This window comes from Cupressus sempervirens, chromosome 9 (genome assembly GCF_028749045.1).
Source record: "Cupressus sempervirens isolate cs-2001-9-10 chromosome 9, ASM2874904v1, whole genome shotgun sequence".
NCBI classification, from domain to species: domain Eukaryota; kingdom Viridiplantae; phylum Streptophyta; class Pinopsida; order Cupressales; family Cupressaceae; genus Cupressus; species Cupressus sempervirens.
Window position 1 is genome coordinate 641,916,436 of NC_143126.1, and position 144,179 is coordinate 642,060,614.

The following is a 144,179-nucleotide window of genomic DNA, read 5'->3' on the forward strand; positions in this document are numbered from 1 at the left end:
CCAAGATAAATTTTGTATAATAAGCACGACGGTTTGAATTATACATGTCCATTTATTTTATGTGAAAATTTTGAGAGTTATAACATCTTCTATAGATGTGATGTTATGTTTTGGTAACCATTAACCTCAAATCGAGCAATGATTGGGAGGATACATACAAGGAGGATGGTATCTATACTTTTGCCAACTCTCAATTGTTTGAAACCTTTTAAATCCTTGTCAAAAAATCTATTATGCACATAATCTACAATCATGGCATTCCACAAGATCACATTTTTGGTAGCCATTTCATCATACGATTCACATGTATGGGCTTTGGTTCCACATGTTTGCATACATTTATAGGAGGAGTTGCAACTACAACATCTAAAAAAAATCTACCTTTTATCATTTGATCAATGTCTATGCTTTGTTCTAGAGCTCCCCTATTCATATAGGAAAGGAGGATATCGACAATAGTTATGGAGTTTGATTTTGCACCTACCATTTGCATTTGCTTGAAATTTGCTAAAGCCTATTCAACAAATCCACTTTGTAAATATTTTGCATTCAGGATAATTCACGTGGACACATTTCCTAAGAAATCCTATAATATAGTCTACATATCTTGTATATGCACTTCCATATTTAGCACATCTTGTAATTATGGTGTTCTATGAGACAATGTCTATTTCAAGCCTTAAGTTAAATAGTTTGCATACCTTATCTATGCTTCCATATTTTCTCCTCTTTAAGGCCTATAATAATACACTCCCTACTCCTCAAGAGTTGTGTGAGCCTGCAAAGGTTGAAATTAGAGTAAAGGAAATGAATAGTTCCCGTGGATGTTATGTTAAAAAAAATGTAATGCAGACCCCATTGAAGGTAAGTTATAGAGAAGCATTTAGATTTTGTGCGTTTGATAAATTGACCACGGGGTAAGTTTACCAACAACACCAAATTAAAAGATGGATGCCTAAATTTAGCATGAGAAACTTCCAGTGGGTTGTGCCCTAGGCTAATAAATAATATTTTATAAAAAAAAAATAAAAAAATTCTAGACAAATATTAACATAATAAATAATTATAGTTAGAAAGATAATCTCATCAAGGATTTTAAGTTATAAATATTGTATATATCATGACTAATCTCATTATATAAATTAGAATAATTTCATTATATATAGATTGATTATATTAGTAAGATATTACTATAATTTAGTAAAGAGTAATTTGTATTATTGATTATATCAAAACTAATTAACTCTAACAATTTGGATTTAACAAAGATAGACTAATAAACTAAGCTATCATGATGTACTCTAGAGTAGCAACGTAATTACCTTTGTCGATTCTACAAAGATGCTATAACATAACAATAAATCTTATCCTTATTTATTTTATTACATGGGAGGTTCATCTTGGTATGCGGTTTCTTTTGAAAAGTAAAACAAGTAATAAATAATAGATTAGTTTTTGAGCAACATCCATTCTAAGGGGTAAATGGACAAAACATGCACACATGAACCAAAATTACAGGATTTCACCCATAACGAAAATATATAAATTTAAGGATAATAAAATAACATCATATTTTATAAAATTAGTTATATGGTGTTAATGTGATTAATATTAATTATATGTTGATATTATAAAATACTTAATTGATAATTAATCTTTTTGATACATAGAGATAGACATGGATTTTTCTTTTAAGTGTGTGGAGGGTTTCTATTTTCTTCATGAGTTTATAGATAGATTGAGAACTTTGAGTGCAAATTGGGATGATTTTGAGTTTATGTTTAAATTTAATATCACTTGAGAGGACATCCGAGGTAGTTAATTCATAATGATGTATTGATAGGATAAAAACTCAATCAGTGAGCAATAAAAGTTATAAAATAGTTAAATAATATATTAATATGATAAAATAATTTATTTATCATTCATTTAGTCATTTGTTTGGGTGACTAATAATTAGTGAACAATTATTTAGTCATTTATTTGATCATTTATTTAGTCACTTATCTCTGTCTAACCTTGTGATTTTATCTAATGACCAAATTCATCATTTATTAGTCACTTATTCTTATAAATTATAAAATATTTCTATAATTTTATCACATTTAGTCACGTGATTAGAATTTTTCATCTTTTGACTCATATATTTAGTCATGTAGTCATTTATTTGCCAGAATTCTACCAGCAAACCTTTTACTCTATATTTTCCATTATTGGATCCTCCCCATATAATTTTACCCTATCTATTCTTTAATGAAAGTTGTCTATTCTTTAATATATCCAAAAGTTTTGATTTATGTGCTTCCATTAGGGGCATACCTTCTAGAATTTTTCATTGACATCCTAAAGAGGAATTATCATTATTTTTTATATAGTAACATAGTTTACTCCCCCAAATCTGTCCCAGTATTATCTTAAAATTGGGGTCTAACCCAAAGAATTTAGTGGTTCATATCCTCCTTGAGTCTTCTTAGAAAAGTTAATTTTCACCCCTTCCAATATCATATATTAATTTATCATTTATTATGTCTTTATAGGTCATTGTAAAATTCCAAATGCGAGACCCCTTAGGCTGATATTTAGATCTGAAAATGTTTATTGGGTCCGTTCTTAATATGCACTTGTTTAACAATATTGAAGCCCATTTTTTTGGGTTTTTGAAACATATTCCATACTAATTATTCTCCCATAGCCTTATTTTTCCATTGTTTGTATTTAATAGCTAGACCTCCTATATTGATTGGTTTACAAATTATATCACACTTGATCATTGCATTTTTTTGTTTACCAATGTAATTTGCTAGATAAAGTTCCTTAATTTGGAGTCTAGTTTTCTTTAAATAATAGGTAATATAGGTAAATTAAAATTTGATATACATGAATCACTAAAAGTATAGATTTAATCATTATTGCTCTTCCAATATTGATAAACATATCCCTTTCCAACTATCCATCTTACTACAAAGTTTAGATGCAACTGAATCTCATAGTTTGCTACTCTTTTTTCCTTTATGTAATAGTATTCCTAAATATTTACATGAAAAGTTTCCAATTTTGAATCCTGCTATTATTCATATTTCTTGTTCCAACACAGATTTAGTATTTAAAAGGAATATTTTTTATTTGTCTACATTCACTTTTAGACTCGAGGCTTCTACGTATGATTGAGAATTAGTTTAAATTAATTAGCTTCTTCTTTTGTACTATCTCCAAGTAATATTGTATCATTAGAAATTTGTTGATGAGTGATTGTAGGAACATTATTAGTGACTCTAACTCCTATTATTTTATCTTCTTGACGTGCCTTTTGAATAGTTCATCCTAAAGCTTCTGCCATTATAACAAAATGGAATTGAGAGATAGGGTGCCCTTATCTTATGCCTTGTGACATATTAAAGAAGACTCTAAGACTTCCATTAAATAGGATTGAGATATAATTGAAAATCATATTTATCCTGTTAGGATTAAACCACAGACAGAAATAACAATTACATGCAAATATAACCAATATCAAAAAATAATAAATCACACATAAAAGAACACAAGACACCAAGATTTAATGTGGTTCACCCAAACCCTGGGCTATGTCCACCAAATAGCAAGTTGTCATGCCCAAAATATCGGGGCAAAAAAACACACCAAATTTTTTTTTTTAATGATACAATACTAATTAAGTCCACTTTTACAGTTAATCACACTACTATGTTTATTTGAACATGTTAATGTATAGGCATAATGAGAAATAGGTATGAGATCTCCTAACAATATCCTATCATTTCCATATAAGTTTATAAGCAATGAGAAGAAAGGATCGCTAAATCTGAGCTTTCATTGTTACATTGATTTCGACATTTGTTTTGTTATTACTCTAATTTAAAAGTAATCTATTATAATTAAAATAAATAAGTCAAATTATCTTAAACTCGCAATATTAGACAACTATCAGACACTTAAAATTTGATCTAATAATCTAACTTAATTTTTTTTTTCAACTTTTACTAATCTAAAAGATTTTAAGATACAATAATACTAACTTCTATTTAAGAACAATATAATTACTTATAATAAATCTCAATTAATTTTAAGACAGATTAAACATGCTAGCTCACTATCTTAGACAATGTATCGCCCAATAAAGATACTAACCTTTCTAACACATAGCTCTTAACTAAATATTAAATTAGCTTTATAACCTTTCTCCACAACTTAATGTCAAAATGTGAGGTCCACTCAAAAGATTTAAACATTTATTATTGTCCACTATAACGTAAACAAATCAAAATATTAATAAAAAATATATTTGAATTCTTCTAGTAACAATGTATGTAAACATAACTCTAATTATTCGAGACTTTAATTAAATCACCCTCTAACTAAAATAATGTCTTACATACAAATAAATAAACTGTATTTCAATAATAATTTGCTTCAATCTACAACCTATTAAAAAAAAATAGAACATTTCAATTCAAATAATAATCCCACTAAAATTAAATTAAAATAAATAAATAAATAACTAAATAAGATATAACAAATCTATAAACCGATAGATTACTAATGTTTAAAACATTTTTAAAAAACATCAAGCTTTATGATAAAATACAATCTAAATATTATTTACAATCTAAACTATCCTAAACATTGTCTACTAACTATCATTATTTAGACTAACACTTTATCTAATACAAAGCAACCCAATATATGTATATATTTGTTTTTGTTATCTTAATTTAAAAAGATACCAATTTTAATACTTACTCCATTTATTAATTTTAATATAAAAATTTATTAAATCCTAACATCATTAAACACTAATATAACTTTACCAATTTGTTTCCATAAAACATTTAAATTAAAACATTCTAAACTAAAACTAATTTAAATTAAAACTTTTCAAAATAACATACATCTAAACTAAGTTTACATCTATCCCAACTAATACTAACTAAGATTCAATCCCCATTACCCCCTACCCTAGCTGCCATCATGGTCTCCCTACCATACGTGGGCACAAGGCCCCAAGCACGTCCCTTGCACAGTGTCCCAAGCTACAAGAAACGTAGTAGCTGATATGCCTAGTAAAGGTACGCCCAGGCCTAGGAAAAAGGCCAAAAAGGTAAGGGAAAAAAAAGATTTAAGTTTTAAACCAGCCTTCACCAATTAATACATTGCCCTCACATGAAATGATCACACCCTGACATGGCACGTGGCCTAGAGGGCTGCGAATTTTGTGTGGGGTGCATGAGTTAGGCAACGGCTACCCAGGCAGGAGGATCGACTGCCTGGGTATTCCCACCCCCATCCTCATGCCTCCTCATGCTGGCATGCCATCCTGCGTCCATGCCATCCTACCTCTGCGATCGTACTCATGTCTGCCGCTGACAGAGGGAAGTACCTGAAACTAAACCTTAGAAGCCACATGGTATGACATGACAGTTACTCATTCTCTCCCACAGCTTCCACTTGTAGCTTTTTTTTGTAATGTTCATTTCGTAGCTTTTGTTTGTAATGTTCATTTCGTGGTGTAATTAGACTCCATATCAATTAATTATTTTCTGTATGTTATAAAGTAATGCATTTTCGTGCTAAAGCATGTTTGTGAGTTGTTTGAGATAATGAAGTTTAAAATCTGACTTTTTAATACAAAATAATTTTTATACTTTCTAACTCATTAAAATTCAAATTAGATTTTAATGCTTGTACAAATTCATACAACAAAATTAAAATAGTTTTCTAAAATTATTTTCAAACTTTTAAATTATTTTTTCTAATTTCATATTTATTATTATTTTATTGTTTTAAAGGTTATAAAAGTCATAATTTTAATAATCAATCTGATTGAAATCATTATATAATCTATTAAATATTTTAACTTTGTTTTTTCTTTAATGCATTTTGGATGGAGATTAGCCCAACCCTTAGATTTTTAAGATATATATGATACAAAAGTTTAACAATTTACTATATGTTACTATATAGTTTCATTGACATTATTAGTGGAGTTAAGCAATTGTCTCAAATAGAATATACAAAGATAGTAGTGTGTAAAATTTGAGTGGATTGACAAGACTCTTGATGTTTGCCCATGTTGCACCCATTCCTTTGTTTTAAAAATGCCTCTCCTCTTTTTAGATGTCTATTTAATAATACATTTAACCATAAACATTAAATAGTATTGATTATGATCTTCTTTAAAATAGTATTGAAGATTACATCATATTTGATTCAAATATTGAAAAAAAAGATGGCATATTTTCCATTCACCCTTTTTTCATTATAATGTATTAATTATCATTTTTTAAAAAAATTAGACAAGGAGAAATAGACAATACTTTTATCCAATAGGAATTGGTATCTAATGTAATTCACTTTGCCTTAAACATGTACTCATTCATCACAAGAATTATAGAACCGATAAGTGGAAAATGGGAAGGCAATCATATTTTGCATCAATGGTTCTTTAGTTATCAGTTATAATCTAAACTTCATTCACAATGTCTTGAGTATTTGATCATGACACACGATGCTTCTTTATACTACATGCTTGAGCATTTGATTGTGAACTATATGAACGTACAATGACCATCTTTTATTTAAAGAAATGGTGAATGAGCACAAAGAAGCAACTCCAATTTGGATCAATAATGATTTGAATATCAATTATATGACATGCATGTTTTGAAAATAAATCATCATCTAAACACAAACTTATCAAGTAAAAAAAAATTATTTTATGGGTAAATGTTCAAAGTTGGATTTTAATAAGTTATACAAATTTACAGTATTTTTAGTCAAATTATGATTATGGTAAATATGCATGTGGAATGCAATGCACAGTCGTTGGTGATGCAGAGAAACCCTATTCAACCATCGCCAGAGAACAATGCAAAGAACAATGTCGCCCGATTAACCCTATTCCCAAATGCCTTTCTCATCTTCTAAAAACCTAACCACGATTTTGGTGGACTTGATGGTTTTATTAAAACGCGTTCATAAAAACCCAAATTCAGGTTATAATTCAGATCAGCTATACCCAAATAATAAATAAGAGGTGGAATTTCCATGTACATACTAGTGGTTTATTTCAATGAGTGTTATTATTTTTCTTAACAAGAGTAGAATATCACCATATATTATAATAAATAAACTAGTTCAAAAAGAGCTCCTGAGGGAAAGAACCAAAAAGAAAACCCTCATTCGTTACTCATAATATTCAAGATGTGTAAAGTGTAATCCCTAAATTAAAATTGTTAAGAAACCCAAAAGGCTTCCCTTATATCTTTTAGCTATGAGGCTTTATAAAATAGCCATATAAAGTGCCCGTACAAATATACTCATGAATACGTTTATATAAAGTTTTATAGACTTTAATTATTGTCTCAAAATTTATTGGCCATAATCCTCCATATAGATATCATCAATACCTACAAAATGAATGAGTTAGTTATAAAATTCATTTAAAAATAAGGTCTTAGAAAATTGAATATCATTTCATAATTTCCTTACCATCTCCACTTGTTGTGTTTTGGTTAAGATCAATAGAAAAGGGCAACCCATATTGTTGATTAGTTTGTTGATCATCTAATACAACAATGCACATTTAACACATCCATTTAGATAAAATTAAATTATAAACTAAAAACTCAAATATAATTTCAAATTTTTTATTTTTTCTATCATAACAAATTCTAAATCAGAATATTGTTCTCATAATCTATATCACATTATGTAACATAAGAAAAATCAAAATTCCATTACCTCCACAAGTTTGTTGAAATGTTTGAGGATGAATAACCTTTGGCATTGATGGTTGATCTCCACAAACTACATCTTGGTTATTTGATAAAGCATTAAATGCAATTAGAAATGTGAACTAAGTAATCAATTTTAATAAAAATAGTTAATAGTGAGTAAATTACCATCTAGTACTTGTGTGTCATCTATTATTGTTTGGTTCAAATCAATAGAGAAAGGCAATCGACGTCGTGGAGATTCTCCTTGATCAACCAAACCTATATTGACACATGTTCAACATATGAAATAAAAATAACAAGTATTGAGCTATATGTTGAAAGTAATAAAGTACTTTTAAATAAATGTACTCACCTTGTTGCGACAGAATAACTCTTTCTCCTTGTATTGCTATGCCTGAACGATTAATGGCTTTTTTTTCCTTTTTCTTTTTAGAACGTATAGAGGGGAATTGAAAATTTTCATGATCATCAACTCTTTTACTTAAGTTTTGAGTCATAGGTTTTTTCTTTTTATGAATAAATCGACGCTTACACATTTTGCTTGGACTAAACCATGGTTTCTTTCGCCTCATAGGCATGTTCTCTGAACCAGGAATTGATTCAAAATTGAAACTTGAAGCAAGAGATGCATGTATCTCATTTCTAAATCTCCCAACATGTTGAATGAATATTTTTTTTTCATATTCTTCTCTAGTTGACAAATTTTGGATAAATGAATTTACATAATCAATGCAATTTTGAAGTTCATCATGAGAAGTATCAAATGATCTCACACAATCTGTAGTAAAAAAAATAAAATTGTAAAGTCAAAATACTATTTTAAAATACTATATATTTCTTAAGAAAAAAATTGGTATTAAAACTTACCAGTTCTCTCATCTTCACCAATGTTGACTCCAAGCACATCTTGATCTTCTGAAGGTGTAGAACCATCTGCAATTGGAAAAAAAATCACTTAACTTTTTCATCCATAAAATAATTTAATATTTACTTGTAAACACACATTCTTATTACCAATGTTATAGTTTTTATGACCAAAATTCCCTCCAACTTTGTCGTAATCCTCTACCAATGCAGTAACATCATTTGTATTTAAGATCAGTTTAAGTAGGTCTTAACAATATAATAATCAATTATATAATATAAATAATTAAAATTAACTCTCAAATGATACTTACCAACCACTTGACCTTGCTGGTTTATATTGGTTCTCTTTAGTAGATCTAAAATCTTCAGCACATGTTTGCATGTGTTACCTCTTTTTGCCCACTCACAATCACACACTTGCAAATTTGGTCCAAAATTTCTTACAAGATACCATTTGGTTGAAATCGTTTGACTTCTAACTTTAAATGTATCAGGAAGGTGATATAGGTAGCAATCTGTATCTGCTATTCTCTTTGATCTCTCTAAAGAAGTTAGGTAGTATCTTTCCTTTTTGAAGTTGGTTAGAAACCCAGATAACTGCAAGTATCTCTTATTTTTATAGTATGGCTCTACCCTATGAAGAAGAACATGAATGAGCCAATCCATTCTCCTTGTGCATTTTCTAGAACAGTCGATCAAGTGGTGACTCTTGATGTGCATGTGGTATGACTCTATGGAAGCATTAGTATCTTGATTTGCATGGGAGAAACCTCTAAAGTTTTTTGCCCACATTTCTATGACAAAAATATGATAATGTCTTAGCATATATATAATAAAAGAACCAAGCAATAAAAATAAAAATATAATGTAATGAATAATGTATATGATCTTACCAATGCGTCTCTCATCATGACACCAAGTCTTTCTAAAGTAATCAATAAACTCTTTTTGTTCTTTGAATTCATCCATAAATTCTTTTATTAGATGAGTAGTGACATCTCCATCATCACTTATGGCATACATTATCTCACCTAGTCTAGTGAACATATTTGTTGCAACATCCTTATTGCTTACAAACCTATAATAAAAAAGATAATATCAAGCTATGATGTTAACAAATATAACTTTACATGTATTTTAAGTAGAAATGACTCACTTGTAGACATTCTTCAACCATGCCCTACGTACGTGCCAGATACATAAAACTACTCGACAATTGAAGGATGATCTACAAGTTACATTATAAGCATTAATAAGTAGCATTCAAACACAATCAGTTATTAAACTAAAATTATATGTTTAAATAATGAAATGTATAGTTTGAAAACCTATATATCAAATATAATTGGAGGATAATCAAACCTAATTGCTTCAATCTCGGCACTAGCATCATCGGTCATGAATGCATTGACTTGCCAATCATCTTTACATTGCTTGCCTCTTTTGTTAACTTCTGCTAGCCACCCATGTACATCATCAATTTTATTTCTTGAAGATATGGCCCATGCAATAGGTACGCTGGCCTCTTGTTCATCAAATACAAGTAATGAATATAACTCATACTGCACATGAAGGAATCAATAAATTAAGATTTTAGATAAATTTTAGATGAACTAAACTAAAATATATTAATATAGTTGACATTGGTAAACTCACAGCATATTTGTTTGTTGAAAAAGTGGAATCCATTGCTATAATAGAGTTATGTGAATATCTCACCATCATCTCTCGCATCCATGGTGTTTGAATACTTATGATAAATGGAATGTTTTCTCTACTATTGGGTGTTTTATAGTAGAAGAAGTTGTCTTTCTCCTCTGCATGCCATAAACTTACACTTTTGGCATCATTTTCATTTTTTTGTGATCGAAGGGAACGCACCCTATTGCATGCATTCATTACATCTTTTCTTAGTAGAAATGTGTCCCTCTTATTCATTAACTTCGTAAGACTAGGATCCAAATAATGTTGCTCACATATTGTGGAAACCCCCACACCCATCAATAACAATGACTCAATATAAGATTTATATTCATTTGACAATCTCGGTGCAACCATACTCCTTGGATCACCAGAAGGGTCATCCTTTCCATGACAAAATTCACCATTAGCATCTTGATGACTAAACTCATTATAAGTAATGATGGCAATATCTGGTCTTCCATACATAACTCTAACACAAAAGTGTGTTTTACAACCCCTTTTCTTTGCAAACCTTGGTAACCTTTGCATATTTGTTTGGGGTTTTCTTCTATTATCATCAGGTCCAAATGCACATTGATATCTGTATATACATGTACAAATATATTTATACCAATTTATAATCAATAAAGTTTAAAAAATTAAAATATTGCATGCTTAATTATTATACTAAATCTAAACAAACCTTGAATACATCTTGGTAGCTTGGTTATTAGGGTTTGTCAAGTTCATCACATTATGTTCTTTTCGTATGAATGTTGTTTCTATACCATCCAGTAGACCTTCTCCCTTGACAAAGTGAGACAATCTCTCAAGAGGGATAGCAGCACATAAATCCATAAATGCATTATGATGTCCAATAGGTGTCCACTCTAGTTGTGCGCTTGAAAAATCATTTCCTTCATTGGGGACATCTTGCATAGGTAGTTTGATGAGTGATTGTCATTTAAACTTTGTATCCATTCTGAGAAATATTAATATGGTTAGTGATCCTTAACTTGTTGAAACATGTTAAAAAAAACTAATACGAATTATTACATATAGCCTCGATAAAACAATTAGTATATTGAAATCACAATAAATACAATTATATCCTCGATATGAAATAATTTCACTATACCATCAATGAAATGATTTCTCAAAATTATATTAGAAGTTGATATTATATATTTTATTCTATATTTTTCCAATCTTGTGATCTAGTAATGAGATGCATGTTACTGCAAGCCTAGGACACATGATTCATATTGCCCTAATAAGCGAATTCCTCTTATATAGAAAATAAATTTCTATAATTTCAAAACCTTTACTAGGAAATCATGTTGTCACTTATAAATCTATAGTTATTAAAATCTAATATGATTAGTCCACTAGTCATATATTCTAATTCATCATTATTTATCACTAACTAATTCATTTATTGTGTCATTAAAGATGATCACCTAATTTACTTTTTAATACTAGGCTTTGTGTTATGTATGTACATTAATTTAAGCTTAAAATAATTTTGAATGAACTTGAGTACAACTAACATGGGATGTAATTGTCCTGCCTTCCTAGCAATCAAGATCTGAGTCATTTTGTTATCAAGGTCCATAGTGTTCATTGTATCAAGGTCTAGGTCATTTTCACATAGAGAAGTTATGAAGTTTTCCATGACTTAAGTCCATTTCACTGTATCTGTGGATAAGTACATTTAGTTATCAAGCTTTAATTCATTTAGTTATCAAGGTCCATAGTGTTTAAGGTCCTTAGTGTTCATTTTCAAATAGTGAAGTTATGGAATTTTCCATGATTAAGTATGTTTCGTTATCAATGTCTAGGCCATTTGAGGTCATTTGCACATAATGAAGTTATGTAGTTTTTCATGATTTTGTCATTTTAACGTAGTGAAGTTATGGAGTTTTCCCATCATTAAGTCCATGGAGATTTCCACAATTAAGTCTATTTAGTTATCAAGGTCTAATGAAGTTATGTAGTTTTCTATGATTTTGTCAGTCATTTAGTTAAGTTATGGAATTTTCCCATCATTTTGTCAATCATTTTCACATAGTGAAGTTATGGAATTTTCCCACCATTAAGTCCATTTAGTTTGCCACTATAGTGAAGTTATGGAGCTTTTCCTTATGGAGTTTATTTCATGATTCAATCCACTTAATTTTAGCCCATTTAGTGTTTAGCCCACTTAGTGTTCATCTCATGAAGGTAAAGAAATTGTTTTCTAGTTGAACATGAACAATTAAATCAATAGATAAAACTATCATATTATCCATCATTTATTAATCTAATTTAGGAGAAAACTTTATGAAACTCTAGTCTTATTGACACTAGATCATAACTCATAGCATAACATCTAGGCTATATGTTCACAAGGTGAAATTATGGAGTTTCTTCTATGATTAAAGCCTACTTAGTTTAAGTTATGGAGTTTCTTTACGATTCAATCCACTAAATTTCAACCCATTTAGTGTTAACCCCACTTAGTGCTCATTGCATCAAGGTCTAGGTCATTTCACTATGGTCATTTTCACATAGTGAACTTATGGAGTTTCATCATGATTAAGTCCATTTAATTATCAAGGTCTAGGTCTAGGTCATGTAGTTTTTCCATGATTAAGTCCATTTAGCTTTCTACTATAGTGAAGTTATGGAGTTTTTCCTTATGGAGTTTCTTTTATGATTAAGCCCACTTAGCCTTCATTGGATCAAGGTCTACGTCATTTTCACGTTGTGAGGTTATGGAGTTTTTCCACGATTAAGTCCATTTAGTATCTCATAATCAAAAGTATCTCGTGAAAGATATTGACCCTATTAGGAATCTATTACAACTATATAGTTTATCTGTTATTGTTAGGGAACTAGGCCTTATTAGAAGCCTCAACCCTATTAGGAGTTGTTATTATAATACAAAAGGTACAAGATGAGCCCACTTCTCAAGCATGCATATTCAACTGTTGTTATTATAATACAAAAGGTACAAGATGAGTCCACTTAACCAAATAAGATCAATTTCATATTTATAAATAATAATCAGGCACATAGAACAACAATCAGGGATTTCAAGCAAACATTTACAAGCAATGGTCAAGGGACAAAGCAACCTTGCGCATGAACAAAAATAGTGTCATAGTATGAATCTAATCCCTAGAACCCCTACTGTGTATGTTCTCAAAATATTTTTCAATCACGCACATAGTCCTAAAAAAAAAAATTTGGCAGCACTAAGGTTCTTAGTAATGGTCAACTCTGCAGCTTTTGCAATCTAGAGTGGGTGAAATCCAATCTTGGTGTACCAGGGTTTTGACATATTCCAAGAATTTAATCAATCGGAGATACTGAGGAGATCTGACAACCCAACAAAAGACTACACCTGTGGGGATTTCCCCCACAAGGACATTTATATAGCGGTTGCTGCTACCACGTCAAAAATGGCTATTACCGCTTGAGGTACCATCCACATGGTTGACCCAATAAAGGGAATGTCCACTATGGTTTAACCCTCTCTAATCAAAGAAGACTCACAAAGTTGTACCACATGAGGACTTGGTTTGGATTTAAGGGTTCCAAGTTTTTGATGTGCCCAAACGAGAACAGAGCATACTCCTCTAGCCTCTTCACCTTACCCAAACATAGCAAACAAGATTCTTTGACACACTAATTTGAAATCACCTCACCAACTTTTTGGAAAATCCAACAACAAACACCACCATTCTCAAAAGAGAAAGTACTAGTGGATGTTGAGGACAAACCCAAGCAGAATAGTGAGACAATAACAAATATCCTTCCCTACCTACAAGGGGATCCGTCGTCAAGAGGAGCTTCGCATCTAAAGCAAGCGAATGAAGCTTAGTCTCTCAAGATCTCCCAAATAGTGTTCATAGGGCCTAATTACTATGTGAAACATATATGCGTGAAAGCAAATCTAGATCCAATTTTAGAGCACCAAATGAAGTGTGAATCTATGAAAGCATGTAAAAGCACTCAAGCCAAACACATGAGATGTTCATTTTAGTTCCAAATCCAAGTGTTATAGAGATCCAACAAAATACCTAGTAATCCTTGCAATGCATTTTTCTCTGTTGTACCTTTCGTTTATGCTTGAACGCTCACTCTCAATGAACAAAGCAACAAGCAAACACAAGATATGCAATAATATAACAAAGCCAAGAGGTATTCCTAGATTAGAGGGAAAATAAATTGTATGCAGTTTTCCATATAAATTATTCCAAGTAATCAATTAAAAACCATTGTTTCTTGACAAGCTTATACATATGTTTAGTATGTTTTCAGCCCTTTGATAGAATGGACAATAAATTGGTTGGACTATCATATGTTTGAGGGAAGTTACAATATAAAATCTTCTAAGCAATTAAATTCACTTTTGATATCTATATTTGAGCAGATAGCTTACCTATATTTGTCATCAAACTTGCAATTTGACTTAAAGGGAAAACTAGCAAATAGTTGTAAATATACCTTTATTAAAGGAAAATGTAGAAACTATTATGATGATCAATTGGAGGAGACAAAATGGTTTTAGATTATAATGATTTACCAACTATCTTTGAACATAAAATTAATTGGAAAGAAACCCTTGGGGTTATGTGTTCATATCATTTTTGATAGAGTTAGACATGCCATTTTTTTCCACATTTGGACATATAATGTAATCTATTTTTAATAATCACAATGACACTCTCCAAGAAGTTGCACTTTTAGGGCTTTACTAAAACATTTTTTAATTACATGAAACAAGTAGATGGACGATACCAAGGAAGAATGAGAGGAGAGAATATATTTATTTTGCAACATGGGATTTGTAGAGACAAAGTGACATTCTATCAAGGAGATCCCAATATAGAACAATATTCGCTCCAATCGCTCCAACTATAAGGAGATTTTAGAAGTAGATAATGTAGGCAGTCATTTTAAGGAAACATATACCTAGACATGACATTAGACTTAGCGATCAAAATTCATTGTCGAAAAGGAGATTTAAAGAAGCTACAAAGGGTCAGACGTTCTATCACCCCATTTTGGGGTGTTTTCTTTTTCTAGGGAGTCATATAGACTGCTTTGGCCTCCTAAACATTATTAAAGTATTTCATTCAATCATTCAATCCTTGTAGAAGGTACACTAAATAGGGATGCACAGTTTCATACTCATTTACAACAATACTAAAGATTGATTAAATATGAAAAAAGACTTTATGTTAATTGTACTTATAGATTAATATTAATAGACTATCATGATAGCAGATACATAGTATGGCAATCCCAAAGATCTCCAATATTATGGAATCCCTTTTTTTGGCATAACTGATTAATGATGAGATTATTGGCACAATTGATTAAGAGATTGTTGAAGTGGTGTTACATGATGAGTTTATGATGCATTCATACTGATTTGATAATAGGTAAATCAATTATTTGGATTTCATTGATGTCAACTATTTGATGTAGTATTTTTAGCATGTTACCAAATATTGATTGAGTAAAAGATGAGTTATAGTATGAATTAAATTTTGTTATTCTATCGGAAGGTTAAACTATGAGTCATGATGCTATGTTTATGATAACACCTATTTATGTGAATAAATGAGTAACATATGTTTAGTAAATAAATGAGTAGGATAAATGAATAAATGATAACACCTATTTATCGGAAGGTTAAACTATGAGTCATGATGCTATGTTTATGATAACACCTATATATTACTTGGAGATTCCATTTAGATACATCAGTCTACCATTAAAGTTTCATTGCAAGATCAAGTTTGGTTTTGAAGTTTTTTTTTTTTGTGCATTAGTAGTAGGATACATAAATTTTGAAGTCAACTTTTAAGGATTTAAAGGCTCTAAAAAGGGGTAAAACATCAAATGACTAGATCTTTCACAAGTTGAGCATTATAGTGGAGTTTGTGTCATTTCTAAAATAGGGTTATAATATCCTATTGAGACAATTGGTGATGTGTTATGGTCTCTAAAATTGTGCTACCTTAAATACAAGAAAATGAAATTCCTTCAAATTTTCTTTGGAGTTATGAAATTTGTTGGGGCTTGTTCTAATCTAGAAAAATATGAATAATAATATCTTAGGGATGATCAACCTCAAATTTTAGGGTTAAGATTTCTAGAGCCTTCTTGGGCGATTAAAAATTGCTGATAAAAATAAGGCATGTAGGATTGTCTAGGTCAGTTCTGGGGGTCCATGATATAGTAGCTCTAGCTTGTAGAATATTGTAAGCAAAGTTCCCATGTGGTTTTTCATGTCACATTTTTTAATGTTGTAATTCCATTGTATTAGAGATAATAGTTCTAAACAAGTTTCATGTTCTTGCAATTTGTTGCTATTTCTCTATTTTGTTGTGTGTATTTGCGGTAAGAGGGGGAGTACCCTTTCTTAATCATATAGTTGTGTACCAAAAACCTTTACATATATAGTTTTTGAAAATATTTTTTTTCATCATGGTTGTTCTATTTATAATAGTTCTAGTTATTCTACATAAAAGAAACGATATGGTTGTTAAAATGCAAATTGGTGTACTATATGTATTTTTACTCTGGTATTGAGGTACTATAGGTGGTATAAACTTGTATTGGTTTTCTCTATGTTGTGGTGTTTGTGTAATATTATTATTGGCTAAACAAAAGTGTTAAAGTAAGAATGATATGCATGTGTTAATGATTAGAGTCACAATTTAGATGAGGGTTAGAAGAATGATATTGTTAAGAAGGGGATTAGAAATATTACACTAGCATGAATAGCATAATGTTGTTGATGAACAATTGAGGTATTTTTTTAATCATTATAGAATATCGAAGTGTGTGTTTTCAAAGAAGCACTCTAGAAACTACCTAGAAGAATATTTTGCACTCTTCCATGTTTGATTATATATCCTTTTAGTTTGGCATGTAGATTATATGTTCTTCAAGAATGTGGAAATTCTATATTTTTAGGTTCCTAGTGTTTCCACAAATGACATGAAGAGTGTGATTTGTTGGCAATTATATTGCCTATTAGGAATGGTCCAATAAATTCTCTCTGAATTTCTCCTCATTAAAGTTTGTAGTGTTGTTCCTTGGAGGGAATATTCAAAATATCTATGAAATTTGTGTCAATTAAAGTTTTATAGTAGATATGTGTACCACAATAATGTCTTCTATTATATGTTTCATGACTACGCTTTCCTTCTTGTCCAATTTTGAAGAATTTTATGCAAGAATAGATGTTATATCCTAGATCATTTAGTAAATATGACACACGATCTTGGGAATTGTGTTAGATGTTCAAGGAACATCTCTACTTGATTCAAATAGAAATAATTGAGCTCTTTGGTCTTGCACCATGTGTGAAGTTGGATTATAAGATTATTTATGACTATCTAACTCATAGGGGTTTTTCTCTTTTTTATGTCATGTTCTTGGTTATGGTCTTTGATATGTTGGTAGGTAAAAGTGCAAACTCGTGCCACCCTTTTATGAACGAAAAAGGCTAACAACACCAAATCTATTAAACTTCAACATGGCTTAAAAATGGTATTTGTGTTCAAAATTAAAAGATAATGTAAATTGATAAAATGGGTAGAAATAGATGAAGTTTATCCCTATTTAATTTAATTTAATTTTTTAAGTTTAAAATTTGATACATTAGTTTAATTTTAATGTCCATTTTTTAGTTGTTGAAAGATATTGCAAATGAGGGGGTATAATTCACACCATAAAACTATATGTTAATAAAGGTTTTTTTATCTGATTTTAAAATATGTTTTAGATGACATATATAGCTTGTACAAAAAAAGAGAGATTGGTCTATGATGTATATTTTGTCTAATATAACTACTCAAAGTCAAATTTTCACCTCCTACCATATGTCCCCTATCAAATCTACGTCAATCAAAGAAAAGATTATACATTATCAAAGAGGAATCTCTCCTCTAGGGTAGTGTATAGTTTTTTATTTTTTTGATATCATCTAGTTTTATTTTCCTTTTTTTGAATGAGAATCTTCTTTATGTTAAACTAACCACTTTTAATATCTTGTAATTAAAATATATTATATGTAGTCAAAACTCTATAAAATTTATATGAGCATTATCCTGAATTCAAGCTCTATAAAAGGATATTTTTAGTTTTTTAGAAACTTGGTTTTTTATGAACTTGGTTTTAGAAGTCTAAATTTCTACAATTCTACAAAATCTGTTGATTTGGCTGCCACATGGGATGATAAATAGGCAATTTTGGCTGAAATGGGTTTGGTCAAACCTGATTTGACATAAACCCTCTATACATTTTCCTAATATAATGTATCTTGGAAGTAAGTTTGGTAATAAGCCTCTTGCAAAAAATTTATCATTGTGAGTTAATTATCAATATTTATTTTTCCTCATTGGGTTTTCCATGTAAATATGGTGTTTGCTTGTGCATTGTATTCAATGTTATAGCTTTCATCGTTTCTATTTAAAGTTACACATGTTTGAATTAAATTTGAAGTTAAATTTTTATAAGGCACTGATTATGTGAGAGTCCCCTTCCGAAAGTAAATGCTACAGCTTCAACCTAGTCACTAGTTCAACTATAAATAATGTCACACATAATGTTTTTGATGTCTCGTAAAAATTGATGTTGATTCATCCCACTTCTTGTTTTCTCCATTGATCCAAATCTTTAAGCAGAATTAACCCTTGATGACTCATTGCTGAGTGAGTGGGGGAAGATATTCATAATATTAACATGGAAATCACTTTAAATTTTTAAAAATAAAAAATTTGGTGATATTCTATATCTAAAAATGAATCTAAAGACAGTATACTATCCGCAGTTACTGTGACGAGAAGACAGTATACAATATTCATGTTTGAATTCAACAATGGCTGAAATGCATGTTTGAAGCAAAACTATATGGACATGGCAAAATCAAAACAAAACATGCTACGCACATACCTTTTACCAACGTAGCAACAGTAAGATTTTTGGAGGGTTGAGAAGCTTCAGCAGGGTTGAGAAGCTTCAGCAGAACACGGCATGCTCCAAACAATATGCAGCACACAAAATGCTCCAAACAGAACAGAGATGGGTATAAAAAACAAGAAACGCACAGATGAAAAGAGCAGACTTCTCACGTCTTCTTTTTAATGAAGTTGGTGTGGACTTTAGTGATATTGATATCAAGTTGGCGTGTAAATTTTGGTTGGTGCTGGCGATCCCATCTCAGCATAAATTGCTGCCTAAATGCACCACCTTCCTTCTTCTACGCGTCTGTACTTTCGTTTGTTAGTCTGTTGCAAAGTACGGCTGCGGGATGTGATGAGCGATGGTTGAACGATGGCATGAGGCATGAGCCAGGCATGAGGATGGGGGGCGGGGATACCCAGGCAGTCGATCCTCCTGCCTGGGTAGTCGTTGCCCATGAGTTATGCCTCATAAAAAGCATTGACTTTAGTTTAAGACTCAAATCAGTCCCTTCTTGAAAGTTGTTGCCTAGGAAACTAGGGTGGAATAATGAATGTTAAAGTTTAGTCGTTGGATTCTTAAGAATGGGTAGAGTAATAGGGAAGTCATAAATTTTATTATAATCATTAGTATATATATACATTTTTTATTTTTTTTTATAGATATCTATTTTATTAAAGATAAATCAAGGACATTAAAAGTATCTATGAAGAATATGCTCTGTCACAAGAAAAGGAGTTTATATTTCTCCATACATATTACAACACCTTGTAGGTGGTTTTTTTTTTTTTTTGAAAGTTCTCAAGAGCTAAAGTTACATGATTTTAAATTTTTTTTACTTCCTAGTGATAATGCTCGAATCCAATTTCAATAATTTAAAGGATAACTTGAAAGGTGAGAAATATGTATCTCAATTCATAACAAAACTAGTGATTTTTTGACAAGTCTAAAAACAATTAATCGCATCCAAAGTAGGGTATCCAAACACTAAAATTTTGATTTAATATGTAGTTATTCTCTTATCAGACATTCACACAAAATATACTTAAGATCGATCATTCCATCCTTTCTTCATTTTACCTAATTAATATTAATCTTATGAATATGATTTCAAAAACATAGGAATGCCTAAGGAAGAGTGAACATCATCACATTTGATTTTTAAATAGAATATGCAAAACTGAAGAAGAAAAAACAAAGCTATAAAACTCATATGCAAGAACATTACTCAATCTTTTATCTTCTATAAATCAACCTGGTTCAAGAGCTCCATCGGGAAAGATCCAGTAAGAAAACCCAACGTCTTTGCCAATCACATCAAAATTTAAAATACATTTTACATAATGTTCCAATTCAAATGAAATCTCTTCTAGGTCCTTCACAAGTGCATTACTCCTATACCTTCAATACCTCAAGGAAAACATGGAGAAGACGAGAGCTGACCCGGGGTGAAACATCACAACATAAGAAACAATTCAAGCATACACCCCAACCCAGTTTTACACAATAGGTCCAAGCATAGAACCTGACTAGGGGGGAGGTGGATTTTTCCAACGGGAGACGTCAATCACCATACCATAACATAGCCCTTTCGAGGCTAAAACTTCAAGAACTTCCATTCTTCTACAAGGCCCTTTCGAGGCTATTACCACAAGGATTTTTATTCCTTTCCATATCAAGAATTCACAATATCAAACAAGGTATGTGATGACAAGTAGGGGCCCATACACCCTACCCTCTTTCCCTCCTCTCACCATGAGAGGAGACTCTACACCATTGAGGTCCAACTAAGGCCCTTCACCCATACATGGCCACTTCTTCCCTATCCAAGGGTGAGTAATGCCAAAACAATCCCCACGAAATCCCCTCAAAACAAAACATCAAGACAAGCATAAGAATAACATCAAGAACAAGGTAAAATCCCTCCAAATCAATCCCAACACACCAGCAAGCAAAACAAAGAACAACACAATGCCTTATACATGATTCAAGCATGAACAACAAGAAGAAACAAAATCAAAGAGTGAAGAACTCCTACCTTCACCCAAAAGTTATGGTAAAATGGAAAATTGAGAAGAGCTTTTCCTTTTTTTCCTACAATCTTCAAACTTTCTCTAAAACTAGAGATTGGATAACAACCCCAAAACTTTCCAAAATTGCCTCTAAATATGATCATAACTCAACTAGACTTTAAGTAACCCCAAGGTGGAGTTTGAGTCACCAACTCATGGAGGAGACAAATCAATTTTCACAATCAACCAAAAATAGGGTTTTTGAGTGACCCTAAAAGTCAACCAAAGAGGCTAAGGGATGGAAAGTACTCCCCACCCCTACCCTTACCCCTGGGGTACTTAAATTTTTTTTTTTAGGCCCTAAAGACTTAATAGAACCCAAAAAAAAGCTAGGAGAATCTTAAGACTATATAACAACCTTCAAAGAAAGGCAATGCAAATAGCACAAATAGCAAGGGGGTTCAGTCTTGTCTTTCCATTTGATTTTCTGATTAAGTATCCTGCATACTAATTGCACACATCAATAGTTCAAGAAAATCACATACATATATTCAAAACTTATTTGTATGGTTACATAAATCAAAACATGTATCCTTCATATAGTTAATTATTTAATTCATTTCTTCTCACATTTAATCATCAGTAGACACAAAATCAATATAACGTAACTTATTCATTAATTCATATTAACATACTAGAATAATCATCGTTAGGCATGCATCTACCTAACATCATAACATCACTAATTTAGGAATACTGAACTATTTGAAAGCATAAAACTTAATCATTGAGGTACCAAAATCAACATCCTTATCATTGGGTGAAAAATGCCTTGAATTGTCATTAGTAGAATTTTAATATTTACACAGACGAGATAATGTAGTAGTTCTCGAGTCACTAAGCATTATAAACAGGGAAGAATTAATTGATCACAATTTCATTAGGGCATTCACAACATAAAACATTACATCTTATCCATTTCAATCTCCTAAAGCAGTTTTAACAGAGCATTCGTATTGATAATTACATACAAGGAGGGACCTTACACAAGTCCAATATTTTTTTACGATCCAGTGATTACAACTTGATTACAATCTGTAATCCCTTACAACTCAATATCACCCTTTGATAACCGCATTTCCCTTGATATCCATTTCTTTAAAAAAATTCTTTTTCTAAAAGGTTTGTATGTTTAGCTAATACTTTCTTTTCCCCGTGGTATCTCTCTTCATTTGTGCCTATTCTTATTACATCTTCATTTAATGTACTTGTGTTCTATTATACTTTTATTTTTCTGAGATTTGAGTTTACAAGTGAAGCAAAACATCTTGCATCCTTTAAAGGATTCCTCATTCCACCATTTTTATGTTAATTTAATAAAACCCTCATGTCAAAACTACAGATTTTCAAATTTAAAGGGGATTTTGAATAGCTTGCTAAGCTTAGTGATATCTTATCAGATCTAGTCAATGATTTGATGAAAAAAAGAATGTAGTTGAATCCTAATAACAATATCACAATTTGTTAATATTTTTGTGACTAATGTGAATTTGTGTTTACTTAAATCTCCTTTGAATAAAAACCCATCCAATCTTTTTGGTATTTGGCTAAAGCATGCTCTTCTATCATTCCATGTGTATATTCCATTATCTATTGTTGTGTCCATAAAATTATTGTTATTTACTCATGTTTTGAAATCTTTTTGGGATTGTAAAATGTAGTTGGATCCTCTATATTTTCACTATAATCTAAAATTGCATCGAAGTCTCCACCTAAAATATGGGTTTCTAGGTTATTATCAATAATGTTACTTTCTATATTGAGTCATAGATCTTTCTTAATATTATTCCTCGAGGGATCATAAATGTTGTTGATGCATAAGTTTGACTGGTTGTTTATGTTGTTACTTGTACTTGATAACTAGTTAAGTTTTAGAAATTTAGATTCATAATTTAATTTCTTGGGATCCCACAAAATGACAAGGTCACATGATGCCCCATTAAACTCTACCCATTTTTATTTCCATATTGCCAGCTTTTTGTGTGATTTTTTAACAATTCCTCTTTACTTAATTTAGTTTCTTCAAATAGTATTATGTTTGAATGAAATAGTTGAAATTTTATTTTAAAATTATTTGTTTGTTAGGGACATTTTTCCCCCTGACATTCCAAGTAGTGATTATAATTGATCCTTGGGAAGGTCCTTCCCTTTCCTTGCATAAAATATATTGATGAGTTCAATTTGGTTTTCTACTGCGAACCATCTTAGTTTATAAGCTTAGATAAAGACTTTGTGCCCTTTTTCTTTTTCTTTTTTGCTATTATCGGTGATTCGAGTCCCTCTAAAGTTGCAACAATACCAAGTTTTTTATATGAGATAGTTACCTTATCTAAGTCCATAGGCGATTCTTGAATCTCTAGAATTTTTTTTGACTCAACTTCTATTTCTTTCCTAAATTTTTTTCACTAGGTAGAGTAAAATTTCCAATATCCTCATTTGTATCATTGATGTTATGCTTATTATTCTCTAAATCATTATTTCCATTGTAATTGCTTTACAATTGATTAAACAAATTATTTTCGTACTCTTCTATTGTTTCTTTCCTATATTTTTTGGTAATCCAAATTGATTCCATTTTCTTTGGGAATTGAATAGGTGTTTGGCCAACAACTACATTATCCATGATATCATTGGTCCCCTGTTTGTTACCTACCTCTATATTTGCAACAATCTATATTTTAGTTTCTTTAAATTTAGAGGCTTCCTCCATGTTATACCATTTAATAGTTGTTTCTCTAACGTTGTTATGTATTGAAGTGAACCCATTCATTATTTCCCTTAGAATGTTGATATTTTCTTCTACTTTTTAAACAATCCTTGCCTATGTAGGTTTTATATTAATACATTTTATTTTGATTCAGAGGTTTCAAAAGCATCTCATTCTTCATGTATTTTACCGCTAATTCTTGCAAATACCATCTCTAAAATATCATTACATAAGTTTTCCAACCCTTTATTATAATTAGATCTTGAGAAACCAACTTCTTTCATAATATTATCCTTATCAAAATTTCATAAATATATAATATGTTTATATGAGTTTTTTGCTACATGAATATTCCAATTTAAAGAGAAAAGGTTTGTTGGGTTTTATGCAATGCTTACCTTTCTCGTATTCTCTTCAAGGTTCTTTTATTCTAGATTAATTAACAAGTTGTTATTTGGTTCTTGGTTAATAATATTGGCAATGTATGTTACTTTTTGCCTTTCATAAGTGTGATTGTTCAAAGTGGGATCTCTAGTATCAATTTCACATTCTTTTAACTCTTGAATAGTAGAGGGTTTGTTATGGTCTAAAGGAATAATACTAAGCTTGATATTGTTATCATTAACTTCTTGTAGGGAGAATCCTCCTCCATTTGTAAATTTTGTGCTTAAGTTACATGGAAATATTAGTTTTAAGTTTGATGTCCATGTTTCTAAGTTATAAAAATAATCATCCTTGTTTTCCCCTACTTATTCTCTATATAATACTATATTGTACACACATTCTTTATAGATAGAGGGGGTAAGACTATGTACATGTAGTGATTCGTTATGATCTTTAACGATTTAATGTACTATGTGTCTATTCTAAGATTAATCAATTTTTTTACCTCAACTAAATCTAAATAATTATTTTTTATTCATAAAACCATCCTCATTAGATTACTTATATGCTTCAAAATTTTATTGTGCATTAATTCTACGGGGAAGTTTTAAAATAATAACCTAGGTTGGTATAATTTCATAACCAAAATCCTATGAATGGAAATTGGATGGAATCTAGATTTCCATGATTTAAAAAAATTGATGTTATTCCCTTCATAAAAAACCAAAGGGCCATACAATACTTTATTTCTAAAAAGTTTTTCTTTACAATCTAGACAAATAAAATTGTTGGAGTTCTATGAAGTGATACTTACATGATTACTGAAAGCTTTCGATATCCATTCAACAATGCTCATCATGGTAGAAGGAGGTCCTCCCCAATAGGAAAATAATCCTTGTTTCTTAGAGTGGTGCCAAAAACCTTTTCCTCCAAATATCAACATCCTATTTCAAGGAGACCCTCTTTTTAGGGTTTATACCAATATCCATCCTATTCTTGTCCTTTGAAATGCTTGCACTGTAAATGGTGGGGATGTTCATTTCTACTATTGTTAACAATGATTTAATTTTGAGATTTTTAATGATTTTGACTTCTCCAAATTTGGCCCAGTTGAAAGATTGGTATTCTCCTTTGACATTAAAACCCTTCTAGGGTTTTTTAGGGTTATTTTATTTGCCCTTGAAGCTATAGTATATTTGGCACTAGTTAAAGGGATTACCTTAACTTATTTTCCTTTTTTCTTACCATTTTTAATTTTGCCCCAGATGATGTTTACATATCATTGTCCATCCTCCTGGTTGTGAATTTATGTTTTTTTCCCACCATGGAATTTTTTCTTTAGAGATGAAAGGAGGCGTAGATAATTTGCCTTTCGTTGAAAGAGAATTCCTCTTAATTTTTCCATCCTAATATTTCTTAGCAACAACCTTATCTTTTAATATTGCTACAAAACTATTGAAACAAATGATATCCCCATTTTTTTGTGTCATAGGATTTGCTAATATAGGAGGAATTTCCTAGGCTATCCTTGAATACATAGGGTTTAGGTGTGCTAGTTGAATCAGGTTTTAAGCAAAGAAAACTTTTTCTATTTGGAAAATAAAAATATATATTTTACTACTGCTAAAGTTCACTATTCTACCTTGATTCACCATTTTCATTTTACATATCTAATATAGCTTTAAAAATATAATATTATTACTAACAAGAGCTCTAAAGGAGCTACAATCCCTACCTTTTATGGTAAGTAGAATATGAAATTATGTTTTGTAAAGAATAGAAGATGTTGATTGTTTATAATTAGTGTCTGAATATTTATTACACGTTGATTTTTCTAGAAAATGATGGTAAATATCATGCCATTCATAAATCAAAATCATTGTCAATAATCTTTATACTAATTCTTAAATCATAATTATGTCTTACAAATATTGAATATCATTTTCATTATTGTTATAATAGTCATACCTATGTAAATATTACATAAATATTCTACTTACATAATAAATATGTTTACATATGTACAAATGGTTGATAATTTAATGTTCAAAAGTATATTTATAGTTAGAAGTTATACACTAATCATATTATTAAATATCAATGTTATTTTTTAAATTTAGTTATTAGTACTAAATTAAATGTATTGATTTCTATAAGATGAGTAATATATCACAAATTATAAAAGGAAAGAAAATACAAATAAAATAGAAGTTCAAATAAATCAAAACCACAATTATATAATGAATATAAAATAAAACATTTTGAGATAAACTATATTTCAAGAAAGTCAAGTTAATCAAAATCACAATTATTATAATGAATATAGCTAAATAACAAAATAAACTATACATAAAATAACATAAGTTCACAGTACTTTCGAATTTTTTTTGAAGTGGTCAGAGCTCTATTAGGTAGGAATCTGGAAGGAGGAAACTTAGTGGTAGGGACTAATCATGGAGGGACAGGGAATTGGAAAGCAGGGATTTCGACAGGATCTACAGGGTTTAATGGAACATTGGAAGAAAAAGATAAACTTACGGGTTCCTACTCCAGAAGATGTGGGGACATGAATGCTTTTTCTGTTCCCCTGCCTGCCTATCAAAATGCTCAAAAGGGTCCCAATGTAGGAAAATAATATTTCAAAGAATGTGGATGAGAATGCAAATGTTTGTAGGACAGAGGACCAAAAAAAGGAGATGTTGCCAGATGATCAAATGAAGTGGTCTTCTTTGTTTGGGAGAAGACCTAGAGGAAAATCATCTTTCCCTTCGGTTACATTGAAATCTTACTAGGAGAAAGGTTAGTTTCAAATCTTTATTCTGGATTCAATTGTTGATTTCTCTATCTTGATTATGGATTTTTATCTAGTTGGGAAATTTTTGGGGGCTAGGCCTGATTGTGATGCTTTGAGAAACATGATCAAAAGAAAATGGGTTATTCATGGTCAAGTTGACATAGCACCTATGATAAATGTAATGCCCTTCTTGGAGATCCTTGGAACAAGGATTCAATACAAGCCAAGATATTTTTTTGACAAGTATGAATGCACATGTCAACATCATACAGGGATCACACAGATCACAACGGAAGACTTCACCAACAATCTGAGCAACCAATGAATCTCCAAATGTCACTACCAAACAAAACGACTGACAATGGGAGATGCATAACTAAATTTGAATTGAAATATTATGAATTCAAAATGTGACTCCAAAGGATTGAAGAACACCTAAGAGGTACCCAAAATGCTTCCCAAAAAATTTGGGTCTTATCGAAAAGTGCTCGTTGTCTGCCTGCACAAGTTTTTTGCAAAAGCCAAGCGATACTCTAAATCAGCATTTAGCGATACTTTATAGTATTGTGTGATATTACTTGACAAAGAGGGTGACACTTTCAGGGATTGGGCAATATTTTTCTTAAGGTCGTACAATACAATACAAGTATCATACAATACTTCTTTAAAGGGGGTGTGATACTAGAAAGTATTGCATGACATTTCTCTAAGAGATGTGCGATATAATCAGGGATTGTGCAACAGATCTCCATTGGACGTGTGACACACAAAAAATTCACCCCATGCTGACACATGGTCACCCAGGAAAAGAGAGAAAACTACTCTAAGGGTCAAAACAAGGAATGAACGGGAAAACAAACCTCCACATCAGGGAGTACCAGATCCACACAGATCAAGGAGCAAACACTCAAGTGCATAATCAACAATATGCCAAGAAACAAGAAAGAGGAACATCTATCCATCTAAATCATAGTAGTAAAGAACATATTGAAAGCAACATCGCAGTGAACAGAAGTAACATCGCAATGTACATAAATAACATCACAATAACTAAACAACCAAACTAAGTATGTGGTTCCTCCCAACTATCAATAGCATCATAAGACCATCATTGATCCTAGCCATCCCCCGCGGGTAACATCCAAAGCCACCAATCAGATCATTGGTACTATCGTAATAGGGACATCCCTACTAAAACATGCTACAATATAAGCATAAGGAAATCTAACATGCTAATAGTAAAACATAAGATAATCCTACAAGTAGATAACATCACCTACCACATGCTAATCATCATAATAAAGAAATCTAACATACTAAACCAATAAGAAATAGATACGCCAGTGAAGCAATTCACATCATCTAACCATATGGTAAACATCATAATATAGGAATGCATCAAATAAACTAGCATCATCTAAACATGGTATCCAAGCATTCCAATGAAAGCATAAATCACAAGAAAGCATACTCTAAAACCCAAAGTATCAAGTGAAAATATCCAACAATGGTTGCACTAGGATAAAAGACCATCTCCCTACATCGATCCCTAGCAGTGGTCTAGGTAGCTACACCTCCCAACCACGTGGCACTTGCAAGTCCACACCTACCATGTTGATGGAGATAAATATCCAACCAAAAACACATGCAAAGTAAACATCCATGGCTAAACACTCACACCAGGCAATATGATGGTTGTAACCAAGAACCTAAGACAATGCAAGAAGTACAGGTCCTGGTCAGACACTCAGTAGGCTACAAAGTAAGGGCTAACATCATGGAGAGTCGCTTGACATCGATAAGCCCAAGCTTGGAACGTGCAGATTCAACTCCCTCAATGGTAATATCTTAAGTTTTATTACCACTCACACATTTTCTTTAGTTATCACTTGGTTAAAACTTCCTCTACCAATCCTCTGGGTACAATGATCACCAGGTTGCAGGATAGAAGCCCACTCCATATACTACCCTACCCAACCCATGCTCATCCAATTATGAGTGCCCATAGGCATGCAAATTTCGAACCCAACCCCTAATGATCATAACTTGTGAAAGTACCACGGAAGGTTGAGACCCGCAAGTCCTCTGACTAATGTATGTGCACGTACTCGTGTGTGGTGCACCACCATCACAAAGATCAAAACACAAGGACTAGATGAGAACATAGTGCAAAATTGTAGGAGTTGATGAAATCCAACTCCGTAGTCGCCAAGATCACCTACATGCAAATAGCTTGCTGAAGAGAAACCGAAAGAGCAAGAGCATGAAGCAAACAATGCAAGAGAAAATATTTCACAATAGGAAAATGAAATTGCTATGTGAATGGATTGATTTACAATGAGAGAGAGACCATTTAAAAATGCCTCATGGAAGCTTGTAGAACAAGCTGGAAGGAGGTAGAGGACAAAAATGATAACTCGGCACATATCCACAAAAAGTGGAATATGCTAAAAAAGGAGCAAACTCCCGAGTTGTCAACAACTAACCACTACATGCATTAAATACTAAATATGCATTAACCTAAGTAAGCTTAAGTAATAGAATAAATAATTAATAATTAATTATTTACTCTAACACCCCCCCTTAAGTGCAACTTAGGGAAATGCCTTAAGCTCACAAAACTAACATGAAATGCAAAATGGGTCCCGGCAACGAGGCCATGTTAGGTACCCATGTACAATGCAACCTCTGTAAAACAGAGAAAGAGGGAAAACCCTATGGGAAAAACCCTCCTCCAAAAAGAGGTAAAAACAACATGCTAAAAAAAACATGAAGTGAAGGAAGGAAGGCCTCAACCAATCCCCCCAAGGACAACTTCCATAACCCCAAGCATTGACCGTAGCTGAAGAAAGCGTGGCGATGCAAAAGGCTTAGTGAAGAGGTCTGCAACCTGACCGGTAGTAGGAATGTACTCCAATGCAATAACACCATCCTGAATCAACTGACGGATGAAATGCATATGCAACTCAATGTGCTTGGTACGCTGATGTTCCACCGGGTTGCGAGAAATGTGAATGGCACTCTGATTATCGCACCACAAAATAGTAGGGCGATCAGGAGGAAACCCAAACTCAGTCATCAACTGACAAAGCCATAAAGCCTCCTGACTAGCAAGAACTGCGGCCCTGTACTCAGCCTCTGTAGATGAAACTGCGTGAGCATGCTGCTTCTTGCACGACCATGTGATGGGACTGGTGCCAAGGGAAAACACAAAGCCAGAAGTGGACTTTCGATCATCAACATCACCGGCCCAATCTGAGTCAGTGTAGCCAACAATGTGTGGTGTCCCCGTACTATAGTGAATGCCATACATAAGGGTGCCCTGAATGTAGCATAGAATACGCTTGGCAGCTTGCCAATGACTCTCATGAGGGTCCTGAGAAAACTGAGAGACTAGGCCAACCGCAAAAGATAGATCAGGGCGAGTGTGTGTCAGGTACAAAAGGCTGCCAACCAACTGCCAATACAAAGTAGCATCCACTGTAGGTGAAGAGCAGGAGGTAGACAAAGTGACACCCGACTGAAATGGTGTAGGAGCAGCCTTACAATCAAGCATGTGAAAGCGATGAAGCATGTCAAGAGCATACTTCTACTGATACACAAAAATGCCAGTAGGAGACTGATGAATCTGAAGACCAAGAAAATAGTGCAGCAAACCAAGATCAGTCATCTCAAACTGGTCCATGAGCGCACACTTAACATTCTGGAGCATGGATGACGAACTACCTGTAAGGATAAGATCATCAACATACAAAACAAGAATCAGTATCTCATCACCAAGACGCTAAATGTACACCGTGGGATCGGAATGGCAGCGGGTGAATCCTGTAGACAGTAAATATGAGTCTATCTTCTCATACCAAGCCCTAGGGGCTTGTTTGAGACCATACAAAGAACGTCAAAGCCTACAAACTAAGGTGGAATCCTGCACAAAACCTGGAGGTTGCTCCATGTAAATCTCCTCTGTGATATCACCATGCAGGAAGGCACTCTTCACATCCATCTGATAAAGTGACCATCCCTGTGAAGCTGCGAGAGATAAGACAAGGTGAATAGAATTCATCTTGGCGATAGGGGCAAACGTCTCAGAATAATCAACACCCTTGACTTGCGAAAAACCCTTCACAACAAGACGAGCCTTATGCTTATCAATGGAACCATCAACAGCGTACTTAGTGCGATAAATCCACTTACAACGCACTAGCGTTCTCCCCTTGGGAAGAGAACAAAGATCCCATGTGTGGTTCTTCATTAAAGAAGAATATTCCTCCTCCATTGCACTGTCCCATTCTGAATGTCCTGTTGCTTCCGCAAAATTCTGAGGATCAATACTAACAGCATGACTCAGAAGACTAGAGCCGGCAGTGTGAGAACGAGTGCGACGGGATGTGGATGGGTCACCAGCTAGAGATCCTGCAGCATCAACAGTAGCTCGAGCCCATTTAGGCATCTGGGAAGGATCCTGTGGTGGAGGGATATCAGGATCACCATGATCATCATCCTCATCATCTGTGAAACAAGGTGGAGATGAAGAGGGAGTAGTGGGAGCTGGGGGAGGCGCTGGAAGTGAGGAATGAACTGCAGGTGGGCTCTCATCAAACTGGACATCCCGGCGAAATAGGACCTCTCTGGAATTAGGATCAAATAACCTGTAAGCCTTAACATCCTCACAGTAGCCAACAAAAATCAATGGTCGGCTTTTCGGTTCCATTGCTTTCCTTTGAGTAGTAGGTACAAAGGCATATGTTGTACTCCCAAAAACTCTAAATGATGACACATCAGGCTTGACACGAGACCAGGCCTCCTCAGGAGTCATATGGCGAAGTGCCTTGTGAGGCATCCGATTTTGAATGTAGTTGGCACAATTGACTGCCTCTACCCAAAAACATGAATCCATGGACCTAGACTGGATCATACAATTGGCCATCTCCCGAAGGGTTCAGTTCTTTCTCTCGGCCACACCATTCTGCTGAGGAGTGTAGGGCACTGAAAGCTGGTGCTGAAGACCATGCTCAGAACAGAAATCTCTAAAAGCCTGGTTCACATACTCCCCCCCATTATCTGTGCGTATGCACCGAATAGAAAGCCCAGACTGCTTCTCTACAAATGCCTTGAACACACGAAATGAATCAAAGGCATCAGACTTGTACTTGAGAAAGTACACCCATGTGCGTCTGGAGAAGTCATCAATGAATGTAAGCACGTATCTAGCACCTGAAAAAGAAGGAGTAGGAAATGACATGAGGTCACTATGAATCAGCTCCAAAGGTGCTAAAGCACGAGTGGCTCGTCCATGTGGAAAAGAATCCCTATGTTGCTTGCCAAGTGCACATCCCTGACAAACACCATCTGGACAGGAGATCTGGGGAAGCCCAAGAACAAGTGCCTGTGTGCTCAACTGTTGTAGATATCTGTAATTGACATGCCCAAAATGTTCATGCCAAAGTTTGCTTACGAAATCTGCATGTGTAATGAAACATGAACCTGTGTCATCAAAAGACTCAAATCCATCAAATCTGTAGAGACGTGATGCAGAGTCAACACTCCCAGTGGCCACAATCATCTCTGGATCATGCAAGTCCCGAATAACCACATCATGTGGTGAGAACTCGACTGTCTTCCCAGAGCCAGAGTGGCAAATCTGATAGACAGACAGAAGGTTCATGGAAATATCAGGGACACAAAGTACATCCTGTAGAGAACCTCCGGCCAGAGCAATAGTGCCAGAACCCAAAACTGAAAGTTGTGAAGAGTTCCCAACTGCAATATGTGTGGTGGCAGAAGGAGCTAGTGAAGTAAGCAACTTAGGAGTGTTTGTTAAGTGGTGAGAAGCCCCGGAATCAAGAATCCATAAAGGCACTGAAGGCGTAGCTCGTGCAGTAAGAGCATGACCTTTCCCTGCAGATGGAGATGAAGAGTGAGGAGCTGAAATGTTATGCTCCTTCATGGCTACCTCTAAAGCCTCTAATCGTTTCCAACACTGAGAAACCGAATGTCCATCTTTGCCACAAAAGCTGCAGTTCTCACTAGATTTCTTCTTGATCTTGGAGGTAGACTCACCCGACTTTGAAGAATCTTTACCCTTGGGAGGGTTTGCTGGAGGATTAGCTGGAGGATCAGATGTGCCTTTCTTCGATTTGCCTTTCTTCTTTGATTTTCCCTTAGAATTTTGAGCAACCAATGCTTGGCTAGAAGAGCCAGAGCCATCCACCTGCTGGATCTTTGCCTGTTCCCTAGTCAACCTGTCACAAAATGTCTCAAATGAAGGCATCCTATGACGATCTCCAAGGGCATCCATGGTGGAGTAGAAAGTAGAAGAAAAGACCTGATACTGGCCCTTCAGCTTTGAGAGTATAAAAAATATGCACTCATTATCTGTTTTGTTCTTCCCACATCCTTGTAAAACTGCATGCAGGGATTTGAACTTCACTAGAAAGTCCTCAATGGTGGGAAAGTTACTAGGTGACAAAGAAGTTAATTCTGCATCCAACTGAAGTGCTCGGAACTCATTCACCTGTCCAAACAAGGTCTGAAATCTCAGCCAATAAGCCCGTGGAGTAGTCAAACCATCCAGGTGAAACAACAAGCTGTCTGAAATGTTGAGTGCAATAAGCCCCATGGCTTCATCCATCTTGTTCCTGTGCTGTAGAATCTCATAAGGTCGTTGGAGATTAGGTTGATGCTCATCCAGACAAGACCATAGACCTCTTGACATTAGAAGTCTAGTCATTTGTGCCTTCCATGTGTGGTAGTTGTGTGGTGTGAGACGGGATATAGATGGATCCGCCATTGAGAGAAAGAAGAAGACGGAAGTAGAAGGGTCTTAACTGAAGTAAATTACAGAAAAGAAAGACACCCCCCCCACAAACGTACAAAAATATCTCCCAAATACCACAAAAAAACAACTAAGGAAAGCAAAAAACTGGAAAGGAACCTGAATTTGTTGATGCAGAATAAGAGGAAACAAAAGCCTCTACTTTGACAACAAAAATGGAAGCTCAAACGAACTCAAAATCATGCAAAACTAGCACCAATGTGTCCGTCTCTGAGTCAGCTTTCCGACACTTCTTTTGGATCGGAAAAAGACCTCCGTATGCTCAAGTTATAGCCAAAAAACTGACTGCTGCTCCAAAAAAGCACTTGCTGGAAAATTACAGACACTGGCATAAATTCGACGGCCGTATGCCCGTCACAAACCTGTCGCCGAAAAAAAAATCCGTCAACGGCAAGGTGACGTCTGATGCCGGAAAAGTGACGTCGGCACGTCGAAAAATGACGTCAACAAATCGGAGTCAGGTGCCACGTAGCAGTCAATGATTGGTAGGAGACAGCGCCACGTGTCGCCCGGTGGTTGGAGAGGCCGCAGGGCGGCGAAGCAACGAAAATTGCCGGTGGCGGTGGCGCCCGGGAGGAAAACCAGGTGGCGCTGCTGTCTGTGGTGGCGGAGGCAGCTGCACCCGCGCAACGGGAGTTTTGGGTGGCGCCGCGGCGGGAGCCGCTTGCGGAGAGGCTCGTCAGAGGCGCGCGAGCGGAGATCGGGTGGCCCCGCGGTGGTGCGTCGGCGCTGCTGCGGCAGTGCTCGGTTTTTTTTTTTTTTTTTTTTTTTGCATTGTCGCGCGTCCGTACGATGGTACGGTCAGACCCTGAAACAAAAAAAAATTTGCCTTCCGGAGCTCTGTCTCCAAAAACGGAAAGTTTTATATGAATTTTGACTGTAAATGGCCTTCCGGATCCAATGGTGATGTCCGTTTGGGCTGAAAGTGCTCCAAAAATTCACTCTACCCCTGATTTGAAGAAAAATTGCACAAACAAACTAGGGTTTGTGACTTCAAATCACGGCTTCAAAAATCCTTCAAACAAGAAGCAACATGGAGGCTCTGATACCATGTAGGAGTTGATGAAATCCAACTCCGCAGTCGCCAAGATCACCTACATGCAAATAGCTTGCTGAAGAGAAATCAAAAGAGCAAGAGCATGAAGCAAACAATGCAAGAGAAAATATTTCACAATAGGAAAATGAAATTGCTATGTGAATGGATTGATTTACAATGAGAGAGAGACCGTTTAAAAAGGCCTCATGGAAGCTTGTAGAACAAGCTGGAAGGAGGTAGAGGACAAAAATGACAACTCAGCACATATCCACAAAAAGTGGAATATGCTAAAAAAGGAGCAAACTCCCGAGTTGTCAACAACTAACCACTACATGCATTAAATACTAAATATGCATTAACCTAAGTAAGCTTAAGTAGTAGAATAAATAATTAATAATTAATTATTTACTCTAACAAAAATAACACCCAACTAAAAACAACTTGAGAGGATAGATTCTACATGAATCCCAAGCCAATAAAACCATACATCATGAAACCACTCAATCGGCCTCAATCCAGGAGTATGGATTCTACATGAATCCCAGTGATGCAGCAAGACCAAATATCATGAACTCACTCAACCAGACTCAATTCAGGAGCATGGATTCTACATGAATCCTAGTGTCCACAAAACAAAAGTAAAGGTCCAAAAGAAACCATAACAAAAGGTATAAAATCACTCAATCGAACACAAAGTTGGGAGTATGGGTGCAACACGCATCCCAAAGCAACATAAAAAGTGCAATAGTGATTTGACTGATATCCAAATGGATCATCCAAGTCCATGACCCACATTATGCCAAGAAAACCCAAGAAAATAGAGCGGTATGCAAAACGAGGCAAAAATCCCAAAATTTGAAAACTTTGAAATTAAAACTCATTTGGCCTTTGGGTACAAAAACCCCAAAAATCTAAAAATAACTGAGTTCGGACACTGTATGCAAAAATGACCAGCATAACGACACAAAACCCTAAACCCTCATCCTGAAAAAATAGGGAAATATTCGTACTCGCCCAACCGGGTAGAACTAGCACACAGAAACGGAGGGGAACACTAGTTTTCAGCCTCCAAACAAACAGCTACCAAAAACAGAAGCAAAAATAGAGCTGAAACAATAAAATAGGAAAGCCTTACCTCACAGCCAAAAGGCAAACAATGAAAATCTAAACCATAAAATAAATAGCCTGCAAAAGTAGCTAAAAATTGTGACAATCCAAGGTCTCCTCGAGCTGGATCCAACGAGCTCAACTTCGTAACAATCCCACACCCGTAGCTCCCACAATGAACAAAACAATAAATCCTCATGAAGAGGATTTTGGGTTTTACTCTCAAACTTTCTAATTCAAAAGTGAGAAGTGAGGAATTAAATTCCTTTTTGGATACTTATTCACTTTTCGAGTGAATAATCGATTAGGGCAATTAACTAGCCAACCTAGTTAAACCCCGAATCAACTCGAAAAAAAATAGGCTATTCCTAGAAATAGGAATTCATCTATGGCAAAGCTGTCAGAAATTAAAATAAATCAATTTTAAAAGCCCAAAAGCCCAAAACACAAAAATTTCCTTAACAACTTTCAGGACAATACAAACCTTTAAATGCACAAACACGCTCACTGGTCTAATCACATAATGTAAAATGAATTCGAATTTAATAATCACTGAAAGGTTTAATTTAAACATTTAATTAAGGATACATCGACCCTACATGGATGGCATTGGTAAAATATGAATGGTTGAATCATTAACTCCATGTGCCACTGTCAGGGATATAAATCCCGCACACTAAACAACAAAATCAAGTGCAATTGCATATAATAACATAGTTGAAGCAATAAATGCATTAAATCACTTAATTTAACCATTTATTTAATTATATCAAAATAATATATTTACATCACTCACATTTACATAAAGCATAGCAACACAGGAATGAAGTAAATAACCATAGCATTAAATCCATCACATAACGTAATCAGAGATATGTCCAAATACCAGATAACCAGATATCATCACAAAACACACTGTCATCTCAAAATGGCATCATCATGCAATATGATCCACTAAACAACATATTAGTCTAACATCTATGATATTAAAATCAAAGTATAACATCTAACCCTCAGGTCATCTCAAATGTAAAACATAACATGAGAACAAAATACCTCTCGAATCATGATATAACAAGGTAAATATCCACAGCACAAAACCAATGAATCCAATATGGACAATCCATTTCTAATTATTTAAGCATTTAATAATGGTTGTTTAAACAACACAAAAAGGTACTTAAAATACATAAGTGAACACAATCATAAACATGACTAACCACTGCTATAGAAACCCAATCCAGCGTAGCATGGTAATAGCACATAGTGCAATCTCTGCACACATCTCAAGGTAATCATGGAACAACCTCATGATACCACATCGATCCTAGTAACCACTGGCACAAACCCCAGTGAACCATAAATCACATCATAAACTCATAAATCAGCCAAAGCATAATCAAAGCAACTGATACAGAAACATACATCAAATCACCTCTACAGTGTAGACAATTCATTGTCACAAACATGATCCATCACAACTAAAGATCAACAAGGTTGCATCCATGAGGATGACTTACAAAATTCAAATGGGAGAGGCACTACAATAAATGATTTCTTTTCCTTTGTTTTTACTTGCAAGGAGGATTTGAACATGGTGCTTTATGGTGGACCTTGGTCGTTTGGTAATAGTACTCTTACGATCAAAAAATGGGAGCCAAATATGGATCTATCTGATGCCTTCTTCTTTACTACTATGGTATGGTTAAGACTTCCTAGTTTACCCTTGGAGTTCTAACATGAAGATATTTTCAAAGGAATAGTTGGTTCTTTTGGTGAACTTGTTGCTATTGACAATGTCACAGCTTCAAAATCAAAACTTTAGTGTGCTAGAACCTATGTGAAAGTTGCTTATTTGAAGAACCTTCTCGAGAAGGTGGAATTGATTTCAAAACTTGGTAAAAGGATGCAAGAGATAATCTTTGAAGATCTTCCAAATCCTTGAACAGGGTCATTGGGCAAAAAATTGCCCTTCAAAAGCAAAAATCAACCTAAGTTGGCCAATGTGGAGAAAAAGAAAGAAGTAAAGATCCAGAAAAAGGTGTTGAAACCTAAAGCAATACCTGAGAAGATGATTGCGGATAAAGATATCCTTGAAATTCAAGATTCAAGTAAGTAGATAGATTTAGAAAAGATCTCTGGTGAGTAGAGTAAAGAGAATATTGTAGATCTTATGAATCAGTTGGTTATCTATCATAAAAATGAATTGGAATGGGAAGATTTAGAAGAATTAGAAGAGATAGAGGAAGGTGAAATACTCAAGCAAAGGAGTCGTATGTTGGCAATAGAGGATACACAGATTATTGAACTTTAGTTTCAAGAGTCTTCCCTTTGTCAAGAGATTATTTATTTTAAGAATGTCCTTGAATCCAAAGAAATGGATGTGAACTCTGAAAAGAAGGAACCTAAATAGAAACAAACTCAGAGAAAGAAAATAGAGAAGAAAGGTAATATTGTTTATAAAGGAGTGGAGACTCGAAGTAGTAAATTGGAGTTGTTTCCAAAACTAAAGCCGAATGTTGGTACTCCAGAGAAACGTGGAAGGAAAACATCTTAAAAAACTAGAGAAAGTGAAAGTTTACAAAATATTGTTGATGGGAAATAGGCAACTATTCTGGATTTTACCCCTGAAAAATTATGATGAATATTCTCACTCGGAATATTAGGGGGTTGAATAGTATTCATAAATTAGATATTGTTCAAAATTTTGTTAGAGAGCATAAATCGGATATTTTAATGCTCCAAGAAACCAAATTGGATAAAGAGAAAGCTAAAAAGCTTAAATCTTTTAATAATTATTGCATAATGGCTAGTAATTCAAAAGGAGCATCAGGAGGAACAATGATTATGTGGAAGCGATCTTTGTTCTCAAGTGCCTTGTTGAATGCTAATAAACATTTTATGGTGATCAAAATTAAGAGTATTGCCCAAAATAATGAATGGTATAATGTCAATGTGTATGCATCTAACATCAAGAGTGCAAGAAAAAAGTTGTGGGCTACTCTTTCTAATATAAAGAGTAATGATTACTATGGTAGATCAATATTTTGGGGGGATTTTAATGTCAAGCTTTATGAGCATGGAAAAAAAGGGGGAATGTCAGTCAATTGGATGGTACACTAGATTTTATGGATTTTATTAACAAGGAAGGCTTAATGGATTTAGATTTTCGTGGTATTGAGTTCACTTGGAGTAAAAAGAGGATAGGTGATGAATATATCCAAGATCACTTTGATAGAGTTCTTATATCTCCATATTGGACTAAAGATTTTTTGTGTAATCTTAAGGCTATTCAAAAGATTGGTTCGGATCAATTTCCTTTGATTTTTACTGCTGAGAATATCCATAACAAAAAGAATTTTCCTTTTGGATTTGATAAAATGTGGTTGCAACATCCACAGTTTGAAGACTAGTTGCCTAAATGGTGGAACATTAACATTGAAGGAACTGCTCTTTTTCGTGTGGCTTCTAAACTCAGAAATGTCAAAAAGAAAGTTAAAATTTGGAATAAAAGATGTTTTGGTAATGTTTTTGATAACAAATCTAAAATTAAAGAGAATTTGCAATTAATCCAAGATAGGATTCAGAGGGAAGAGTACTCTTTGGATTTAGTGATGGAAGAAAATGAGAAGATGGTGGAGTATCATGATATTGTTACTAAAGAAGAAATTTATTGGAGGTAGAGATCCAGATCTGTTTGGCTAGATGAAGGTGATAGAAACACTAAATTTTTAATTTATCTACTTTAAAACATAGAGCTAAAACTCATATTTCAAGTCTTAAAAAAGGTAGTACGAAGTTAACTAAGGAAAAGGAAATCTCAGAGGAAATGGTCTCCTTTTTCTCTTCTTTGATGTCTTTAGATCCTAATATTATTAGTGTAAATAATTATTATTTACACTTTACTAAGTTTACTTAGGATAAATGCATTATTTTATTATTTATTAGGTTAGACACCTAGGAGTATGCATACTCATATGAGTTGTCATGTTGACAACACAAGAGTTAGCAACTCTATTTTAGCACATGGTGTCTACAACACTGGAGTTTGCATAATTAACTAAGTTTTCATGTAGACAACACAGTTGTTTGCACTCTAATTAAGCACATGGTGTCTACAACATAATTTTACGTGACACACCTATGTACTCTTATCCTCTCATCATCACACTAACTCATGTGCTTAATGGAGAATAATCCACTCTTGGTGGACATGTACTTAGTTGTAGGGCTTATCATTTGCTAACTCCTGGACATTCTAGAAGCATTCTAGAGGCCTTTATATACAGGCACTTCTAGTGAACATCAATTATACATCAATTGAATTGTCATATTGTTATGATCATCCATTATTGTTCCATATTGTGCTAGTCTTGTGCTTCTTGATCTTGGCTTCATTTTGCCACAAGGCAAACTCTTCATGATATCATAGCTATACCAAATTCTTACATGGTGTTAGAGCCATAAGAGCATCATTTCATAGCCATTGGAGACCATTCTTGCTTCACCTCTCTGAGGACACCTCGATTGAGATCTGAAGTATCCTCAGCTATTGGGAGCGTCTAGAGCCAAAGTGAACCTCACCATTGTGTCTGAAGCATCGATTCAGTGAATTTTGACTATAAATTTGCCTATATTGGGCAATAGTCAAAATTGAGGCCCAATTTTTTTTGCAAACCGACACCCAAAGGCCTGATTTGTAGAATTGGTATGGTCATTTCAGATCTCTAAATTTAATTTTCAGATCTATTTATTTTATCTCAATCTCTGCAATTATTTTTTCAAATTTTGGGATCTACAATTTTTGTATTTTGTTTGATTTTTTTTTTGGCCTATCAGGCCTGTAGAGGCAAATTTTTTGCAGGCAACAGGTGATCAAATCTTAGCACTTACAGAATTGCACGGTGGAATATACTAGGATTTTGGCATATATTCCTTTGTTCACATTTTATACACGACATAAGCTCGTTGTATTACTCCATAGCCAAACCACGGTCGATCACATTTCACAAGTCACTGGCAGCCTTGACTTCTTTTCACTCTATGGCCTCTTCTCTTTAAATAAGGCTTATACATCTCTCGCGGTGCATGTGGGATTAACCTCACATCATTGCAGGCAACCGCAAATAGTTGTCGGCTTCACACTACAGATGTCATTTGTTGATGTCTGTCAGCTTTTGCACTTCTAGTGTAACCCCAAACACACCAACCATATTCTATCCAATCGCCGACATTAACCTCTGGCACCGGCTTTCAAAGCACCGTCAACGACAATTCTCGGTGCTGTTGTTTCAACAATCTGGCGGTGACAACTCATCTCTGCAGATTCGGATCTGACTCACCACATCTATGCACATGTGGATCCCTGTCAACCCTGATGTGGCGATAGCCATGATAGTTGATTATACGCCATATAAGCACAACCGTACCCACATCAATCTGTACTACCATGTCAACTAGAGAGGCCTTTTTCGCTGACATCAACCAATCACTATGTTAAATTTGATGGTCATTTGACTATCACCAGCAAGCCAAATTACACTATCGTGATGACTATTTGGATGTCAAATTTAACCTCATGGTTTTCTTATCAAACCACTGTCTATATTCATTTTTAGTAGTTCTATTTTTTTTGGTTTTGGTGCACAAATTTGTTAGAATTGCAATTTTTGGTGACTGTACTTGTCCAATCCTGCATTTTGCAACTTCAATTGCTTCATACTGGCTCGTCTGGACTCCAAATCAGGTTTCATTTTTTTTGAAAGTGAATAAATTTCCATCTACTTTCTAGATCTACAATTAGATTATAGGCTTATGTGGATAAAAATACCACTTTCAAAAATAGGTCCTTTTTTGCATTGTTATGCTTTGATTAAACTTCATAATTGTTGTATTTTTGAGCTACATTGTAAAGTTCCAGATTTGAACTCCATGAGGAGGTTGTAAACAAAAAACTTAGAAGTCAACTAAGGCCAAAATTAGCAAGTGGCTATTGTAAACACACTACATATAAAGTGCCAAATCATACATTAGGGGGGTTGATTGCTTATTTTTGCATTTTAGGGGGTGCATACATTTATTGATCTCATGGAGTTTTGTTTCACATGTTAGTTTGGTGTTAGACTGAGGTTGACAAAGAGGAACTATCACAAATAGAGTGCTTTAATCATTGATCATCTAAGAAGAGAGCATAAGGAAGTATTTCCTTATCTATGTTCCAAAAAACTGTCCTCTTATGATTCAATACCTATCAAAATAAGTAAGAACCTCATTTATTTTAGTTTCAATGTTGAATGCTTTAAAGTCATTGACAAGTTCAATGATCCTTATGACATTTGGATGGCTCTTTGGAAAGCATATGGAGATCCTATAGTTCCTCCATTTCCAGAAGACATTTTATTTTTAGTCACTCTAGTTATGATACCTTCAACTCCAAATGAGATCCCACCTCCTGATGCTCTTGTTGCTCCTACCGATCAAGTTCTAGCCACTGATGCTCCTGATTCAGTGCAATAGGAATTACCATGTCTTCCTACTTCATGTTCATGGGATGACTTCCTTCTAGACTTTGCAGGGTTGTTTGTGGAGTCTTACATTGAACATGTGGGAGACATCATTGATGACATCAATCTTCTCTTTGTTGAGGAGACTTCTTCACTTATTGCATGGGCACACTCTAACCTTCAACCACTTGAGCTTTCTTTCAAGGCTGACGTGATTGTGGACACTTCTTTACAACAAATGGGAAGGACTCTTTTACTTCAGAGGAGACACATCAGTCTTTGGAGATTGTATTCTAGTTTCCTCAGACATCATATCTTCTAAGGATTCTTCCTACTAGTTGGAAAGCATTCTCTACTACACCTATGACACATTTTATTCCTACAAGGAGGAACATCATTCAACTTTCATGGTGCAGCTTCCTCAGTCATCAAGGAGCTTCTATCATGGGTGTGTATACATCATTGAGGGGGGATGACATTGCTTCTCTTCTTACATCTTCCTATTAGGATGCTTCATCATCTTTGGAGGTTGATTCAATTTCATACATGGACATGTTACCTTGCTTGCCATCTTCTTTTGGGCATCCACCAAAATGGTTCATACCATCTACATTCATCAAAGACTTGTTGACATATGAGCAGACTTCGGAGGCAGCGTCCACACCATACTACATCTGGATCCCTCTTCCATCTTCCTATCCATAGTGAGAAGCATACTTACACCTATACTTGGTGTATCTTCTTCCTAAAGGAAGAAATGTTGTTTGTAGGCATTGGATTCTCTTTTGTCTTCAAGCACTCATCATTAGGAGATCCTTCACTAAGGGGGGGATTTCATGGAGGGATTCTCTATTGTATATGCATGATGTATGTCATAATGGGGGGGTCTTGATTACTTCATCCATACATGCATCTTTATTTATTATACTTATCTCTTTTTTGGGGGGAGGGTTTCTCCCATGAGGTTTTCCCTCTTTCTCCATTTTTAGAGAGATTGCATTACATTTCTTTGCATTGTATGTATGTCTAGCATTGCATTGTGCATGGGTACCTAACATGGCCTATTAGCCAGCACCCATTATGCATTTTTGTCATAGCTTTTGTGAGCTTAAGTGCATTCCCCTAAGTTGCACTTAAGGGGGGGTGTTAGAGTAAATTATTATTATTTACACTTTACTTAAGTTTACTTAGGATAAATGCATTATTTATTTATTAGGTTAGACACCTAGGAATATGTGTACTCTTATGAGTTGTCATGTTCACAACACAAGAGTTAGAAACTCTATTTTAGCACATGGTGTCTACAACACTAGAGTTTGCATAATTAAATGTGTTGTCATGTAGACAACACAGTTGTTCACACTCTAATTAAGCACACGGTGTCTAGAACATAATTTTACGTGACACACCTATGTAGGCTTATCCTCTCATCATAGCACTAACTCCTTTGCTCAATGGAGGATAATCCACTCTTGGTGGACATGTGCTTAGTTGTGAGGCTTATCTTTTTGCTAACTCCTAGACATTCTAGAAGCATTCTAGGGGCCTTTATATATAGGCACTTCTAGTGAAAATCAATTATACATCAACTGAATTCTCATATTGTTATGATAATCCATTATTGGTCCATATTGTGCTAGTCTTGTCCTTCTTGATCTTGGCTTCATTTTGCCCTAAGGAAAATTCTTCATGGTATCATAGCTATACCAAATTCTTACAAATATTGACTTGATTCATCAGGCAAAGTTGTTGGATGTTATTCCTTCTTTGGTTACTGAAGAGAAAAATATAATGTTGTGTTCTATCCCTAAGGAAGAGGAAATTTATAAGGTTGTTTGCTTATTAAATGGGGATAAATCACCAGGGCTGAATCGTTTTCCTATGTTGTTTTTTCATAAGGAATGGAATCTGGTTGGGAAAGATGTGTGTGATGTTGTTAAAGAATTTTTTGGGGCTAAAAGGATGTTGAAGGAAATTAATTCTGTTTTCCTATGCCTTATTCCAAAAAAGGTTGTTGTTGATTCTCGGGATCAATTCAGGCCTATCAATCTATGCAATTCTTTTTATAAAATTATTTCAAAAGTCTTGACTTTGAGGTTGTTGCTTCTGCCACCTTCTCTTATTTCTGAGCAACATAATGGTTTTGTTCATGGTAAACAAATCTGTTGGTAAATAGATTTGTTCTTTCCAGTTTTGACTCACAAGTGCCCTAATTTGTGAACAAATTTTGATTACAATAGTTTGGAAAGTTGCTTCTAGAAGACTTACTTTCCTCTAAATTGTTAGGTACAACTCCCTATTGTGAAATTTGCAATGAATTTTGTTTACTCCTAAATCTAAACAAGGTACTTTCTTAACCAGAGAACAGGAGAGGTAAACTAAGCCAATCCTATAAGGAATTCAACTTAGGCCATAAGTAATGTTTCAAGGATTAGTTAAATCTATAAACTCACACATCTTATGAATTCATAGCTAATGTGCACTAAGACTGATTGATCTATCTAGAAACTAAATTGCAAAGAAAGATTATATTGAATGAAAACATCTAAAGGATCTCTTTAAGCTTATAGTGACAATTCCTATCATATTCAGCTCGCTATATTAAAACAAGGGTAATAAAACTCTGTTTATTCCTCGTTTCAATCCAAGATAAAGAGAACAAAAAGTAAATAACAATTATTAAAAAATGGAATATAAAATGATTGATATAGAAATACCATTCAATTGACTCTGCAACATCAAGTACTTCACACCAAAAAAATTGCCGACCCTTTATTAATCTTTCTTTTCAATACATATAGGATTCCGAGATGACTGTTACAATGGAAGTTTAATCGATTCACCCACCAAGATTTTGAAGCTCAAAAATTATGTCCTGACAACTAGAAGTTATTCCTATCAACTCATCTATGAAATTCGTGAAGTTTTCCTGCATGATAGTTACTCCAATTATTGCCTTCCCTTGTCTACTAGACTATGAATCAGTATGTAATCCTTTTAGAAGTTCATAGTCTTTGTCTTGCTCTTTCTTCGCTTTGGCTTCAGTTTATTTAAGTCCTTCCGCTACCATAATCATTTCAAATTTGAATTGCATACTTTGAAACCACTCAACTAGGGGCTCATCTTCTTTGGGTAAAATCTTCGCTTCAACAACCTCCTTCACTTTCATGTGGATGATCATTTTCAACAAAGAGACACAATCATCATACTTGACCTTTTTTGTAGCCAAGGCAACCCTATTTAATGATATATTATCTTTCTTTGTTTCCAGTCTTAAAATAGCATTACCAATCTGGTATATAACAGAGAGTCCTTTTTCCTTGATCTTCTCACTCCACTCTCTACCGATTTTCCCAAAATGCTTATCTTCTTGAAGCTGGGAGATAAGTGCTTGAACATCTGTAGTTGTAGGATTACTAGTTATGGGCATCCCAAAGATGCTCGCCAATGGAGTGACCAATTGTCTAATATACCCATTCAATTCTTGTATCTCTTCTTTCATCCGAACCTTTGACAACTTAAGATTTTTCTAGTTGTCCTTCGATCACCTCATTCATGGACTTCCATAAGTCGACTTTGGCATCATTTTTGGCTTCCCCGAGATCTATTGAATGCATGGTGAAATCATCCATAGTCATATCCTCAATCCTTCCTTCTTTAGTAGGTTTGGCTATCTCCATTGTTAAATACATTGTTTCAAGATCTTGCCCAAGGATAGACAAGGTCTTCTATTTCTTCACTTTAGTCAATGCAGATCCAGAACGAACAACAAGGGATAAGGTATCCTTGCTGGGAGCACCTTCATCTTTCCTCTTTCTCTTCCTATCCAAAGTGTCTTCTAACCATGAATCTGTGCCTATTATTTTCATGGTCAAAGAGAAAGGATTCTTTTGAGCTTAAGAGACAAGCTTTGAAGATTCTTGGCCTTTCTCTGTCTCTATAATGTTCTTGGCCACTTCATCTGACTATCACTACTTCCTCCATCACCTAAGTTCACTATTTGCACATGAGGACTACTTGGGATGGGACTGGACTACTAGTAGGTGAAGGGGCCTAAGTAGTAGTACTATCTTTTAGCTCATCTACTTTCTTCTCAACTTTTAGCTCGGCACCAATCATTAGAGGGGAGCCATCTTGACAAGTCTTAGTCAAATAAATTCTTTTATCTGGAGGTTGATCACCTCCACCCATCGGTTGAGCTGGTCCTTGAGTTATGGCCATGGTTACACCTGATGTGTTAGCTTGTGAGGAAGAAGCAAGGGCAGATGCTGAAGGAGCTTGAGTGGTGGTGCTTTTACTTCAACTTCTTCTTGCTGTAGTCCACTCGACCCACTTCCTAATCCTTTTAATAATTTAGGCCATCATAACATCTAGATCATCTCCAACATCTTGATAAGGCTCTGAACTTATAGGAGTATTTCTTAACTTTGTTAAATATGTATTACTATACATATTCTACCCATCATCTTCAATTCCTTCAACATCAAGGTTGATTTTATACATTTTTACTTGATCTACTATGAACTTGGCGAAAGTATGATCACGACCCTTACAGCCCTCAAACTCATCTCTACAATCGGCCCAGTAGTCTTCAATAGTAGTGACATGTTTGATCACACTACCAATTTGGAGAACATCTCTTACATATCTATTTTGATCAAACATAGGGCTCAAGACCTCGTACATCTCCAATTGATACTTCATTTCAAACACTTTTAACATGTTCTTTGCATCAGAACGAGACTTGTAGCTGAAAGCTCCCACCTTCATCAGAAACTCGTAACCTTTCTTCTTCAGACTCCTACTCAACACATTCACTTGGATTGGTTGCCTCACGATCTCGATTAACACAATCATATCGCTTGGATACCTTGGTAGCTTCAAGGGGAACCTATCAAAAGTTACAAGATGCAAATTTGAAAAAGATGAGAATTGGATGAAAAAGCTTCCAAATTGATTGATAATCGCCATTGCTTCTGGACTAAATCTCCTCTTTAGGCATCCTTGGAGCTCCCTACAAATTCTCATTGTATATGCATCATTAACTCTTATATATTCTACATAACTATTTTTCAATTGCAAACATGGGTAGAATTCATAAGACTTCACATCATTAGGGAAATTTTCTACCCTTGGGAGGCCCGGCCATAACTGTAGAGAAGCTAACATGTAAACTAGAAAAGAGGACATATAGAAGGTGTTGTAGAATTTCGTGGCATTGAGAGCATTGGATAGGTTCTCGCTTACCTCGTGAGCCCAGTCAATATATTGGGTATCTAAGCATATGACTTCTACCAAAAAGAAATATTGCTCGATGAAATTTAAAGCTTCTACCTCACCTTTCAATCTGTGCAGGGGAACCAGGATGTCTACAATCTCAGGTTTGAGATTAGTACCCAAAAGAGTCTTAAGGACCTTACTTTTGGCACTCCATAGCTTTTGAAACCATGACTGCATAATCTCCTTTCTCCAAACCATTTTCTTCACGAAAAACTCAAAGACAACTCCACCAATTGTCAAATCTAAAAACTCCTCTCGCTCTAGAATTTGTACACAATTTACCACTGTTTGTCTATCAATGGAAATCAATACCATATCATCTAGTAATACAATTTTCCTGGTGTCTGATTTGTAATGATTTATGCATTCATAGATCAATTCTAGAGCTTGGATCGCCATTGGGAAACCAACTACCTCAACTAGCCCACATCCTTGGAGCTTCTTAGTTATGGGATGAATTGGCTCTGATCTCACCCTCTTCTAGAAATCTTGCATGCCATAGAAATGAAGGGAAGTGTCTGTGAAATTCTGTAGCGAAGACTTGATCCCATTCAATCCATCAAAACTTGCAAATTTGGTTGCCATTCTATTTGGAAATGAATCTCAAATCTAGAGAATGAAAGGAATATCAATTGCATGTTTACTAGCCTTTTGAAAAACTTATATAATTTTAATAGAATAATAGGTCAAGGAAAAGTGGTAGTTTTGTAACTATTCATGCTTCCATCTATATAGAAACTTTGATTCACCCTTTGATATTTAGAATTCACAACACACGAATGAATTAAAAGAGAGATCCGTTGGAATAGTGAATGCATAATTTTAAAAATATATTAAGGTGTTCTTTCATTTTTTTCGTTGGCCCAATGGTAACTTTTTATCACTCATATTTACTTTCCCACTAAGTTTCAGAAAATTATAAATAGAGTACTCTGTAACAAAATATCCACCGAAGCAAATTTTGCTTAATAGATCTTTCTCTCAATGTTTATATTATTTCCATTTATCATCTTGAGAAGTTTAGTGCACGAAATATGGGTTTGATCCACTCACCAACTTGATTTTCTTTAAAATCTGGAAAATTGTCTTCATGGGTTGAAAACTCGCTGAGGAGAAGACTATTTTCAATTCTTCACCCATGCTTTCCTTTTTACTTTTATTTTTGAATTATTCCTTCCTTTGGGTTTGGAGATGTCCATAAGAAGTGCGAAGCTTCATTAGGGACCCACCTTTCATTTTCTTTCCTTTAAAATTAACTTTTGCGAAAAATAAACTTCACGGGTTGAAAACCCACCGAGGAGAAGTCAATTTTGAGTTTTCTGCCAAGGATGATTTTGAGAGTTGTGATGAATATTTAATACTTCTTGAGGTAGATAATCATAAAGGAAACAAGAATTTATCATAATGGTACCTCATCATCTTTTTGTTGTGGCTCGTATGCATCATTTGGTGCTCTTCATGGGAAATTGTCTTCATGGGTTTAAAACTCGTCGAGTAGAAGGTGAAGTCCATATTTTCACAAGCTTCTCTTTTCATGGAGAAAATGATAGGCCGTAAGCAGATATAACTCTTGTGAGTGATCTTTGCATGTTTCGTGAATCTCCATCAGATTAGGTACTAAACTACCCACAAAAACTCACAACACAAAAGGAAAACTACCCGACTGTGAAATGTGGAGAAGGGGAAGACGAAAAATCCGATGAAGACTCCTCCCATCCAAGGGGGCTTGGACTTAGACTTGGACATACCTAGGAATTTACTAGACACAAAGTTTCTACTTTACAAACTGGTTAGAGGATGAAAAGTGGGGCAACAAAATCCTTAATTCTATTATATTTGTGCATGAGAATATCCACTCTTTATCTCTTTCTAATAATCAGGGCTTTATTATGAAATTTGATATTGCTAAAGCCCATGATAGAGTTGAATGGTCCTTTCTTCATAAGATCTTATTATCTTTTGGTTTTAGTTTCAATGTGGTGAAGCTAATTTTACTACTAGAATTGTTGTTCTGGTTAATGGATGTTCCTTAGAGTTCTATAAACCTACTAGGGGGTTAAGATAGGGAGATCCTTTATCTCCTATCATCTTCACTATTATGGTTGATTGCTTGGACAAATATATTGGGAAGTTGATTTCTCCAGGGGAAATCAAAGTATTGCGGCCCACTTCTCATCCTCTTATTTATTCCCATGAATAACTTGTGGACATTACAATTTTTTTGGGAAAAGCTAAAATTAGGGAAGCAAGGAATCTCAAAAAAGCCCTTAACCTCTATTCTTCTATGTTAGGTTAATTGATCAACTGGAATAAGAGTTCTTTGTATTTTATCAATACCCTTGTTTCTAGACAGAGTAAGATTGCTAATATTCTTAGTTGCTCCATAGGGTCTTTTCCTTGTATTTATTTAGGTCACCCTCTGGGGCCTAATCCCTCAGATTCTTTTTCAGAAGATCTTATTAAAAAATTCAACAAGATATTGGCAAGATGGAAAGGTAATTTATTGAGTCAAGTTGGTAAAAATTTTATTCGCAAGGCTTGTCTCCAAAGTATTCCTACGTGTGCTTTGAGTCTCTTTAGGATTCTAGCTAAATATGTCCTCCGGTCTGGTTCTGAGGATAAGAAGAGAATGGACTTAATTGCTTGGGATCAAATTTGTTAGCCTAAAATGGATGGTGGCCTGAGGATCAAGTCTGTTAGAAGTATGAATAAAGCACTTCTTACTAAGCAGGGTTGGAGAGTTTAGTATGACAATAAGGAGTGGAGTACCATTTGGAAACATAAATACCGCTTTGATGTTCCTTCTTTGTTTGATTTTCTTTCTTATCCTATTGTTTTATCTCCTTCTACTATTTGGGGAGTTCTGCAGGAAGCCCATGGGGAGGATGATGAAAAATAGATTGATCACCCTTCTCATAATGGCAGTGAAGAGAAAATGGAGGAGGATATGGGTAAGGAGACTAATGATAAAGGCCATATGGGTAAGGGCAATAGCCAGAGTAAAGAAGAAAATGAGGAGAGGACGAAGAATTTGGACATTAATATTGATACCCAGATCAATACTATGACCACTACGATTGGTTTTGAGCCTAAGAATGTGGTTGATGGGAGGGATGACTCTCATAATGCTAACCTTTCCTTTCTTCAAACTGTTAAGCTTAAATCGAAGACTTCTCTTCAGAGTGATTCTTGGCTCTATAAGGAAATAATGGTTCTCAAGAAGAAAATGGGGGTTATGTAGAAAGAATTAGATGTTGAATGCACTAGGAGAGCCCAGATGGAAGTGCAAATTGGTAACATCTCTGATAAGCTTAAAGAATATGAGTAGGAGCTTCGTTACCTTATAAAGGAAAGTGATCAAAAAATGGAACATGTCACTTCTAGTATGTGTGTTGTGGTGACTAGTTTGCGTAAGAAGAGTAATGAGGAGATAATGTCTCCTGGTAATGTAGGGGGATGGGGAGTCCAGGTGGACCTTGTAAGAGAACTAGGTAGAGCACAAGGAAAAAGGTTGTTGAGACTCTTAAGGCTCCTGTTCTTACTTCGGCTAACATTATCTAGAGTATTGTAGAAGCAGGTAAAGAGGTAGTGAACATTATCAGCAAGCTATTGTAGGTGCTGGCTATGGAGCAAGTGTGTTGGTTGTTGGTCTAGGCGATTTTTCTAATTTTTTACTTTTCGCTTTCTAGCTTGTTTAAACTCTAGGTTCTAGGTCCTTGTAAAACTTGGTCATTTTTTATGGTTTAAACTTTTGGTTTCAGGTCCTTGTAAAACCTGGTTTTGATGTTTTAAACTTTAGGTTTTAGGTCTTTGTAAAACCTAGTGGTGCTTTTATGTTTATCTTTAGTTTTTTGTAAAAGGTTTAAGGGCCCTTGAAAACTTGCTTTTATCGTAATTTAAAACAAAATAAACTATACACTTTTTGTCTCTACATTTCATACCTAGCCAAAGTTATTGACACTTCCACATGGAAAAACAATCTCACTTTAATAGTTTAGAGGGAGTGATTGCAATGTTAAACAACTGCAAATGTTTGAATAATTAATTATTCAAGCCTCTGAAATTATAATTTATTAGAATTATAATATAACAAATAAAAAATAGCCTTTGAATTTTCTAGAAGTTTTTATAAAGAAATTAAATCTATTTTCTCTTAGGAGAAAATAGATTGAAGCAAGTGGATTGTACACAAGTCTTACAAATAGTTTTTAGAACTTGGATGTTATAGTCCTGTTTTGTCTAGTGTAGCTACTAGAATAATCATCAATATATATATTTATTTATGATTAATTATTAATGTGAGGGTTGAAGTCAATTGATTAGTTAATTCAAGTGTAATTTAATAGTTATATATTGTAGGTTTTGAGGATACTATTAAAGGCATGCATTTCCTCTTTGATGATAGTGAAATGCATTTTGCATGCGTTCACGATACATTACAATCACAAAGTTCAAATCAAAATGATGCATAGTCTCACCCATGAAAAAGTTGAATCAAAGTTGTTCCTAAAGTAGAATGTTATATATGTTTTTAGAAAATAAGTTTATATTTTATCAATATACATCTAATAAATATAAATTCACTCTTAGATACTTGATTAAAAAAATGATGAAAACTTTGGATGACTATTTATTTATCAATAATTGAAATTCACTAAGTTAAGTTTCAATCTTAACTTCTTAAAAGAATTAAACAAATATATTTTTCTTTCTCTAATATTATTTCTTCAAATTTTGCTTTATTAGCCCTCAATTCAGCGTCGAATGACAAAAATTATGCTGCAAATGGTGGATGGAAGTTGGAAAGACTTTCATTTTGGACTGAAAATGAGGAGAGAGAAGTTTATTCCAGAGGAGTGAGGCGCACAAAACCGGGAGGCAAATATTTAGAGATTTGAAACCCTGGCAAGAAAAGTTGCAGGTGTTGGATTGGAATTTTTAGTTCGACGGAAGCCAACGCAGTGACATACGACCGTGTTGTTTTCAATATGTGCGGGAGTAGTGCTCTTCTTAATTTTCCTCTCGATATTGATTCAGGATATTATGTTGATCCATGTGCTGAATCTTATATTTCAAGTTAATACTCTCCATCAAAACTCACCAAATAATAGGGGAAAAAGTCGGCAAAGAGGCAAAAAGCATTGCAAATTTTTTCTACAGTTAAGAAGAAGTGGATTCTTTTGCATTAGGGTTTGAAGCTGTGTAAAAATGACTGAAATTTTAATGGTGTAGATGAAGAAGGCACGCTGAGACATGGACATAGCCGTAGCCTTAGAATGAAATCGCTGGGGTTTTGACCTGAACAGAGGTTTAAATTCATTGCAAGGGAAGGTATTTTCCTATTAAGGATCATGCAACAGTTTATGCCCATCATAATTATTGCTTGGAGCTTGCAACTTCATTTAAAGAATAAACCAAATAGGTAATTTGAGACAAGAGGACAATACCCGGGAGGCCACTCTGAACACACATTACATCTGGAGGTTTGGCATCAATAATTTGGGGATGACATTGATAGTTCTAGATCTTTTTGGCTGTCGGTAGGTCAAAATAGCCAAATACTTCAATCGTATCACAAACCATGACTCTCTCAGCTAAGCACACGTTATTTTGTGTGATCTAAAAGCATGAATTTGGGGAAAAATCTTTGATTGTAGATTAGTAGTGTGGTTCGTAGAATATTGAGACCATATCAGTGCTTGTATTGCATTCTCACAGAGATTGCAAGGTCATTTCCAACAACTTTCGTCACCTCTGAGTGACCATAATTAGAAGCTGACTCCATGTCACTCCCCAGAATGCTTCCATATAACAAGTCTCGCCTGAAGCTTTCAGAACTCTGCACTGACAATATAAATGATTGGAAGTTTCTACAATTTTTAAAGATATTTTTTGAATTTAAAAATTAATAAAACCCCAGCTTAATTGCAATCAATCAATGAGAAACAAGGAATTTGTGATAAGAAATTAATTTTTAAGTAAAGGAATTTCAATGTCTCTAACATGAAACAAGTGCCACGTAGTGACAACTACTTGCCGTAATCTAGTTATAATGTAACTTTTTTTTATAAGTTATGATAAGAAGTAATTTTATTAAAAGTTAATAGTCATAAGTTTAGGTTTTACTTTTGTGTAGGATATTGTCATGTTTTGATTAAATCAAATCCCATATATATATATATATATATATATATATATTGATAAACATTTGTTTGTATAAGATTTTAAGCCTTATCATAAGTATGGATATGGATAGTGTGGTCTTAGTGTTTGAAATAAAGAAATAATTTATTTAATTGTAATGATAATATTCAATGCAATTTAATTAATAATTTATATTTACATAAAAAGAGTCTAAATTTTAATTTAGAAAGCATCATTCTATGTTTTTATAATTATTTCATATCTAAATATCTAAAAAAAATCTATTTTTTAATATGTAAATATTTGTCAATTGAAATATTAGTAAATACATTTTATCTCTTTAAATTTTATTCAAATTGAAATTAATTAGTTTTTTAGATTTTGGAAAATGAAAATCTCTCATATATACTTTAGAAAATTAAATATCAAATATAAAAATAAAAGTATTGATATCTAATTGGTTGAAATAAGAAAGATTAATTATTGTAATAGAAATAGTTATTAATTTTTTTAATAATTAATTAATATAGTAAGTAAAGTATTAAAAAATAGATGTATGATATTATTATTATTTTCATTATGTATCATATAATTTTAGTATTATAAAATGTATTACAAAATATCATATGAAGAATTAAATTTCAACAATAAAAGTAATTATAATTAAATTTATAAATAAATAAAACATAATAACTACAAAGATAAGAGAGAAAATAGTTTTAATAAGAAATTATATTAATAAATTTATAAATTTTTTTTGACTAATCAAAAAATAATTCATATATTATAAACTAATCAAATGAATGCAACAGTACTAGCCCAAATAATTCATATATTATAAACTCATTCTTGCATAAGACTGCAAAACAAAGACAAAGCTTAATTTTAAAAAATAATCTCGTTTTAAGTTATGGCGCTGCCTACTCGATAAACGTGTGACCAAAACAATGAATCCAAAATCAGCGGCTAAATTTTTTAATGCTTTACAATAACATCAAATCAATAAAGCCCTAATAAAAAGATAAGGATATAATTTTCTGTCGGATTTGGGAAACCCTAAATAAAGCCTTTCCACGATTTGCGCGGCTTTGGCGCCACCGTTCGAATATGGCGATGCAAATAACCTCACTCAATACTTTCAACTAGGGTTTTCTCATTCTTCGCAACAACGCTGATAAGGTAACGAACCTTTCGTTTACAGATTGAAGGTAGTTTATGAAAACAATTTCGCCAGGCGTGTTTTAAGTCATCAGTTTCTTCAGCAAATCGTAAAACTTAATTTTGTTTTTGTTTTTTTGCGGGTAAGTTACTGTTTATACAGTATGTAAATGTGCCATTTGTCGGATATTTCAAATGCATGGTACTCGAGTACTGGGTGTTTATGCTGATTTTGCCACAAGCAGACTGAAAGTTCTAAAGTCATCATACCACTGCTCAACATTCGGGCATGAAAAACTAATATTTAGTCTTCTGTGTAGAAATGGCTTGTGGGTTCAATGTCAACTGAGGTTCTCCTTCAGAATCTTTTCACTTGTCGATCAGCTTAGATCGGCTTCCATCTTGAGGAATGCACTGTTCCAGAGTGCACTCCACAGCGGGCTTCTACTTTATCGTTCCGCATGGAATTGTTGCCAGCAGCAAGGACACCGCATGCTCTATAGCTTCTGCTCCATCTTTGCTCACCCCAGAGTTTTGTATCTCGCAGCCAATAAGCCCTTTTGTAGACTATCCACTCAAACATTCCCCACTCAAACATTTCCTGAAGCAAATATACCCACTTTCTCTACACAGAATGGAAAAGAATAAATCCCAACAACGCCATGAGTATTATGTGTCTGACTTTCAGATTTCGCTCTGACCATTGAAAGAAGAAGCAATGATAGAAAATACTTGTACTTGTTCCAGGATTTAAGGATTTCGATTTTCTCTTCCCATGCACGCTGGGGTATTTGACTGACAGCAGAAAAATACATGGCACCGAAAGGATTCCACTTATTCCAAGATTACAAGTCAATTGGGCTCATTAAATTGGGAGAAATTAGCATTTGGACATTATTGAGTGGTGGCATTTGTTCTGGTTGCGCGTTGCTTTCAGCCTTGAGAGCTTTGTCTCCCACCACTGTGATTTACTTAGCGCTCAGAGTGAGAATCTAGCAGATTTATTTATGCCATCATACAATAGAAGAGAGGAAACGATAAATAAATTATCTTAAAAATCAAGCGACCCGTATCATCTACTTCAAGTTAGACATCTGTTTGTCTCTGGAAACAACTAAACAAATAACAAATCTTTTTATTAAATTTCAAATGCATAGTACTCGAGCTCCTCTTACTAGTAATTCCAAAGCCAAATTCTTATATTAAACTTTAGAACTATACTGATAACTTCCACCCCAATTCGTTTAACTTGACAAAGCTTAACCTATGCTGAAGTCTTGCTTCGTGTCTCCATCAATCCTCCTTGCTCTGGTAGGGCTGCAGTTTTAGTATTTGCTAATAAGCAATTATAATTAAACTAAATATATATCTTTCTTTCAAGTCAAAATGATAAGTTACTATTTACTAGCATTTCTTAGTGTATAAAATTTTATAAGTTTCTTTCAACCACATATCTACATACCTATAATTTTAAGAGCTTATTCATGCCAGCTGAGATCACGAGGAAGACTTGGCTGCTGTAAAAACAATGAATGCCTGTATAAATCCATGACTTTTTGCTTTTGTTAGTTATGTTTTTTCACAAAAGGAAGTTGGATGCATTTGTCATAATTTAGATGCTTTATGTTCACTTCACTTCTCTCTATTAGATAATTAGTTTCTTAGATTTAAGATTCTTGCTGGTGCATGCATCTAGAATTGATTAGTTTTCGCTTCTTCATCACCTAATATTTACATTGTTAATATTCTCAATTGCATAGCATTCTCATTTACCTATAGGCTTACACTAATATTGTTTTTTGATCAATATGGATATTTTTTCTCTTAACTAGATGCTGTTATTGGTTTACGCTTTCACAGGGTACAATCGACAAGAGTTTGATCAACCAGTTCCTCAAGTAACATCTTCACTATTAAAATCAGTGATATTTTATATATATTGCCTTAGATACAAATATCAGGCTACATATTACCAATTTACCATGCAGAACAGTTAAACTTAGCTGATACCAACTAGTTTCTTGGTACATCTTTCTCAGAAATTAGGTTCTATTTAGTATTCTACTCCTACCTACTGAAGTAAGAAAATGAATGCACATGACAGTTATATTGAATAAGGTAAACCACAAGAATTGATGACAACAAAACAAGAAACTTTACAAAACAGTAAACAAATTCTACCAACAAATGACATTGAGATATGCATAGGACAATGTCATTTGCCGAAAAAACTGATACAACTCAATTTGTCTACAACGTCATCCATTGCTGGCCTGGTCAATGGCAAAATACCACACCCTGCACTCAAGAACAACAAACAATCAAATCTAATCTCTATATTTTTTGACAAATAAACTTTTCAATACACATCACCACTGTATTTTAAATTCAAATTATACTTTAAGTAAAATATATATTGATTTGTATGTTAAGCCATTGTATTTATGATTGTTCATTCAATGCTTGGTACTCATTCTTGTTTAAACATTGCAGAGTGCATAAACAAAAACTCGTGTTCAACAAAATTTTGGCAGCGGATCATAACAGGATAAAGGTAACTCTAACCTCACATCACACCACAACTCACACTCATGAGAAACTCAAACAACTTCTCTTCTCTCGTACCACATATTTTCAAGTACATTACTATCCACTTCTAATTCCAACACTTTTATATGATGCAGGAATAACATACACATGCAACAACAGCAGCACACAAGACTCGAACAGCCACCCTCAAATCCAGGTCCTATTTAAAGAAGATACACATTTTGTGCATTTCTTTATGATGAGAACAGTGCAACAATTTTCTTTCTAACTTCACTCCACAAACCTCTACATGGCTTTTGATAAATCTAAAAGTACTACTTTGCCTTTGCTTGTACACTACATTTGCAAAATTTGTTTTCAAATGCAGATTACATTTACATAATCAGATTACATCTAAATAATCATGGAATCTTTATTTAAACTATATGCAACAGCATGGCAAACTGATAGCTATTAAGCATCGACTTCAGGTTGCAAAGCTGTTTAAAAAATAATATCTTCAAATACACAATTCACACATTTTCACATAAATTAACATGCTTACAACTAGCTCATGGCACAAACCTCACTAGTCCTCGCCCCTCCCAAAAGGCAGGGACTCTAGCTCACAAGGAGCTCTTGTTGTTTTATTGTTTTTAGCCAGTAAGCTATATTATGCAGCATTATTCACCCGGAAAGTTGTCACATGAGTTGAAAAAAAAATGTTAGGCAGATGCCATGTGAATCTTTTTATGTCTCTTGTTGGTGGTGTGCCCCCATCTAACCAGGTGGACCCTTCTCGCTGTTGCTCCTGGGTTGCTCCAACCTTTGGCAGCCAATGTGCAGCCTTGTTAGTACTCTGCCCCTTGTGTTGACAGTCTTGCAAAGAGGACTTCCCCACTTGCTCACCTATGTGGCGTGGATTCTGAGTGATAGTATTACCTGGACTGATGTCCACCTACATGGAAAAGATCTTTCTTTCTCATTTTTTCTCTCTGCCACAATGTGGGAGAATTGTCTACTCACTCTTGATTCTTATTTAGTACATATATGGGCTGCACCCATACATTGATTGCAAAAAAAATAGTACATTGTTGTTTGACCATTTATGGCCTACTCATGTTTTGAATATCTCAGAGTAGACAGTCCTTCTACCCTGGAAAACATACGACTCTAGTGAAGGATTGAGAGGCATTTTCTTCATCTCCCTGCAGTTGCACTTCACCACATAATAGTTCTTTGGGATGGAAACCGTCTATTTTCATCCACATTGGCCAATACATCAACCAATCCATCTAGAAACGGATGTTTAATTAGCCTCTGGTAGTGCATATTGCTGAGATAACTGTTTCGTCCATCTCTAACAACGTCACAAGAAACATTGCGGATATATCACTGTTCACACTTAACCTGTGCTTGGTCTCAAACATTTCATCTTTGAGAATAACTTCATTAGGATGCATTGTCAGAAAATGCCAAGCAAGAATGACCTGTTTCAATTATTTCTGAAGAAACTCACCCAAAAAAGATATCTGATGCTTTTTCGTTATTTGACAGATAATGGTATCCATGGACAGCTTATCTAATTATGCTCTAAGTAGCAGTTGTGAGTTGTGACAAATCGTCCCCTCGGATAAATAGCCACTAGCAACCTGTCCTCGTCCTTCCACATGCTTATTTCTCAATTTTTCTTGTTAAATAATTTTATTATCTGCCATTTACACCACATCACGTCCACCAGATCTGCTATATTTTGAGGTGATGACATATAACAAATAACACCTCCGTTGAGCATGTTTCTAGTGTGTGGGAGTCTATCATATTGGGGTGTGCTAGCCAGAGGATTGGCCAACACATCAAATTCATTTGCCACCTTGTAGCAAAATGCTCTTCCATATTGTTGGTACATGCTCCGCACATTTGTATAGTACAATTAGTAATGCATATAGGACTGTACATGCTAGAAGTTGGTTAACACTTACTGCACCACTTTCACAATATTGCATTAGTTGTTCTTCTATGTTGCACATATGGTTAGCATGTGTTGACATTGTGTCATTTCTCATTGATTAGAGAATCAATGTTATTTGATTAATAACTACTATTCCTCCCTGATTTGCATCATATTCTACTTGGCTTAACCCATGTTTGATTAAATGATCTTATCAAAATCAATTCTTGTCATGTCAATATCATCGATTGATCAATCTGTCCTCTTTAGGGTTAAATTAACCATCAGTTTTTCCCTTTTATCCTAAATCCTAAGCTATGATAAATAAATTTTATTAATAAATCCCTTTTCCTACGATCTTGCAATTAATTAATCTCACATTATTGCACTCTCTTGCACTCTCCTAAACACAGATTTCTACTTTCTTGCACTCTCCTTCATCCTGATGATGGATGATAGCGTGTGATCTGAATCATTGATGTTAAATTTATCTACACAATCAATTCTAGAAAATTGTTATGCAGTTCAAATGGATTGTGGAAATCTGATTATGTTAATCTCACATTATTTATTTGGCTAATTTGTCATGATTTTGGGAATTGATAATTTCTTGATTCCTAATTTCGTAATATGAGGCAATAATCTGATTTTGATATAAAATAATCCCTTATTTTCCAAATGGGATTTAATCCCTTAAATCGAGCTTCCATTCTCCTATTTTTGCTTCGTCCCCCTAATTGTGCTTTCAGTCCTTATTAGTGACCATCTTTCTTCCCTTTTCCGTCTAATATAACTCACCCTTTCCCTTCCAAATTGTCCTCAATCTATGCCTTTAAAATTGTGCACCAGCCAATATCATAATTTGTCTTTATTATGACAAATTTTCAGCTGTGCATTCACCAATTTGGATTCCTAATTTGAAATTCTATAAATGGGCCTTGATTTTTCTCAATCCATTAATTGCAATCTTTCAAATCTTCTTGCAATTATTGTATCTTTGCTTTCATGGTTTAGTGCAAGTTGTCATGGGAGCTACATTACAACACCTTGATAAGCAAGCAAGGACATTGAAGTCCAATTGAGGGAGTGTCTGATTTCATGTTTATGTGTTATGCAATCTGTCATGGTTAGGATAGGTTTTGATTTGTGTGCATTTAGAGATTTATGATTAACTAAGACATGCAATGTTTCTATTTTCCTCATTTTTCTACCCTAAAAGGAAAATCAAATTTTGAAATTAAAACTTGTATTGGTTTTAACCACCTGTTGAGCTTCCAATTGGGAGTGGAGTTTTGTCCCATGACATTGATCCCGTGCTCTATGGGGACTTGTCCCTTATTGATGCAGGAGCATCCTAGGGTAGTTGGCAATCTTGCGTGTTGGAGAGCTTTTGACCTTGGAGTGGGTGGACTCGGTTTAAAGATGTCGATGCTTGATCACTATTGGTGAGTTCTTGGGTGTAGTTTTGCCCAAGGAGCTCAGTGACTGAAGGAACTCGGTGATGCTTAAGGTGCTCAGTTGATGATCTGCTTGGTGGAACTTGTGCATCGATGATGCTTGTAGGAGCTTGGTGAATGTGCTTGCTTGGTATACTTGACGATGGTTGGCTTGCTTGGTGGTTTGGCTTACTGAATGGTGTTCTTGGGAGATTTGATCGGCCAACTTGGTGCATTTAATTCATGTTGTGCATAATCGTGACATGGATTGATCGCGGGATATGTGAGGACCTATTTGTGATCTTGGTTATTTAACCTATGTACATTTAATAATTGTTGTAAGATGACTAAGGCATATTGAGTTTATTTGGGTTCTAGATGATTCTAGTTGTAACAGGGTAACTTGTGGCCATAGAAGTGTAATAGAGGGGTTTGGGTAGTGTTTTAGAGGGGGGGAGTGTGGGAGTAGCAAAGATTCAAGAAGGATTCTAATGTTGCAAGTTTGTGAGCAGAGCTAGTGGCTGAGTGTGAACTTAGAAAACAAGGAGATTGCTTGGTGGCTTGCAAGCACAAGTTTAGATCATGCTTGGAGTTTCTACCAGATTGTTGCACTGTTACATATGTGGGCTAGCCAGGGTTGGGTTGGATATTACGAGATCTTGCAAAATTGTTGTTGTAATTGCTTTTGTATTTGGCCGTAACTGGGAAGGCCTTACAACCTGACACATTGAATGTAATCTGTTGATTTATGAATAAAGGGTTGATCTTGGTATATGATCTTGTATCTTGTGTTGTGTTTCTGCTATGGTGTTATTAGCTAGGGGCATACCTTGGTACCCCATCCATGCCTCTAAAATGTTTTGGGGATTCAAGGTATTGGGTATTGGTGATTCCATTTCCTAAGACAAACCCTTATATTGGTAGTGAATCAAACTCAAGCTCCAGTTACCTACCATTTGCATTTGTTGATTAGGGACGACCATATATTTTCTATGTTTTTGTCATTTTATAGTTGAACATTGGAGTCTTAGGGCATTTTGTTATAATTCTCGCATACTATGTATGCACATTGAGAATGGAAGCCGTTGAATTTTATTATTATATTTGTCAATGCTTATTTGAGATCTCAATTCAAGTCTAATGCCATGCACTAAGCTTCGACAATGTCTACGATGAATGCTTTAACAATGTTATGATATGAATATTTATTTTTAATAGTTGAATCCTGCTGTCACGTGAAAAAAGGGCCAAAAGCACCTTGTACTAGAAAAAAGTCCCACTATCCCTTGCTATCCCTATCAACAAGTTTTGGGGGAGCATAATAGTGATCCTTATTAGTGAATCCCCTTTAAGGTGTATAGTAACTCAACTTTGACATCTAATCTACATTTGGACACCAAGAGTACTACTTTGAATTCTATAATATTGTTTGTCGCTTCTATGTATAATGAATTTTCTATTAATATTCTTCCATTGTGATCTCAAAACACACAACCAATACCACTTGGCCTTGAATTTCCCTTGGAAGCCCTTTTACAATTTACTTCAAGCTATGTTGTCTTTGAATTCTCCCATTTAAATCCATCTCTTGGATTGCTAGAAAGGTCAATTATTTTGATCCCTATTAATAATGGGTTCTTAAGGTTATTTTCGTGGCTTTCTGACATAATTATGAAGTTAGTATTGAATGGATAACGACTACTACTGATACTAAAAATATAATGGTCGTTAGAGATATTTTCACACTTAAGAGTGAATAGTAGAGATTAGATAATCTTCATACGTTAAACTTAGCAAATCTTCTCTGCAAACCTATTTCTTCACAGTTCTTTGCCATTATACCAGATCTTGCACTTAAAAGATGAAAGACAAGGCAATGGATTGGTGTGACACAAAACACTTGGAATTTTAGAAGATTGTAGATTAAGTGACAAATAGCTTGGTTTTCTAGTTGGGACATCATCTTACAATGATATTCTGATTAGATGCTAGTATATTTTTGATATGATTACATCATTTTTGAAGTCACATGCTTATGTCACTTGAACAAAACCAAAGAATGTAATTTTTGAGAAATCATCTTCTTGTAGATAAATAGAGCTAGCATCTTTGCTTTTGCATCGATATGAAATGATTCAACATGTTTTTCTAAGCAAAATCTAGACATGATTGTGCATGTGAATTGCATCCATATAGTATCAGATTCTTGCACTATTTAAGAATTCCGCTTCCAAAAATTTGATTCTAGTCCTCTGTATGCAAAAAGATTACACGGTTTGGCATTTATCTCTTTTGATCTCCTATCATCCGTTTTTCTTCTACTAGTGTTGTTTTCCATTACAAGGCACACAAAGAATCCCTTATGATTTGCTTTTTATGCGCCCTTAAATTTCAACTTATTTTCACGGTGGAAAGGTGCACAACATTGTTTCTTCTTGATGTTATTTGACTTAGATAATGTCTATGAAACCTTGGTCTCTATATCTTATCTTGATTATTGAGCTATAATGGAGAAGTAAACAACTCCTTATTTTTCATTTAAAGCGTTTAAACTTTCTAGCTTTTATTTTTTATAAAAAATTCTTGGTGGGCTTTTCAAGACCTCAATTGGGTTACCTTTATTTTTTGAGTGCATCATTTTCTATGCGTCAAATTTTGTGCCAGTAGATTTTGCATCTAATTTCAAATTCATGATGTGTTATTTGAGACCTTAATTGTGTTGTCGTTGGATTTTTTTGGGTGTCAATTTTTGTGCCAGAGAGTTTGTGCCATCAGATTCACATTGAATTTGTACATGTACCTGCCTCTATAATTAACACATTCCAATTTATGAATTCAACCATCTAGGTTTCTTATTTTGCCTTGTAAATTGTGCAATGTCATATGTGACCAACATTATATTGGAAAGTAGTAAAAAATTCAATGGTAGAAACTAAAATACTTGGAAGCATCGTATGATGATAGTTGTTGATTATAGATGTCTTTGCAAAATTGTTTTGGGCAAAGACTAATCATCTCGAGGAAGTAGACAAAGAGCAGGATAATTTGATGGCCAAAATCGAGAAGCTGTAATGCTCATCTAACTTTTATATTGTGATGATCAACTCCCCTTGTAGGTTCCTTTCGGTAAAATGTTGCAAAAAATTTGTGTCATATAAAAGGTTTGTATGAAACCTCAAACGAGAGTTGTGCATTCTTTTTGAAAACATCCTCTTCTCAATCATGATAAATGATCAAGCATCCTTGTAATATCATCTAAATAAAACCAAGGATATTCAAGATCAGTTAGAGCCTATTGGATACAAAATGGAAGAGGACATGGTGGTTATCACCCTGAAGATTCAGCCATCTTCCCATGAGTATTTTGTTGAAACTTTCAACACTGCTTCTACTCATTCTAATGTTTCTATTTCCGATCTTTGCATAATGCTTCTACAAAAAGTTTTCTGGAAAAAACAACTCGATAGTAGAACCAACTCATCTTCAAACGTGCAAGCCTTCTGAGCTAACTCCGTTCATAAGGATACAAGCAACTATCAATTCTCTCAGTCTTCTCAACGGACTCCTTCTGCTCTGTCATTAACCCAAAGAAGAAAAATATTCAATGCAACTATTGCAATAAGTTTGGTCATATGAAGTTGAACTACTACAAACTCTTAGTTGCTCATGCCAAACAATGTGGTTCCCAACCCAAAGCACATGTTGTAGAGCACATTGAGCTGGGTCATTTTGCTTTGTACACCTTTATGGCTAAAAAACATGCAAATCATGTCAAATTCTTTGCCTAGTACGTTGATTTAGGTGCCTTTGGCTGCTTCAGTCATCATCAAGATTGGTTAACAAATCCTCAAGCATTCTCATATTCTGTCATTTTTACAGGAGGAGAAGAGTACACTATTGTTGGAAGAGGCAATATTTAGATACAATCTGGTGAAAGGAAATTGTTTTTCCTTGATGTGTTCAATCTTCTCTCAATTAGTCAAATTCTGAAACATTCTCCTCAGCTAGATGTAACAATTCAAATTAATGCAGTTTTATTGATTGGAAAACTTAGTCTACAATTGCTGTAGGTGTTGAGGATCATGGTCTTTTTCAGGCTTGATGACTTGTGATTCTCAAGATCTTTCTATGGTAGCCCAAAACTCTTCTATTAGTACACTTAGACATCAACAGTATGGGCACTTGAATGTGCACTATCTTTCTCAGCATGTTCAGGAAGATCTTGCCATTAGACTACTAAGGATCTATTCCCAAAATGTTGGAGTTTGTGGGGCATGTTAGATTGGTAAGCAAGATCGCACTCCCCATTTAGATGGCGACTCCTAGAGAGTCTAGTCAGTATATTGTTACTCTTAGAATTGACATTGGGGAGAATTTTGTTCCTTTGCCTTCTCCCATTTTTGTGAACATGGCATAAAGCAACAATTAATAATATCTTACACCCCTCAACAAAACAACATCGTTGAGCATAGAAAACACACAATCATCAAAATGGCTTGATCCACTCTTGAACAAAAGAATGTTTCATAGAAATTTTGGGGTTGTCCATGTTACTGTCTATCTTCTCAACCACTCTCCCATATTGACTATCAAGAAGTAGACTCAAGAAGAGGCCTTGTTAGATCGTAATTCAAAAAATCAATCATCTCAAAATGTATAGAAATACTATACATCTCTCTGTTAAACCTCAATACCTAAGTAATAATGCAGTAGTCACAAATGGGTTGTGTCAAAGGATTGGCACAAGCTCTGTTGGCTCTTCTTAATTAAAAATGTTGAAACGTTAGTTGTAATTAGGTCATCAACATAGGTGACAAGTAGAAGTATGTTACCATTAGTAGTTTTTACGTATAGATTGGAGTTCGAGAGACTTATGAAAGGCTCAATTAATGAGGTACTTATCAATCTTGAACTATCAAGCTTGGGTAGCTTGTTTCAGGCCATATCTGCATACTTAATGTTCTTTGCCATCAAACTTGAAACCAAGTGGTTGCATCATATAGCCTTCTTCTTTCAAATTGCCATTGCAAAGTGCACTCTTGATGTCCATTTGATGAGCTTTCCATTTGAACTGGGCTGAAATGGTGAAGACATGCTAGATCATACTTATTTTGGCTGTGGGATTAAAGGTTTCCTCATAATTAATATTGTTTCTGTCAGAACCCTCTAGCAACAATCTGAGCCTTGTATTTATCAAGGGTTCCATTAGCCTTGTACTTAACTTGATACACCCATTTACAACAAATTGGCTTCTTCGCTTCTTCTTGCAAGTTGCCATTGTAGAGTGCGCTTTTGATGTCCATTTGATGAGGTTTCCATCTGAACTGGGCTGAAATGGTGAAGACATGCTAGATCGTACTCATTTTGGCTGTGGTATGAAAGGTTTTCTCATAATTAATACTCTCTTTGTGAGAACCCTCTAGTAACAAACCGAGCCTTGTATTTATCAAGGGTTCCATTAGCCTTGTACTTGATACACCCATTTACAACAAATTGGCTTCTTCCTAGATGGAAGATCATAAATGACCCAAGAGTTGTTCTTCAAAAGACTATAGTGTTTTGCTTCCATAACTTGTTTCCACTTAGATATGCCTTAGCCTTTGAATAGGATTGAGGCTTTTAAACACTGTGAGTATTAGCCTTAAGAGGAAAGTTTACTGCATTCCACTGTTTGCTCTTGTTCCTTGATGATCTACCCCTTTATGAGTTCATCATCATGATGATCTACCCCTTAATGAGTTCATCATCATGATGATCTACCCCTCAATTAATTTATCATAATGAGGATCTCCTATGGTCTTGGCCAACTTTCCCTTATTGAGTTTATCATAATGAGGATCACCTATGGTCTTGGCCAACTTTTTGAGTCAGAGAGTTGAAGTACCAACATTTGATTTAGGAGGAATAACTAGGCTTGGATTGGGTGGAACATGCTCATTATACATCAACGCGTTTCTAAGGAAAATTGGATGGTGCAATATCATACCTGGGAAAGTCCTTAACTTTAGAGTCAGAGTCATTTGAATCCCTCTTGTTAGGTAGACCTAATGGAAGACGACAAACAAATCCTTATCTTGCAAAGGCGGATCCTAAGGACTTAAAATGAGAGAAGAGAGCTAAAAATGCCCTTGGTCCTCATCATGACAACATCCTAATCGAATATGAGACAACCATTGGCTACATCAACCATGATGTGCACAATATTTGGAGAAACCAAAAGAATAAATTCCTCCCATTGTTTTTCCTAAGAGATATGATGTATTGACTTGACTCTTTTTCTACGAATGCCTTGAACTTTTGAAATATACTAGACATCTACGATTTTTGTTTAAGAAAGCTTACCCACTTTTTACAACTTAAACCATCAACAAATAACAAAAAAATACTTGGACCCAATAATTGAAAGTGTGTTCGTTTGGGCCACATACATCATTGTGAACCAATTGTAATACCTTGGAAGCTTGCGAAGAATTTTTGTCTAACAATGGAGTTCGTAGCTGCTTTCTAGTCTAATAAGCTTTGCAGACTTCGCAGTTCTTGGTCTAAATCTGAGGTAAACAAACCACTAGACCCTCTCGAACTAGACGAGAGAGATAGTGTTTATTTAGATGGTCTTACAATTGATGCCATATATTGCTGATGGAAGAACTTTTGGCTGCCATGGTATGCTCTTGAGAATCACTAGCGTCAAAGAGTCTATAAAGACCATAATCCCCAATATGCACAACAATTGTAGTGCGAGTCTCTCGATCAACAATATTATATGTGTGAATTGAATACCACTTCCAACTTAGGAGAGAGTCTCATAATCTAACCAAGAGAGATATATTGAGGAAAAGTAGATTCCTCCATCTAGATTGAATCTACACGTTGCCCTTTTCAACAAGAAGTTACTTTTTTCCTCCAAAAAAACCAATTTAGTGAATGATATGTAGTTAGTGAACCAATCTCCACAATTAGTGAAGTATTGAGAAACACCTAGGTCGATGTACCAAGCAGACATTTTATGTGATCTTTTGGGTGTTTGGTCATAAAGATATAGAAAGTAGACTCTTGCTCAGTGCCCTTTGTGTGCTTTGCTACATGGACCTTGTGCTGAGACTCCTCCCTACTTCTTTTCTTTAGAAGTCAAATGGTGCCAATAATCGTTCTTCATATTACCATACTTGTGGCAATAATTGTATTGAATGTTCTTGGAGTTGTCCTAGGATAGATCTAGGCCTTTTTGTTGGGAGACGATTGCCTTGAGCAGGCTAAGTGGCTCTGGTACCACAGTAATGCTCCTTCTTGCCTAGCTTAGCAATAAATGGAAATAAATATTTATTCTAGCCTATTTTATTCCCGTAGGCCAAAGCATAGAATTAATAAAAGGGAGAAAGCAATCAACAATCATGGTGGGACATTGAGATTTTTGAAGTCGTCAGGAAATAAGATGGGATTCCGCACCATTGCAGCATTAGGATGAGACATCACAACCCACCACACGTCAAAGGGCTCGATTTGATACCAAGTAGGCCAACCACTACACCAAAATCTCGGATTGGTGGTGAATGTAACCCACTGGCATTCAGAGTGGGGTTTCCATCGCACTAGTGTTAGTACCAGCCCCCTTGTGGACATGTGGCTACCTAATGGTGGGTGGGTTCTAGCCTTCGGTACACACCCAATGAGATTCAACATCACTGTGGCATCTGAGACATCACAACCCACTATGCTCCATATGGCTTTACCTTGGCTCTAATACCAAGCAAGGCAACCACTACGCTAGAAGCTTGGACTGTGGTTAATGGCACTTGCTAGCGTTAAGAGTAGGGATTTTGTCTCACTAGAGTGCTAACATAGGCAATGAAGTTGGCTTGATTGTGGGTGGGTCCCAACCTTGGGTACATGCTCAACAAGTTTCCACACCTCCACAACATCTAGGTTGGGAAATCGTAGACAGCCTATTCCATAGAGGACGAATTAGCACCAATGGGGAACTGTTGTCTCCATCGATCTTGCTGCAAAAGTTTGGTAGAAAGAATCGGAAACTTCAAGCCAACATTAGTTGTAGTAATGTTTAGTATCTCAATAAAGCGCTCATAAGACTTTGGTAGACTTCTAGGAGTTATTAACCATGTCTTCTTTCTATATTGTCCTACCCATTGCTTCTAGCTGATTATGAATGTCTTGATTTTTTTAAGATCTCCTATACACGGATCTTTTCATTCACCATAATTAAGAAACACATGTTTGTTGATGCGAGTTTTGTGTCACTACATAACATATTAGTAATTGGATGCTTGATATAGAATATCAAATACACAATTCCTCTCTTGAAAACTTATCTCTCATGGGACATGAGTATAACTCCAATGTTCCTTACACCGTTGGATACTCGCTCAGTTGTATCAATGTGATTTGCTGGTAATCACGTAGGCGGCCTTACGTTTTCTTGTTTGAGAAAAATTTGGATCTTGGTGAGAAAATGGAAATGGTGGTTCGGTGTGAATGCTAGATGATGTTGATGGCGCGATGATGGCAATGTAGGGTGAATGGCGATGGAAGGTGAGAATGCCGATGTTTTGGTTTACTTCTCTAACTAACCTCTTCTAAGCATGAAATTTGGCTACTCAACTACTCCTACTCCTAAGAATGGAAGGTTAGCAGATGGACGGGGATCGAATCTAATGAAGGCTAACCAGCGGCCCTACCTCCATAGATGCAACGCTTCAAAGGAAAGTAAACTAGATCACCACACAAAGCCTCCCAACCAGCCGCTAGGATGCTAGTGGCCTAGTGTTGACCCCTATCAAACATCTACCAAAGCTACCATGCAACTATCCATTTTATTTTACTCTTACTCTAACAACTTGAAATGAAATTGCTTCAACTTGAAAAGAAAATTTAACTATGTGGAAGTAGAAAACATGCAATAACACCCAATGTTCTTAGTCAACATGCAATGAAAAAGAGAGCACTTTGGTATTATTTTCGCAACAATTTCTCCAACCCCTCCCCTTTACAAATGAGAGCCAATGGCCTTATATAGAGGTCCAAAATACAATGGACGGTAGAGATCAAAACAAGATCGACGATCCAGATTGGATCCAAAAACCCTAATTAGGGTTGCCACCCCATCGGCCAATGAGAAGATGCCACCTCATCAATGGACCAATGAAAAAAGTGCAAAAGTGGCAACCAATGAGAAGGCACCAAAATGGTGGCCAATCAGAAACAAACACTTGTCCTATTCTAGAAGAAAGAGAAAGTTGCCACTTGGGCTTACATAAGATGATCTTCTAATATAATTCTTCCTTTTTCTTTTGTTCTTCTAGCTAAGGCAATGAACTTAGCTAGCCTTTCGTTAACTTCTTCCATAGGAGGACAAGGTGTGTGCTTCGCTCGGAGTTCTGCTGACTTTGCCACGCTGTTTGCTGCTTGTAGTATCCTTTCGTGATCCTTCTCATATTCCTTTGCAAACCCAATAAAAGCATTGAGTGAGGAAAGGGTGTTCAGATGTTTCCTTTTGACGGCAGCCTTTCCTAACTCATCCAATCTCGATCCAAATCCTGTCTCACTGACATCCTCCTCTCTAATACCCTCAAAATCAAGCGCCACCCCAACGTCGCTCATCATGGTCGAAATGGAAGTGTCGACGCTTGGGCCGTGTTGTGCAATCTCATCATGAATTTCTTCAAGTGTTCTGAATCTGGTAGTCAATGCGACATACCAAGATTCAACTATGCTCAATCCTCTCTCATCAACCAACCGGGCTCTTTCCAAATATGCCTCCGGTAGCCTAATGAACGCCTGCAACCTAGGAATAACCAAATCCTTGATGGGAAGAAAATTCTTCCATTCCTCTTCAAATAATCTGAATTTGTTTCTAACAGTCACCAATGACTGGAATGTTGAGATGAAGGAGGGCAAGAAATTTCGTCCATCTTGGATTGTATCATAGATCCAACCCCTTACTTCATGTAACTGAGCTGATACCTCTTCTGAATTGCTCCCGCTGTCTTGAGGAAAGGCTGCCTGATGCAGCTGTTGGATTGGCTGGCAATCTCTCCAATATTTGTTTTCGGCCTCCAACTTTACTATCTTTTCGTTTGCCTTCCTCAATCTTTCTCTGATTGATGCTATGCCTTCCTGAACCTCCTCACATTCCATATCATCTGTATTTCTTCCCAAATTATGTTCTACTATTTCGTACTCCTGGGCTGCAATCTCATCCGCTGCCTTATTGACTGTTGGTATAGCAATCTGAACCCTTCGGTGACCATCACTGTCGCTTCTGATTACCCTTGCCACCGTATTTGCCATCTGTTTTTGGTTCTCGCTATCATCCTTTTCTATTAGTCCTTGGATATCAACTGTGTGAGCCATTACCACCTCGCCTCTCGGCATAAGCATTTGCCTTAACCATAGTGGTGCAATGCATCTCCCCAAATCCGGATTCAGTTCGACCAACAAAGCATCACCAACGGCCTTAGACGCCTGACTTATCTCTTCAATATCAATTGGCCCATCTTCTTCTCTACTAGTTTCTGCCATATTTCCTTGCTGGTACTCCGAGAGAGGGGAGTACTCCGTACTTTCACTGTAGCCACTTGATTCCGAATCAGAGCTCACCTCCACTGCGGCCCCTTTATCACTCGAATTGACCTCTTGGCTTCTAGCCTTAGTTATACTCTCCCTTGACGGCGCTGCCCGCTGTCTCTTGGCTAGAGGTTCTGAACGTTCTTGGCTTTTCTCTACCTCCAAAGCCCTCTTCTTGCTATTTCTAACTGTCTCCGATTGCCGGCCACTTCCTTCACCCTTCTGTCCGATTGATTCTACTAGACCTTCCTTCGATTTCATCATCTCATAAGTAAGGAGAACCTTTTGTCTTTGTAGCTTTCTCAACTTGGCATTATACCACGACTCGGTATGCAAATCTACTGTCCTTGTGACTGCCTCCAAGGAAGGATCCTGATGATCGTCCCAATCCACTGGATTCAACTCTGTTCCAACTACTGTCTCATAGTCTTCTCTCAACACACTACGATCATCCTCCAATTGATCGGGAATATCAAGGCCTCTCCATCTGATATCTCTCATCATGTTCATCGACAATCTCGAGAAAGCTAGCTTTCTCACGTGAAAATCATCCTTTGCATTGGCCCAAAAGTCCTTTATAGTGGGAACATGCTTAAATTCGCTTCCATGAGATGCCTTGATAAGACCAACAGGGTCGAATCCTTGCCTTGCTCTGTACCATCCTAGATGATACCACTCCAATTCCTTTTCCGCAGCCTCAAAGGTGGCCCGATTTGGGCAACTATCATTGCCAATTATAATTGAGAAGGAAACGCCTGTTTTCCCCTCATTCCTCATTACTCTATCATAGTGCTCAAGCTGCCTAGCCAATTCCATCAAAACTACCTTGTCGGGCGGGTATCTTGGAAGCCTCTTGGGACAAACTGTACTTCCTGCCATTCTAATGTATGTGAATTGCGGGAATTGGATGAACCAACTCCCAAACTTCTTAATCCTTGCTTCTGCTTCTGATGAAAGTCTCTTAGCAGGCGCCCCTTGTAATACCCTTACTGTCTTCATGGCGAATGCATCGCAAAACATCTTGTAATCCTTGTTATTGTGCAAATGAAGCTGCGGATAGCATTCATGCATCAAATATTGCCCCGGCCCATTACCAATCTCTCCTAAGGCCCTAAGTCCCGGACTCTCATACAATCTAGCAATTAAGTAAAACAGATAGGATCCCCTGTAGAATTGCCTTTGGTTTTGAACTGTTCTAAGTTGCAACTCTAAATTTTCACTTATGATCCTAGCCCAATCAAATTTTCCTTTTCCCTTTTCAATTTCATCAATGAAGAAGTACATCCAGTTTTCGAATTGCATAGCTTGAGCTAGGCCCATGATCTGGCTGAGAAGAACAATGAGATCGCCATATTCCGGCTTGAAATCTGCCACTGTAAGCCTTGTTGATTTGTTAACTCCTTTCCTTCCTTCGTGTATCCAATTCCGCTTTAGATGTGAGAAGTAGGCCTCTTGGTTACCTTGAAATGATTTGGCCGCCTGATCCACCATTACAACTGTCATGCCCTTGCTCTGGGGAATATTAAATGTCTCTTCAATTGCTTGTTCGCCAATGTTGGCCAACACTCTCTTCCCTTCGCCAAAAATGATGGATTTACTGTCTAGATCAAATCTGGATGCACACTCCATAATCAATTCCGGACAAGGCAAAGTAGGAGGAAAAGCTGCTGCATGTACAATTCCGCTCTTGTATATCCTCTTTGCCAAGGGGGATTGTCCTTCCTTTAGTCTGTCCCTCATCCGTACCATGTCCACTGTAGCGATATTAGTATCGGTTATTTTCTTCATTTTCGAGAAGAAGGAAGTTTTGGGCGTCATATCCTCTTTGTCTTTCTTAGTGTTTGCCCGCTTGGGATTCTTACTTGCACTATCATCCTCCATGCTCGTCGCCCTATTACGAGATGGTAGAGTGGTGGACCAAAAGGCAAGAAGAACCAAATAGTGCAATTCTTAGAAAAGAGCGAAAGAATGGATGTCAGCTTAAGCACTCCTTGCAACTCTAGATGATGACTTTCACCTTAACTAATAATCTTACAGCAACTTTTCGGAACCCGGGATATGACATCAAAGAATTACAAATCCCTTTGCAAATTAGAAAACAAAGCCTCTAAGCTTATCCAACACTTGCCTTCTATGCAAAAATCAAACTTTCATATGTATCTCTTCTCCCAACAAAATTGCCCAAATCTGATATAAAAATTGCAGCCCCTCTAGAAAATCAGAATTTTGTCTTCCACAAATTTCGGCCCCCACAAAATTCGGCTAAGCATGAAAAAAAAAAATCTGCCCTTCCACAAAATTCGCCCAAGCAAAGAAGGAGCAAAATCTGTAAAATCTGCCACCTAGGGCACAAATCGCAGCCCACAAAGTGGAGCAAAAATCCCCAAAAACGCAAAAAATCTGGCCCTTAGACAAATAGCCCAACAATGGCAATGGAGAAATTGCCCAAAAATCGCCAAAAAACTGCCTTCCACCAATTTCGCCCAAATCTGGAAATCTGCCCTTGCTTCAAATTCGCCCAAGCATGAGGAGAAAATGAATTGATGAAAATGAAATGGGAGGGGACTCCCTTTATAGCAGCTTTCACCTTCCTCCCAGGCTGGCCAACTTGGTCCTATAGAGGAAAAAAAAACAAAATTAAAGCTAAGTTAGTGGCCCACTTTAAATACTTTGCCAAAATTTTAATTTTCTAAAATGAAAACTGCACTTTTAATTTACTAATTAACCACAAATTGCAAAACGAAATTGAATGGTGCCTTGGGGATGCTAAAAATTTCTATTTAATGAGGGTTTGCTAATTAATACATCCTTGAAGTTGAATTTTGGCTAACCAAAAGCCATTTTTTAATATTAATTTACCAATTTCATTAAATACCAAAAGCTTTCAAGGCAAATTTAATCTATTAAAGCCAATTTTTGCAATTTTCCTCTAAATCGATTTTGCTAAATAATTAAAATTTTATGACAAAAAATAAAATTGCCTCTAGAGTAAAAATCAATTTTGCAATTTAACTTCATCTTACAAAATTAAATTCTATTTCACCAAAAAAAATAAGATTTTCCAAGAACTTAAGTCTAACGAAAAATTTCCTTATTTGAAAATCATTTAAATTTACAATTAAATCCAAATTTTCAAAAGAAATCATCTAAGTACAAAATTCACAATCTTATCTTGCCAAGTTGAAATCAATTTTGAACTTATTCGGCCTAAGGATAGAACTGATAGCTCTGGAAAATCAAGTTGAAACCGGATGAAAAATACATCTAACCTTCTCCACTGGCCCTAAAGGCGATTAAAAGGGGGTCCCCAAGATTTTGGGGCGATGTGTGAAAACCTCACAACAATGTTTTTTAGAAAAAAAATGCGCAGCTCTTGTTGACGATTCATGTAAACCTTTCAAATAATCCCATATTTCAGCAGTAGTCTTGCCTGAGGGAATCCGAGCCGCCTGATCTTGGGAATTGACAATTTAATTAATATCACGGCTTCCTGATTCCTTTTATCAAATTTATCCTTATCTTGACCTGCGGTTGTCGGACAAGTAAACTTTCTCAAAACAGTCTTGTCGAGGCAACAATATTCAAAATTTGTTGTCATTCACTGCTTCTAGGTGTTGTAGTTGCGTCTGTTGAACTTCTGACCACCTTCCAACAATATGTTGGTTAGAGAACCATCTCTTGGGCTTTTTGAAGCCCGAGAAATGAAATAAACTGGAGAGGCTGAAATTTTGATTGCATGAACCCAAAGGTGTGGATCCTAATGAACAGAAAATTGAGGCAGGTTGCAAGCCCAAAATTCAAGGCAAAAGATGTTTGCTAGTGAAATCCCATTGCAGAAAAATCAAGGCAAGACAGAACCTGAGGGCTTCAAATCCCTAGGCCGCAAAGACCTTAAAGAGGAATCCAATACAGATCTGCCATAAAAATTCTGAACTTTCTCCCAAAACTCATAAACCCTAGGTCTGTCTGGGTTGCTCGATAAATGCTAGTTGTGAGCTCTGAAAAAGGCGGTTCTGCAAAAAATCTAGCCACCATGTGTAGGAAAAGAAATGCAGATAAAAAACCTGTGTATATGGCAGACAAATTTGTAGAACATTTGGCATACAGATAGGATAGAAAATTGAGTAGAACAGAAAAACAACCTTAAGATTCTAAGAATTGAAGATGCTGGTTCTGCCATGAAACATAGATTTAACAAGATGAGTTTATTTATAACCATAATTGTTCAAGGAGAAACATGAATTATGTTTTTTCGGGCTTCATAGTTTAATTTGGTGTTTGAAGAGTTGGGGCTACCAAGTTAGTGTAGGGCAAGGAATTTTTTTAAAGTATTAGCAATGAATTTTTAAAATATCATTACTATACTTGTAATGGGGAAATTTGTATATAGTTTTAAATCTAATTTAGTTATGTGTTTATTGATTGATTCCTACAAAGTGCAATAGATGATGCAGGAAAATTAATGAATAGGGCGTAATGCATCAATGGATCACCTAATATACGGTTGATGCTATTTTCAACCAATTTTAATTTTATTTTAATAAAACTTAAAGTAGTACTAGTAAGACAGAGACAATACAAAGGCTTAAACTTTCTTCTAGTAATGAATTTATATTTGATTGAGTGAATTGGGACAAAGTGGCGCTCCATATAGTATCTCGTGCTAGTAAACTATGTTGATGCATGTGCCACCAAACATTAGAAGTAGTGGTTATGCTGCACCAAAAGATCGACTTGTCAATGCCCAATGCGACCACCATACTTATAGAAGGAAAAATTGGTGCTCCATATAGTATCTTGTGCAAGTAAACTATATTGATGCATGTGTCACCAATGCTAGAAGGAGTGGTTGTCGTTGCACCAAAAGATCGACCTGTCAAGGCCCAATGCAAACACCATACTTATAGAAGACATAGGAGGTTGTTAAACCATGTTTTGAATCCCTACAAGGGATGCTAGCACATTGCCAATAATCCCCCTCACAATGTTACTTGCTGCAGCCTGTGTGGATTTGTACATGTGACCAAGCTCTGATACTCTACTTGTTAGAGTTAAACCATGTCGTGAATCCCTGCGAGGGATGCTAGCACATTGGCAATGATCCCCCTCCCAATGTTACTTGCTGTGGCCTGTGTGGATTTGTACATGTGACCAAGTTCTGATACCACTTGTTAGAAGTAGTGGTTGCCGTTGCACCAAAAGATCAACTTGTCAATGCTCCTTACAATCATAGTTGGCATAATTGCCGAGTTTTTGGCACTGGTGAGTTTTTCCCAAATTTAATCGAAAGAAAAAATCACCGATCAATCGCCAAGTTTTTGCAAAAAATCGGTGAGTTTTTTTAGAAAAACTCTTTTTAAAAAATAAATAAATATTATTATTATTTTTTTAAAAATTTATTTATTTTTTGTTAAAAACAAAAGGCAAAAAGCCTATATATATTATGTAAGATAGAGAGTTACAATATGCTAGTAGAGCTAGGAAGAGGAAAATGTGATTGTAATGATGTTTTTACTTCTAGTTTGACACAAACTATTTACTATTATGCTTCCCGCCATCAGCATTGAGCATGAGAATGCGATTTTGTACCGACTATGCATTTATATATATCTAAACTCCTGCTTGTTTCTTTTGTGTTCTTTATAATGTACTCATTAGATGCATCTTCTCATTGAAATTTGCAAAAAAATGTTTTTTGAATTAAATTTTAGCAGTTTTTTTAGGTTCCCAAGTTTTTTAAAAAAATGGCCGAGTTTTTCCCGATTAAACTTTTGGGGTGCTTGGTAAGTTTTTGGCTTTGGCGAGTTTTCCAACTATGCTTACAACTACTACACTTATAGAAGACATGGGGGGTTGTTAAATCATGTCGCAAATCACTGCCATCAACTAACACTCCTATTAACTTAAATATGTAATTGTATTTGAGAAAAGACAAACAAAGACAATTACCTGATCGCACAGGCAATAACACCAAACAGAAATGACCACTCCAACTGTAACAGCAGTTTGCTTTTGACAAAAAAACCGCAGAAGATGTTGTTGAGTAAACAAACACAAGCCAAGATTGAATGCCTTCATCAACAAAAATGCAAAAAAATACATGAATGCGGGAGCCACAGACCAAGAATGACGACTAAACGATGCAGAGAACAAAAGTATGAGCAAAAATGGCAAGACAGACAAGCGATGAAGCAGAAGAAAACTACCCACAAGCACTAATGCAGCAGCCATTGGAGGCCAGCGGGCGCAAGAAAAATTAAGATTAGTAATCAAACACTTAAAGGAACCAGAAGCCAGAGAAAGTAATGACGAGAATCCGTGCAGAATCCTAATGCACCTGTGCATCCGGATGCATCAGAACCAGCATCCAGCCATTCCAGCAGAGAATCGGGATCTTAGCTGTTCACATAAATGAACAACTGTCTTGGAGCCCTCCTTGCCATTTTTCAAATAATACATATGATCTGTTCTTCATTCCCACCTCTTGTCCTTTGGTGACTATGGTTTGAATTTTAATCATTTTTGTCATGTTGCTGATTCCAAATCAATATGATTGATATTTTCTTTCATTGATCTCTGCTCATGTTAATGTCTAATTTTTTTTGAAGCATTTTACAGTTTTTAGAATTTCATATCTGTTCAATTTTCTTCTTATCTGAAAACTATATTTAAATAAATATATTTTTAACTTCTGCTGTCTTCAATTACTTGCCGCACTTTTTTGAGAGATGGTGTACCAATACCCATCCTCTTCTTTGGTATCTAATACCTATCCCAGTCTACTACTAACCTTGATTCTCTAAGGTAAATTGAGGGTTCCTCGTAAACACTATCAAGCCTATGGAATTTTGGTCAGTGCTTATATTCACAAGGAATCTAGCATCAATTTCAATCTAATTGTAAATAAATCCTCAAAAACTTCAAACTATAAAAAACAAAGAAATTGTGTGTGAATCTTTCAAATGGCACAATATTTTGTGCCCCTTGCAACTCTTTTCTTGTGTTGGTTATTTCTTCTAGTCCTCCACCCCCACCCTCTAAAAGGGCGGCATTTCCAAAAGAGAGGCATCCCTGAGATGAAGAATCCACCCTGTGGCGCTCCCCCACCACACTCTCTGGTGGACGTCTCCAAGAGGATATGCACACAAAAAATGCTGAATAGGGTGTTGAAACATCCCCCAGACACCGAGATGTCTCAACCTTGGACAAAATTTTGGAGAACTATATGTAATTACTAATTAATGTATTTCCAAATCATCACAGTCTTTCTCCATACTGTAGTTTGCTGAAGCTGCCATTAATATGTTTTAGTCAACTCTCTGTAACTATTTTAACAAGTACTATATGCACTTGTAGTGGTCCGTGCCACTGTTTCCAAACTTAGGCCCCTTGTATCTCGTCCTTGAACCTTATCCACTTTCCCCATGTCAAGAAACTCTGTGGATCACTGCTAATATTCTTTCAATGTTGCAACCTGTAGCTTGAGATTTATTTCAATAACCCACAGCAGGGATCTCTACCCGTAAGTCAATGTAGTGAACTTGTTTTTGGGTCTACTATGTGTATTGGAATCTGATTTTAGTTTATGGATGAAGGAAATGAATGATATGTTGAATGCTCCATAGATTCAGTTATATGCATGTTCTTGAAGAATATTTAACAAGCTTGTTTTTTGAACTTTTGGCAAATTTCTCAGGCCGTGAGTTTCTCCTTGAGAGCCATGTTTTAATTATTTTGGGTGATCCTAATTATTGCCAAGTCATAATGTTCTTGAACCATGATCTTTACTATTCTAATCAACTTTTTGTCATCTCACTTGCAATGAATTGTCTGTTGGAGTTTTCCTGAAGAGAATTTAATTTCTGTCTAGACCTTTATCTCTAATATTCTTGTACAAATATTTTTTCTCTCCTCTTTTACATTTTATTCTCCGTTGGTGTTTTCCTGAAAAGAATTTATATTTTGATGGACATTTTTCATTAATATTTTCTATAAATTGTTTGTTATCTCATCGCATCATATTCCCTATTGGTTAATTCCCAAGGAGAAATTTATATTCAAATGGTCCTACAAATGTTTGTGTTTTCTTGAGTTTGATTTAAAAGCCCATTTCGATGCAGATGTGAAGAAGATTTAGGAGAATATATGCAATCATATAAAACTGGTTATAAGCAGAGTTCAGGGTGAGTTTTGGTGTGGGCAAAGGCTTCCAGTAATTTTATTGGAAAGAAACTACTAATATCCAGCCATGGCATCTCTTTGTGTAAAGCTAAGTCAGCCATTTATTTCTAATGCAGAAGTCAGCCAGGACAGAAGGTAATTAGTTTCTATCATATCTTGTTGTTTGATTTCAGAAGTTCTTTCATGTGGGTATGTTGAAAGGCAAGGTTTTATTGAAGAATGCTACCTGCACTCATGAGTGTAAGTTTAATCTGTGTAGTAAATTGTTCATTATATGCGTATGCATGCAACTAGATTGGAATAATGAAATTATTATAACTTGTTCTGCACCACGATTTCTGTGCGGTTATGCTTACTAGGATTTTTCCTTTTCCAGGCTTTTAAAATTTTAAAAACCAATTACGTGCATGAAATATGACTGCTTGGATGGTTAACATTTCTATGTAAGCTTTATGTGTGCTTGTCCCTGTTATGTAAAAGTGGGCCTAGTACCAGTTAAGGGAAAGTTTTGTCTTGTGTCATGGGTATGAGTAGATTTTTCCTGCTTGGACAATGTTAAACATCAAATATTCATGAGTATTTGCTACATGTCATTGGCATATCAACACTGCAATGTATAATTCTAAGCTACCGTTGCTGGTTCTGATGCTGATGCTGATGCGGGTGGGGGGTGCTGATGCACGGATTTTCTTTTTTGGGATTTTGGATGCATTTGGGTGCATCCATATATATATATATATATATATATATATATATATATATATATATATATATATATATATATATATATATATATATATATATATATATATATATATATGTATGTATGTATACTATAATTTATGTATGCAAAGAAATGCAAGAAATATACAAAAATAAACCATTCCGTAGCAATTAGCATATTCAAATTGAAATAACAGTAATGTTTAATTAGTAAATTACTCAAGTTCAAGATTCCAGTCCAATTCGAATTACAAAATCAAAACATAATTCATGGTTCAATGTTGATCAATCAAGAGTCTAGGCTCAAGATTTACAAATCAAATTCAGTCAATTAGAATCATAAGGATTTTCAAAAAAATCCACATTCTCATCATCTCCTTTTGCTGCAGCACTTGCAAGTTCATTTGAACCAAACATGGTTCCAATTGTGTTAGATGCACGTGCTATGATGTTATCAACATCATCATTTGTCATCATAGTAAGATCTTGAAGTTTTGCATCCAAGTTTGCACATTCAGGGGCTACGTCCCAAAGCTTGGTTGATCCTTCCTTGTATCCATCCTCCTTACGTGACAAAAGACACAAGTTGGTATGTATATAAACCAAGTCCTCAGCTTTTTGTGAGCCCAACCGATTGCGCTTCACTGAATGGATATATGAGTATGTACTCCAATTTCGTTCAGCAGAAGAAGAACTTGCAACCTGGATAGTGTTCATAAAATTTAACATACAAATGAAAAACAAATTAAAGAATGTTAAACACTAAACTCTAAAGTGTAGACTACAATTGTTAAATTAAAAAATAAAATGAAAACTTACTTGTGAGAGGCTCTTGATTGCAAGAGGTTGTAGATTCTTGAGTGGTTGATCATACATGTACCACCAGGTGATAGCTCCCATGCCATTTTGGTCCTTTATTGCATATGGAGAAAGTGTTAATCCTGAAGCAAATAAGCCAAATTCTAGCCTCACCTTTTTGTGCATTTCATCATCTGGGAAGAGTCTTGCAAATGCAGTGTGGCACACAGTAGCAACTTCTTCATCCGCATATGGCACAATTCTATCCGGCATAGCAAGTATTTCCTAGTACCTTGGAGATAAGGCATATAGGAGGTGCAATGGGGTAGTCATCTTCTCTCAACTATGATGAATGGTTTCCTCCACCTTTTTGCACAAAGCTTCACATTTTGTGGGTTGGTCTCATGTGCTTATATAGAAAAGCTTTACTTTTCCTACCATGGTGTCCATGCCATCGTACACATCCCCCAAGCAAAGTGCATCTATATCGGTAAAGTGTAGCATAGTCATGACAGGCTAGGTGAAATCCAATACAAATTGCACACGAGCCCACCAATGCTCATCGAAGACCATACCCCTAACCTTCAAGGCTCTCTCTGAATTTGAAGCCTTCCATACAGCCCATTGGTTACAAATAACCATTTCGCTCAATGCTGATCGCTTCTTGAGGATTCGTTTCACATCAACAGTATGAGATGCAAATCTAGTCTCAGCAACCTAAGCAAGTTGACAATAGGACAGCAAATATAAAGCAAAGTTATAAACAAAAAATAATTTGATAATTGAACATGAATATAAAACTTATTCAAAATAAATAATTAAATAAAACTAAGTAATTACAATTATAAATTTACCTTCAACAACTCCAGCTTGGAGAATGACCTGAATATAGATTGTGACATGTGGTGGTTTGTCACAAACATTTGTATCTCCTCTCCCTCTTGGTATATATGCTTCACCCAATCTATTTGGGTGCCAATTTGTTGCATGACCAAGTTGAGAGAGTGTACGTGCATGGTGTCGAAAAAATATGGTTGTATTGAGACTCAACCAAAACACTTGCACCCCTGCAATTCTTGACATTATCTGTGACCACTTGGACCACATTCTCACTGCCTACCATCTCTATTGCCTCGATAAGAATTCTAGAAGTGAATTGCGAATCATTAACTTGTCCTTCACAATCAATAGCCCTCAAAAACATTGTCCCTTTGGGAGACAATACAATCACATTTATCAATGGTTGGTTTCTTGTGTCTTTCCATCCATCAAACACAATAGTAATGCCGAAAGTTTTCCAAGATGTCCTAATTGGTTGAAGAGCTTTGTCTATAGAAATCTTTTCTTTTGGCAAAAGAGTAGTACGTACCTTTTCATATCGAGGGCTAATGTAATCAACTGGTGCTCTAGGGATGGCTGCAACCATTTCCTTCCAATATGGCGCTCTTACCAAATTGAAAGGAAGACCATTAGTATAAAGGCAGCGTGCAATTGCTTTATCAACAATCTCTCTTGCCTCCATTTTGAATGCTTGATCTAATGGATCTCTTTTGCGAGTGATAACTTCTACTCCTTCATCTTCCTCTCCCACTTCCAAGAATGGATGTTTGGAGGATGCAACATGATCGATGGGCACATTCCCTTTGCTCTTTGTGGATGAAGGTTTGTAGAAACTTGTTTTTAATTTGTTCACTAAACGATCAACAACTTCTTGCTCTTTTATAAATCTGGCTAACCATGCATTGCTCATCCTTTTTCCATCTTTGCTTCCCTTGCTCAATACTATTTCTTTACCTGTAGGGCCCATAAAATGAGCTTTTGACTCGAGAATATGAGTTGTTGAATGTTTTACCATTATAACATACATTGCATTCCAAATGTATGACCCACTTGAAACTTGTGATAATCTTGTGGTGTGTCTCCATAATGGAGATGCCACATCAATATTGAAGTTATCACTTCGTTTAGCTTGCACTGTTGCTGAACTTTGACCACCTGTAGTGGCCATTCTTGCACAATAGAAACTATGAATCTAATAGGATTTTTTTTTTTTGAATTATTTAAATAAATTATGAACATGAAACATAGAAGTGCAAATGTACGATACAAAAATACTAAAAAAAGATAGCTAACTGTGTTCTTTCATTTCTTAAAAAAATAAAATGAAAACCCTCGGACAAATTGTCTTCCAAAACTTGAAAAATTCATGAACACGTAAAAAAAAATCACTAAAAAAGCTCATGAAATGGATCAAATGCTTACCTTAGATACTTAGACACCCTACGAATGATCCTCTTGAAGAATAATGACCTTTTCAAAATGCCAAGATGGAGAGCAAATGAGAAGAGAGCCCAACTGCAAACAAAACAAGAGGAATGAGTAATGAATGGTCCATATTAGGGCCGTTTTAGGGTTTTGGGGCAAAAAGGAGACAATATAATAATAAAACCAAAATAACACATGTTATATTGTGTCACTTAAGTGACTTGCCGCCTAAAAATCTTGGATGCTCCATTGATTCAGCTGGATGCGTGACGGATGCTTTCCCAAGCATCCTGTGAGAACCCATAGGCAGAAGCCATGCTTCCTTCCCACCTCCCCAGCGCTTCCACAAACATCCACACATCCCCACGCATCCGCACTAGCATTTGGGCAAAACTAGCATGCATTGGTATCATAGGTATAATTGACCATTACACCAATATAAAGGCTTTAATGCATATGAATGTCTTAGTATAGACATATTCTCGTTGTTATGGTAGAGAGACATTTATATCCGTTTTCAGAGTGAGATATAAAGCCTTTTTTCTTCCATGAGTTGTCTAGGCTTAGTCCCATTGTTAAGCTCTCTCTAGAGATTAGTTTTGGCTACACTTATTTGTTTGTTAGAAATTTTATAGCATTCCTACATGCTGTTGTAAGTTGATGACTGAGTATCATTGACGTGCTTTGCCCTTTCACAGACATTATATAGTTTTCCCTTTTCATTTACAAACCATACCTTAAAATCGTGAAGCACAAGACCAATGTGGAGATTGCCAGTTTGGTTGAGCTTTGTCTCAGGTCAACCTTTTTCTCCTTCCAAGGGGTCATCTACGAGCAAGTTGATGGTGTGGCCATGGGCTCCCCTCTCTCCCCTGTCATCGCCAACCTTTATATGGAGCATTTTGAAGAGGTGGCCCTTTGTTCGTTCCCTCTTCAACTTAAGTGGTGGAAAAGATATGTAGATGATACTAACGTTTGTTTGGCCTCATGGCCTGGACAAACTAGAAGAGTTCCACCAGCACATCAACAACTTGACTCCCTGTATTTCTTTCACTAGAGAGTTAGAGTCTAACAACCAATTGCCTTTCCTTGATGTTTTGCTCATCAAGAAACCGGATGGCTCCCTTGGCCGTTGTGTGTTTAGAAAGGCCACCCACACCGACCTATACATTCACCCATCCTCCCACCACCATCCTAGCCAGAAAACTGGCACTCTTAAGACCCTGGCTCTAAGAGCCCACAGGATTTGTGATGATGATCATCTAAACCTTGAGCTCAACCACCTTCGCCAGGTCTTTAGGCTTAATGGTTATTCTCCCAGGAAAATTTCTAGGTCCCTCAACCAAGCTAGGTCCCTCCACCTTGCCTCCTCGACCCCTTCTCTTCCTCCCCCCCCTCATGCTTTGCACGCCTCCCTCCCTTTCGTGGAAGGCATTTCCCATAAAATTGCTAAGATCCTGTCTAAAAATGGTTTGCGTGTTGCTTTCAAGCCCCTCTTCAAGCTCAAGAATCGTGTCCCACCAATCAAAGACCCCACAGATTTGTATTCCAACTCAAGGGTCTACAAAGTGGTCTGCTCTTGTGGCACACCCTATATTGGTGAAACGGGCCGCTCCTTCCACACCCGTATCAAGGAGCATGTGGCAGATATTAGGCACGATAGGGTTTACAAATCGGCGCTTGCTAAACATTCTTTCTCGACCAAACATCACATATGTTTGGAGAACATGCAAATCATCTCCTACGACGACAACTATTTCAAGAGGAAGCTTAAAGAAGCCGTTGAAATTAATAACCACCCCATCAACCTCAATCGTGATGATGGATGGCTTCTCAACCCCTCGTGGCTTCCCATGTTGACTTCTAGGGAGAAACACCCTCATTGTGTTGGTTAATCTCTTCCTCTATCCGTACCTTCTTGCTGGGTTGCTCCCCCTCTCCTCGGTTCTTGTCCTCTCTCCTCCTCTCCTCTCCTCAGGTGCCCCACCCCCTTCCCCCAGGTTGGCCACTTCTTTTGCGTTTTTGATGATTCTTCCTCTCTCCTCCTCATTCTTTCCTATCTTATTTGTTTTCGTCTCTTCATGGGTGGTTTGATTCCCTTCCCCTTTTCTTTGGTCTTCTTTAGGTCCTTGTTGCTGCTCTCCTCCTCCTCTGGCGTTTGGGTCTTCTTAGTTGGGTAAATTGCACCCTCCTCCTTGCTTGCTCGCCTTGTGTGCTGCTCTTTCGTCCGTCATTCTTTTGTTGGAGTTCTTCCTTGCTTTTTGTTTCTATCCTAATTTTGTTTGCCTCTTTATTTACTTATTTATTTACTCTATACACACACACACACGCGCGCGCGCAAACATACTTATGGTTATATTTGTGCTCCTATGCGCATTCATATTCTTTTTTGCTTACTTGTGGCTATTTTTGTGTGCCTACCTGTTTGTATTTTTTTCTTTTTCATATATATATTTATATTTATATTTTGTTCAGATGTTCCATCTTGAGATTCACTATAATGAATATACTTGTACATATATACAATATATACTTGTTACATATATGGTAGTATATATCATATATATTTTTAGCATTCTCTTGTTTTTTGTTTCTTATATATATATATATATATATATATGAAAGTTTATTTCATATATATTTTTTAGCATTCTCATGCTTTTTGTTTCATATATATATATATATATAATTTTTATTTATTTATTTATTTTATATATATATTTATTTATTTACATACGTTAGATGCGTTTGGGGGTTTATATTCGTCTAGTTGTGTATAAGTGAACACTATATATATATATATATATATATATATATATATAGTCACTTATAATGTGTACTTATAAATTGGTAGTGTATATTTTTTAGTATATAGGATATAGAATATATACTTACACACACACACACACACACACACACACACACACACACACACATATACACATACATATGTTTGTATATATTTTATTTGTTGATATGTGTTTGTATTAGTTTTGCATGTATATACCTGTTATATATATTACACACACACACACACACATATATATGAGAGATTTGCAGGTATATACTTGTTTTATATGTATTAGATACTTGTTTATATACATACAAACACATACCATATATATATATACACATACATATGTTTGTATATATTTTATTTGTTGATATGTGTTTGTATTAGTTTTGCATGTATATACCTGTTATATATATCACACACACACACACACACACACACACACACACACACATATGAGAGATTTGCAGGTATATACTTGTTTTATATGTATTAGATACTTGTTTATATACATACAAAGTTACAAACACATACCATATACATACATTTTTATTGTCATGGCATTATTATCTTTGTTATCTTTCTTGGTGCTTTCACTTTGTGTCTTGGTTGGTTTAGTCTCTCCCCCATGTTTGTTTGTTTTTTGTCTTTATTTTATTTTACTTCATTTGTCTTGCATTGTGGCATGTGCAGTCCCTCTCTTCCTGGTCTCCTTTATTAAGTGACCCTGTGCCAAATCTGCATCTTACATTGTTTGACACCTCTTGCTCTCTCATCCTGATGATGGATCGCGTAGTGTGATTCGAAATGTTGATGAAAAATCTCTACACAATCTAGTCCAGAAACTTAGCATTATAAATCATGGATTGTGGAAATCTGATTGCATTAAACCATACCTTGTAATGATTTAGTCTTTGAATACAGGGTTCATTCATACACAAAAGAACATATATGCTTATAAAAGATAGAGGAGGTAGTTGCAGAGTAAGACTCCAGAATAAAACTAAGAATTTGATTTGCTCCATTTTGAACCATACTGCCCAGTCTCTTTAAGATCTTTCTTTATCTTGAAGGCTGTAACTTCTAACTTGCAACATAGGGTTGGGTAAAATTATCTATCCAGCTGATCCATAGGATGAGTGGGATACTATTTTAATTTTAATTTTAATGTTATGATTAGTCAATGTTGGTCTACACATGAAGCAAGTATTTTGATGCACATAACCCATTTGGTATTCTAATTGTGTAACAGCATATACAGAGTATAAGGCCAAGACTTTTAATTTACATGGCTCATGACATTCACACTGTAACTATAAGTGCAAAATAAATGTAATTCCTCGAATTGGCTGAATTGTCTCAAAGTCTAAATGCTTTCCTCAAATGGTAAGGTTGATTGGAAACCACCATTGGTGTTATTTCCCCCACTTCAGGTCAAGCTATCCTTACGAGAATGCAGCTAGTAGTCTATTCAGCAATAAGATGAGACTTCAGACAGCAAAGTGATGATGATGGATCAGAAAACTTTTCACAAGGTTTATATTCTTCCTCTACATTAGTTGAGCCAATTATTTTAATTTTATTGCTGGTAGCTCTCCACACTGTTCTTGCATCTTAGTGGTGATAACTTGCCATTTTAGCATTTTTATGGACTATACATGTCCTTGAAAGTTGGAAGTGTTTTCCTATCTACACACGACTTCTTTTTAATGATCTGTACTGTGGCATCCACAGAAACAATAAAGCGCTATATTTTGATCCACTAAGTTGCTTAAAGTCAATTTTGAGGCTGTAAATGGAGTCTATCTTATATAGCCAGTTGAATCCATCAAGGGATATTTCCACCACAGGTTGATCCATAGCACATACACTTAAATGTGGTCAGATTTCTTCATGCAGTCTAGAACTTTTATGAAACTTTTTGTTTTGCAATTGAAAAGCATAAATAGGCATTTTCATCTGGTTAGTTTCAAAATATAAGTGTAGCATTTGATAAAATTCTGTACAATAGCCCAAACAATTGATAAAAAAAATAAATGTTATATTTATAAGAGTCTCTTGAACCGACATTTCTGACCTGATCTTTTGATTAGTTTGCCTATGGTTGTTATTTTTCATATTTACATTGGTAGTCAATGCCAAAAATCTAAAAACCTATATGGATTTCTCTCTTGGTCGCTAGGTTAACTTGTTAGTTTTTTTTGTATGCATTTCTACTGAACTGATGCGAACTATTTTCATCACTCTCCTTAGTTAACGTTCATTTCCCTTTCTATCTATTGTGTGGTTTTCGTTGGCAAAATTTTTTCAAGTCTCCATGTTTGGGGTGAGTTTGAGCAAATTTTGGTCTCAGGGTTGTGCAGGCATTTTGATGCCACTTTTTCTTGGCCCCAATAATATTGGCATAAAAAAATGTCTCTTGCCAAGGATGATAAGAGCCTTTCAAAATGAGAATATTTTTTGTTTTTCTTTGTTTACCTTTTTTAAACACCTCATTTAGAATCTAATTATTATATTTTGTTAATTAATTTTTTTCTAAAAACTATTCAGTAGTTGTGAGTTGGCTTGAGATTGTAGGTAATTTTTATAGTTTCTTTGTATAATAGAATATTAAAAAAGGTTAATTTTATTGGAAGAAAAAGTGGAATTTTATTGATACCAAATTAACATAATGACGTGAGAGGAATTTTTGTAGCTGAAGTCCAATGGAAGAGTGGAATTTTAGTTTGGGAGAGAAGGATTGCGTGTTTGATGAAGTTTGTGAGAGTATCAAGTCTTGGGGATATTTTGCATCTTTGGAATTTTCCCTCTTGGGTAAATTTCGTATCTTTGAAAATTTTCCACTTGGGAAAATTTTGTGTCTTCGAAATGTTCCCTCCTAGGGAAATTATGCATCTTCTAATATTTTCCTCAAAAATTTTGCATCTTCAAAATTTTCCCTAATGGGGGAATTTTGCATCTTTGGAATTTCCCCTCGAAGGGAAATTTTGCATCTTCAGAAATTTCCCTACCTCATTTTCCCCAAAGATCCTGGGACTCACCCTTTGGGCAAAAGGAAGTGCAAATGCTTTAGGAGGCCTTTATTCAGTGGCAAATTAAGTAGTGCAATATTAAAACGGGGGGAAGAAATTGATAATTTTCCAAGTGATTTCCCTCTTGGGGAAATATCACATCTTCGGAAATTTCCCCACATTGAGTTTCCCAACTTTTTCCATCCTCTAAGGAATTAAAAGACTGATTAGTGGCATGAGGGCAACACCATGAACAAGAATAGAACAAGGAATCACCAAGGATTGCTCACATGAGGAAATTTTAAGGATACCATGTCTTGGGTCTTGAGAAAGTTTCACATCTTTGGAAATTTCACCACCCAACTATCATTCTTTGTTAATTGCCAAAAGCATCATACCTCTCCTCACAAAAAAAGAATAAAAAGAATGAGAGAGAAAGTGATGAAAATTCAAGGAAAAATAAATAAATAATAATAATAATAATAAATGGTTTTGAATTGCGACAAGATTAAAATTTGCCTCTACTTTGCATAATGATTGGTTTTAAATTGGGAAGACTTTTGTTTATTTTTGGTGTGATTTTATTTTCTGATTTTCCACAAACATAATTGTTTTCTCCTTTGTTTTGCAAGGTGAATTCGAGAAGGAGAAGGGCAGAACTGAAATTTATTCTCGGAACATCTTAGAAAACTAGAGTATTGTGATGATCAAGGCCTCAAGACCTCAAGTGGATGCTACAAGATCGCTCAAGCCCAAGAATTCAAGAGAGAAGAAAGTATTCATGTTCAAGCTCCCTACAAATTTAGATTGAAATCAGGAGGAAATTTCGGAAAGCACAGAGGACCTTGTTACATAAGGACATGCTCAAGGAGAATCAAGAAAGATCAATTTCATGGGTTCACGAAGGTGTAAGTGGTTCAAATCAATTCCATGAGGAGATTTTGAAGGATGGAGAAAATCACAAATGTTGGGGATACATTACATGCCAAGACTCCAAGCACAACATAAGGATGATGAGGTGGCAATTGGTTGCCTTCTCCAATCAGAAAATTTCAGTTTCAGGCACACTTAATCACAACGTACCACGTGTCCTATTTTCTCATTGGCTATCAAAATTATTATAATTTTCTTATTGGCCCATGAATTGGTGCCTTCATGTGATTGGTTGCAAATTTTGCAGCCTTAATTAGGGTTTGTGGGAAGAAATCTCGACCCTTGATCTTCAGATTGATCTTGGCCCTTCATTGTAATTGAGTTACTATAAAAGGCCAAGGCTTCTCATTTGTAATTCATTAGTTTAGAGATTAGAAGAGATCGGAGGAAGTAGAGGGCTAGGAGATTAGAACAGGCTAGCTAAGGGAGAGACTTGATCAAATTGTTGCTTTGATGCATTCAAAGTAATGGATAATTCATTGTTGGTTCTTCATGGTGGATTACTTAATATTGTTTTGTAGTATTGAATGCTTTTTCTCAATCTTCACTTGGATTAGATTTATTTTCATGTTGAATTAGTTTAGTTGAATGGAAGTTTTTGAGGATGTTTACTTGTTTGGCTCGAACAAATTCGGGCCACTAGCCTCTTGCCAATGGTAAGGATGCTCTTCGTGGTAAGCCGATGAAAACACTTCAATTGATGTTCAATCTTTGGTTTGCATCCAGATGATGAGATTGGAGAGAGTACATTGATGTGAAAATCATGTGTATTTCTTAGAAGCTTGCACTAGGTGGGTGGAGCCGATGGTAAGATTACACCTAGTAGAATCCAAGTCATCCATGATTCCTTGCATTCATAGTAGAAGTAGTAGTAGAATTTAAAGTCTAAGTTGAAGTGGAAAGTTGGAAAATCAAACTTTACTTTCATTGCACATTGTGAAGCTAAACCTTTAGAAGTGCAAGAGTTGATATCCACCAAATGAATAGTGTAATTCCCTCCATGATAACCAACATATCACTTCATAAAACTGAGTGAAGTCAACAATTAAGAAGGAACCTTGAAGTCATTTCATGATCTCACTTTGCAAGCTTAGCATGAGAGATGACCTTACATCAAGTGAGGATTGAGTATTTGGTGTTTCTCCTTGAAACATTAAGTTTTTGATTCTGCATGTTGTAGTGGAACAAAACTTACATCAACACTACCTATCCGAGTTATCATTTGGAAGGTTGTTTGTCAACCATCTTGCCTTGTCTTTTGATGTCGCAGTTCTCTGCCCTTTCAACCTGTGTGTTGGAAGCCCGCGTGTGTCACAACCACCTATTTATTTTACTACATATCAGAAGATATATAATCTCTGTTGATTAAAATTTCATTCGATTAAAACTTAATTATTCCTGATTGGTTTTAAGGCCAATGTTTGCCTTTCCTATGCTTATAGAAGCCATGAAATATATGCTTCTAAAATGTTTTGTTTAATTGTATTGTGCTCTTTTATTTGATCTTTTGGTATTCTTTCTTTCCCAGTAAATGCTATCCAGCCTTGTTAGACACCTTCATGTCTAGTAATACTTGCTGATTTACTGGTAGTAGTAGATACATTAAGATTATCTCTATAAATGTAATAACCTTGGCATCCCTCATTCATTTATACAAAATCAGACATAGGCAAAGATACCAGCAATCCACATTATTCATAAAATGTTCAATTTCCCTCAGTGCATAGCATACCACTCCTTTTATTAAATATCTCTCTTCCAAATTTGGGACTTTTCTTGTCTCCATAATTTCATTTTTCAAAATGAATTGTACTTGCACCTTTTGTTTGACCTAGCCATACACATCATGCACACTATATTGTGCAATCTTCTCATTGTCATGGTTGGTTTATAAAATAAGCTACCATTGATGTAGACAATTCAGGTTGCAGGCTTTCGACCCTGCCAGCTGGGTCTGGTTCTGGGCCCTCCTTAGGTCCGCATCTGTGCTGGGTTCGGGGTAGGTCTGCATCATGGACTGTGGTTGGACCCCCGAGAATCCACAGTCCATTGTGTGGATCCGCAGGGATCTGGGAGGACCACTAAGGACCCCGCGTGGACCTGCTACCCATGAGGCCAAAAAATATGTTAAAACACAAAATACTATATTTTTCTATTATTTTATTATGGTACAGCATGTGTGTGTGTGTGTGTGTGTGTGTTGTACCATTTAAAAATTAATATTAAACTATATCAAATTGCAGTTTACTAATGGTTCTGTTATACCATTTTGGCTGATTGCATCTTTTATTATTTTCAAGTAGAATTGCTGTTATCTTTCCTTGCTTGTACAGACTATTAGCTTGTCATACCAAAATAATATAAGATACAATCAGCCAAAATGGTGTAACAGTATCATTATTGAACTACACTTTGATATAATTTAAAATTAAATCGTACAGCTCATATATATATATATATATTCAAGCCCACCATCAATAAAATAAAATATGTGACACTAAATATCACCATCAATAAAATAAAATGTGACACTAAATATCAATAACAACTTAATTAATCCAAATCCATCACAAAACTGATGTAAAATATCACACCATATTGAAATATATATTGAATAACTGGAAACCACATTGGGCACTCAAGCCTAGTCTTAAATATTATTTCTCTTATTTATTTGTGTAGACACACACACCCACACACCCACACACACACACATAGCCTTTCCCACGAACCCAAATGGAACCCGAAACCGAAACCAGTAGAAAATCCCTTAAAGACGATCTAAATCAACTTTTAATTCTGCATGATATTGCTGGTGCAATTTGTGCCCGGGGAAAACATATGAGAAACCAGAATTGATTACCCTTATATAGAAATCAGTTTTTGAGGTAGCTAGTTGTGGTGGACAAGCAGCAGGAAATAATCAGTGACATGAATACTAACATTGATGGTTCGTTGTGATCATCTAAAAATCATAAAATGTCCCATAGGACATTTACTGTTTGCTCCCTTCAGACATTACCTGGTGTTGAATCATTGAGATCATTTATAAATAGGTGGAACTTTTGATTCAGTACTAGTGCTGTCCATTTGTAGGAGAGAGCTACAGAAACGTGGGAAACAGAGGTCCAAACTACGACAGGTCAACCAGCAACAAGTGAGCCTCAATCCTTACCAGCCACTACAAGAGGAAGCCTGGAATCACCAACCTCGTGGCTAGTGTGGCCCAAAGAAGCAATAGATTATTCATGTTTCCAAGTTTTATGTTTGAAAGTTGTCTTGTCTCTTTGTAAAAAAATAGTTTTACCTCTCTTTGTAGGTACTTGGTGCACTTGGAAATAGCACTTTTGTATTACATAGATCTTTGTAAAAAGTTAAAATGATAGTCATGGCAGGACTATAATAATGTCCCTCCACTGCAATTATTTTCTTCTTATATAGTAAGTGGATACTAGCAACATACGTGGAGAGGGACATTCTTTGGGTTGCATGACATTCCCCCTTTGTTACTTAGGAAATGAGGAATTTTGTGTCTTATCATGGCCTAGTTCTGTAAGTGTGGAAATCCTTCTGTGGTCATCTTCTGATTCTGTTCAACCTAGGACAAAGCCAAACCCTTTCAGAAGTATTAAACATTGAAACCTTATATGAAAAAAAGAAGATTGCTGACACATACACAAGCAATTTTGAAGATCTTGGTAAAGTGATATGCCTTGGAACATAAAAGTATTGCATTTTTCGATTGTATTTTTCTGGTGTCTTATTTCTTGTCCTTATCCATTACTGAGTAAATTTTTGTGGGAAATCATCAGCTGTATTCATTTAATTTGTTGTCACTAACGTTCCTGAAACTTGGGCCAACAGAGAGATGAGACTTATCTTCAATGGGATAAATGAACTCTCAAGGCCCAATTTGCTCCTGAGTTTTTTGATAAGATTGAAACTTTTAAGAGTCTAAGACATATAAGTTAATGATAATTCATAGGCATGGCACAAAGTTTCTGCTCACACAGATAGAATTCTAATTACCAGATCTTGGTATGCAGGCTAGGTCGGTACCTAAAAGAATATCCCTTCAGCTTTTAGCATTACAGAAGAGAGTTATTTCTTTTTCATAATTGATAAGACTGCTTCAAATGCTATCCATGTATTTGAATAATCCCTAAAGCTCACTCAATTTAGTGTGCAGTTAGAATCCTTGATATGCAATTATGCTGGACAACTTGGGCTTTTTGCATTGCCTGCTACCTTTTTGGGCCTTAAATATGTAGATATTGTTTTCTAGACTTCTATGTATTTGTGTATTAACTTTTGATTTTGTAGAAATGTATGTGCTCTTTATTTTCTTTAATTTGTTACTGCTTTTAAAAGGTTTTGAGTGACCACAGGGAGAGGACGAGGTGGCAACATCCAAGAGCAGCTGTTATGCAAGACATGCATCTTCCCATGCGAAGCATTGAACTGAAAAATAGGTCAGTATATTAATTTCTGTATGGCATCATCATTGAATTATAAGCTGTCATTGAATGTGCTTTCTATTGTGTAAGTTTTTGTTGGTGGTTTGGTTAGGGTTTACATTTGGATTTGCCAGGATAATAATGTTTTTTTGTGGGTTCTGAATGGCTGCACACACATAATATGCCAAAAAATAAATAAATGCAGGTAACAATGACAAGTTATCTCACAAAGTTTGAGCTCAAGATTGTGTTCGGCAATAATAAATTTTGAATGAAGTTTGGTAACGGAAAAACATTGAAAAAACGTTTGTGATTGAATTTGCCTTATATAAATTTAATTTAAAAAATATAAGCTATAAATACATAAATATCAAAAATAAAACAATATTGTGTCACATTTGAATGCATTATAATATAAATATGTTTAAAACTTTAAAGACTTAACGTACATATTACTTATATATAAATAATCAAAAGTCTAATTAAAATGTTTGAAAAAAATACGAAAATAGACTTCAAAACATTTTGAAAATAAAAAAATTGAAATCTAAATTTCATTGTTAAAAAACCGTAAAATTTTTAAATCTGAACATTAAAAGTCCTCACTTTCCTTTAGTCTAAAATCCTATTTGATCAATTATCGGGGTTATTAAAAAAAAAAAATCATCCTTGATATTTGACCGGTCTTGTGATCATAGTCTGTTTTATGATAGATTCCTTGACTGTCTTCTCTTGGAGGTGGTAGCCAAAACCATATCAATCACAAGTATCTAGGTAGTGTGGCCCTTGATTCAAGAGGAAAGTCTTGCTCCATCGATAATTGAGTTCATTGGTGGGAATGAGAAAACTGTAGGAGGTGCACTTTTTAGAATTTCTTTGAAGTTCATTGAATTTTGAACTTGATGGATAAAATTTGGCAATTTTTGTAACTTAGGTGGTAAGGATAAATGATAATTCAACTTCAAAGTTAAATGTCAAATCAATGCAAAGACACACAATAATCTTCACATGATCTTTATCGAAAGCATCAACATCATTACTCGGCTTGTTTGAACAAGAAGCAGCTGTGATGACACTCTCATAAGTTGCATCATGTGACAGCCTTCTCATATTGAAAAGAAATTTTAGCGAGCTATAAATAAAAGCATACAGGTTGGTACACTTGGAGCACCATCCCTACTTCACATTGAACCCCATGTGTTCTCAACTTGCTTATATAACTGGAGGTACAATTCAAATTCACGTAGACCTACTACTCATTTTTTTGTGGCCAACCAGTTGCACTTAGCTGGAGAACTTGCAACTGGTGTGTGTCCCCCAAATTCACTTAGCTGGAGAACTTGCAACTTTGTTGAGATTGGAGATAAAATCAATAAAAGATTTGCATTTATAATAAGTGTATTATAAAGCTGCGAAAGAGTGCGAGGATGCTGGTTTCTAATAAAGATGTAGACTTGGAATTGAATTTTGATTGCAAGAGGTTGCAAGTATATGCTTCTATTTATTTAGAAGGATGCTAAGTTTTTGCTTCCTTGAAGCTACATGAATTGTCAAACATAGACATAACAATTCCGAATTTGGATTTGGACAAGTATATTGCTTGTAGCCTTGTGCTCGCCACTAATTTTAGCCTAAGGTGGGTGTGAGAATCGGGTGTGCAGATGCTCTGATGCGGGTACAAGAATTGGGTGTGCGAATGTGTGAATTTGTTAATTTTGGAATATGTATGTGTGTGTGTGTATATATATATATATATACCAAAAATAAAATGCAAGAAATATACAGAATTAAATCATTTGATAGTATGACACTTCATCATTGATCAAGATAGATGCCAATTGATAATTCACAAATATTCAAATAGGCCATATCATATAGGTCTATGTTCACGAGACTGGATTTTTTGGAAATGAGTCCAAAAGGGATCAATAAAATTAATTCTGAAATGTATCTCAACAAGACTAATGAATCTCTCATTAGCTTTCAAAGTCTGCTATTATTAATATTGTGTTGAGATTCATTCTAGCAAAATGAACTACGTCAGCTCTTAAGAAACTCCTAAATCTTTTTGGAGAGTTCTACTGCATTGTAAATCTCTGTTCTTGTCTTAGCAACATTGGGATATGGTTCATGTAGTGTCAAATGTTTTCCTCATCAGTTCTCCATACGACTGTTCTCTTGGTCTCGTTTTTAATTACAGACATTCTGCCTAGGTATCTTTTACCACATGTTTTAAGTTATTTTTTAAAAGTCGAAGTCAACTTTTGGCATTTTTTACTGTTCTGGCCCCTGGATGCGTCCACATGCATGGGGATGCCCACAGGGAGCGTTACGACTCCCTGTGGATGTGCTGGATGCGCATCCATGCACATTCACAGGAAGTTGTAATGCTCCCTGTGAGCATCCACGAGCATCAGAATAAGCACTAGCATCCGAACACAATTAGAGCCGGGGCATCTGGGAGAGCAACCAGTAACTAAGAAATTTTTAGCAATAAAAATATCTTTGTGCTGTAATATTTGAGTGACAAAAGAAATGCTAGGAGATGTGAGGGTGTGTTTTGCTTGTTTTAGCAATCAATAATGATTCTTTGCATCTGTCTGGAAATTGATTTTCTCAGGTTTTTTTTGCAGCTATTGGAGCCTTTATTTATTTTTTTGTTGGCTTCTGCAGCACTCCTGTTGATGAAATAAAGAAGCTAAGTTTGATTACAGCAATCAAAACTCCATATTTACCAGATGGACGATTTGATCTTCAAGCTTATGATTCTCTGATACATAAGCAAATTCAAGACGGGGTGGAGGGTGTCATTGTTGGGGGAACAACTGGTGAAGGACAACTGATGAGCTGGGATGAACATATTATGCTTATTGGACACACTGTCAATTGTTTTGGTGAGGCAATTAAAGTGATAGGAAATACAGGAAGCAATTCAACAGGAGAGGCGATCCATGCAACAGAGCAAGGATTCGCAGTAGGAATGCATGCTGCTCTCCATATAAATCCTTACTATGGAAAAACATCAGTTGAAGGGTTAGTTCTACATTTCAAGAGTGTGCTTTGTATGGGTCCAACTATCATATATAATGTCCCTGGCAGGACAGGACAGGATATTCCTCCTGTTGTAATACATGGGCTTGCTGATAGTCCAAATTTTGCAGGTATTAAAGAATGTGTAGGGAATGACCGTGTGAAAGGCTATACAGAGACTGGCATTGCTGTTTGGAGTGGCAATGATGATCAGTGCCATGATGCAAGGTGGGACTGTGGAGCCAAAGGTGTAATTTCTGTTACAAGTAACTTGGTTCCAGGTTTGATACATGATTTAATGTTCAACGGAAGAGATGAGACTTTGAACAAAAAGTTACTACCATTGATGGATTGGCTCTTCTGTGAGCCCAATCCTATTGGTCTTAATACAGCTCTCGCACAACTTGGTGTAATAAGACCTATATTTAGGTTGCCTTATGCACCGCTTCCATTGGACAAGAGGATTGAGTTCTGTAATATTGTTAAAGCTATTGGCCGTGAATTTTTTGTTGGAGATAAAGATGTTGAAGTTCTAGACAATGACGATTTCATTGTCTTAGGTCGGTATTAGAGATTTCCAGGTTCATTTTCAAACACGACTTCAAATATATAGATATGTATGCTTAATCAGATTTGCCATAAATTTTAAAAAATTATTTGCAATTTTTATTTTCAATTTTTATAGAGGCATGAGTGGACCATTATAATTGTTAAAGTTTTTATTCCTGCTGAAACTGCCTCCTGGGATAGGTAATCGGATATGGTCAGTCCAAACAAGTTATAATTGATATACTGTTTGAAGAGGAAGTTACTATGATTATTGATTAATTTTATTGAGTTTCTAATTTATTTACAAGTTCCAGTTTATCTTGATGCCGTGGTTGATTGGCTTGCAGTGAAGCCAATACACTAAAATGAGATCTCAAGTTGACACTTGCGTTTTTATGTAAAGCAGCTTTCTTATGATTGGAAGCCATATAATCTGTAAAAGTCAAGTCTAGCATATGTACTGTGTGCTGTGCCAGAATTATTTAGCTTACATATGCTTCTATCTCTATATGTCTAACTCGTTTCTCCGTTGAGATAAGAAAAAGAAGAAACATTATTCGTACAAGCTTCAGCTGTAACATATTACTGCTCTGCAATTTTACCGAACTGAAAATGTTATTCCTATCATTGATTAAACACAAGCCGCAAGTGATTACAATATCCACTATATCACTACTGTGAATACATTTTACTGAACAATGTTACATTAACCAATATATTTATAAAATTGCAGTAAAATTATCATGAGTTAAAAATGGGCAAACCTATAGTATATTTGTTTTTTTGTTGAGAAAATAGTAGGTAAAGAGTTTGAATTTGAATCTTTTAAAGAAGAGGAGGCTACTGTTTTTAAAAATTCAAGGGTATTTTCATAGCAAAGAGATATAAAGGGCTAATAAGGAGTCCAACCGATTAACTGCAGATAATAACAATAGGATGATAGGATAATTTTAAAGAAATATAACAGTTAGCACTTTTGACAGCTACTCTGGGAACCTCCTGTTGCATAAGTAGTGGAAGCTGGACCATCGGATTTGGTGTTTTTATCTTAGAATATTGACATTATTATTATTAGAATATCGACATTATTATTTGTGAACATATTTTACTTGAAAATAATATAAACTACTAGTTCTTTGTAAGACAATTTGAGAAGACTAGAATATATACCAATTTATGACTAAAATGAGTAAATGGGTAATAAAAATAATCTTACCTAAAGTAGACAAGGGACGGCTAACCATCGAACTGTAAAAGAAGTAGAAAAGCATAAAACATTTTGCTAAAATATAGTGAATGCAACTCATGTATGTTGTCTACTCAACGATATCACGTCCAGGATACCTTGAAAAAGTCCAAAAATGTCATCCGAAGCAGAACAAAAAATATTAACCATCTTAAATTGACTAAATCGATACTAGAGAATGAGAAATATAAATAGTAGGGCAGATCTAAGATGGGTATACAAAGAGGAGCTTGGATTTGAAATCTGGAGCTGACTAAGCTAGAATTAAGTGTTGGACATAGTTGAAAATGCATTTAGGAGATTCGGCACCCGTTTTGAAAAAGTTGGGGTCCTTAATGTGGAGAAATATGGTTAACTAGGAGCTAGGCTTATTTTTACTTTAATTACTTTGAAGAAGAGTGGACGCAGTAGATTCAGTGGGTTGGGCACAAAATGAGTTCAACAATTCTTGCGAATGAGTTAAAAATGAAGGATATCATAAAAGTTGAGTCAATCTAGAATTAAAAATTGAGTTTGAAGAAGCGTGCCCACTAGACTTTGGGCACAAAATGAGTCCAACAATTCCTGCGAATGAGTTAAAAATGAATGATACCATAAAACTTTAGTCATTCTAGAATTAAAAATTGAGTTTGAAGAAGAGTGGACCCACTAGACTCAGAGGATTGGGCACAAAATGAGTCCAACAATCCCTGCGAATGAGTTAAAAATGAATGATACCATAAAAGTTGAGTCAATCTAGAATTAAAAATTGAGAAGAAAACATATTTGAGAAAAAAACATATAGAGGATTTCATATTTTAAATCTAAGCTAGAACCAAGTGGACTATTATGTCACTTGAGGGGAGACCTTGACCCAGTAAGATTGAATGTAGATAAAATAATGTTTTTGGGATTGATAGGTTGCTTAAATCTTTCCTTGATTATTTTGTTGGAAATAGAGTTAAATCTCTCTATTTTTGTTTCTGTTTCTTTCGTAGATTTATTTTGATTTTTTATGGTCACTCCTCTTCTATGTTTTCATACTCCTTGCTCAATATGGAAATTCTCTCTTCAAAATGTTTCTATTTCTCTCTTTTTTCATTAGAGAAACATTCTTTATTTTGCTATAATATAGTATTAGAGCTATATTTGTTTTCAAAAAAAAATTATTATTGAAATTTTCTAATTTTTTTAAAAATAGTTTTTGAATATCTATAATTACTTCATGAAGTTTTTAGATTCGTAGATTTTTGAAATCTTTGCATGGGTGTGTTCATTTTTTGTTTTGCAGGAATTTTTTTTGAGCTTGCTTTTTTGCAATTTCATGGCCTTTTTGGACATTTTAAACATGCTTTTTTTTCAGCATATGTTTTGCAAAAGGTGATGCCTAGATTGTTTTAAACCCTTTGTCTCTGATATTTGTCCAATTGTTTCATTTTCCACCACTTTTTTACAATCATATATGTCATTTTTTGGGGTTAAAAAAAATGGCTAGGTTTCTCGTGGAACTCTCAAATTATTTGTCATTTTTTTTTGTAGATTCTTGATGGGCTTTTGCAAATCTTAACTGGGCCAGCTCCGTTTTATCTAAGTGTATCATTTTTCATGCTTCAATTTTTGAGTCAATGGTTTTAGAATCTAATTTCAAATTCTTTCTGGGTTTTTTAAGCTCTCTTTTGGGTGTCCTTTCATATTTTCTGGGTCTTCCATCTATCTACCTTGAAGTTCATGTCTTTTCCATATATTCACATGTTTTACATTAAAAATGTGTCATGACAATCTTCTCTTAGAAGGCACTCAATGATTCAATGGAAAGAACTACTACACCTGGAAGCAGAAAATGATGATGATATTTGAGTACGGTCGCCTTGAGGCACTTGTTCTGGGTACCGAGACTTGTCCTCCCATATTCAATGTTACCATAGACCAATATTGCAGAACATACAATGTAGATTTCCTTGCAAATTTTTATTTTGAAGTTAGAGTGACCATTAAGGGAGGGTATTATAGTTAAATCTCTCTTTTCTTGTTTCTCTCTCTTCCATAGATTTACTTATACTTATAATGGTCACTCCTCTTCTATGTTTCTATATTCTCTGTTCAATATGGAAACTTTCTCTTTCTCTCTTCAAAATGTTTCTATTTCTCTCTCTTTGTTCTTCATAGAAATATTCTTGTGTATTCTTGTATATATAGATCATTTATGATCTTTGTTTAATAACACATTCATTATTTTACCATAACAACAAATGTTCAAGACTATGCCACTTGGGGCTACATAGATCTTGTTTTTAAAATTTACAAAAATCCAATAGGTAGCTCTAGTTTTGAAATTGAAGTGTTTAAATCTTATATCTTGTTGATACAATGCTTGTTGAATGTGATCATGGGTGCTAATAAAATAACTTCACATAAAGGAGCTTGACCATAAAAACATGCTTGTATGGAGGTTGTCATAACTTGTTATAACACTTAAATCTAAAGAATATTGTAAGATGGAATGTTGCTATAAATGTTTAAACTTGAATATTTTTGTGCTTGACGTTGAATTCAAATGATGAGGTGTTGAAATAAAGTAGAATGCTCTTATTTAGGATTTTCAAGGGTTTTTTCAAACTTAAGCACTAGGATCAAGGAGTAATGGCGGGAACCCAACACTAACATAATTGAATTGGAGGGTCAAGGGCATCTCGAGCGCCATTGACTTAGAAAATGATGCCAATATTATTGGAGATTATGTGAATTGTGTCTAGTGCATCCATCTTGATGACCACGTGGGCATATGATCCCAAATATTTAGTCATGCAAGAAAAATGTATTCCAATTTATGATGTACAACCTAGAATCAAATTGAAAGAGATAAATCAAATTAACTGTAAATGAAATGAAAAACATACCAATAATATCGAGAGAAAAGTGCTCCAAGGCAAAATAACGTATGACTACTACCTCCAACTATATGAAAATGCAATCACGATGAGTCTATATAGACTTGTTAGAGGGAAAAGGTGTAAAAACTGACCAATAGGGAGATGGCACTATGCAGGTTAGAGAGAGCATGAACATCTTCCCAAGATAACAAAATGGTACCTACCTTGTTGTCTCTCTCTCTCTCTCTCTCACTCACACACACACACACACATGCATGTAGAGTCATGCCAAAGTAGATAAATGTGGTCTCATGCATTGTAACATTCAAACATGCAACTTTGAAAATAAAAGTAATACATTATTAATTTACATATTTAATATCTATTTTGATTTATTATTGATTAATATTTTCTAGACTTTATATTATATTATATACATTCAATCAATATCTATTAATTAAATAACCATATGTTAATATTATGATATTCTAGAAGGTTTAATTATTTAATCTTTATGTTTAAGCTTAAATTAATTTTGTTGACTTCAAAACAACATACCATATTGATCAACTTAATTACAAGAACACTAAAATATGACCAACTCAAAATATAGAAAAGATGCAATAAACATAAACATGCTCAAACAAGGGTTTACAAATTCATGTCACCTTGACGAATTTGATGTAGGTAATCAATCATATACTTGTCCATTATTTTAGGACATATGGTGGCTCACATTATGATTTATGTATATTCTCTCGCCTCTTACCATTTAAATCATGTGATAAGGAACACTTGTCTTGGCGATTCAAGGAAGTTGATGCTTAATATCTACAAACCTGCATAAAAGTTGAGTACGTGTGCACACACACACACACATATCAAGTAGGCGATATTGAAGTTGTTACATCCCAAAATTTGACCTAATTTAGAATATAGCCATTAATGTTCACATGACGTCGATAGTTTAATTTGTTATAATTTGGCGAATAGGTAAGATAGTTAGTCGTTGTGATTTCAAGTGAAGATGACATGTTAGTTGATTATTAACCACGAATTCATGGGATTGAGATGAAGGTTAACTATTATGATTATTTATAGTTTAATTATTTATAATTTAATTCCAAAGAAATTCCTTGTAGGAAGCATGTCAAAGGGGTGGAAGTATTGTCAGAAAAGAATTAGGCAGGGCATCACCATCACTGGGCAGGCGGGTAGAGGACCTAGCGATTTGAAACAAGATACATCTGTGGAACCGCATGAGTTATTTAAATAAATAATTTAATTAAAATATTTGGTTTAAAATATACGAAGTATCTCAAAGGATTTTTCTTTCATCATATTACTTTAATAAATATTTAATTACGTACATTTAAATATAAAATGATTTGGCATCATTATAATTTAATAATTTAATAAAGTGACGTTGCTTGTTCATATTAGATTTTAATAATTATAATAACTTTTAAAACCTTTCGTCTCCTTTCTTTCTTTCTTTCTTTTCCTCCTCCTTTCTTTTTATTCTAAAAATCAATTTGAAGGAAATTCAAATGGTTTCTTGTAACTGTAGGTAGCCATAGAGACAAGCTAAATCTTTATTATGGTCTCTCGGTATCCTTTCACATATTCTTCATCGACTTTCCTATTTTCTCCAGCAGTCGAGTTCCCTAATAGCAATAGAGACAGAATCATTTCTGATATTAATATTTTTGCCTTACATCAATACCAACTTCTGTGGGTTAAACAAGTGCGGCCTTCTCAGCAATCGGTGACAAAGATTGAGTCACGTAAGGAATCTAAATTCAATATGTATGGTCGTTTATACTTTCCTTTTCATATTAAAAATGTAGAATTTAATCCATGTGCCGACAGATCATATCTTAGTTTCATATTAGTAAAACTCAACTTGTATATAAGACCACCGATTTCCATTATAGATATAATTGTTTTTCATTTATGGTCTATGACTATAATCAAAGTTTGAATCCTGTCATCTTCCTTTTAAAGTTGTCATGATCTTTGAAAGCCTGCCGTATTTCCATTGCAAAGTTTGTTGTTTCCTTATGTGGTATTATGACAATGATAAATGCTTGAAGTCTGTCGAAATCCATTGACAGTTGACATCTTTCCTTTTGTGGCAATGTTACAATGATTTATACATAAGTTTGATAATTTCTTTCGTCCATATAAATATTTGAATATGTAGAATTTCTCTGAAACATTTATGGTAAATGGCAAGAAAGTTACCATCCCAGTTGGAAATCAATTACATCCTGATATAATATAAATAACTGAGAGTGAAATATTGAAACTAGTTCACCAAGGAATTCACCAAGTGAAAATGCCGGTATATGGCGAAAAAGGTGAAGTGTTATGAGGCAGTTATAGTATGATAACACCTAGGAATCACTGGCTTGGAGGCCTGAATAAGGTGAGAAGGTGTAGAGAACCTGCAAATTGCGGTTGACATCAGTATTCATAAATATAATACATAAAACATTACTTTAGCTCATGCATGCTCCATTCATGAAGAATGTTGTCAATTTTGAGATCTTTAAAGAACATAATCATAGAATGTGAAATGATGGTTGTATGAAATCATCTTGAATAATTGATACAGTCGTCAACTTTGAGAATTCCAAATACCTGGGACTCACCTGAATGTGTAGCCAAGAAGAAGGGTGATGAGGTGTGAAAAAGGAATCACCAATAATATGAATCAGTATCAGAGATGACATTTCAATATTTATCATTTAATATGAATTAATTAATAGTTCATGCGTATTCCTATTATAGTGATCTCCTGTATGGTGAGTTAATTACTAGGAAGCCCAATAGATGGCAAGATGACCCCTGCCTATTCCAGGTAGGGAGGGCCTTTCTCATTAGAGATTGTGTGGGGATAAGTTGTGGTATGAGGTTGGTTGGTTAAGCCCCTGACAATGTTTCACCTCTCTCAAGATGTCGGACGTGCGTCAGACATAGATAAGCCATGCACTCAATTATTTATCGGAAACAGGTAATATGACTTTAATTTATGAGGAGGTAAGATTAAATTGAGATATTTCATTGTTACTATTATTTTACACCTAGATATAAGAGATAGAATCATGTATTGCTTTTCATTTATATGAATATAGAATATAAGCATATTTCTAATCTTGAGATACTGTCACAGTTAAGTAATCAGAGGACAAGGAATCTGAAGCCCTAATTGATTTGAGAGATGACTGGAACCGTAAATGATACAGTGGTATCAAAACCCTAATTGAATGTGGTATGGGAAGCTCTATTGAATCAGTGGTATCAGAAGCCCTAATTGAATCCATGGTATCAGAAGCCCTAGATGAATCAGTGGTAGCAGAAGCCCTAAGTGAGATAGCAGTATCAAAAGCCCTAAATGAACCAAAGGTAAATGATGCCCTAATTGATACAGTGGTATGTGATGCCCTAATTTACAATATAGTGGTATTTAATTGTAATTATCATTTGATTTTAAGATAGTGGTTTTTAGATGATAGTCATCATCTGAAATTGTTATAGTGTATTTGCGGACTAACTTGGGTGGTTGCAGAAGCATCCCTAGTTTGATTTCAATCTCAATTTTTTGAGGTATGAGGTTTTCCATTTCTGTAGTAATTTCATTTGATGGTATTTCAAGTTTTTAGTTAAGAAAATTTTGTCTAACTGATTTTGACGGTAAATCTTATTCACATGAACATGAATGATATAACTGTCTTCCTATGAAACAAACTAATAACTGTATTCTTGAGTATGTTAGAAGTTAATTTAGACTCGGGAAAACTAGATGTTACAGAAGTGATATCAAAGTTGTATTGAAGCAAGAAACTTATGGATGGATGGGCACAACCCAACTTTACAAGTGGGGGGAAAGCAAATTGAGGGCACTAACCAATGGGCAAATCAAATACTCACACAAATATGTATGTATGTATATAAATAACAAACAATGGCGGGGATTAGGACATTGTGTACATCTCACAAGTAAGTGGCTATGACTTTGTCCCGCAGCCACATCTGACACGTCAAACAAAAGTACAACCTTACACATGCATGTATGGGGTTAGTAACATCATAAATATAAGTAGCATCATCATATGCAAATAATCATCATTATCCAACTAACATGATATAAACCAAATAATCTTAGTATCCATATTTTTCCACTAGTACGACAACGATTCGTCAGAATTCCAATATGATATCATTGAAGTATCAACTTTTGAAGCCATTGGAAACTTTACGTTGGAACTTCTGACACTGCTGGATACTGTTGGAATTCCAACTACTCATCGTGGCATAGTGGGCATCCGATAAAACTTTCTAGCCTGATGAGGATGTTGTTGCATATACAATATCCCCATCAAAGGTGTTGTTGGTAGGCGTCAAAATTTTAACACCTATTTGCATGTACTTTTGAGGAAGCAAGTTGGGGATAATAAAACCTTAATCCATATGCATGGACACCATGCAGAGCTAAAAAATGTAATTTCCAACACAGGTATGCATGTCTATTAGAGATCTCTATATGTTTTTTATGTTATAGACATCTTTACCAGATATGCATACCTATGCTAGAAGTATTTTTTTAGTTCCACTTGGTGCCCATGCATATGGATTGAGGTTTCAATTGTCCTCGATTTGCTTTCTCAAAGGTACCATGCCACACATAAAGGTCAGATCAAATAGAATGTACCGAAACCAAATGGAGATCAGATATAAGATTTCAAAAGGCAAGGAAGTCATTGTTATGATATGAAAGATAATGCTATTAAGTAAAAAACATTGCCATTAAGGACAATCATCTTCACGAGTCTATGATGAAAATAATATACAGTGAGGTATGAAAATATTTTCATGTCATCAAAGGAAGGGTAAAATGATGGTAAAGGACAATGACAAATAATGAAGGGAGTTCCATAATAGTGATGATAAAATAGTGATCATAATGTGCTTCAAGATAGACTAATTGAATTTTTTTTAATGTGCATATTATATATATAGATGTGATATAACCATAACCAAATTTAGTGACCACCATTAGCTGGTAGTAGTACTTTTGGGACATTTTTGACCTATTAATGGTCAAAACAATAATCTTGCTACGAGTAATATGCATTATGATGGATGTATGGGATGAGTTATGTGTTGGATGCTGTATGAGATTACATGAGCATACAAATGCATTGGTTTTAGTGGAGCATAATAAAATATTGAAAAGCACATTATCTTATCGAGCTTCTCTTAGTTTCAAGAATAGTCTAATATTCTCTACTTAATAGGGCCAACCGCATGAAGGTGGAAGCTCATTCCCCCCCACCCCCGCACCCCATGCACACCTAATATCTCTCTAAATCCACCATTATTGTCTTTCGGTCTCGAAGAATCTTCATCCAACATTGGGGATGCATGTGCTTTCTCTCTTTATTGGGATTGGGGGTGCAAAATTTGCTTTAATTCATTTCAATACCACTATTATGTGGTGCACTCAATGATGCAGAGCAACCATTTCCCTTGACTCCATTATTGAAGAGAAAGGACATCGATATCCCACCATTCTTACCTACAAAGCATTTCCAAGGTATCATATACATTATCTCCTATGATCTATGAAGGCAAATTGTACATATTCTTTTCAAGTACAAATGATAGGATACCATCTTTCAGTCTTGAAGCATCATCTCCAACATTGGATATCCATGTGCTTTCTCTCTTTACTAGAATTGGGGATGGGTGGGGGTGCGGTGGTGGGGTTGTGTTGCTTTGTTTCAATACACCACTTAATTATATGGTGTACCCAATCCATGCAACACAACCTCGACCTCCAACTCCAATATTAAAGAGAAAGGACATTGATCCCCTTTGGATAAGGATGTTTCACAATCGAAAGATGGTTTTCCAAGACAAGGTTTTCCTAACAACATATTTCAATCATTAGATGAAGACAACATTCCTTTAAAAAACTATTAGCACACAAAAACAATTCAGTTAGTCCACACGGTGGTTACAAGTTGACAAAGATGTAAAAGTTGCAAAATCACAACATTGCAAAATGTGAGATTTTGCAAGTTGCACTCAATGTTGCTTAAGAGGTTTTGGTCAGTCAATGAGGTGGTTACAAATTGCAACATCTTCATTTCTTAATAGATTACATTTTTTTTATTAATAGGTAACATTGTTTGTTTCATTCAAGCATATGAGTGAAGTTGGATGAATACAGTATGGGAAAAGCCTCAAGGATGTCAGAGTGTCTTTCATGGTAGGTTAGGTTAAACACCATACTAAAATGTTCATAGTTGGTTGTTTATACAAAGTGCTAATAAACTAAAAATATAGATGTCAAGTTTTTGGTCATGGGCAATGTAAATGCTGACATGATTAGGTCATGATTAGAATAGAGAATTTTTATATGTGGAAGGACAATGGATCTAGGTGAGAACTAAGTGACCATTAATAGGTCATAGTATATAAGATAGTTGGGTTTGGCTACATTTCAAGGTGGAAGTTGAGTGTTGTTACAAAAAAGACTAAGGACGAAATAGTTTCCTCACAAAGAATGATTGTAATCCACTAGCCTACACATGCCAAGGCAAGTGATGATGCAATCTAGTGTCTATGAGTGAAAGGATAGTAGTTGCATATAGTCACCATGAATGGAAAGTTGATAAATAATACCATCAAGGGTTGTGTAGTCAACATGTGGGTATGTGTAGCATATTGGACATAGGTGTGATATGAAGAGTGAGACTAGATAGTGCACAGAAAAAGAATCCCGCATTCTTGTTCAACTTGTCAATTTTTTTTCACAAGAGGATGCTACCATGCTACCATTTAAGAGGATGCTACCATGTTGCCGTTTAGAGAAATTGAAGTTTTGGTAAGTCATGGGCAAGTCATAAAGTCCATAAAGGATTAATGAATTTAATAAGATCTATGTGTCAAATATCATGGAACATGTAAAAGGGCCATATCATTTTTATAAGGGTCTCTATGGTGTCTAAGTTGATCATAAGGCCTTAAAGGCTACTAGGATTAGTTAACAGGTTCAAATGGAAATCTAAGTGTTTAACTCATGCAACTATTTATTAAGGGTGGAGAATGGTATGTGTTTGTCGAATTATAAACTAGTTGTCAACTTGACAACTCACCTTAATCCTTTTTGGTTATTAAAAACTTGTCAGCAACTAAAAAGATACAACAATTGATTTTTTAGGGAGTTGGACGCTTTCATCGAGTAGTTAAAGGCTTGGTCAAACTTTGGGGTCTATAAGGAAATTATTTAAATATGTAAAGCATGAAACATATGAGGAGAATAGGGTTAAGGAAATTTGAACACAAGTAAATGCACCATTTTTATTTTGCAACACATGTTTCCTTATAATTGTTGACAAACATGTACTTTGGTTTTGGTCTTATTTCCTTGTTCTTTTGAAAGATCATTCTTTTAGCATGATGAAATGTTAATTCATTCATGTTTTGGCTTTAGAATTAGTTGATTTAATCAAGAAACAAAGACATAGTTTCTTTCGGAAGTTTGACTAGTAAACCCTTAAGTAGGGTAACCTGAGAACACTCACAATGTGATATTTTTCTCCGTTGCACTTTGAACAACCACTCATTTGGAACAATGATGAGGTGGAATGTAAATGCTATTTTTTCAAGTAATTTGTAGGGCACCATGCAACAAATTGCATCTGCACTTGGTCACAAAAAGGTGATTGTAATCAGTCATAAGGAAGGCTTTGACATTGCAAATTGTAATAGGGCTTTTTCCTTTTGATTAATGAATGATATATGGTTGTGAAGGCCATGTGTAATGTGTAAGGTGTGGAAGAGGTGTTTTAAGTGTTAAAAGTCTTTGAGATGACAAAGAATCCAAATGAGGGATTCAGGTAAAGAAGTTTGCAGATTTAGAGTAGATTGTCATAGTTTGGACAATAAGTTGCAAGTTTTTTTTGTTCATTTAAATACACGATCATTAATAGGTCTTAGTATATAAAATAGTTGGGTTTGGTTCCATTTCACGGTGGAAATTGAGTGTTGTTACAAAAAAGACTAAGGAAGAAACAATTTCCCCATAGAGAATGATTATGATCCAACCTGCGCAAGACAAGTAATGATACAATCTAGTGTCTATGAGTGAAAGGATAGAAGCTGCATATAGTCACCATGAATGAAAAGTTGATCAATAATATGATCAAGGGTTGTGTAGTCAACATGTAGGTATGTGGAGCATAGTGGACATAGGTGTGATTTGAAGAGAGAGATTGGATAGTGCAAAGAAAAAGAATCCTAGATTCTTGTTCAACTTGTCTTCTGTTTTTCACAAGAGGGCATTACCATTTAGAGAGATTGAAGTTTGGGTAAGTCATAAAGTCCATAAAGGACTAATGAATTCAATAAGATCTATGTCTTGGTGATAGGTTGATTAAGGTTGAAGTTGAGAATCGATCTCTCCAGTGTACTGTGTAGTCCCTACATGAGACACTTTCAGAAACACTGATTGATTTGAAGAGTCAACTTGACTGTCATATGCAAAAGAACCTGGATGTACCTACAACACTAAGTACATCTAATATGGATATTTCTCAACTCAAACTTCAAATGATCAATTTGCAATTGTTTGATATCGACCCACTGAGGAAGAAACAGTTTGAACTCAACAACAAACAATCCTCCTTGAAAACTGAAATAGGACAACAGTTGAAATCATGGGCATCTATTTGTAACAACCCCATCTCCACTTCCACTTCTCTCCCTAGAGTGGAGAAGTTGGTGCAAACTAAGATAGTAGATGAAAGGGTCAGGCGTGCCCGCGAGCTGAACTTGCGAGTCTGTGGTCTCCCTCTTCCTTGTTCTTCTTTTTCTTCTTCAGAGCCTCTTGTGGTGGGTTACTCTTTCCTCAAGGACCTATTGGATATCACTGACATCACACTAGATTGTGCCTGGGTTGGGCATGATAGCACCCTCTTTATCTAGTTCCTCTCACTTGCTGATCACCTTCAGGTTCTTAGGGCAAAGAGGAAGCATTTCCCTCTCTCTGCCAAGATTTATCTTGATGAGGATCTTACTAGATCACAAGTGACATAACTTAAATAGGCTCGGGTTCTTGTTATGGCTGCTTGGCAGGAGGGTAAGTGGGCAATGATCAAGAAACCTCAAGGCAGTGATTCGAGACACTTTTCCTACAGGTTGGGAGTTGAGGTCGACCTCTAAGGCTAATTGATGTGCACAATCTGTAAAGCTTCACCACACACACATATCCTCACTCCCTCCTTCCCTCCCTCTCTCTCTCTCTTCATTTTTTGATTGATTCTGTTCTTGTTCTTTCGTGAATACTGTTTGGTGTTCTTTTATCGGCACCATTTGGTGTTCCATCTAGTGCTATCTTATTGGTTGTAAGCTTCCAATCCCATAGACCCGCGTTGTGGTCTCTTGTAAGACATTAATATATTTATCTTATCTTATCTTATCTTATGTTTCAAATACCATGGAATATGTAATAAGGGCCACCATTGTTATACGGGGCTATATGGTGTCTAAGTTGATCATAAGGCCTAAAGGTTACTAGGATTGGTTAACAGGTTCAAATTGAATGTAAGTATTTAACTCATGCAACGATGTATTAAAGGTGAAGAATGGTATGTGGTTGTTGAGTTTAAAACTAGTTGTCAATTTGACAACTCAGCTTAATCCTTTTTTATCGTTAAACAGGTTGGCTATAAACTTGTCAGCAACTAAAAATATATATAGTAGTCAATTTTTTAGGAAGTTGGGTCAGTTTTAGGAAGTAGTTAAAGGCTTGGTCAACCTTTTGGGCTTGTAAGGAAATTATTTAAAGATGTAAATCCCAAAACATAAGAGGAGAATAGGGTTATGGAAATTTGAACACACGTAAATGTATCGTTTTTATTCTACAACACATGTTTCCTTATAATTGCTGACATACTTGTATTTTGGTTTTGATCTTAATTCCTTGTTCTTTTAAATGATCATTGTTTTAGCATGGTGAAATGTTAATTCATTCATGTTTTAGTTTGAATTAGTTGATTTAATCAAGAAACAAAGACATAGTTGCATTTGGAAGAATGACTAGTAAACCGTTAAGTAGGGTAACCCAAGAACACTCACAATGTCATTTTTTTCTCTGTTGCACATTGAATAACTACTTATTTGTGGCAGTGATGAGGTGGAATGTAAATTCTAATTGTCTAAGTAACTTGCAGGGCATCATGCAACAAATTGCATGTGCACTTGGTCACTAAAAGGTGATTGTAATATGCCACAAGAAAGGGTTTGATAGAGCGAATTGTAGTAGGGCTTTGTCCTTTTGATTAATGATTGATACATGGTTATGGAGGCCATGTGTGAGATGTGTAGAGGAGGTGTTTGAAGTTTTAAAATTCTTTGAGATGACCAAGAATCCAAAGGAGGAATTAGAGTAGATTGTCATAGTTTGGACAATAAGTTGCAAGTTTGTTTTGTTCATTTAAGTACATGATATTTAGTAAGTGTAAGGGTAAGGGAAAAATCCGTAGAGGTTGTTTAGAGTGTCTTCCATGTGGGGTTAAGGGGACACCATATGACATTGATCATAGGGAATGGTTGGAACCATAATGGCAATAAGATAGATGCAAAAGTCTCTATTACTGATATGTTGGGGTTATGGGATAAATGAGTGCTAATCAATCAAATATTAGAATTGGATGAATGTTACATATAGTTGGATGGTAAGGTGTAGAGCCTAGTGGTGGTAAGATCATTGTTTGGTGTTTAATAGGTCCATAGTGAGTGGGTTGGATCCAAGCCTTTGATCCATTTGTAAGGGTGAATGCGATATTTCCTAATGAGTTCCATCATTTGACAACTAACTTTGCATCATGCTAGTCCTATCTCACCTATCTAGGATTTCAAACATTCAAATCCTAGATCTTATTAGGTTCTACATTCTTTTTTAACTTGTCCTTTGTCTTGGACAAGAGGATGCTACTATTTAGAGAAATTGAAGTTGGGGCAAGTCGTGGGTAAGTTGTGGACTGTAAGTTTATTTTAACTAATTATCTACTATAGAGACCAAGTGATTGAATGTTGGAAGTTTTATAGCTTCAACAACTCCAAATCCTATCATTATTCATGAATAGTGCAAGCGCAACCATGCAATGCCGTACCTTCATAATAGAGAATCTCTTTACTTGCATATCTTGCGATCAAAGTTCTATCAAAGGCACATGTTTCTATTCTTTAACTTTCTTACTTTTCATCAGTAGCTAGAAAGTATACTTGTACATATTATATTGACTTCAATTCAATTCTCAACATATTTGTTTGATCCACTCTATTAAGTGGGAACAACTGGCTATGAAAAGTCAAGGTAGTTGGTCTCTGCACATTCCAATTTGCACCTACTCTCACATAAGCAAGTCAAGTGTGTTAAGTGCATGGAGGGGGGTGCCAAGAAATTGTGATGTAGACACTAAGAATTAGATGCTTCCATGGAAATGCTTTCCTTCTACACTAGATAAACTAAAGGTGAAAATGAAAATATTTTGTTTTGTAACATGTTTATTACAGGGGTCATTTCCAAGAGGACTTGGAAAACTTTCCTAATGCCCCGCCAGGGAACCCAAAAGAAATCAAACTATTAAGTCACTAAGTTTTCTAAACATTTTTTTAAAAGATTAAAACAACAAGAGATAAAATAGCGGAAGCAATAACTCACATACATACAAAGCCATACACTAACACTTACATCTCTTAAGGGTTTCATGACGTTGAGTCACATACATAAGTTTTATTAAGATTAAATATGATACAAAAAAATCCACATCATAGAATAACCATAAGTATGAATCAAATGAAATAATATACAAGTACATAAAATGCTACATGGCATAACTAGAATGCATAATCATCCTCTGCACAAGTCGCAGGGTATGAAATGCTAAAAGAATATATATCATAAAAAGATACAACATCTCATAGGATCTCCAATTATCAAGTAGAATATAACAAAATATAATCACCGAATATAAAACAAGATACGAAGAATAGAACCACTGCACAAGTACATTCAGGAACAACATCTAGCTGTTGGATCTCAATGGTATAAGAAACACTACCACCAAACCTCATGGAAGCTAAATGACCCACTCCCACTATGATGAGGAGATAATCTCAAGTCCCATACGGATAACAATCCAACATTCATAACCCAAAATCTAGGTCAAGGAAATCCTGATAGCAATCTATCCAAGACACAAGTAACATTTAATCCTAGAGGCAACAAAGACATGTAGAAAATCTACTATGTAAGTCGGAAAGTGTCATCACATGAGCCAACTCTAAGGTTACCTAGTAGCCTCTCTAGACCCCCACCCCCAAGTGACTCTATGCGGCATCAATATCCTTTCTTATAGAGAAGGCATACTAACGAGGCAAGGTTTTAATCAAGCATTCTCTCTACTCCCATCCTAGCTTGTACTAGCACCCGAGGCATGAGCGAGGTAATCCACTAAATTTTGTTAATTCATTATAAACCCATTTAACTAAATGTTATCACTTTCTAATACAAACTACAATGGGTTACCCAGGCAACCTCTTCAGGGCTCCGACCTCCATTGCAAGCCACTTCCCGACATGCATAAAGATAACCTAGCCTAAGCTCATAGTAGAAAGTCTCATCAAGTCATCAGTCCTATACAAGCAACTGGAAATCACAATATAAACACTGATCAAAACCTCATAGATCAAATCACCTAACCATGACATCACATACGACATCATAAAACAATAACTCCCAGGCCTTTGTTAAACATCCAAAACTGGTCAATGTAATAAGTCAAACCCAACCCCAACACAAAATAAACCATACATCACATCAAGTATTTAACAACTATAGTTTCATAGTTCATTTGGTTTGAAATCATAAGAGTTTAATTTACAAATGGGATTCAAGTTTTCATTTTCAAATTGTAACATTTGATAAAAAAATTTGAGTTCACAAGTCTAATAAAATTCCTTAGTATAAAAATCCATTTCATATAAAATGAACCATTTAAAGAAAATTTGAGCTTTATTAAAAAAAATTCAATTCCCTCAAATTATAAATTGAGTTGCGATTTCCAACATAAAAAAATCTCTTAATTAATAAATTTCAAAACAAAATCTTTAAGTAATTTAAAAAAAAAAAAAAAAATCGATAAGAGGCCGAAGCCAACATTCATTATTATTATTATGTGATGTGATTAATTATTATTTATTAAGCTTGTGTAGAGTCGAACCTTAGAGCTCTTGGATAAGAGGCTCACAATTTACCATTATGTTGTAGGCTCTTGCCTATCTTTAAGTAAAATTATTAAAATTTAAATTATTATTAATAATAAAATTATTAATTACTAATATTAATTAATTAATAATAATAATTAAAGATTTAAATAATAAAAATATAATTAATAATAAATTTAAATATAATAATAATAATTATATTTAATAAATTAAAAATATAATTAAAAAAACAAATTAAAAAAAACCCAACCTACCATATTTAAAACCCGTGGACTACTCAGCTGCTACGCCAGCTTTGTTGATGCAACAAGTACTGCCTACGATAGTACTTGTTGCTATGACAACAGAGTGTGTTGTGCGACAAGCTCTGAAGCCCACTGAAAACTCTTGCGATCGAGAAAGGAAGAGGGGGACAGGGGGTGGTGGTGGCCCCGCCTCCCTAAAAACATAATAATAATAATAATAATTTTTGTATAGTATTAAAAAAACAAAAAAACAAATCTCCATTACAATATAAATATTACCATAATATTTATTATTACTGTGGTAATTACACACACACACACACACACACAGACACTATATATATATATATATAAAATAAATAAATTTCCAGTATAGATCTGATAGGGAAAATAATTACAAACAATCAAATTCGTTAAATAAAATTCTAGCTTTTATTTTCCAAATCCTATCTCGATCTTAAATTTTCATAATTCCAATTTCCAATAATCTTTTTTGATTGATTTCTCTCATAGACATTCCAATAAAAAATAGCAATAGTTTATTAAACAAGGGTTTCAATCAAAACTGATCTATGAAAATAGATCCATAAAAAAACACAAAGAAGATAGAGGGAAAATTCAAAGCAATCTACCGTGATAATTTCAACAAAGTTCCTACCTCGATTTGATGCTAACTAGACAAATGCTCGAAAGTTGCAGGAATTCCCCTCTCGAAACCCTTTCCAAAAATTTGCTCCTCGAAACCCTGTGTGTGGAGAAATAAGCTCTAATTTCTCAATAAAGATCTTTCTCCTTTAGGGTTTCGGTTTTAGAACACACAAAGCCTTTCATTTAATTTATTAATTTATTTTAATTTCATGTGCAAACTTTTTGCGTTTTAATTAAAATAAATTTAATTTAATTTATTCTCTCTTGCTTTAATTAAATAACAAGACATGTTAAATTTTTTTTTTATTAATTTAACTAATAATAATATTTAGAGTTCATTATTAAAATAAAACTTCTAAATTAATTATTATTAAATTAAATAAATATAATCACGCCAAATTTGGAACTTTAATTAAATCTTTTAAATTTAATTCTTTCATTTAATTAATTCCTTAATTAATTAAATATAATTAAAAAATGATATTTTCTTTATAATTTTTTTGTTAAACTAAATCATTTAATATTCTCTTTATTTGATTTAATTATAACTGAAAATCACAATAGACCCACAAACTAAACAAGAAAACACATCTAAAAGATAAAGTATGGATTGAAACTCGAGGGTCAAAATCTTGAATTCATGTCACTTGCCGAATTTGAAAGGGTAAATAACTCAGATACTTGTATTTTCTAGGACAATTGGCTTAGGGTTAGGATTTGGATTCGAGAACTATCTCCTCTCTTTACCATTGAGATACTATGATAGGGCACACTCATTCTGACAATTCAAGGAAGTCGATGCTCGGTATCTGCAATCTGCATAAAAGTTGAACATGTACATATACATATATATATTTAAACTAAACAAGCAATGGTAGGAATGGTGCATCGTGTAGATCCCGATTACTAGGTGACTATGACTCCCTCCCTCAACCACATCAAAAATGTCAAACATAAAATAAAACATACATGTACACCATGCACATGCAAGTATGAGGTAAGTAATCATAGAAAACCATATATTAATCATCCCTCTAATTATCATCACGAAACAACTGAAAATTCCTATATGAACATACAAAGCATCATCATCGAAAGAATAAACATGAACACATGAAATAAAGCCAAACATGTACATATACATACATACATACATACTAAACAAGCAATGGAGAGGAGTGGTGCATCGTGTAGATCCTGATTACCAGATGACTATGACTCCCTCCCTCAACCATATTATAAACTTCAAACATAAAGTAAAACATAAATGTACACCATACACATGCAAGTATGGGGCAAGTAACCATAAAAAATCGTATATTAATCATCCATCTAATTATCATCATGAAACAACTGAAATTACTATATGAGCATACAAAGCATCATTATAGGAAGAATAAACATGAACACATGAAATAACCGAGTATCAAGTAGCTCATCAAATATATAAACTAAGTATGAAATAACATCCAATCAAATCAAGTAACCTAGTACCACTATATCATAAAACATAACCATAAAGATGGCCTAAAAGAATTCAACAATATAACATGAAAAGTAAACTATCAGTAGGCACTACAACTTAAATCAACTTGGGAACACTTGGAAAAGAACATGGGCATTTGAAGAATGATGGAGTTAATTGTCCCCGAGTCACTTCTTCAAAGGTATTGTGCTACATAAAAGGGTCATATCAAATAAAATGTAATGATTGCATTAGATTCTTTAATTGATTTGATGGTTCAAGTGGTAAGGAAACTGATGAATAAATAACTCTTAAGATTGCCTAAGTATTGTTGGATTGAAAGCAATAAAATGACATAGTAATTCTGTATGACACAATAGTTCCTTATGAGTTTGGCCAAGAGTCCACCTTGCTCTGCATCAACTCATTTCAAAGTAGAAAAATGCATTGATCTCAGTGGAGCGTAATGAAATATTGAAAAGTGTGTTACCTTATAGAGTTTCTCTTAGTTTCAAGAAGATTTTAATACTCTATAAGTTTACATAAAGTTTTTATTTTTTGAACATGATTTACCATTTTTTTTTCTTTTTTGAACAAACATCTTGTTGAATCTTAAAAGACCTACTTGTAATATTTTATAAATATAACATATTTTAAACAATCAAAATACTAGAAAATTTATATGACCATAATCTTGACTCCAAGATCTTCAAAAAGGTATTTTTAGTTTTTGGAAAAACTTCATTTTGTATGGAGAAATTAGTACTGAAAGTGAAAAGTTTTGAGAAATTGCATCTTTTGCTTGTGTGGCTGCCACTTAGGATGACACATAGATAGTTACGACCGAACCCCTTTTGGCCGTAACCCCTGTCGGTCCAAAAAAACGGCTAGCAGTTACATTGGTGGTTTCATATAAAATATTTTGATTTTAATTTCAATTTATAATAACTACACAATAAATTGTGAAATTTAAAAGAGCATTTTCAAAAATAAATATTTTTTGAAGCCGCGTTTATCAGTTGTTTCGTGGAGTTTAATGGCAATTACAAAGGATCGTCAATAATGTATTTTTTTCACCTAGTTATTTTATGTACTCTATATTAAAGTATTGAAATATATTTCTAGTGTAATCTAAATTAAAATATTTTCTTGTAGGTCAAATTATTGAATGGGTAATAAAAAGGCTAGATCAAGGAAATATGATAGAATAAGAGATGACAAAATGAAAGGTCATACAAAACATAATTAAAACCAACCTACTGAAGTTAATGAAGAAGATGAAATTCATGAAGAGGACAAGATTCATGAAGAGGACGAGATTCATGAAGATGAACAAATTGGTAGTTCTAATGATAGAAACATATTATTAGGTGTAGGAAATTTGATGGATTTGGATGAGGACCTACTTTTTAGTCAAATTCCATCTAAAAAAATGATAAAAGAGAACACTATTAAAAAGAATTACCAAAACATGTGGGACAAATATTTCAGAAACAAATGTATATTTGGAAAGGCACAATTATGTGTCAAGTTATTTAGGAGAAAAGATATGAGGCCTATTTTGGAGTTGTTGGGTGTTGATAATAGGAAAAACCATGCGCATAATGTTAATAAAACAATAGTTGAAAATTTGTAAACTACTTATAACAAAATTGACAATGCAACTTGAGGAGGCGATTTGAGCACTACACGCAGAGCGTCGATGACTACTATATCTAATAGAAAGTTGACACATAGAAAATAAGTACGTGCAATTTTTGATTTACTACACATATCTAGAAGAACAGTTCAAAGATACATTAGGAGGAGAAATATGCTAGATGAAGATATTGAGAATAATTGAGTGAATATTTGCAGAGTTCCTTGAAAAGAAATTTTTATTGAAGATGTAAAAAGACAGGTTATTGAATTTTGGACCACATTGTCTTGTGTTTCTTCCAATAGATGTGATATTATACAAATTAAAGATCAATAGATAGGGGCAAAAATTGAACATCCAAAACATTTTATAGATATAACACAAAGTGAATTATTTCAAACATTCAAGTGAGAATTTTTAAATGTGAAAATATGTTAAAGAATGTTAGAGAACTTGCGTCCTTCCTTTGTACGCATAAATAAGATACGTGAAACTTGTTGTCGAAACCATGTTGAATTTGGTCTACACTTGCAAACATATAAAAAAGTTATGGCTGTACTTGATCCAAATTTGGTCATCCCTAGCAGTAAGTCACAATTTGTGAAGTCTATATTATGTGATAAATTAGAAGATTCATATGAGTTCAAAGTACAATGCATCATAAATCAATGTCTACATTGTGGAGATTTATCTAAATTTCCACTGCAAATTGAGAATATTGATGAATCGACACCAGTTTCATGGATGAGATATGAATATTAGAAATACCAAAATAAGACAGGAGTTGAATCCAAAAAAATTGTGTTGAAGGAGAGTGAATTGCGGTATGATGAGTTTATGAACAAGTTCCGTCCATTGATATATCCACATATCCAACATTGTCATAGTGCACGATGGTAAGCTAAACAATTTCGTGATTCAAAAAATTATTTTCCACTTGGTTGTATTCTTTCAGTTGTAGTTTTCTCTAAGAACTATACATTTTCACCTCAAACAGAGGTTCAAAGGCAATATTTTCATTCTGAACAAGTTGCAATATTTGTGTAAGTGGCTTATAAACATGCACAATTTGAGGTGGATGAGATAGAAAGTTCAGAGGAAAATGAACACATTATCATCAAGGAGGTTCATTTCTATATTAGTGATGATAGAGTTCATGATAGGAGCTATGTCGCTCATTGTTTTGCAATGTTCTCTGAAGATCTTAGAAATCATGGAATAAATGTTACAGAGCAATGGATCTGGTCTGACCGTTGTGTAGGTTAGTGTATGCATGTGTACATTTTTATTTAACTTTAAATTTACAACTTATATTGATTTGTACATGTATTTCAATTTGATTTATGTATAATTTTTTTTTTAATAATCTCATTTCATGAACTCACAGGACAATTTAAATATGCAAAATCATTTAATTGGTTATCCATGCAACATGCTAGAAGCAATGTTAGGTTTTTGTGGAACTTCTTTGAAAGTGGACATGGAAAAGGGGAGCACAATGGAGCAGGAGCATGTCTAAAGTGCACAATTTGATAACATGAACTTGCAGGTACATATGTACATACATTTAGTGTGTTCTTGATCTACTTATAACATATATACATGTACAAATTCTCTCTAGAGATCTATATATATACATACATAGATTTAATGCATTTAAAATTATATATAAATGCATGTTACACATTCAGGAAATAGGATAGAGAGTGCGAATGAAATTATTGAATGGTGCAAAGATCATTTTGCTACTCAAGAGACTAAATACAATAAGCATTATATTTGGGAAGTGAAAGGTAAACATTATATATTTATTTATTTGATATAATATATATGTGTATATTCTTATAATTCAAGTTTTTAATTAAATTATCTGTATTTATAATAGATATAGATCAATCTAATCCTTACAATTGCCAAACAACTTTTGGTATTAGAAGTTTACATCAAGTGGTGACTACAGGACACCACAAATCTCCAGTGATTAAAGTACGAGAGAAATCATTTTTTTGTGATGATTGCATGAAGGACAATCCAATGAGTGTATGTGAAAATATTGGGAATGGATATGTTTCACATTGGGATTTGAAGGACATTAGTAAAAAAACCTCCTTTTGAAGATGCTAACATTGACATTGACATTCATGATCCTATATATTCAGCTGATTATGAACATGTTTTTGATTTAGTTATGGCAGGTTTGTGGCATATTACACACACACACACATATGACACACATGTATGTTCATTAAAATAAACTTTTTTATATATATATATATATATATATATATATATATATATATATATACACACACACACACACACACACACACACACACACACACTTTATAAACACTTCTATTTTTATGTACATGCAGGAGATATTTTTGCTGTCCAAGCCTTAGCATATAATGAAGAAAATGTAGACTATTATCTTCTAAGATGTAGAAAAGCAAAACAAAAGTTGCTAGAAGGAAGTATAGATGTTGATGGATAGTCATATCCAATTGGATCAGTTGTTGTTGAAGGAACATATTATCAACAAAACAAGATAACTGACAGTGGTATTGAATTTATTGAATACATGCCTAGAGAAAAGGTTTTACAATACAGTAACATGTTATAGCGACAAAGTTGCAATTTGACGCAATACCAAGATGAGGACGTTGTGGAAATCAAAAGTGGAAACTATCTATTGAAGAACATGAAAAGATTCTAGAGATAATTAAAAATAGAGAGGATCCTAACAATAAAATGTTTGAGGAGCTCTAGTTCAACTATTTGTACTTATTTTCTATATACAACTCTCATACTATCATATTTACTACATACACATCATTTTGGTTATATAATTTATAAATTTATATACATTTGATCATGGATCTTGGATATATGGTACAAATTATGAACATGTATTGTTAGTTATATTTTAGGTATGGTTTGATGTATATATATGTATACATCCCATTACGACTTCCCCTTAGGACCTCCCCTTAAGACCTCCCCTTAAGACAACCCCTTAAGACATCCCATTAGGACTTCCCCTTAGGACCTCCCCTTTAGACTTCCCCTTAAGACTTCCCCTTAAGACATCCCATTACAACTTCCCCTTAGGACCTCCCCTTAAGACATCCCATTACGACTTCCCCTTAGGACCTCCCCTTAAGACTTTCCCTTAAGACATCCCATTAGGACTTCCCCTTATCACCTCCCCATAAGAATTCCCCTTAAGACAACCCCTTAAGACATCCCATTCTAAGAGTTCCCCTTATGATCTCCCCTTAAGACTTCCCCTTACGACCTCCCCTTAAGAAAACCCCTTAAGACGGATCTGATCAGGACAACCCCTTTATTGATTAAATACACTCTTATTAGATTCTATAGCACATATTACATTCTTTATGTTTGTATGTATTCTTTGTGTTCTTATATGTATTAAATTTAGTGATTAAATGTTGTAACACATGTATTCTTTACTAGTACTCTTTACATTCTTAAATATGTATTCAATTAATTGATTAAATGTTGTAACACATGTATTCTTTACTAGTGAGCTTAATGTTTTTAAATATGTATTAACTTTATTGATTAAATGTTGTAACACATCTATTCTTTACTAGTACTCTTTATGTTCTTAAATATGTATTACATTTATTGATTAAATGTTGTAACACATGTACAAAATAACACATTATCTATGAAATAAAAATATGAATATTGAAAACATACATACATTCAACATGAACATAACATGTACAGTTACAGAATAACACATCTATGAAATAATGCACCCATGTAAAATGTATCCAAAATATCATATAAAATGTCTCCAAAATACCACATCAAATGTCTCTAAAATACAACATCAAATGTATCCAAATAACATATAAAATGTCTCCAAAATACCACATCAAATGTCTCTAAAATACCACATCAAATGTATCCAAACAACATATAAACAACATCGAGGTCTCCATATCAAAGTATCTAAAATAACATATATATATATATATATATATATATAATGTCCTGACATCAATGAAATAGACATCTAAAATAAGATCAACCACATCCCCCTCCTGATCCATGACCCCAAAAGGCTCTACGATCTGGGTCTGAATCCTGTGTCAAATGAAAGAAATTTGTTATATTATAAAATTATGTACATGCATTTATTATATCATATGTGCATATAAATATCAAATATATATTAAAAAATGTAACATACTTGTGACTCATGTCGTGTAGGATCTATTGGGGTCTGAAGATCTCCAAAACATAACATACTATCACTAAGACCCTATAGAACACATGTATGTACACAAGTTAGATTGAATTACTTGAATATATGTATGTCTCTAAGCACATGTATAAAAGCTCAAGTACATTAAAATTATAAGTGTGAATTATAGTAACAAATAAATTTAAACATATAAATTTATATTTACTGTAGCATCATGTAATGCTCTGCCAATCTAACTGATATCTGAATCATCTAGTGATAAAGTAGCCTAGTCTAGGTTGACTGTCTTATTTGAAAGCATAGTGGTAAATAGACACTATCATACTGTGGGGGCCTAAGTATGGGGGGGGTACTATAGGAGGTGGTACAAGATCCTTAGTAGGTGGGGGGGCAGGTGATGTAGGGCCCTGCGTAGGAGCAGGTGCTATAGAAGGTGCAAGGATGTCCTCCTGTCTCTGTGAACCTTTTGATCCTGCTGTGTGTGAGAGAATATTGCTGATGTCTCCACCAATGTCACTAAGAGGAATCCCCATGACTATCAATAATGCTTGATATGAACTAAGAAGATCAGATGCTAAATAGGATTACATACGACGTAGTGCATCCACATTTGATAAAGAATAAACCTCTAGTGGAGATGGTATATCTGCTATTGCATACACATCATCAACTCTTGTGCTAGAGGATGCAACTATCGAAATGGTACCACGAGATCGTAATATATATCTACCACATCGATCTAAAGACATCGCATGTAATTGCGTAGCAACTATGGAAATACTAGAATAGATCTGAATCCTAACTGTATCATCTCGAACAATCATACCCACAACAACCATCTATGGAGCTCTCGACATGACCAAAAGGTTTGAACCCACCGTTGCCCATTTATTAAAGGGCACAGGGGTGTTTGTAGGTCTAAATCTCTTTGACAATCTACCAAGGCCTTGTCCAACATGACCTAGAAAATTTGTATAATCTACATCATGATGCAAATGAAATTCTATAAACAATTATTTGCAGAAATAAAGAGGAAACTCATCCTTCTGTGGCCAACTGTGATGAGCAATTAACCAACGAGGATATATAAATGGTGCAACAAGCTGATATGTACACTTCATAGCCGAATAACCTCTAACCCTAGACGTATCTATATAAAAGGGAAACAAACTCTTCACCATAGTGGTGGAGACCTTTCTATCTATCTGTGTATACTTCACAGTGCTAGTGACACTGCGAGAAAGGGAAGAGTAAAAAGTCTCAATACTAATATCATCATATGGGTTGTATGTCTCTATCATCTGAATCATATGGCATAACTCATCTCTCATATAAATAATCTTCTCCCTATTAGGGAGAGTGGTAGAAGCCAAAAGTGTAGAATTGAGAAACTCTATAGCATGAGATAACCTAGCAATTGTATCTCTAAATAAACATTGTCTCTCCTCAGAGGATGATGTAGGTCTACATGTTGTACCTGACTCAACACTACAATCCCCTCCTTGAACACTAGCCTCCACTGAGGACGTAGGTGCACCACCAGTACCAAATGCCATTGATATGCAAAGAAGATCTATGTCTATAAATGCAAAGTTAAGATATTTGTAAGTACATATAAAACTAAAAGTTAAATTTAATTTGAGAATATATGTATATATATGTACAAAGTTGAATGTAAGTAAAAAATATAGAGCATCATTTTATTTAACACAGATGTTAAATATATAGCAACTTGATGTATCTAGCTCATGTATGTGAACGAAAAATATGCACATGTGTATGTGTGATAAAAAATAAATTTGAAATTAAGTCAACTTTCTTCTACCTAATTTTTGACAACATGTTAAATTACATAGGTTTACTATGTTAATGTTGATTAAAATGTAACTAATCTTTAGCTATCTTGAGGTCTGAACAAGTTTTCTAAGTTTCGTGTACATGCATGTTATTATAGTTTCCAAGCTTTCTAAGTTTGAAATAGGCTAAATTTTAAGTTTTCAAGTTTGAACAACTAGAAGTTATTATAGTTTAGTTCTACCTAATGTTTCACTACATGCCATTTATCTATATAGGTTTGCACTATGTTAATGTTTTCTCAAATGTAATTAATTTAGTTATCTAGGTCTCAACTTGAGTTTTCTATGTTTGATGTAAAATCTACATTTATGATTAAGTAGATATTTAGTTAAAAGATACTATATAGTTCTTTATCAAACATATGATCTAACTATATAAAAAAAAAACTAATCTAAATAATCAACTACTAAAACACTTAAAATACATTTAATTTGATTACTAAAACACTTAAAAAACAATTAATTTAATTACTAAAACACTTAAAATACAATTAATTTAACTACTACTAACATGTAATAACTAAAAAATAACTTCACAAAAAAAAACCCACCTACCACTTACGACCGAAACACCCTAATCCACTCCTTAAAATCTAGAATTTGCAATAGTGCAAATGACCTCCAAAAGCAATTTTCAGCCTATTTATAATATATCTTGTACCCTTTCGGCCGTAACACTTTTGGCCATAAGGGTTTCGACCGCAACCTTGGCGGCCACATAGGCACGGGAAAGCACCACACACATACATCTGATAGGGTTTTTGCTGTAACCCTTACAACCGAAAGGGTTACGGCCGAAACCCTCGAGGATATCCCAAAGGGTGACACAATTTTGTGCTTTTACCCATGTACACCATACACATGCAAGTATGGGGCAAGTAACCATAGAAAATCGTATATTAATCATCCCTCTAATTATCATCATGCAACAACTGGAATTGCTATATGAACATACAAAGTATCATCATCAAAAGAACAAACATGAAACATGAAATAACTAAGTATCAAGTAGCTCATCAAGTATATAAACTAAGTATGAAATAACATCCAATCAAATTAGGTAACTGAGTACCACTATATCATAAAACATAACCATAAAGATGGCCTAATTTTTTTTGGCAATATAACATGAAAAGTAAACTATCAGTAGCACTAAAACTTAAATCAACTTGGGGACACTTGGAAAAGAACATGGGCATTTCAAGCATGATGGAGTCAATTGTCCCCAAGTCACTTCCTTACAGGTATCATGCTACATAAAAGGGTTAGATCAAATAAAATGTAATGATTGTATTAGATGCATTAATTGATTTGATGGTTCAAATGGTAAGGACACTGATGAAGAAATAACTCTTAACATTGCTTGAGTATTGTTGGATTGAGAGCAATAAAATGACATAGTAATTCTGTATGACACAATAGTTCCTTATGAGTTTGGCTAAGAGTCCACCTTGCTCTGCATCAACTCATTTCAAAGTAGAAAAATACATTGATCTCATTGGAGCATAATGAAATATTGAAAAGTGTGTTACCTTATAGAGCTTCTTTTAGTTTCAAGAATATTTTAATACTCTATATTTAACAAAGCCAACCATGTGAATGTGGAAGATTTTTCTCTTTATTCGAATTGGGGGTGTAAAAGTTGCATTAGTTTATTTGAATATACCACTCAATTATATGGTGTACCCAATCGATGCAATCCAACCTCGACTCCCAAATCCAATATTGAAGAGAAGGGACATTGATCCCCTTTGGGTAAGGATGTTTCACAACTAAAATATGGTTTTTTAGCAAGCCAATATTTTCCCAACAACATAATTAAATAATTAGATGTAGAAACAATTGCTTTAAAAAAACCATTAGCACACATAAACAATTCGGTCCACAAGGTGATTACAAGTTGTCAAAGATGTAAAAGTTTCTCATAAAAATTTGCAAAATACAAGATTTTGCAAGTTGCACTCAATGCTTCCAAATAGGTTTCAGTCAATTTTGACTTCTTTATATGGAAAATTTTCTTAGTAATGGTATATACATGTTTTTAGATTTTAGCATCTTCTTGTTATATTGCTTAAAAAAAAGTTCTCTAGTTTTAACTCATCAAAGATCCTTTGATCTAGTATCCATGTATTCTTGCACTTATCCATGAATAATTTAATTTGATTTTAAATCAATATAGGTTATCAAATAGCCCAATTTCAAATAGGTTTGAAACATTGTTACTTGGGCCAATAGTGTCTATATAAAGCGTAATGGAGTCATAAAATGGTTTATGTATTCAATATTGCCATGATAAGGCAAACAACCCTATAAGGGTCATTATTGAATGAGAAAGGATTTATGGTCTTTAATGAGTTTAGAGAGAAGGATGCAATATGAGCATAGATGGTCATCAAATAATGAAATAAGGGCATAATGATATAATAGTGCCTATGTTGATAATAAGGCCACAAGGGCTAATATATGGGCTGATAGGTTTAAATAGGGAAGTTTATGACTCTTAACTCAAGAAAGAGGGATGAGTAGCATATGGTTATCAAATTGACAACTTTTTGTCAACTTGACAACATGCCTAAAATACATTAAGTTGCCAAACAAGTCGATGACTTAACTCATCAACACATGAACACATAATAATCAATTTTTAGTGGAGTTTATGTTGTTTTAAATTGGTGGTTAGGTAGTTATTTGTTATTTTTGATCCTTTTGTCATTGTTTTAAACTTGTTTAAACATGTCATAGCTCGAGACAATGAGCATACCCGATTTAATAAGGGAATTTGAAAGTTAAATAAAGATAATGTCATGTATTTTTGTGTTTTGCCAAGTTTACAATAAAAATTTACATCATTTTGTACTGTGGGTAGTCTTTTTCTTAGGAATACATTAATCAAGGATGCTAGTATTTTGAATTCCCTATAGATCATGCTTTGAGTTACTATATTTGGTCGAGAAATAAGAAAAATATCAGGTTTTTAAGTTCAACTGGTAAACCCTTAAGTAGGTTAACCTGAGAGCACTAGAAATGGTTATGACAGTAACCTTACAACATGATTTTTCCATTTGATTGGTGATTAAGAGATGGTTATAAAGATAATGTGAGGGATGTGGAAGAATGTTTTGTATTTGTCTAATCTTAGAGAAGGTGGAAGATCCAAGCGACTAGATTAAACAAAGAGATTGTAGAGTTCTAACAAACTGCCATTGAATTCCACCCCAAATGTATTAGTGCAATTCATCATCCATAGATATTGTAAATGTTAAAAAACCATAGATTATCACTAAAGATCCAACACACAAATGGAGAGTGGTCTGAAATAGTTTTATAACATAAAGTGCAATAATAAAAAAGGGGCATGAATTACATCTGGGCCCAAACATAAGCACATTAAGCATCACAAGAATCAAGGGCCATTCAATGCAATATACCTTGACTTGTAGATCTGAGCATAAGGGATTTGAAGCCAAGGCAGTGGAAGCACATAGACATTTTTATGTTTGTGTGATAGGTTCACCAATGATATATGGTCAATTGTCTACCATAAATGCAAGGAAACCTTGCAATGTGAGTGATGACATCATTCTATGAAGAAATCCATCTAGTTGGTTAAGGAGGCCCAGGCTCCAAATTCCAAACCCATTGAATGTGGGCCATAGTAGATTGGTGATGAAGCAATGACATGTTAAAAAAGAACCAAGTCTTGGTGGGATCCAATTGAGTTATAAATCATTCACTACTAAATGGGATATTGGTTTGACACTATAACATTAAGAAGTGGCAGGACACGTGAATCATGATTTTTGCAAAAGGAAGAAAAATATTGAGTTGTGATCATGACATACTGCACAATCTAGTTGTTTAATTTTTTTGGGTCAAAACTAGCTCGAGAGTTGCACCAAGTATGCTAGGTACAATGAGGGTGGAAACATTTATTGTTGGGGGTCTCAACCCCACTTTATTTCATATGTAGAACTAGGTCTCACATTCTCCAACTATCCAACAAAAGGAAAAAAATGCCTTTCTTATTTGATTCCACCTCAACTATGTTGAAGTCTTCACAAATAATCCGAGTGGTAGGTGGAAAAGAATCAGACACCCAACAACACAAGTGTATCTATCAACAAAATAATTGGGACATAAACATAAATAATTTGAAAAGAATAATTGTCAACTAACACGACCCAAATTTTTCTCTACATGGGATTAAACCCATGACCAAAAATGAGGATTGCCAACAAGGGGAGATGAGAGAAACAACACTTTGACAAACTTCATGTTGAAAAGCAAAAATAAATAGAGATGAAAATAACAACTTTAACTTCTTGTAGGAAAAAAAGTCTAGACTACAAAAAATGCTGATGAGTATCCCTAATATAATAATTTCTAGTGAGGTTTATAAGATCCCTTATATTCAATGAGATCTAATTCATGGATCAACTACAAGCATATCATCCTCATCCCCAACAAAGGAGAACCTATTATGGAAGAATTCATAGGTCTTCTAGAAAACTAAAGTATCCCCTGTCATGCCCTGTCAGGGAACCTGATAGAAAAAGACTAAATACTACTAATTTTAGTGGTTAATTTTTTTTTAAAAACATTTTACTTTACACTATCTCCATGACATTGAATAGAAAATTTCTTATAGGTTCACTAATATTTTCCTTAACAACATTTCTTAGTTTTCTAAATGTAAGAGTTATGCTTCACATATCCAACTCAACACATATTTCTAAATTGTTACTTAGTTAATTTCCTTTAACACTTCTTTACTTGAATTAAGCCACCTATCAGTTTATGCCTACTTGTAGTTTCTTACTTTATTCACCATTTGTCCCAATATTCATTTCTTTGTATTAGTTCCTAATCTTAGATCTCATTTAGGAAATTAGACATTTCTAATCAAGTTGTTCCACATCTATAATTATAGAAGTAAGGGTGATAATCTGCACTAGATAGTCTTCCTAAACATTTACTCATAAGTTCCAAATGATAATTATAGAACTTCCATTTCAAAATTAAGAGATAACCATATAAATGAAATGCATCTACTTAACATGCAACAAAGATAGATTTAAACCATCATATATACATGTTAACCATATCATATCCTATTCACTAATTACTTAGATCACTAATTTCCTAGCATTATGAGGAGTATACACAATTCTTTTATTCATCATATTATCTTTATTATCTCTTAGCTTAAGTAATCCACCACATCATTATTTCATTAAAAGCTCTAGATAATACCCTTTTCTCCTAGAGACACCCTTTTCTTCTTTACATAGATTTTTATTTCATGATACATATACATATGAACTTAAATTCTCTTTTAGGAGTTTACATTACAAAAAAACATAGAACCTTCAAAAGGAAGTTTAACACATGCTCTAAAACTCCAAAATTAATCTTCAACAACTACTTAGAAAGGATACACATAGAGCCATCCATAAACATGAGGAGTACCTCAAAAATATTTTACCACCCAACCACGTGGAGCCATAAATGATCCACTCCCTTGAGCTAGGAGATAAGACCATGATCCACATAGTTTGTAAGGCAATCTAAGGCTTATACCCAAAAATCAAAGTGCAAAGATAATATAAAGCTAGGAAAAAGCATAATGTCAAAACGAAGTCATAAAAAAAATGGATGACCATAAGAAAAAAGATATGTGAGAGGTTTGAAGAAATCTAGGTGAGTATCATCATACATTCCTATATGTTGGGATCAAAATACTAGGGAACCAGACCATCCTGCAACATATGATGTCCCTAGTTGAGCACTCCAATGGGGACATGTACGACATGCCATAGTACATTACTATAATGTTGGGATCAACTTACCAAGGTGCCAAACCATTCTGTAGCAAATACAATCTCTACCCAAGTACTCCAACATGCACAATATCCAATTATCTTGATTAATGTGAATTACCAAACCCTCACAACCCATTAATTTATTAATGTTATCACTTTTTACAAAACTCACAAGTAGAGGTGGTCTACACAAGCCCTAGTCTCTAGCACATAGGATCCTCTAGGGGCCACTTCTGGGCCCTAGCACCTGTGGTGATCCACTCAACTAGGGTTTCTACCCTACTCACATAAAAAAATGAAAAAAGAATTTAGGAAACACATCCCTAGGGCCACATACCCCTAGTCTCAAATATCCCAACTCAACATCAAATTGACTTACACATAAAATAATTTGATTACAACAAGTAGAACATGATTTCCAATAAGGTACATAATCAAGAAGCCTCTGGTGACCAAAAAAACAAGGGATGCATGTTTCACACAAAACATCAAAACATCCAACACAAGGTCTAGGAGACATTCCTTGGTCCCATAACCCCAAGGAAGACCCTAACTCTAAATCAATGTACTTACACATAGCCATAGCATGTATACAACATGATTAACACTAGGCCACATGAATACAAAAAATCTGGTGTTAAAAATATAGAGGAGTCACAACAACTTAACCAAGGGGTGTAAGTCTACACAACTAAAATGCTTATAAAAATATCGAATATCAAATATTAATATAACAAAGCCATGTTATCAATTAACAATGTTACTTATTTGACATTAACCTACAACACTTAATAGTAATTAAATATTATTTTAAAATTATATTAATATTAATTTTACTTTTGTTAAATATGGTAGATTTTAATTTAGAAAGGTGTATTAAATATAGTGAGAATAAAATAATGATAAAATATTTTTCCTACATTTATTTCCAGTTCTTCTGTATTACTCTTTCTTCGTAGTTATTTTAGAAAGGGAGTGGAACTCAAGACCTCTTACTTATGATGGGCCTCAAGTTACCAATGGGGTAACCGACTTAAAAATCTTTCCCTATTATTATGTATTTCATTAAATACTAATTGAAAATATGAAAAAAATTAAAAATAACATAACATAAAATCAAACTTTATAGTTTCATTATTTCATGAAGGTTGAAGTATCTTGTATAATAACAATATGGTTTCATGTTATTTTTTGCATTGAATTATTATCCTATAATTATAAAACTTATTAGAAAAAATGGATGAATGAATTCACATTATTTTGGCTTTTAGATATCTCAAATCCATTAAGACTTGAGAAAGTTATGCCATTTTCGATGCAGGCTATGCAAATGGGTGTTCCCATAATAACCAGTCCAATTTTTTTTTAATAATGGTTGAGAGGTCAAATGGACTCATAAGACAATAAGATTTTGAAATATAGTAGATATTTAAATTATCTACAACTTTTATGTTTTCCAAAAGATTTAGTTTTAAAATTTAGAGGGTCTACCAAATAAATTTTCAGAAACTGTACCAAGAAGACTGAATTTATGACAACTCTCAAACCTCTAAATTCTCCCATAAAAACCAAATTTAAAGAAGACAAATATCAAATAGCCAGGTGTGGTGTACAAATATGAATTCAAATAAAATTTGTCATCATATAATGAATAGATAATTTTCAACACATAAAGATCATTCAAATATATCATTCAAGATTGATTCATACATGCACTAAATCATTTTAGATAATTTCTCTTCTTATAAATGTTTCAAGGTAAAGGTTCAAATGAAGCCTACTTGTAGGGTCTTCTTAAAATTTTAGAGGTGGTTCCAATGCTTCTTATGCCCCTACCAAATCTTCTTGATCCCCATGCAACTCCTATCTTCTCTAGCCAAAATCTCCTCCATAATTTTTCTCATATTAAATTCTTGGGAATACTATAGATTTACAAGGTGCAAGAGCCGTTTGTAAATGGTTGTAGTCGTTTGAAATGGGTTCCCAAAGGTTTAATTAGTTAAATCAAATAATAATTTATTTATTATTATTATTTTAAATTTATTTATAACATATTTCTAACTTAAATATTATTCACAAAAAAATATATCCCAAGGAATACACTTGGTATAGTGGTTAAGGCTCCCCTATAAGCTCCTAAGGTTAAGGGTTCAACTCCCATTATCTTTCGTTGGCACATTCTTACCCACTTATCCCTAAATGTAAGTTATAAGTTATTTTTCCTTCTAAGATTCTTGAATAGCAAGATAGATGAATCAGTGGATGGAAGATCCAGAGGGTGGGAGGTCATATGTTTGAGTCCTCAAAATCATTTATTCTTTTTAACTATATTTTATTCATTTATTTATTAAATTAAATTAATTTATTTTTGATAATCACATAATTAAAATTAGAGATATAAAATATTATAAAACACATTATTGTAAATATATTAAGGGCATATATGTGCACACACACATATATACTCAAACAAATATACAAAATCAAGAAATAAAAAAGATAAGACATAATCCATACACAACATCATTATTGAAAAGAACAAAATATGAACTCATCCAAATATCAAACTTAAGACATTAATCTAAAATCTCCCCAAAATAGCTAGTTGACTCCCTAATTATGACCTGTAGGTTTAGGGTACCTATACGAATCTTGGCATCATCTCTGAATCATCAACTTATTCAAAGATTTTAAGATATGCATAGATGCGTGTTGCCAGGTGGAGTCAATGCTTGGTAGCTACACACACTTGCGTCACAAACCAACCAACAGGCATATATATTCATATAAACAATAATAATAAACAAGGAGGGAGGAGAGTGACTATAGGAATATATAGTCCACCAATATAATTGAGAGGGGGTGAATCAATTATCCAACTAATATCACAATTATCAATCTTATTAAACTTTAACCATATGAGCAATATAACTAGAAACCACAACAAGATACTCATACATAATAACACCAAATATGTTAACTAGGGAAACCCTTGATCAGAGGGAAAACCCTAGTGGGGATGGTACCCACAAGATGATGTAGTAATATAAATATTCCTTGTTAGAGGATGGACCTTGTTAGGAGTCTATAACAATATTCAATACATATTAGTCCTTGTTAGGAGACTTTGAATCCTTGAATAGGAGATTCCAATCCCGTTAGGAGTTGTGCCAACCCTATTAGGAGTTGTGGAAGACAGATGGACCCACTGTCCAAACTACTTTAGGGCAAGACCAATAAACTCATTGTCCAAATGATCTCTATATTTTTTCTTACATAATAATAGAAATAAATAGTACTTCCTCTTTCTCTATCCTGTCAACCATACTTCTTCTCCTTTAGGTCTTTTAACTAGATCACAAAAATCGCATCTAATAATCCCTTGGATCGCTTACACGCATTTACCAAAACACCCTGCTCCTTTTCGAACTTCCTTGATCACTTCGTATGCTCTAATTGCATTCCATACATTGCAAATAAGGAAAACATCTTTCCCTTATACCCTATCTTCAAAATAATACCTTCAGTTGGCCTTGAGACTTTCCCAATTAATTGTAGTATTATAATTAATTAATTCGTAATTACAATAGCATTGTCAGCTTATAGTCTATACAAAACATTACACATGTGACTTGAAATCTTACACATATGCTGACATCACCATTCGAATGTCATCTGTCACTAGTTGACCATGCATCACCTAATTATATCTCTGCTAAAAGATATAATATAAACATCATAAACTGCTTCCTAAGCACTTTGTCACTGTACTACTCTCTATAAATCAAACATATCTTCTGTACATCTTTGACTTAGACTCTACGCATTGAATCTTAACATTAGGACACAATATAGAACATGCCTATGAATGCACATCATCAGACAATCAAAAAATTGTCCATACAACTAGGATCTTTGTCTGAGTCAGACTTCACAGACTTACTGCTATGTTGACATCAATGAAAAACACAATCATGAATGCAACATGTTAATACCCTCCTATGCTTAGGATACTCCTCCAATGTAGTATCATTAGCATTCATGCTAACAATCTCCCCGTTTGGCATTTATTTCAATATAGATGAAAAATATCTAAGTTCCATGGATACCAAAAATAATATTCTGTTGCTGTTCTCAACTTTTCAAATCCTCTTCATCAATCAAATCTAAAAAACCTCTGGAATACTACTATGTTATGCATCTTCTTAGGATCAACAATAGTTGTTCACACTATACAACTTACCATACACCAAGGTTCTTACATGAATCTTTCTAAATCTCCTTAATAAAGTAGATATTTACTTGCACTCTTCTCCCCATACATATTTAGGAGACTTTTTTCATGCATATTCTCCCCCATTGACATCAATGTCAAAGGCCTCAATATGTCAAGTTACTGCTCCAAGTCTTCTCCTAGCTCAAGTGTCCAAAGACACTATTCAAGACAAAATATCAAGAGTCCTTAATGACTTAGCTCATTACAGGTACTCCCTATATAATAAGTATCAACATTTAGTCTATTCTAACAATAGTGCTTTGTACCACTAGACTGATGGACTTGCTACATCATCTACTCTGAAGTAGGCAGGGGCATTACCCCAAGCATACCTCTCAAGTACTCAAATGTATCTTTAGGTAAAACATATTCACATATCATTCAAGATTGATTCATACATGCACTAAATCATTTTAGATTATTTCTCTTCTTATAAATGTTTCAAGGTAAAGGTTCAAATGAAGCCTACTTGTAGGGTCTTCTTAAATTTTCAAAGGTTGTCCTAATGCTTCCTATGCCCCTACCAAATCTTTTGGATCCTCCTCTAACTCCTATCTTCCCTTTCAAAGTCTCTTGGCCAAAATCCCCTCCATAATTTTTCTCATATTAAATTCTTGGGAATACTATAAATTTATAGGGTGCAAGAGCCATTTGTAAATGGTTGCAGCCATTTGAAATGGGTTCCTAGAGGTTTAATTAATTAAATCAAATAATAATTTATTTATTATCATTTTTAATTAATTTATAACATATTTATAACTTAAATATTATTCACAAAAATATATATCCAAAGGAGTATGCTTGGCATAGTGGTTAAGGCTCCAGTATAATCTCCCAAGGTTGATGGTTCAACTCCCATTATCTTTCGTTAGCATGTTCTTACCCACTTATCCCTAAATATAAGTTATAAGTTATTTTTTCTTCTAAGATTCTTGAATAGCAAGACAAATGAATTAGTGGATGGAAGATCCAGAGCGTGGGAGGTCATATGTTTGAGTCCTCAAAATCATTTATTCTTTTTAACTATATTTTATTCATTTATTTATTAAATTAAATTAATTTATTTTTGATAATCACATAATAAAAATTAGAAATATAAAATATTATCAAACACACAATTGTAAATATTATAAGGGCATATATGTGCACACATATATATACTCAAACAAATATACTGAATCAAGTAATAAAAAAGATAAGACATAATCCATACACAACATCATAATTGAAAATAACAAAATATCAACTCATCGAAATATCAAACTTAAGATATTAATCCAAAATCTCCACAAAATAGGTGGTTGACTCTCTAATTATGACCTATATGTCTAGGGTGCCTATATGGATCATGACATCATCTCCAAATCATCAAATTATTCAAAGATTTTAAGGCATGCGTAGACCCGTATCGCTAGGTGTAGTCAATGCCTAGAACCTGCACACACCTGCATCACAAACCAACCAAGATGCATATATATATATATATATATATATATATATATATATATATATATATATATATATATATATATATATATATATATATATATATATATATATATATATATATATATATATATATATATAACAATAATAATAGACAAGGAGAGAGGAGATTGACTATTAGAATATATAGTCCATCAATATAACTGAGAGGTGGGGTGAATCAATTATCCAACTAATGTCACAATTATCAATCTTATTAAACTTTAACCATATGAGAAATATAACTAGAAACCACAACAAGATACTCATACACAATAACACCAAATATATTAACTAGGGAAACCCTTGATTAGAGGGAAAACCCTGGTGGGGATGGTATCCACAAGATGATTTACAAATATAAATATTCCTTGTTAGAGGATGGACCCTGTTGGGAGTCTATAACGACATTCAATACATATTAGTCCCTGTTAGGAAACTTTGAATCCTTGAAGAGGACATTCCAACCTTGTTAGGAGTTGTGGAAGATAGATGAACCCACTGTTCAAACAGCTTCAGGACAAGACCAATGACCCCATTGTCCAAATGATCTCTATATTTTTCCTTGCATAATAATAGAAATGAATAGTACTTCCTTCCTCTTTCTCCATCTTGTTAACCAAACTTCTGCTCCTTTAGGTCTTTTAACCAAATCACAAAACTCGCATCCAATAATCCCTTGGATTGCTTACATGCATTTACCAAAACACCCTACTCCTTTTCACACTTCCTTGATCACTTTGCATGCTCCAATCACATTGCATACATTGAAAATAAGGAAAACATCTTTCCTTTATACCTTATCTTCAAATTAATATCTTCAGTTGGCCTTGAGGCTTTTCCATTTAATTATAATAATATAATAAATTAATTCATATTTACAATAGTATTGTCGACTTACAATCTATACAAAACATTACAAATGCGACTTCAAGTCCTACACATATGTTGACATTACCATCCAAATGTCATCTGTCACTAGCTAACCGTGCATCACTCGATTATATCTCTGTTAGAAGATATAATATAAACATCATAAACTACTTCTCAAGAACTTTGTCTCTGCACTACTCTTTGTAAATCAAACATATCTTTTGTACATCTTTGACTTAGACTCCACATTGAATCTTAACATTAGGACACAATATAGAACATGTCTATGAATGTGCATCACCAGACAATCAAAACACTATCCATACAACTAGGATCTTTGTTTGAGTTAGACGTCACAGACTTATTGCTACGTTGACATCAATGAAAAACACAATCATGAATGCAACATATCAATACTCTCCAATGCTTAGGATACTCCTCAAATGTAGTGTCATCAACATTCATGCTAACAATCTCCTCATTTGGCATTTATGGTAATATAGATGAAAAAATATCTAAGTTCCATGAATACCAAAAACAACACTCTGCTGTTGTTCTCAACTTTTCAAATCCTCTTCATCAATCAAATTTGAAAACCTCTAGAACACTGCTATGTTTTGCATCTTCTTAGGATCGGCAACAATTGTTCACACTAAATGACTTACCATACACCAAGGTTCTTACATGAATCTTTCTAAATCTCCTTAATAAAGTAGAGATTTACATGCACTCTTCTCCCCATACATACTTCAAAGATGTTTTTCCTGCATATTCTCCCCTATTGACATCAATGTCAAAGGCCTCAATATTTCAAGTTATTGCTCCAAGTCTTCTTCTGGCTCAAGTGTCCAAAGACACTGTTCAAGACTAAATATCAAGAGTTCTTAATGACTCAGCTCATCATAGGTACTCCCCCATACAAGAATTATCAACATTCAGTCTAGTCTAACAATAGTGCTTTGTACCATTGGATTGATGCACTTGCTACATCATCTACTCTAAAGTAGGTAGGGGCATAACCCTGAGCACATCTCTCAAGTACTCAAGTGTATCTTTAGGTAAGGGCTTCGTAAAGATTTTTGCAATATGATCTTTAGTACTCACATATTCCAATCTGGTCTATTTTTCTATTGCCTTCTCTCTCAAGACATGATACTTTATATATATATATATATATATATATATATATATATATATATATATATATATATATATATATATATATATATATATATATATATATATATATATATAAAAGCTTTGTCTTAGAATGCAAAACATGATTCTTAGACATACTTACTATACTTGTGTTATCACAATATATAATAATAGATTTTGTAAACTCAATCCTGATGTCCTTCAGCATCTGTTTCATCCACATAACTTGATTGCAATTATTTGTTGTTACAACATACTTTGCCTCAACTATACTCTGTGAAATACAATCTTGTTTCTTGTTCAGCTAAGAAACCAATCTTCCTCCAAGAAAAAATGCTCCACCACTATTTCTCTTTTTGTCACCCATACTGTCTTCCCAATCCACATTGATATATGCACATAGAGTGAAATCACTTGATCCATCATACCATATTCCATAATCAAATGTTCCCTTCAAAAATCTGAATATCCTTTTTACTATTGCATAATGATACTCCTTTGGATCAACTTGAAACCTAGCTACAATCTCAACTGCATTTTCTATGTCTGTTATGGTGTGAGTCAGATACTGCAAACTTCCAATCATGTATTTGTACTTTTTTTTTTCAACTATAGGTGTTTCATCCTTGCCAGATAATTTGTAACTAGTTATCATAGGTGTGCCAATAGACTTATAACTTTTCAATCCAAACCTTTTCAACAAATTTTTCAAGTATTTAGCTTGTAAAATAAAAATACCATCATTATTTTGCACAATTTGCAACCCTAGGAAAAACTTCATTTCTCGTATCATACTCATCTCAAACCCATTCTTAATTTCTTCAACAAACTTATTACTTGCTTCATCATTACCTCAAAATATTACGTCATCAACAAATATTACTATTATCAACAAACCATTCTCAATTTCTTTCAAATACAAGTTACTATCTGCCATACCTTTAGAAAATTTAAGTTTTGTCAAATAGCTCTACAACCTTGCATACCATGTTCTAGGTGCTTTCTTTAGTCCATATAGAGATTTCTTTAGTTTGCATACCATATCTTTGTCTTATGTTAGAGGGAAACCTTTAGGTTTTTCAATGTAAACCTCTTCTTCAAGTTCTCTATTTAGGAAAGTTGATTTAACATCCATTTGATATACCTTGAACTTCTTTTTTGTGGCATAAGCCAGGAACATTCTTACTACTTCCATTCTGGCTATAGGGGCATATGTCTCCTCATAATGAATTCCTTCTTGTTGTGAATATCCTTTGCACACAAGTCTTGCCTTGTTTGTTACAACTTTGTCTTTCTTATTCATTTTGTTTTTAAATACCCATTTGGTTCCAATAAAATTATTGTCTTTAGGTCTACGAATTAACTCCCATGTCTCATTCTTCACAATTTGATTCCATTCTTCTTTCATTTCTTGAATCCAATGATCCTCTTTATAGGCTTCATCTGCACTCTTAGATTCAACTTGAGAAATTAAAAATAATTCACATACTTCACCTAATTTTTGTTTCTACTCCCAATGATATATTCAGGAGGATGATTCTTTTATATACTTCTACTAGGAATTGTCAACTCAACTCTTTCTTCTTCTCTAGGCTTAGATCTCTTCTCCTCAATTTGATTCCCATTTTACAAATCATTGCTAGTGTGAGGCCTCACCCTGATCCATGATATCACATGTGATGCATCATACTTTGACACATTATGACTCAATATGTTGAGACATTATTTGATGGACTAGACATTATCTATATTATTTATGTCATGTGATGTTTTACTTTAAAAATGCTTAATCATGTTTTTTGATGTTTAATGTGTAGGCATGTATTATGATGGTGTATTTCAGTAAATGATTCAAAATTATGAATATGTTAAATACTTTAGTTATGCAATTAGTGATGATTAAATATATTTGCATAAATGAGAAAGGCTATTTAAATGAAAGTTTTAATATTTTTATCAATGTGATTATTCAAATTTGGTTTAAATATATGAATGTGATGTTATCAAACTACTGATATTCGAATTGTGTGTGCAAGATAACTAACCATGGAACTAATCAAAGAATTAGTAATTGACCCTATGTGGAAATTGTAAGACTAAGATTGAATCCAATAAAGTGATTCTAGTGCAGGAGCACCCACAATAAATCAACATCAAACCTCGGATCCACATTTAAAACCTCAGATCTCAATATAAAACTTCATAATGATTAATTAATAAGCATCTAGACCATAATTGTATGACCTAGTTCCAAGATTGGCACTCTTATAAGCCCTTGGTCAATTATGGTCTAAGATGGTCAAAATACCTAGAATCTTAGGATTTAGGATTATTTCAGGTTTTATCATGTTTAGGACCTATTTAAGTCATTAGATTTAAGTTTTCATAACATTTTCTTGTAAAGCACAAAAAGTGCAAAATTGCTTGAAAAGTTGTTAAGCGACTTTTTGTAATTCAAAGCAAATAATTTCCCAACAGCCATAACAAGTTTGAAATGTTTTTGTGACCATTAGAAGGCATATAATAATCCCTTTCAGGTGGGTGATAGGAAAAGATGATGTAATTTCTATATTCAATCAATAAAATACCTCATTTTACTGCAAATAGCCTATTGTCCTATGTCATACAAATTCGTATAGACTTTTTCAAAGTTTAATACCTACATATTTGGATAGGTGGATGAAGTAACTTTCCAATTCTTTTGGTTTTAAGTCTTTATCTATTCTCTAACTCAAGATATTCACATTTTTATGTAAGTAGGTTCAAATTTCTTACTAACCTAGGGTTTTGAAGTATTTTCAAGCATAGAGGAGGATTTCACCATGGAAATTTAATGGCATCTCGTGAAATCCTAGTATTGGATATTTAAATTTAAGATGCAAGTGGATTTAAGTTTTTACATATAGGGATCATTGAGAAATTTGATGCCCTAGGCATGCATTTCCCATGTGCATGCTAGTGAAAAGATGCAACATCTCCCACAACTCCAACCAGACTTGGCATCAAGGCTTGGAATCAAGTTTTTAACTTTTCTAGGGTTATCCTCACATGTTCCCATAATTTCTTTGTAGGATGGAGTCCTAGAACATGTACTTCCTTTATAATTGAAGGCCTAATTGCTCTAGTAGCCTAAGTGAGAAAGTGAAAAAAAAGCCCAATTTTTTGTATCATCAAACCTTGGTGCCTTAAATGTTTTGTAAGTCCAAAAGGGGTGTCCAAAAATTAATTTTTTTCCCTAGGCTATGTGGAGATATTTCCTTTAAAATCTGATGTTCATCAAAAAGGGCTACTAGTCTTTTTGGATGATTTAACAAAACAACTATGTGGAGAAACTTACATAGGTTGGTTTTAGCCATTGTTTCATGTCATTGGTGACCTAAATAGACTATTTCAATGATTTGGAGTCTTGGTCATTTGAAGAAGTTTAAGTTTTGTTTTCCCAAAAAAAGGTCAATTTGTGCATCGTGAGCAACTTGTGATAAGTTGTCTTCTTCATAGGGCTCCCTAGTGATTAGGGATTTCCTTGTTTGGATGTAGTGTTGTGATAACTTGGTATCATCCTTGTAGCACTTGTGATTGATTCTTGCACATTTGATCATCTTTACTAAGAGATTTGGTTGAAGGACTTCAGTGAAGAGGGTTTTTGGACTAGTTGATCACCTTGTGATTAGTCCCACTAGGTTCCATTGCATCAAGTGGTACTAGAGCCATGTCTCTTACTAAATAAGATGAAGAAATCTCTACAATGGTAACAAATTCTTAACTAGCAAAAATAGTGAGAGAACAAAGAGCAACCAATGTTGCTCTTGCACAAAGGTTGAGAGAATTGGAAGATAGGGTAGACAAGCAAAAAAGGGCACAATCTGATGATGAAGATCAAGATGCTGAGGCTGATGACCTTGAAGAAGAAGGAAAAGTACTTGCTAAATAGAGACCTCTCTTGAATTCTCTCAAATCTATGGAGAAAAGAACCATGGAGGGGAAGTTGGAACTACCAACTTTCCATGGAAAAATGAATGATAACGTAGCATTGGATTGGATAGAAGCCCTAACTAGTTTCTTTGAGTGTGAATACATCCCAAAGAAGCAGAGGGTAAAGATGAAAAAATCCAAGATAAAGGGATCAACCCTAACTTGGTGGAGCTTCATCCAGACAGAGAGGGTGAAGAAAGGAAGAAACACGATTTCCTCTTGGGATAGAATGGTGGCACTAGTCAGGGAGACATATGTGCGTAAAGACTATGGTGTACAACTCCATAGGAGGAAACCAAGTTTGAAGCAAAAGGATCTAGATGTTAGTTCCTATATAGAGGAGTTCTTAAAATTGTGTATGAAGACCAACATAGTAGAGGATGAGGAAGAAAAACTGGTAAGGTACATGAATTTCCTTACCCATCCAAGAAGGACTCAACCTTCACACACCTAATTCTATGAACAAGTGCTATCAATTAGCACTCAAGGTGGAAGAAAAATGGAAGAGGAGCTAGGATCAAAATAAAGACAAGGAGAATAATAAGAACTTCAAGCCCAAGAACAATTC

The 144,179-nt window shown here is 34.4% G+C and overlaps 2 protein-coding genes across 4 annotated transcripts; one reads left to right on the top strand and one right to left on the bottom strand.

Annotated features, from left to right (window-relative positions):
• Nucleotides 1-30,897: 30,897 nt before the first annotated feature.
• Nucleotides 30,898-33,946, bottom strand: LOC149540372 (uncharacterized). The gene is made up of 4 exons (XM_089802681.1): nt 33,313-33,946; nt 33,092-33,231; nt 32,219-32,341; nt 30,898-30,957 (listed from the first exon to the last, which is right to left on the bottom strand). Exons 1-4 carry the CDS (start codon nt 33,944-33,946, stop codon nt 30,898-30,900), a joined length of 957 nt encoding a protein of 318 aa, XP_089658807.1.
• A 21,248-nt stretch (nt 33,947-55,194) lies between these two features.
• On the top strand, nt 55,195-98,659 carry LOC149540373 (4-hydroxy-tetrahydrodipicolinate synthase 2, chloroplastic-like). 3 transcript variants are annotated; one of them, XM_089801465.1, is made up of 6 exons: nt 55,195-55,315; nt 57,788-57,848; nt 57,979-58,155; nt 79,912-80,107; nt 94,885-94,968; nt 97,627-98,659. In XM_089801465.1, exons 4-6 carry the CDS (start codon nt 80,040-80,042, stop codon nt 98,552-98,554), a joined length of 1,080 nt encoding a protein of 359 aa, XP_089657591.1. In that variant the 5' UTR covers nt 55,195-55,315; nt 57,788-57,848; nt 57,979-58,155; nt 79,912-80,039; the 3' UTR covers nt 98,555-98,659. The 3 variants fall into 3 exon arrangements, with proteins under 3 accessions (XP_089657591.1, XP_089657592.1, XP_089657590.1); XM_089801466.1 differs by having other exon boundaries at nt 57,979-58,040; nt 94,868-94,968; XM_089801464.1 differs by having other exon boundaries at nt 57,979-58,040.
• Nucleotides 98,660-144,179: the final 45,520 nt, after the last annotated feature.

Bases quoted from the DNA above. Each gene is read 5' to 3' on its own strand.
- LOC149540373 (XM_089801465.1), top strand. From the start codon at position 80,040: ATGGCATCTCTTTGTGTAAAGCTAAGTCAGCCATTTATTTCTAATGCA. The intron at 80,108-94,884 runs GTAATTAGTTTC...GAGTGACCACAG, and splicing joins GAAGTCAGCCAGGACAGAAG to GGAGAGGACGAGGTGGCAAC. The intron at 94,969-97,626 runs GTCAGTATATTA...TGGCTTCTGCAG, and splicing joins AGCATTGAACTGAAAAATAG to CACTCCTGTTGATGAAATAA.
- LOC149540372 (XM_089802681.1), bottom strand. From the start codon at position 33,946: ATGTCAAGAGGTCTATGGTCTTGTCTGGATGAGCATCAACCTAATCTC. The intron at 33,232-33,312 runs GTAAAGATTCTT...TTTGTGGCAAAG, and splicing joins TCCAGCAAACCCTCCCAAGG to ATGGACATTCGGTTTCTCAG. The intron at 32,342-33,091 runs GTGCCTTTATGG...CGTGTGTTCAAG, and splicing joins CTGCACGAGCTACGCCTTCA to GCATTTGTAGAGAAGCAGTC.